The sequence below is a fragment of the Salvia splendens genome, chromosome 3, assembly GCF_004379255.2.
Source record: "Salvia splendens isolate huo1 chromosome 3, SspV2, whole genome shotgun sequence".
Taxonomy (NCBI): Eukaryota; Viridiplantae; Streptophyta; class Magnoliopsida; order Lamiales; family Lamiaceae; genus Salvia; species Salvia splendens.
In genome coordinates this window covers 6,683,975-6,808,104 of record NC_056034.1, presented here as the reverse complement: position 1 = coordinate 6,808,104, position 124,130 = coordinate 6,683,975, and the positions used below count along the sequence as shown (strand labels likewise).

The window sequence follows — 124,130 nt, the reverse complement described above, 5'->3', positions numbered from 1 at the left end:
GGTGATCAAGCAATTGAAAGGAATAAACTCAAGAACAATCAAATAACTACAAGAGCAAGGCAAGAACAAAATCAATCGGATAAAAACTATGAAATTAGTGCATCATCACCAAGAATTCTACAAGAAAAGTTTAGCTACTCATGTTCATAAAGGAAGCCATGTTCAACACAAAGTAATCCATCAAAAACATAAAATAAAGATACTAAATACTCCTGTAAGATCGATCTATGGAGTGAAGCTTCAATCTTTCGATGTGGACTCTTCAATCTTCAAATATCTCTCTCCAAAGTGTTCTTGAGGGTATTTGTGTGTGTAGGGGCGGTAGGTGTGGAATCGAATGAACCCTAGGCTTCTTCTCCTCTTATTTCCCTTCAAAAATCGCGTTTTCAGCTTTCAGACGCGTCAGACAATCCGACCCAGCCGGGTTGTATTTTTGAACTGGAAATTAAACCCGGCCGGGTCACCATTTTAGGACAGTTGCTGGATTCTGGCTCAACCCGGCCGGGTTGTATTTTTGCACTGTAAATTAACCCGGCCGGGTTACCTGTGCGCGGCTTTCGTAGATCGGCCATATCTCTCTCATCCGAACTCCGATTAGGGCGTTTGAGATACCCACGCGAAGCTCTTTCGAAGACGAAGAGAATGATATGCAGTGGGTGTTGATTGGACTTCAAAATCTCTAGAAGAATTGTCTCAAACCAAGGCTGCTGCATATCCACCTATTTTACACCTTTTTCTACACATTCTTAACAAAAAGGTCAACATACCAACATAATAGAGAAGTAGATATAAACACGCCTAATAATAGACGAAATATGATCACATTCATACAAAACCACCCTCTAAAATCATGTAAAATCCAAGTATGTCAACTCCCCCAAACTTACATAATTGCTAGTCCTCGAGCAATGAAGAAAAAGAATTAAAAGAAGACTTGGATTTAAAGGGGTTTTAGACATCATCATCGTGTCAAAGAATATGGAATAAAGGAGCATATCACAATACAAATTCCATCAAGTTAAGCTGTCGAATGCACTTTTGCTACTAACTCGTATATCACCTTGGATTCGTACTTCACTCGGGATGTATATATGTGTGTATATTCACCTCACTAAAAAGTGTATAACGTATCAAGTAGTCACTCAAATCAAGCAAAAATGCATGGTTTACCATAAGCTTGCTCAATGTCTAACATCTCCTCTACCTCGTGTGACAATAAATCAAGAGTCCGAAAGGTCTTTTATTTAGGTTATAATGTTAGCTCTTTGGTAAGGTGAGGAAATATTTGGCTAAAGTGACTGAAATTCCCAAAACGTAAAATCCCAAGAAATCACAACAATCAACTTTTAACTTCAACCATTCTCAAAACACTTCTAGATAATAACTAGACTTTGTCTAATTTCTTCCCAACTTCCAAAGACCTCAAATTATTCTCTATATACAAATTTTTTTTCTTTCTTTTTTTTTCCTTTTTTTTTCTTCTTTTTTTTTCTTTTTCATTCACTTTTTTTTCTAAGTACAAACTCAACCAACCTTTTTCAATTATACTTTCCCAACTCTTCTTTTTCAAATCTCAACAAATTTAGAGTCTAGGATTCCCAATCCACTTGATTAGCTTGACAAAAGAAAAGGCTTAAGGCTCAAACTTGGCTAACAAGGGTGTTATATACTAAGGTTAGTGTTTAGGTAAAAATGAGGCTAACAACGATGGCCTAACATCTTCCCCTATATTTAAGGTCACTTTGTAGACTCAAGAAGACCAGGAGCAAGTTCTAGAAACACATGCACAATTGATGATAAAACACACATGAAAGAATTGAAGGCTCAAAAAACTCACTTGGGTAAATAGCATGAATCAAGGCAAACAAGCAATTCGTTACTTATGCACCCAATTACTCAAACTCTCAAGTCAATGGTCAAGTGATAGCTCAAAATGGATGGTTCTTTTATCATAGAAGACTAGTCTTCACCCCAATTATACCAAATTTTTTTTTTTTAATTCAAGCCCAAAATTTGCAATCAATCACAACCAAACAACACAAAACTTCATGAATTTCTTAAACAAAGCAATTCTATCCTAAAACAAAATAAAAACAACAAAACACAACTAATCAATCTAAAGCAAAAAGATAAGTACCTCGTTAGTGTCCGTATCCACCATATCATCCCCCCAAACTTATTCAAAGCTATGCAAAGAATAAGTTTGAAAAGTTGGTGGAGAAGGGAGACTAACATGGTATGCAAGCAACATAAAACACACCAAAAACAAACTGAAACAAAAGAATTAAAAGATACCTACTAGGGGTTACCTCCCCTACAGTGCCTTTGGTTATCGTCGTTGGCTCGACGTCGTCCATGAGCTGCATCATGTCACGCCATAAATGGTGGGTTTGGATTTTCTGTCAATCTTGGAAGCATATGATATAGCCAATCTCTTCTTCCACCAAGTATTTTTCAGAGCTCCATCAGAAATTTCAGTTTCCACTTTGGATAAATTTTCAGCTTTTGTTTTCTTCACCTTCACTTTAGGATTTGATGTAGTCTCTTCTTTAGAAGTTGATCCACCACATGAACCAAACATCCATTGCGGTAAAGAAAAATCCCCAAATGTGGACTCAATTTCTTGTGCCTTTTGGACCTCTACAACGTGCACAGCTTTGCACTCTTTCTTCATAACAAGTTCTTCTTCCTCACGACTCTTCATAGCATTGTAGATAGATAGGATGTGACGTTTGTTACCCATATGAAGAGTGAGCTCTCCCTTTGCCACATCTATCAATGCTTTTCCCGTTGCAAGGAATGGGCGCCCCAGGATAAGCGGTATATTCACGTCTTCTTCCATATCCAATACTACAAAATCGACGGGAAAAATGAAGTCATGTACCCTCACAAGAACGTCCTCAACAATTCCTTTAGGATAGGTGACGGTTCTATCTGCCATCTGTAGTGTTATTGTTGTCGGCTTGAGAGTGCCGATCTTCATCTTTCTGAAAAATTATAATGGCATCAAATTTATGCTCGCCCCCAGATCACAAAGTGCCTTTGTCTGTCTGTCATTTCCAATAACGCATGAGATGTTGAAACTCCCAGGATCTTTAAGCTTGGCCGGTAGCTTTTTCTGAATTATGGCACTACAATTTTCAGATATGTTCACCGTCTCATAGTCAGTCCACTTCTTCTTCTTGGAGAGCACATCTTTTAGAAACTTTGCATATGTAGGCATTTGCTGTAACGCCTCTACCAACGGGATGTTGATGTGCACTTTTCTAAATATGTCAAGAAACCTAGAGAAGTGATCATCTAGCTTCTTCTTCTGCACGCGCTGTGGAAATGGGATCTTAACCTCAGCAGGGGGTGCAGGTATCACGATGCTTGCCTTGGGAGGCGGCACCTCTTCCACTGGTTCTTCTTCTTCCACCACCTCTTCTTGAGAGATTTTCTCCTTCTCTGCAGGCAAGGTTGGGCCATCATAGCTCTTTCCACTCCTAAGATTAATGGCTTTGCAATCCTTACAGTCTTTAGGATTGACAATTGTTTGTGACGGAAATTGGCCCGGTTGATGCTGAATACCCACTGCCTGTGAAATCTGGCTCATCTGGTTATCGATGCTCTTCATGTGAATATTAAGGTCATTCACATTAGCTTCAACCTGCACTAGCCGTTTGTTGGAGTCCTTCATGCACTCTCCCGTTTGCTTCATAAAGGCCATTAACACATCTTTCAGCTCATCCTTCCTCGGTTCTATGATTTGGCCATTTGATACCTGGAATCCGGGTGGTGGTTGCAGGGCATTATTTGGGTTCCCGTATGACAAGTTGGGATGCACCTTGTTCCCATAGTGATTGTAATTGCCTCCTCCTTGGTTGGGGTGGTAATTGTTGAAATTTCTGTTGTTGCCACCTTGATGAACGTAGTTTACATCTTCGACTCCTTGTTGCATCTCAGTCCCAAACTGACTTGTTCCCATATACCCAAGCTTGTCAGTTAGAAATTCCAGCTGCTTGGATATTGCATCAATCCTATCATTATCGGAGGTGGATGCCACCCTATATGATTTTCCTCTGTCGTTTCTCCATCCATCATCATTTGAAGCTACCCTCTCGATCACTTCAAGTGCTTCAGCTTCCCCCAATTTCAAGAGAGATCCTCCGGCGCTCATGTTCAGTTCACGCATTGCTTCCAGCGTGCCTCCCCTGTAGAAGGTTAAGATCTGTTGTCCCGGAGTTAGCCCGTGATTGGGGCATCTTCTCATCAGCTGCTTGAACCTTTTCCAAGCCTCCATGATATTCTCCTGAGGGTGCATCTTGTATTGAATGACCTCAGCTTGGCGTTTGAGTGCCTCGCTAGGTGGATAATATTTCTCCAAGAACAGCTCCACCATTGCATCCCATGTAGGCACAGAGTTAGGACCCATGCTGTCATACCAGTCCCTTGCCTCATCTTTCAAAGAGAATGGGAATAATCGGAGGCGGACTTGCTCATCTGTGACCCCATTCGCCTTCACTGTGTTGCTGATCTGTATGAACTTGGTGAGGTGCTTGTTGGCATCTTCTGAACCTGTCCCACCAATGCGTTTGCTTCTGCTCTGTCTATCAACCCCGGTCTCAATTCGAAGCTGTTGGCCGCTATCCCCGCATTGTTGACTGGTGGATTAGCAACCTGTCTGTAGGCAAATTGATTTTGCACGGGCACTGGCCTCACATTCTGTTCATCCAATTGCCTCTGCATGGCAACCAGCTGTAGACGGAGTTGGCGGATGACAGGATCCTCATTGTTGTTCTCCTCCCCGTTATCCATTAGAATTGGAGAATGAGGCTCGTACTGGATAGGTGATGGAGGTGGAGATGGACTGGGTGATGGAGTTCTCTGGATAGGAGAAGGTAGTCGCCTATGAGCGGGTGAAGAAACCCGATTCCTTTGGTTTAACCTTCTCTGTGCGTTCCTCCTTCTGTTGGTTGCTTCGATCTCGGGATCGATAGGCTCTAAAGGTGGACCTTTAGAACGCGTGTGCATACAACCTGAACAAGGAAACACATCTATTAGAGCACTCAAAATAAAAAGTAAAAATAAAGCAAGTAAAATCTAGACTAGTAATCTCAATTATTATCACGATATTAAGCTATAATGACACACAATTGTCCCCGACAACGGCGCCAAAAACTTGACTCGACTTATTTTAACACAAGTGATACCCGCAAGTGTACGGGGCTAGTGTAGCAATTAGTAAGCAAGAGTATCGTATCCCACAGAGACAATTTCGTATCAACTTAACTACCACGAACAAAGATTAACTACTATCTAGACAATCAAGAAGTGTTTGGTTTGTTCTAACAACTAATAAAAGCATATAATAAGCAAATAATAACTAAGAACACGGAGACACGGTGAGAAAAGATAATATGGAGAAAATTGCAGAACTCAAGGATCCGATGCACAATTCTAAGCTCTTATCCAATCGATTTGCCTTACCTTTTGGTGTCTCTAGAGTTACTAAGCCGACCATAATTATAGATTAAACCCCCTCCCGAGGTGAAAAACCTGTAGATTAGGTGCTAGGATCGAAGTCCCCTTCTAATCCTAAACTCCTAACTCCCAAAAGCTCGATTAGGTCAATGACCTCACTCAAAACCTCAACTCTCCCGAGTTATATTGTATTAAGGTGTGAATTATTCTTATTTCCGGATTAATTATTTCATCTCCCGATTAATCTAATTAATCCTACACAATCAAGTGGTGATCAAGCAATTGAAAGGAATAAACTCAAGAACAATCAAATAACTACAAGAGCAAGGCAAGAACAAAATCAATCGGATAAAAACTATGAAATTAGTGCATCATCACCAAGAATTCTACAAGAAAAGTTTAGCTACTCATGTTCATAAAGGAAGCCATGTTCAACACAAAGTAATCCATCAAAAACATAAAATAAAGATACTAAATACTCCTGTAAGATCGATCTATGGAGTGAAGCTTCAATCTTTCGATGTGGACTCTTCAATCTTCAAATCTCTCTCTCCAAAGTGTTCTTGAGGGTATTTGTGTGTGTAGGGGCGGTAGGTGTGGAATCGAATGAACCCTAGGCTTCTTCTCCTCTTATTTCCCTTCAAAAATCGCGTTTTCAGCTTTCAGACGCGTCAGACAATCCGACCCGGCCGGGTTGTATTTTTGAACTGGAAATTAAACCCGGCCGGGTCACCATTTTAGGACAGTTGCTGGATTCTGGCTCAACCCGGCCGGGTTGTATTTTTGCACTGTAAATTAACCCGGCCGGGTTACCTGTGCGCGGCTTTCGTAGATCGGTCATATCTCTCTCATCCGAACTCCGATTAGGGCGTTTGAGATACCCACGCGAAGCTCTTTCGAAGACGAAGAGAATGATATGCAGTGGGTGTTGATTGGACTTCAAAATCTCTAGAAGAATTGTCTCAAACCAAGGCTGCTGCATATCCACCTATTTTACACCTTTTTCTACACATTCTTAACAAAAAGGTCAACATACCAACATAATAGAGAAGTAGATATAAACACGCCTAATAATAGACGAAATATGATCACATTCATACAAAACCACCCTCTAAAATCATGTAAAATCCAAGTATGTCATAACTGAACCTCTATTATATAAAATAAATCAAATGACCACTCTTGAGCCCTTTTTGGACCATAAATAAGTATATGAAGTTGAACTTGTGGAGGTGCAACATTCCTTCAAGCAAGAAGACTTTTTTGATGGGAAAAATCATAAATCTATTCATTTTCTAGTATAATAGAAAAAAGAACTCGATTTATTGATGGAACTCACTCCAACATCACTCGTGTTTTCAACTAAAGGAAGAAACATTGAACGTCTCCAAAGAGCAAGACTTGATCGAGACACTAAGTTACAAAGAGACTAGGATGAGTCAATCATCCAAATGTGTGCTAATTTTAACATTTTGAATCTGTAATGAAAAAATTCTAATACTGAAATTATGCATTTTAATGAGTATAGTACGCTATAAACTATATGATAAATAGATATTTGCCGTTGATAAATTTTAACATTACTACTCCATAATGTTTGTATCATTGTATGTGTAAACTTCGATGTGTTCTTAATTATAGCAAACTAGCCAGTGATAACGTTGATAAATCTTGCATTATTGGCGGCAGTAATATCACAAGGAATTTCCCCAGCTCTTGCAATAAAAATTGGTAGATGGGTCGTGCATATATATCGATTTAACAAATATGGGTGCAAATCTCGTGTCAGGAAATTAATTTCATAGGAATTGAAAATGCAAAGACGTGTAATATGACTATTATAAAAAATATTATTGGCAGGCAGAAGGTGGAAACTAATACGTTGGACCGTTTATTATAATAATGGAGGCATTATTTGCATGTTAGATGTATCATATCAAAATAGATTTTGACATTTCCAGAAATACACCATACTTTGGTAATTTCATAATTGTCATTAGAATCGTTATATTTTAAATTTTTAATGCATAATCTATAAATTAGTTTGAGAAATATAATAATGTTAAGTGGATTTTTTAAAATTAATTAATTAATCTTAAAGGGTATCGTCCATAGTTATGATAGTTATTTATCCCCAAAAAATATACTGTATCAAATTCCCATATATTTGTCTGTAATTATGGTAGTCATTAGATCTCTTAAAACTTTCACTTTTCATAATTTTGTAATCAATAATATTAATGAATATTTTGAGATATAAATCATATATGTATGCAATATTTCAGACTATTTTCAACTATATTGATTTTCCATTCATCTTTATCGTTTGCACTTTACATTGGCATAAATGATTGTACTGACATTCATGAATACTCAACGTCTCAACCCATATCAATATCAGCATCTATGAATATCCATTCAACTCTTCATAAATAGAGACATACAACATCAAATTCATCAATTCACCGATTGCGCTAACAACTGGAACAATAAATGCTAGTAATAGTATGATACTAGTCTATTATTATTATCATTTTGTTTAGATATATTAGGTATTTACATATCTTTTCATATATTTTATTCTTGTTCATTAAGTTAGGGTAGTAGTTATAGTATTATAAATAGGATAGATTGTTATCTTTTTATTCATTCAACCAATTAATGAAATCAGTATTTCGCCCAACTTGACTTGAATCACAAAATTCTATTTTTCTATCGCTGTCGACGAGAACCTCTCTCGCGCCCAGCACCCCCTCTGCCAGACGTCTTCGCCGACCCAAACCTCTTGGGCGCTCGACGACTACGGTCTCTGTTTCTTGATTTTGTGTGGAATTCGACGTTAAGGATTTAGGTTCTTAACAACTGGTGTTGATACGAGTCTTATACTATTATTATTTAGTTTAGATATATTAGGGATTTGCATATCTTTTTCTATATCTTTGTTTTCTTGTTCATTAAGTCAGTAGCATTATAAATATGAGTCATTTTTATCACTTTATTCAGTCAATCAATATATGAAATTATCATTCTTTTGGCTCAATTGAGTAACAAACAAGAAACATCTCCTAAGGTTGCCGACGAGGCTGATCTCGCGCTCAACCGCCCCTTTTTGCCGTCCAAGTCACGACCCAACGTTGGGCGCTCGACAACGACGACATCTCGTTTCTTGATTTTGTGTGGAAATCGACGTTAAGGATTTAGGTCCTTAACAACTGGTCCGCCGAGCTCTAGCCGCAGGACAACACTACTTCTGCAACGCCCGACGGGAAGGATTCCCGCGTGCCGCGTTGAAGTCAGATGATCATTATCCACCACAGTCACGCTTCAGTCCGTTAACATGTCATACGACTACGCCGGCTATCGCCGTCGTCAATACGATTTCCCTCAGGCTACACAGCCATTTCGTCCCTACCATCCGGCCCAACCTCGCCGTGTAACCAGTTGGAACCCTCCGAGCATCCGGGTGGAAGTACTCCGCCCGCCGTCGTGGCCTGATCCAGAATCACCCTACTTCTCACACCATTTGGATCAACCTGATCGTAGCCCACGACCGAGATACCAGCACATCGGGTACCGCGATCGCGCGCAAGACGCTTGGCCCCGACACCGCGGCGACTACGTCGAGAGGGGTGGCCACCTATCTGATCGCGGAGAGCATCAGACCCAATTAGGGTTTGATCACTACCCGACAACCGCAACGCAGCGGCACCGCCAAACGTGCTGGGACCCACCGGCGCAACAGCAGGACCGCGGCTACCCGACCGTTGACCGGCCCCGACGCTCGGAGACGTGCTGGGACTGACCTCGCCCTCGGGAGGAGGTGAGAGCGCGAGTCCAGCCCGCCTCCCACCAACCCCGCTACTCCACCGAAAAGCCAACGCGGGACCTGTACAGTCTGCCCGCACGTGTGACCAATCAAACTCCGGAGCAGCCACGCCTGCCGCTAATACGGGTCTCCCAGGCGGAGAAGTCAGAACGGTCCAAGTTGGGTCTCTGCTGGCACTGTCCCGAGAAATGGGTGATGGGACATGTGTGTAAACAACGCATTCTCTGTTATGCGGATGATGGGGAGGAGTTTGAGGAGAACATTCAAGATGAGAATTTAGCCGAAGAGAAAACTGATAATACTCCCACGATAGTATTCGGTGATGATGTTCCCAATGACATTACCGATGTTCACAATGATGGCGCTCCTCTTGATGTTCCAAACAACGAGTCCCCTGGAGAGTTCGTCAAGAACAAAGGGATTGTCAAGAACGACAATGAGTCACCGCAAGTGCTCGTTGGGGTATATGATGAGAAGATTGGTGAAAAGGAGGAGACATTGTTAGAAGATAAAGAGGAGGATGGTTCTATTGGTGAAGTTGAGAAGATAATCGCATCGTTCAATGTTGCTCAAATGTCATCGACGGAGGTTACGAATTGTTGGTTTAAGAAAGGAAGTGTTTGCACTGGTGTAAGGATAACTGCCTATTTCTACGTGGATTTCTTTGATGGCAATGTCCCAAGTATTTTTCATCGTTCGACATCACTCGACGTCGATACACGATTCATCCCTCCGTGCAATGACACGCCATATTTGAGCATTCTTGGAGGTGATAAAGGGAGACATTCAGCTGTTCGATATGTGTTTGATCCAGGAGGAGAAGTCTAGCTAAAGCTTTTGCTTTTAACTCTCGTCCTTGGTTCGTGGTTCCCACCTTGAGGACAATGTGGATTTTAACCATGGGGGAGTTGATACGAGTACTTCTAATATTATTATTTAGTTTAGATATATTAGGTATTTGCATATCTTTTCATATATTTGTTTCTTGTTCATTAAGTTAGGGTAGTAGTTATAGTATTATAAATAGGATAGATTGTTATCTTTTTATTCATTCAACCAATTAATGAAATCAGTATTTCGCCCAACTTGGCTTGAATCACAAAATTCTATTTCTCTATCGCTGTCGACGAGAACCTCTCTCGCGCCCAGCACCCCCTCTGCCGGACGTCTTCGCCGACCCAAACCTCTTGGGCGCTCGACGACTACGGTCTCTGTTTCTTGATTTTGTGTGGAATTCGACGTTAAGGATTTAGGTCCTTAACATAGTACTACATGCTTAATACGATAATCTCTTATACCGTATAGTAATTAAGTGATTAATCATTTGATTAATATGATGAACATGTCCCAATGCAGGCTCAGCCACTCAGTCAACGCCGTGACACCTAACAGAATTTCCCCTGGTGCAGATATATATAACGTTGCTGAGGAAGAAAAGGCGTTATTGACCCGGAATCATAGACCTCGTCTGAAAGTGCTTGAGTGGCCAATGGCGGCGGCGGAGAGGCTTCTGTCATTGGGCATCAAGAAACAGCTTCATACATCTCGCATGAGGCGTGATTCTAGGTGTTTAAGAGATGTCAAATAGTTGAACATTTGTTTCGTTTTAGGCTCACTAGATTAATTAAGATTCAAAGAAAAAATAAGAAACAAAATTATTAATAAAAAATACGAGGAATGTATCATAGATCACAAAAAGCTGATTCTTAAATCCATCAACAACTTGTTCATTTCATGAAGAGTTGATGGCATACATCTAAATCAAAGCAAAACATATAACAAATAAAAGAATGGAACCATGTGTGCTTCTTTCTCTGTGCAGTGTAGTTTATAGTATCTCGAAAAAAATGGCTAAGGAAACTGGAAAGAGCCACCGATCTGGTTAGTTCCTGCAGGGGGGTTTATGGCCACCCAAAGCAGAGATATGGTGATAGCAATGAGCCCGGACCACACGTATACGATCGTCGGCGTTCTCCCCTGTCTCCCCATCAGCCCTTTAGCAAATGGGTAGAGATGCGCCAGCACCCAAAAGCTAAAGAAAACTCCCCCCAACAACCGGCTCCACTGCGGTATCACGCTGTATATAGTTCTGCTTATACCCACTGCTATGGCAATCAGGTTCACCATTATGATCACAATCGGCGGGATCATCAGCGACGTCCACTTCACCACGTACAGGTCAGCGAACTCGTCTTCCTCGTCGTCCCCTCCTGACTTCGACGTTAGAGTGAACGATATCTCGACTCCAGCGAAGATCTTCAGCAGCCCTTGGAATACTGCAGCCAAGTGTGCACTAGTCCCTCCAATAAGCCAGAACTGCTCGTTTCTCCACCACTCTTCGAGCTCGATCCCCGACCACTTTACCTCCAGCACGGCCAGCGCACACAGCGTGACCGTGATGATGAGGAGGTAGACCAGGAAGGTTACGTTCAACGTCTGGACGATGAACTGGCCCGAGAAGAGGGAGAGCGCCGGGAGGAAGCAGTAGACGATCAGGAAGATGGATGTGAAAGGGTAGATTCCTACATTGAGGTATGCAATCCTCTGCAATGCCTTCATTTTCGATGTTGCTAGCAAGGCGTTGTTCCGGGAGAAGAAGATCTCGACTGATCCCGTTGCCCAGCGGAGGACCTGGTGGAGCCTGTCTGTTAGGTTGATGGGGGCGGTCCCACGGAAGGCGTCACGCTTCGTCACGCAGTAAACTGACTTCCACCCCCTGTTGTGCATCCGGTACCCTGTCACAACGTCTTCCGTGACAGAGCCGTAAATCCAGCCCACTCGCTGACCCCATTCCGTCTTGTCCTCGTACCAGCACGAGATAACGCTTATTGCCTCTGCTACAGTTGATGCATCAAGGAGGTCACGGGGGATGGTTAGGGCGCCAGGAGGGCGCCCGTTCTTCACGGATGGATGGTCGGCTAACGGGCGGCCTTGGTACTCAGCCACCGGGATGGAGTCGATAAGTACATTTGAGTTTCCAAACATCTTTGGATCAAGGGAGAGGTTCATCTCTTCATCGTCAGAGTAATCCCCCATTCTCAACGACTTGTTCTCCTCCGGTGTATGAGCCACTGAGGAGTGCTTCCTGCGTCGGCCACAGCAAGAGCTGAAGAAGCTCGGGCTATGCTCCTTAGTACGGGGCGGATCAAATCCATACAGGGCAATCCGTCTGAAGAGGCACCCCGTTCCAACATAGACCGGACCTTGTAACCCGTCTAGCGCTCGCATGTTTCCATCAAAAAACACGGTGTTTCTGTTGGCGTATCGATCAGATGGATCAATGCCCTCGAATCTCTGTGGGAACTGGACGTAGCAGATTCTGTCGCCGCCTCTATCCATCATGAAACACATCCCTTCCCTCATGGCTTGGGAGTTATAGATGTAGTGATCACAATCAAGGTTGAGAATGAATGCACCATTAGACATGATTGCTGAAGCTCGAACCAAAGCATTCATAGCACCCGCCTTCTTGTTGTGGTCGTAGCCAGGCCGCTTCTCACGTGAGACGTAGACAAGCATGGGAAGGCGAATGTCAACGTTAGTCAGGTCATTCAACCTGTACTCCTCACCATCCCCACAAAGTAGCTCATCACTTGGAGGTTTCAACATCACCTATCATCACCAAGAAAAACAGTTAACAATTTCACAATCACAACGCACTCGTTTCACTTATATAAGCATGGATATATACCTGTATTATCCCAGCATGATCGCCCTTGGTGTGCTCGGGGGTAGGATTCAACCAAGTGCCAGGCCAATGTGTTCCATCTGCCATCCATGTAGCTTTCTTGATCTTGACAACCTCGAGGGGCTCTTCTTCCTTCCTCATCCTCTGCTCCTTCATAACCTGAAGTTCTTCCCTAGCATGATAGGCATCAGAGCGACGACGAATGGAGTCTGGCAGGCCGTTGATTCGGACCTTAAACTCGTCGTACTCACGCTTCACTCGTCTCCGGTCTTTGACAAAGTCCTTGAGGATCTTGTTCTTGTAAGGGTCCTTCTTCAGATTGAAGTAAGACTCAGGATTCCTCGGCTCAATGTTGTGCTTGCGACAGAATGGAACCCATATATTTGCAAAACTCGCTGCTTCCGCCATGGCCTCAAACGTCAGAAGCGCCCCTCCGTCATCAGAGACATAACAAGCAAGCTTTTCCACAGGATAATCAGCTGCTAATATGGACAAAATGGTGTTGGCGGTGACGAGAGGCGGCTCCTTCTCCGGATCTGCTGTCGAGACAAAAATATCGATGCCCGGGAGGTCAGACTTCCCCGTGGGATTGCTTGGATCACGTGTCTCGAATTTCTCCTTCAATACATTGAGATCAGTAGCACGGTTTATAGGGCATAGCTTTGGTAGTTGGTCAAGAATCCAAGAAAAGGCAAACCATATCTCACAAACTATAGACATCCCCCACAGCCACACTGCATCGGTGTTGGGATGCCCGATTCTCCATGTCAAGAAAAGCGCGAGAACAACCATTCGGACAGCCACCAGAAGCCTGCAAGGACAGAACAAGCACAGAGTCTTTCATATCCTCATAAGCAATTGTTATAAGAATTTATACACTAAGAAAAAGAGAGAGAGATGTACCGATAAGGGCTTATGACAGCTGCGGGAATCTTCAGCTTTCGTGTAAGCGGCCTCCACGGTTTGTTCATCAGCTCAGGAGGCTCGTACGTGTCGCCTTCTTTCCCATTATCAAAGCCACTCCCATCAGGCCATATGGCATTGCCATAACCATACGTGCCCTTGGTCTCAAACAGCCACCTGTTGTGATCAAACTCCCCAGTCTGGCTCTTCATCAGCAGCGACGACTTTGTTGACTTCACCAACGACAGCCTCCTCTCCATCTTCTTCGACCTCCCACCCGGCCCAGGCAGCTGAGGCAGAGACCTCCAGTTCTCCATCGCTTCATCCAGATCCGTAGTCTTGTACTGGTCCTTGCACCCGGGGCACGTCCCCTCCCCTGTCTTGAGCACGTCTATGTAGCAGTCCCGGCATATCTTGAAATCACACTCACACGGGAGAATGTCATCCCCCTTCTCATCACACATGGCCTTCCCATCACAACCGTTGATTGCACAAGATGATCCCTTGACACCGGCCATCTGTGGATGGTTAACGTCCGAGTCAATGACTTTATCCATCAAATGTGCCCTTGTTATACTGTTGAACCCGCCCGTGAAGAGCGAGTTGGACACGTACTGCTCCTCAACCTTCTGTGCAACAGGCTGGTTATCCGGGGTCGGAGGCATCTGCACCGTGTAGTTGAGGAAGTCACTGCTGCCAAGCTCGCTGTCGAGATCATCCCTCGAGTAGCTCACATACCTCCCAGAGGAAGTCCTTCGTGCAAACGTGACACGAGTTTGTGGAGGCAAGGGAGGCTTGTTGTTGTTCGGGTCCAGCACATCAGATACAGCTGATAGATCTGATCTGCTTGTTTCAAATGGTTTTGATGCCATTTCAGCACCAAAACCTCGCCACTTCAAAAAAAAAGAGGGTGGAGTTTGAGCCTGCAACAAACATATGTTGTGTTCATAGATGAATTAATTGGATAAGGTAAATGTTGTGACTTGTGAAACCGAATGTGGGAACCAACAATAACGGAAGGGTATAACAGAAGTGAATGCAGAATTAAATTCAACCAAAGTCCAAAACTATTAATCACACAAGTAATTAAAAAGTGCTGCTAAATTTTAGGTGGAATCACAGCATCTCAAAGCAACCAACACACTCGAAATCCATTAGCATCAATACTCTTTTTAAACAAAAATCAAATGCAAGAGAATTGACAGTCAGTCAAAACAGCATGAATTTTAGCAAGATAAAACCATTTCAAAACCCCCCATACTAAATCCTTAATGATCTTTATACACATATATTTGTATCGAAAAAGGAGAATTGTGATGAAGATCATACATACCTCAGACAGGGTGAGGACAAAGGAAAGGAATGAATTGTATGTGTGAAGAAGTTGGGTTGTTATAAACATTCGTGTAACAGAAAGAGGCAGAAACGAATCCGCGTTTTGCGCAGAGTTGACAACCCGGATTCTGCTGTATAAAGTAAAATTGAACTAAATGAATATATGCATTCTTTGTTTTGTTTTTTTAGTTGGACTTAAAAGTAAAAAAGACAGAGGAAGGAAATAAATGATTTTTTTTTAATATTTGTGTTTTTCTTAAACTTTAGTGTTTCCCTAACTTTTTTAATTAAATGATACTGTACTCCATTTAACTCACCAATTGTTGATAGTCAATTTTAGATGAAAGAGTTAAATATGGATCAAAATATATTTAAAGATCAGAAACTATCATAATAGTATATAGAAATATTTTGGATTTTAGTGTTTATAGAATTTCATAAGTTTTTTCCATTTTTTGTTCTTTTTTCCTACTTTCGGGCCGTATCTCTTAATTATCCGTTTTGCTGCTATACTGAAAGTAATCAATCTGATAATATTAACATACTAGTACTATATTAATTTTGTAAAGAAATACAGTTAAAAGTAATAATGGATGTATGATCCGATGCTGAATAATTCTCTAATAATTTCTTTTAAAAAACTTTACCATCGCATTGGGCTTTTAAGATAAGATCGAATATATAAATTGAGTTCATAAATTTTAATGTACGTTTATAGAGTGGCCGCATCCCATAATTTGAGTGAAACACAATAGCATCATTACCATCACTTGCGGCGGCAGTGGTTAAGTCTCAATTAAACCGAAATCAGCGGAAAGACAAACCATCAAATATATTCCACTTTTTATCCTCTCTCAAAAGGGATTTATTCATAAAAGTATGATTTTGAACAAGATTTAGTTTATACTAGGGAGGGGTGTATTCGTGAATCGTGAACCAAGGATTCGCCATTACCAAAAATAAATATGGATGGTAGCTTAGTATTTAATACTATACTACTATTGTTTTCTCTGTAGTCGAACACGTAAATACCACTATTAATGCGAATCGTAGTCCCGAATGGTAATAAATTAATCTTCGACGTGGAGACTCGTTCTTCATCATCACGTTTGTATTTTTGTGAGAGTGCATTATAGATGCACACAACTAAGCAATAGGAAGATTGAGATATAGTGCATGTCACGTCCATTTTTTCTCACCAAAACATGCCAACGCCCCCCTAACTTGTCTACACATTCAATACTATTTTATAATGTTAAAATCTAGAATCAAGGAAATCCGATATTCTCCCACTCCTACCAATCATTTGTTTCCACATATATAGATTCACATCTGTTAAACCATATTCCTCTCTCTCTCACACACACAATAGCAACAATGCGACCCCAAAAGGCACCAACAATGAAACCACCACCATAGGACATGAGGTGTTTAATGAAACCAATGTTTAAGTTAATGAAGATGTACCAAGCAAAAATTTCTCACTCAGTGAGATCTTGAGACATCAATAAATAGGCAATGAACGTTCTAAAACATCAACAGGATCCAGTTTCGGAATCGAAACAAGGTAAGATAGATGCAAAGAAATGAATTTGTTTCTTCCTCTAGTTATGATCTAAAATAAGTTAAGAAGAGGAAGGAAAAAAAATGAAAGAATGTTGACACTGACCAAGCGTAAGAAGCCTTGTGATATCGAGTGCTCATGCATTCAATGAGCAACTGGATCATCATTTGTAGGCTGCTTTTCCTTTGGGGCTTCTGGTGAATTACCAGATGTATTTGCAAAAATCTTGTTATCAAGATCATCCATCAAGTTGGTGCTCCTTCCACGGGCTCCACTCTGATCATTGTGTTGTTTTCTGATCAAAGCTTCCTCTTCCTCTGCACCAGGAAAATCATCAGGTTCGACAGCCACAGGTACCAGGTTTGGCTGTGGTGGTTTCTGAGGCGTCACCACAGGTTTTTTCATGTCTTCATATTTGGATAAAACTTTTTGAATCTCGTCATTCACATTCAGTGCTTCAAATAGCAGCGCCTCATTATCACCCGCAGATTCAATAATCATCTGAACACTGTACTGAGACTCACGACATTGCCTTGACAGGGTGATGGTTACGTCATCCTGCATAAGAAATAAAAAAGATAATACCAGGAGGCAGAAAATGGTCATAATGCCAATTTTCCATTAAAGTGGTCAACAGATGCATCAACCTAGATCAAGCTAATTGCTGCATGCTATCTGTCATATATCAATATACTGAAACTACCACTGCTGATAAATTTATTAACCAAGTTGATGATGCCCATTTTGGTCCCTTGATAACACCACATGCATAACAAGTCCATGATCAAAATGAATGCACTTAAAACAATAGTAATGTTATAGAGAGTTCGACAAGCTCTTACCTACAACCAAGAGAAGAACATTAACACTGTAAACATAGATACAGACTAAGAGATATATCAGGTTCAAAATCAGTAGCAGTACCTGAAGAATATCTTCCGGTGGGGATGATGACAAAACAGAGTTCAGAAGCTCTATACTATTTCTTGCCACATTCAATGCTTCCTTCGTTTGTTCAGCTGAAAATCTTTGCGCAGGGAATTCATTACGAAGTTCTAGGGAATCAGGAGCTGCCACTGACCTTGGAGGAGTAACTAAATTACCGAGATTCTCAATATCGCGAGGAGGGAACCGTATGCCCCTTGCTATCAAACCCTGTCATGGTAGGAAATGTAATAAAAAGCAAACAGGAGAATCAGAAGTTGAATACGTCTGAAAATCAACATTCATGAACATGTTTTCCCTCACTACTGGTAACATCTGAAAGTGATTTGAAGAGACCAGAATTCCTCAAGCCAGATGAATAAGTCTTGGCAATCTATCATCAATCACTGACATAAACGATATATTAAAAAAAGCTACTGTTGCTCCAATTACTGACATTCTTATATTAGAATTTATATCCTTATATATGTGAGGGAAATATTATTACAACCAGTACATGTCTAAGTTTCTATTTTAGCAACAAGTCAGTGTAAAAGATCACATCTATTACTACTTGAGATAGGAAATCCCATACCTAAGTGTGGAGAATGTAAGCAAAAGTAAAATGAAGTTTTTATTCAGTGCCATGTAAGCAGAAAACTAACTGAACATTATAATGATATCAAAAAAGACCTACCTGACATATACAAGAAACATTACTCGTAGTACAAACGCACATTGTGTTATATTTGAAATTTTATATCAGTGTAAGACTAAACTTAAAAACATATACTCCTATCAGGTACCATGAAAGCATAGAACTCAAACTAATCACTTGATATTCGAAAGCCATTCATTAACATGTTTGTGCTGGTAGTATTATAAAATAGGTTGAAAGTCCGGGATAGAATACAACACAAAAGGAAACAAGTGTGAAAGAAATATCATGAATAAATAAATCAGGCATATCCAAACTGCAGGATTACCTTGTAAGTCTCTTGATAGACAGGCAAATAACGCAACTCATGTGAAGACTGCCCCCACGATTCAATCAATAACAAAACCTTGTTCCGGTTATTGGCCACAGTCAGAGGGTCATCAATCAACTTCACCATCTCATCAAGCACCCTCTCAGCCGCAACCTCAGAGAATGCCCTATCGCAGTTCTTCACGAAGGTCTCAAGCAGCACCAGAGTCAAGTACTGAACCCTAGGGATCTTGCACATAAATCTTTTCTTTATGCCCCTAATGAACTCCACACTGTTCACCCTGCCACTGCTGATCATGTCGCAGAGTTCGAGATTCGTGGCCCAGTCAGGTTCATCCAGAGTCTCAGCCGTGGCTTCCTCGATCAAATTGTCTGTCTGACTAGGACCTTGGAAAAATTCTTTCATTTTGAAACTCATTGAGCTCATTCGAGCACTGAGCTTTTGCCCCACCTCAGACCCCCCAACCTTCAACCGCTCGCCTAATTGATTCACTTTGTCCTTCAAATTGTCACTCATTTTTGCATAAATTGCTCTCTACACCCTCAGATTCTTCAAATTTTTTGAAATCTTATAAGAGAAAACATAGGAAAATCACATTTTGAATCACAATAAAAAAACCTTACAATTTTCCCAACCTCATATTTCTTTCAATAGCAGGCAATGCTCGTATATTTGTATATAGAGTGAGAAACAAAGATAAATCAGACAACAACAAAAAACGACATTTCCAAAACTAAAACCAAAATTTACTAAATTACAACAAATTATGAGATCTAGAAGAAGATAACCGTTTATGCTCGATTTTCAATGATACGTCAATAATGCTCACAGTTTAGATTACACACGAATGAATGATCGATCATAACGACGATGAACAATTCAAAATGATTAAAAGAATTTAAACAATTTTAATTGAGTACCTTGATATTGAAGGTCTGGACTCTGGACTGTGATCACTCAGTCTGAAAACTGTGCGTTCTAAAACACTCCTATCTAACAGATAAAATAAAATTAAGTTTTATACTACAAAATAGGAGTAATTACTTTGTGAAAAGTAAAGGTTTCCATTTACACTTACACCCATATTATTTTACTGTATCTATTAAAGTCCATCTTTTTTTTAAAAAATTGTTATAGTAATTGTTTACGTTATTAGTCAAGAATATATGTTTTGATAGTTTTGCCTTATTATCCTCAACATGCGAATTGGTGTATTTTAGGCCAAAAATTAATCAAATCACTAAATTTTAAGTATCAGCTTAATTTTAGTTCAATTAGTCAATTGCGTTTTTGTTATGAGTGCACCCGCTCTTAACGAAGAATCACCGTCCTACGGTTGAACAACACACGTTCCGGCGTCCCAACTACGGGGATCGGCGGCTATCAAACGAAGGCTGGCGCGGATTTCCTTCCGTCGGCAGCAAGAGAGTTCAATTAAGTGTTGCGCAAGTTTTGAGGGCAAAATAGTTCTTCATTAATTGAGTAGGGAAAACAATGAATAAGCCCTATTTAAGACTAAAACCCTAGGGTTGGTTCGACCTAATCCTATACGTCGGGAAAGAACCAACAAAGAAAACCCGACGGAGCTTATAAAACGCTCGACCCAAAAACAATTCGAAAAAGGATAAAAATAACGATAAAAGGAAAAAACAAAAAAAAAACAAATAAAACTACTGTTCGGCCCATTGAGGCCTTTTCTCAAGCAGCTGGGTCGCTACTTGGCGACGTAGTCCCGGTAGCGTCCCGGTGCTTTGATTTCCCTTCTCGGCCTCAGTCTCCTCTCCGAGCCCTTGCTGATGATCTCCTCCGATGGGTCCTCCAATCCTCTAATGTTTGCCGTCTCCTCTAAGCTATCGGTTGTCATCTCGGTCGTATCTCCATTACGAGGCTCCCCTGATATGCATGCATCCGCGATGCTTGCGGCTTCCTCTACGCTTGCTGTTGCCGGCGAAGGTAATATCAGGGGTGGCTCGGGCCTATCTCCGTTCGTGGGTTCCTCTACTGTGCATGCCTCCGGCGCGTGCGTAACAACTCCTCCATCCTTAGAAACTTCCTTGTCCACAAGGGAGAGGTCAGGGTACTGCTTCAATATATCCGCCAGAGGTTCCCATGACGGAGAATCAGATCCGTCAGACCAACGAACCAATACATGCTCCACTGCTGCTCCGTTGTGCCATAATATTTTCGAGTCCAAAATGGCCACTGGCTGAGCCACTGGTCGATTTCCCACGAAGTTCTGGGGTAGGGGAACGATTGGGTCATCCTTCACGAAAGCACGCAACAGGCTCACGTGGAAGACGTCATGGACGCGGCTTCCTTCAGGCAGCCGTAGTTTATACGCCACGGGGCCAATTCTCTTCACAATCTCGAATGGCCCGTAGAAACGCCTAGCCAGCTTTGCAGAGATAGGTTTCGCCACCGAATGTTGCCGATACGGCTGTAGTTTCAGCCACACGAAGTCTCCTACCTCGAATTCGACGTGCCGGCGATGCTTATTAGCCGATGATGTCATACGCTGCTGCGCCCGCAACAGATTCTTGTGCAGCTCATTAGCAATTCCCCTCGTTCCTTGATCAGTTCGGCCACTGTAGGAGGTGTCTTTGCTGAAGGCACAGATGCTACCAACAATGGGGGTTCTCTTCCATACAATGCTTTAAACGGAGAGGTGCCTAGACCCGCGTGGTGAAAGCAATTGAGGGCCAATTCGGCCCACGGAAGAAAATTGGACCACGTGCAGGGTCTATCCGACGTGAAAGCCCTTAGATACTGCTCCAGACCCTTGTTCCGAATCTCGGTTTGACCATCCGATTGGGGGTGATATGCCGTAGTGAAATTCAACTTAGTCCCGCTAAGACGTAGTATTTCCTCCCAAATCGCATTCAGAAACACCGAATCCCTGTCCGAAACCAACGTTTTTGGGAACCCGTGATGACGAATGACGGTGTTGACGAACAAGTGAGCCACCCGCAAGGCGTCGAAGCGAGTGGATAGAGCCGCAAAGTGGGCATACTTGGATAGTCTATCAATGACCACCATAATAGTAGTGTACCCGCGGGATTGAGGTAAACCCGTGATGATGTCCATTGAGACGTCGTCCCAAACTTGCGATGGTACTGGAAGGGGTTGCAATAGTCCAGTCGGTTTCTGCGTCGAGTACTTGGTGGATTGATATACCGCACACGCGTCCACAAAATCCCGGACGTCCTTTCTCATTTTCGGCCAATAAAACCCTGCTGCCAGTAAACGAAAGGTGCGCTCATGACCTGGATGGCCCGCTATTGGCGTGTTATGATGTTCCTCCATCAACAATCTTCTCATCTTTGACGTGGAACTGACCATGATCCTCCTATTAAAATAAATCAACCCGTCGGCGATCGCGAATTACGGGGGTGCCTTTCCGGAATTAATCTGCCTCGCGAGTTCGATCAACTCCCTCTGAGAATCCGTCTCTGTCCGCAAGGCGTCGAGCAACCTGGGAATAGGGTGTGCGACGGTCGCCAAGCATGCGGCGTCCCCCAGCTGAGCCGCCTGTTCATCATGTTCCCGTGTCTCCTGAGGCGGCTCATTGTCCTCACGCCTAGACAGCGCGTCGGCTGCCCGATTCAAGGCCCCTTTCTTGTACTCGATGCGGAAACTGTAACCCATCAACTTCCGTACATATAGTTGTTGGTCCGGGGTCTGAACAACCTGTTGCAACAGCTCCTTCAAGCTCTTCTGATCGCTGCGAATGACAAATTCCCGCCCCAACAAATACTAACGCCATTTCTGTACTGCCTCAACGATTGCGTAAAGCTCCTTGTGGTAAGTCGAGGTGACTCTGCGACGAGGACCCAACTTGCGACTAAAATAAGCGATTGGGTGTCCCTCTTGAATTAAAACTGCGCCAATCCCCACGTCCGAAGCATCTGTCTCGACGTAAAAGGTCTTATCAAAATCCGGGAGGCGTAACACCGGGGTCGATGTCATGGCCAATTTCAACGCCTCAAACGCGTCGGTTGCGGCCTGGGTCCAAATAAAGGACTCTTTCTTAAGCAGATCAGTTAGCGGAGCAGCAATCACGGCGTAGTGTGCCACAAATCTTCTGTAGTATCCCGTTAGGCCTAGGAAACCCCGCAAGTGCTTCACATTTCGCGGGACTGGCCAAGCCGTCATTGCCTCTATTTTACGGGGATCTGCCTTCAACGTTCTCTTTGCAATTAGATGGCCCAAATACTCAACAGTCGTGCAGCAAAACAAACATTTTGATAATTTGACGTAGAATTGATTAGTGCTAAGGAGCGATAGTACCTCTGTCAAATGTTCGCAGTGGGATTCCAACGTGGGGCTGTACACCAAGATGTCATCAAAGAAAACAATGACGCACCGTCGCAAAAGAGGCTGGAAAATACTGTTCATCGCCGCTTGAAAGGTGGACGGGGCATTTGTCAGGCCGAACGGCATCACCAGGAATTCGAAGTGCCCATCATGGGTTCGGAAGGCAGTGTTAAAAATATCGGCCCCGTGCATCCGTATCTGATGGTAGCCTGAACGCAAGTCTAGCTTAGTGAAAAACTTCGCTCTACCCAATTCATCAAACAATTCATCCGCGGTGGGTATAGGGAACTGATCGGCCACCGTTGCTAAATTCAAGGCCCGATAATCGATACAAAAACGAAAGGTCCCATCCTTCTTCCGAATTAGAAGCACTGGTGAAGAGAAAGGGCTTTGACTGCGCTGAATTATGCCCTGCGATAACATCTCCTTAACTTGCCGCTCGATTTCATTCTTCTGGAAGTAAGGATAGCGGTATGGCCTCACATTGACCGGCTTAGAGCCCGGAAGTAAGTGTATTCTGTGATCAAATTGGCGAGGTGGGGGCATACCGCATGGTATATATCAAACACCCCCTTGTGGGCCTCAAGTACCCGGCGACACTCCTCCGGTAGGTCCGACGGGAGTTCTGAGTCGGCTGCTGTGGTCTGCGACGTGTTTTCATCATGTCCCAAGGCGGTGATCTCGTAAAATTCATGAGCTGACGAGGATGACGCCAACAATGCTAGGGAGTGTAACGAGATCTGTCGCGGGCTCGGTCTGCTTCCCTGTATTGTAACATGTACACCACCCCTCTGGAACTCCAAGGTCTTACCCACAAAGTCCGCTGAAATCCTGCCCAACGACTCCAACCAGTCCATGCCTAATATCACGTCCCATCCGTGCACGTCGAGGATGTGTAGGTCCGTCAGAAAATCCGTCCCCTGGATAGCCAATTTCATCCTCCTCGAAATGTGTGAACATACTATCGACGCTCCGTTTCCGATGTAGACCCGGAAGGGTCGAATGCGTGATAGCTGCAACTGCAAGGTCTCTGCGAAACGGGAGTGTAGGAAATTGTGTGTACTTCCTGTGTCGATCAAAATCCTTACTCGAGTGACCCCAATCTCCCCTATGACCTGGAAGGGAATGGATCGATTGCCCCCTGTGAGGGAGTGGAGGTGAGAGATATCCTCCGTAATCAAGTCCTCCTCATGTTGCTGATCGTCCTGGCTCTGGGCCGACTCTTCCCACTCGGGATCTCCCACGTAACACAATAATCGGGTCGTGCACACATGGCCCGGTGTGTACTTCTCCGGGCAGTGCCAGCATAGTCCTTTTCGCGATCGTTCCGACTTCTCCGCATTAGACACGCGAATAGGTGTCGCGCGAGGACGCTCCTGCTCTTGACCTGGTGGGTTCGGTTTTGACACGTGGGCAGACCCACCTGGCGGTTGGGAGGGCAGCGTTGTCGGGCGGGTATCCTTTGAGGGCCATTGTCGTCTCTGTGACGATGACGACTGTTGAAATCTGTGGTCCTGGTTGGCTGCTAAACGCAATGCCAATGCCATCGCTTCTGCCAATGTCTGCGGCTGTTGGAGCTCTACCTTCTCCTGAATGGGCATCTTAAGGCCATCGATGAACACCGGGATTAATATATAATCTGGGACTCCTTCCACCCGATTCAGATATTTTTCAAATGTGTCATGATACTCTGCGACGGTCCCCGTCTGAACCAATTTGGCCAACGACCCAATATAATTTCTGAAACTCTGCGGATCAAATCTGTGGCGAACATCCTCCAAAAACTCCGGCCAAGTGACATACTGGTTGTTATTCCGGTAGTTAAATATCCATTCTGCGGCCGGGGGGTCAAAGAGCATCACCGCATAATGGAGACGGTCCTCATCCGGCATCAAGATGTGGTCGAAATAGTACTCCACTCTCGAGATCCAGTTCATGGCGTCCGATCCGTCGAAGTGGGGGCTCGCATTTTTACCCCATGATGAGTCTCCGGACCATATGATTAATGAGGTCTCTCCCTGGCCGCTGGAGGGTCCCAACACGACGGCTGGCGACGTTGGTCCCGCCATCCCCTCGCGCGCGTCGTTGGTGAGTCCCAACTTGATACCCGACGAGGCTGATAGGGAGCCATTCTGTTATCATAATTACACTCCGGCATCCCAGCAATCCTTCTCCCTGGATCGTCCCTGCGGCCAAAGCTGCCCCGTCGGCCTCCCCTGGCACCCCTCCTGTCACGAAACCCTAATATACGTTGGCGAGGGTTTCCGCCGCGTGGCGCCATATCGAGCTCCCTATAAGCCGCATACTCCCGATCCTCCGAATCTAAATCCTCGTCTCCCGCGTCAATATCTTGTGCTTGTGGCGACTCCAAATTCTCCACCCGTACCTCCAATTGATCAAAGCGTGCCATGATTCGATCAAAGCCCTGGGTGATCGGGTCGACCCCACCCGTATCAGACCACTGGCGCCCCGCCGCAGGCAATTCCCCTCTCAGCGGCGGCCTAGATGGTTCTCCCACTTCGCGACGATTCGCCAGCGGTGGGCGGCGGTTCGATCCTAGTACCAATTCTTGCGCATTCCCCCCAGTTAGAACCAGTGGTGATCGCTGAATTTCTTCCGTTGTGTCCATGAGTTCAATGGTGAAAGCACCAGTTGTTATGAGTGCACCCGCTCTTAACGAAGAATCACCGTCCTACGGTTGAACAACACACGTTCCGGCGTCCCAACTACGGGGATCGGCGGCTATCAAACGAAGGCTGGCGCGGATTTCCTTCCGTCGGCAGCAAGAGAGTTCAATTAAGTGTTGCGCAAGTTTTGAGGGCAAAATAGTTCTTCATTAATTGAGTAGGGAAAATAATGAATAATCCCTATTTAAGACTAAAACCCTAGGGTTGGTTCGACCTAATCCTATACGTCGGGAAAGAACCAACAAAGAAAACCCGACGGAGCTTATAAAACGCTCGACCCAAAAACAATTCGAAAAAGGATAAAAATAACGATAAAAGGAAAAAACAAAAAAAAACAAATAAAACTACTGTTCGGCCCATTGAGGCCTTTTCTCAAGCAGCTGGGTCGCTACTTGGCGACGTAGTCCCGGTAGCGTCCCGGTGCTTTGATTTCCCTTCTCGGCCTCAGTCTCCTCTCCGAGCCGTTGCTGATGATCTCCTCCAATGGGTCCTCCAATCCTCCAATGTTTGCCGTCTCCTCTAAGCTATCGGTTGTCATCTCGGTCGTATCTCCATTACGAGTCTCCCCTGATATGCATGCATCCGCGATGCTTGCGGCTTCCTCTACGCTTGCTGTTGCCGGCGAAGGTAGTATCAGGGGTGGCTCTGGCCTATCTCCGTTCGTGGGTTCCTCTACTGTGCATGCCTCCGGCGCGTGCGTAACAGTTTTGCACTCCAGTTTATTGTGTGTGCTACATTAACTTAACAAACAAATTAAGTTAAAAAATTGAAATAAATAAATGAATTTGTAAATAAATTATCTACGAATTTTTATGCAAATATTATTTTATTTTATTTAAGCTGCGCCTGTTTATGTATTGGAAATTCAGAACAAATCAAAATTGACATTCACTTTTTTTTTAAAATTAAAGATGTTAATTAATTTCCGTGAAATGAACATAATTCATGCACATATGCTATGTGCTGGGAGTAGCTAACATTTTTAATGAAAAAACACAAATCAAATAAATATAGTATAATATTATATATGAATAGTTTATTAAAATACACCTTTCGAATAATGTCTCAATTGTCATTTTGAGATGTCCACAATTTAAAGTATTACTTACTTTTTTCTATTTTAGTTAAATGGTCATCACAATTTTTTCACTTATGTTTTTTCATCTAGTTTCATTCACATATCATTATTAAATTTATGCAAGTCAAAATAGAACTATAGATTAGAAGTGAGGAGAATATAAAATAAATAAAAATCAAATATAAAAGAATGACTAAAACTATAAACCTCAAAATGTATGAAATACTTTAATTATTCATAAGAAATGTAAAAGAAAAATGACAAAATATTATGCTAATATGAATCCTATTATATGCTTCATTCGTTTATACTCTCTTTGGTCTAATTAAAATAAAGTATTTTCTCAGATATGAGATTTTATGAATTACTAATAGTAGTAGAATTATTTTGAATTATTTTGTGTGGCCGATGTAAAGAGAGTGATGTTTACATTTTTTCGAATATGTCACTTAGAATAGAATATCATGCAGAAAAACGGACTCCTATCAATTATATTAAGAGACAGTATATTAAGAGCATTTTGGTAAGGAAGAAAAATAAATTAAATATGATAAAGAACACACATATTTGAAGTTATTTTTTATTATATAATTTCAAGATAGATGAATCAATTCATCCGATTTGCCTATAAGTTTATAAGAGCATCCGTAATGGAGATGTGGAGGCGGGTCGAGCCCCGCCCACTGAGCATTGTAAGCAAGGCGCTCAGTTCACGGGTAAAAAGGGAAGGGAGTGGACTTTTTTAATTTGAATAATAATACTAATTATTATATAAATTTAGAATGAAAATAATTTAAAAGGGTGTGGACTTTTTTTAATTTGAATAGTAAAACTAATCATTATATAAATTTCGAATGAAAAAAAGTTAATTTTAATTTTAGGAGCTGTAAATCTTACTAATGGGTTCTTATTTATAAATTTTTACAATTTATAGAATTTGTATTTTTTATAATCTGTAATGAAGTAATTTTGTCATATACATATTTTTATAAATTTTAAATTAAAAAAAAAGAATAAAGAGAATATAATGATGTTTATAGTTAGGAATATGTGTTAATTAAATGAGTATTCATAACATTAAAAATATAGTTAAAAACGTTATAAACAATAACAAAAAGAGAAATGTACTAGTACTTCTCTTAAGTCTCAACCCACTCTCTCTTGCCGTCTCATGTTCATGCCGCAACCGCTGCCACTACTGTGCGTGTGGCGGCTTACCGTCGCACTCCATCCCTCTATCTCTTGATGTTCTGTTGCCACCGCCCAAGATTCAATTTTTTTCATTGTTTTGTTGTAATATTCTACCACCATGCCATGCCCACCGCTGCTTTGCCTCCTTTGTCGGCATCCGAGTTCCGACCAGTAAGGATCACCTACAACAAATCCTACTACACACACAACATGAGTGATGGACCCCACCATCACTTATCAATATTTGTGTGTGTAGTAGGAGATGTAGTAGGATTTGTTGTAGGTGAGCCTTAGGAGCGTCCGACAATTCTTAATTCAAGTATTTTGATCTAATGTTCAATTTTGTATAGATTTTGTTAAGTTCATGTTCTTTTTTCTACTCTACTTATAGAGATTTAAATTTGGTATTGAAGGATTTGGGAAGCCATTATTTTTCCATTGTCCATATGCAGCTCTTTTGGTTATTTTTTTTACTTCCTTTTCTTTTGCATATATATATTATTACTCGCTTCGTACCCAAAAAATATACACTTTAAGTTCGGCACGAGGTTTAATGCAAAATTGGTAAAGTAAGAGAGAGGTAGAGAGAAAAAGTAATTAAAGTATTTGTTAGTTTCTGGAGTACAAGAGATAAATTGGGCGTAATACAACCCAAAAGAAAGAATACAAATGAAGAAACTGAAACGAAAATGGAAAAATCGAAACAAATAAATCGTATGTAGACGCTAGCCGAGTCGAGGAGTCTTCTTTTAGCAAGACGAGATACGGCCTGGTAGTGCTCTCGGATTAGCGTTTCGTCCCCAGAGATAAAACGACTACGTCTCTGGTGAAGCAGCACCGCTATCAGCAGAGCTCCGGCGAACTGGATGGAGGAGATGGCAGAGCTTCGACAGAAAGACAATGCAGGGAAAGAGCTTATGCTGTGAATGCTTTTTGAATTGGTGTGGAATGCATGGGATGACTAGCCTATTTATAGGCTCGGTCCACTGCAGAGGTCAACAGTCATGATGGTTGTCATCAGTAACCACCGAGCGTTACAATGCGTTACAAACCGTTACGGAGCTTGGAGAGGATGATCCTGGACGGGCGTATCGGGACACGCTGCGCGTCTAGGTGCGTTTACGACGTGGACTTCATCATGTGTCAGCCACATTGGCTTTTACCGCGTCATTCTGACGAGGTGTCATCCCGCTTGGCTCGCTGACGTGGAAACAATGGTGGTCTAAAAAGAACTAGACCAGTCTTGGGTCGAACCCAAGCACCGAGCCCCACGACCAGGCCCAAAGAACAGTCCAAAGACCAATTGCCAAGATCCAAGTCTAAGGACACGAGCACGAGCACGGGCCGTGCTCGTGCTCGAGGCTCGCGTCTTGGCGGACGGGCGGCAGTGGCGCGCGTATGCGCACGTGTGGGTTCTATAGCCCATCTTAGTCCACTATAATTATTACATGGAATAATTCTTCTTATTAAATACTTGGTTAATAAGGTTGTAACTTCCAATGTGGGATAATTAACTCTCTTAATTAATCTCATGGCTTCTCGCATAGCTCATTTAATTAGTTTGCAATTTTGCACAACTTTAATCCATTATTTTCTCACTCACCGGGAATCGGATTTGAGAAAATGAATATACAACGGTCATCTACTCTGAACATAGATCGACGCTACACCATTTAATTTCATAAAATTAAATGTCTCGTTGAAATTATAATTGGTCAAAATCCTTTGACCGGGCATAGATTCCAACAATCCCCCACATAAGTTAAAATAGTCAAATGCATATGCATGCATACACAAGCTCAACCATCGAGAGGTATATAAGCATAATGATAGGTAGTTTTTAGCTTTGAACCATCCATAGTCAACGCCATCGGATACACAGACGGCCTAGACAATGGTATTTTTTAGCTTTGAATTATTCCTCCGCGGCGTGCACCGAGACAATGGTGTTAACACTTAAACACCTTAACCTCATCCGTTCTCACGTTTTGTGTTCTTTGCGGCCTTGGACACCACTTTGGATTCATAAGTGTGTTTATTTGAAGCGGTCACACTTCACACTTACATAGGTGATTCCTAGTCGAGTATCTTGCCCTACTCGGTCTTCTCGAGAACTTAATTTCCTTCAGATCCTTATGAATCATTAAAAGTCATAGACTTATCCTCACCACTAGGCAAGTTTTTCAAACACTCTATTGATCTCTAGGGAATAGATATAGATGAGTGTTTCACATGAACTCTCATAGCTTAGTTTTCCCATTGAATCAAGTTCTTGGGATTTCCAGTCATCATGGTTGGGTTACCACTATGACAATTCTTTAGTTTGTGGATTTCAAACCCGTTCCCTCTAGCAACTTGTTCATTTGATCACGGTTTAACCCTTTGATTAGCGGATCCTCTAGATTATCTATTGACTTCACATAGTCAATTGTAATCACCCATGTTGTGATCAAATGTCTCACGGTATTATGTCGTCGACGAATATGTCGAGACTTAACGTTGTATAAGCCATTGTTTGCCCTTCCAATAGCAGCTTGGCTATCACAGTGGATCAACACTGGTGGCACTGGCTTTGACCAACCTGGAATATCTTCAAGTACGTTCTTAAGCCATTCGGCTTTTTCCCCAGCTTTATCTAAAGTTATGAATTCCGATTCCATGGTTGAACGGGCTATACATGTCTGTTTCGTGGATTTCCACGAGACAACACTACCCACAATAGTAAAGACGTATCCACTTGTTGAAAGTGAATCTTTGTTGTCGGATATCCAATTCGCATCACAGTACCCTTCAAGTATCGAGGGTATCTCGAAAAGTGTAGCCCATGATTTTGAGTATGTTTGAAGTATCTCAAAACCCTTACTAGAGCTCTCCAATGCTCTTTGCTTGGATTACTCGTGTAACGACTCAACTTGTTCACAGCACAAGCAATATCCGGTCGACTGCAATTAGTCAAATACATAATGCACCCAATTACCCGTGCATATTCTTCTTGTGCAACGGGTTCGCCTATGTTTTTGCTCAAGTGAACGTCGAGTTCAATTCGAGTCTTAACCGGCGCGCCATCATATGCATTAAATTTCTTCAAAATTTTCTAAACATAATGAGATTGTGTTAAGATGATTCCATCAGATGTTCTTAGAATTTTCATTCCAAGAATTACATCGGCTAGACCCATGTCTTTCATGTCAAAGTTTCTCTTTAACATGACTTTTATCTCGTTAATTACTTGAGTATTACTACCCATGATTAACATATCATCAACGTAAAGACACTATAACATATTCGTTATCAGTGTTCTTAATATAGACACATTTGTCGCATTCGTTGATTTTAAACTCATTTGATAACATCACATTATCAAATTTCAAGTGTCGTTGCAACGACGCTTGTTTCAATCCATATATGGACTTTACCAGTTTGCATACCTTTTTTCTCTTATCCAGGTACTACAAACCCGTCGGGTAGTTCTATATAGATTTCATTTTCAAATTCACCATTTAGAAACGCAGTCTTTACTTCCATTTGATGAATCTCAAGATTGTGCAGTGCAGCAATCGCGAGAAGCACTCGAATAGATGTAATCCTCGTTAAAGGTTAATAGGTATCAAAGAAGTCATGCCATTCCTTTTGTTTAAAAAGCCCTTTACTACCAGTCGGGCTTTATATTTATCCACTGTTCCATCGGCCTTAAATTTCTTTTAAGTACCCATTTGCACCCTAAAGGTTTAGCACCTTCGGGTAGATCAACCAACACCCAAGTGTGGTTTAGCAAAATTGAGTCAATTTCGCTTTGAACATCTTCTCTCCAATGTAACCCGCCTGGGCCATCAAATGCTACTTTTATTAATGTTGGTTCTTCATCCAACATAAAAGCAATGTAGTCATGACCAAATGTTTTTACCGTTCTGACCCTACTACCACGTCTTAGTACTGCATCACTTGGATCAGGCCTTGCTCGCTTTCGCGATTGAGGTTCTTTATCCACTAATTTAGAACTAGTGGCTTCATCTTCAATTCTAGTCTCATAATTGATTGTGACATCTTCTTTGTCTTTGCAAGGAAATGTATTTTCTAGAAACACGGCATTACTTGACTCGATTGTTGTTCCTACTGGTATAGTCGATATTTCATACTTGTGAACAACAAATCGATATGCACCACTATTAAGTGCATACCCAATAAAGATGCAATCAACCGTTTCAGGACCGATCGTAACTTCTTTCAGGGGAGGAACCATCACATTTGCCAAATATCCCCCACACTTTGAGGTATTTGTAGGATGGCTTCCTTCCATTCCATAACTCATAAGGACTGACATCCTTATTTATTTATTTTTTTTGTGGAATTTTGTTTAGGATGTAGCTGGCTGTCTAGCCGGCTTCCCCCACATGTTTTGGGTCATCCTAGAACTTATCATCAACACATTCATCATCTTTTTAAGAGTTCGATTTTTTCGCATTTTGCAACACCATTAGACTGTGGTGAATATTGAGCAGTCGTTTGATGAATTATATCACTTTCGTTGCATAATTTCTCAAACAAGGCTATGTATTCGCCTTCTCTAACACTTAAAATCATTTTGATTTTACATCTTGATTCTCGACTTCGTTCTTTTTTAATGCTTCAATTACTTCATCTTTACTTCTTAAAAGATAGTAATATCTTGTGCAATCATCTATGAACGTGATAAAGTACTTTTTATCACCTCTGGTTTGCACAAACTTTAAATTACATACATTGGTGTGAATTAATTCAAGGAATTTCGTGTTCCGTTCAACAAATTGAAACAATAATTTAGTCATTTTTGCCTCAAGACAAATCTCACATTTGTTTGGATATTGACTTCATTTATCTTTAGTAAATCCAACTTTACTAACTGTTTTATATCATTAGGATTCACATGTCCTAATCTATAATATCACAAATTTGAACACTCAGTCAAATATGAGGAAGTGGTAGCATTTACATTACTAGCCAATGGCTTTTCAACACGGGGAATAGTCGTTACACTTTGTTTAAAAGACCCCCGGTTACATAACATTTTCCGATGGGTTTTCCAAACTTATACACAAAGAACTTATTAGAATCAAATACAAGTATTGATCCAAAACTAGGTTCTTGTGTATGTCCCGGACATGTAGCACTTCCTTCAGAGTGATTGTCACATCGGACGTCTTCTTGAGGACCATATCTCCAAAGTCGACACATTTGGACGAGGTTTGGTTCCCTATGTTGAGCTTTCTCCCCTCAACAGTCTTGTAAGTATAGAACTTACTTCTATCGGCACACACGTGGGCAATAACGCCCGTGTCGATATACCAACCACATTTGTTCTCGACATGGTTGACTTCCTCAGTTACCACGGCGGCTATCTTGCCTTTGGCATGTTTGATGAAGTTGGCTACACCAAGCTTCTTGGTTGGTGGCTTTATCTTGGAGTCATCTTTCTCCCGACATCTGGACGGGTGCCAAAATGTCTCCCGATATTTTTTCAAGATACGGACGGGTGTCAAACGTCTCCCGGTATTTTCTAGGGGACTGACGTGTGCTAAATGTCTCACGACATTTGTTAAGGCACGAACGGGAGCCAAATGTCTCCCCATGTCTCCTGACGAACGGGACACATACGGGTGCAAAACTTCTACTAACATTTCCCAAGGCACGGATGGGAGCTCATGTCTCCCGACGAACGGAAGACCGGCGGGTGCAAAATTTGCTCCCGACATTTCCCATGGCACGAATGTGTGTGATACGTCTCCCGACATTTCCTAGGAACATACGGGTGTCTAACGTCTCCCGACATTTTCTAAGAACATACGGGTGTCTAACGTGTCCCGACATTTTCTAAGGCACCGACGGGAGTGAAATGTCTCCCCATGTCTCCCGACGAAAGGGAGAAGTCCCTTGTGACCAATGGGACACGCACAAGGACCCTGTCCATGGGATGACGGGAGATGTCCCGTAGGACTTCCCGATCATTGACCTTCACGAGGTCTCTCCCCAACATTGGAGTCAATCGTGTTGATCCCAAATGTATTAACTCTCGTGTTGGACCCGAGGGTCCCAACACTAAATCCATTAGAGGATCCATAGAGCCACCAGACGTGGAACCACTAGTTCTCGTGTTTTACCCTAAGCCCCAACACACGTGTTGACCCCGAAGGCCTCAACACTTGATCCATTGGAGGATCTCTCGGAACCACTAATAGTGGAGCCGTCAGTTTGCGTGTTGGCCACGAAGGCCCCAACACTCGTGTTGATCCCAAAGGACTCAACACACGATCCATTGAAGGATCTCGCAGAACCATTAAAAGTGGAACTGTCATTTTTCGTGTTGGCCCCGAAGGCCCCAACACCCGTGTTGACCCCAAAAGATCGAACACCTGATCCAATCAAGGATCCTGCGGAACCACTTAATGTGGAACCATCGGTGCCACTCAAGGTGGATGCACCGGTTGACCCAAACGGGTTAGTTAGATCAAGGATAATGATGTTGACTCGACGAGGGTCGTGGTCACTGCGATTACCTGAAGGGGACCCAGTGGGGGAACAATGGGCACGACGATGTTGGAGTCGGGGAAAGCGGCGACGGGGAACGCGGCGACGAGATCCATCTCCACGCTAAGGTATTAGTTTCGAAAGTTTTTAGATTCAGTTTAAAGTCCAAACTCCTTCTTCAACGACAAGTATATCTCGTCTTGCGATTGTTAGTTTTTTTTCTGGATTAAAAGAGATAAATCGGGCGTAATACAACCCAAAAGAAGGAATACAAATGGAGAAACTGAAACAAAATTACAATGGAAAAATCGAAACAAATAAACCGTAAGTAGAAGCTAGCCGAGTCGAGGAGTCATCTTTCCGCAAAACGAGATACGCCCCAGTAGTGCTCTCGGATTGGCATTTCGTCCCCAAAGATAAAACGCTACGTCTCTGGTGAAGCAGCACGCTATAAGCAGAGCTCCGGCGAACTGGATGGAGGAGAGGGCAGAGCTTCGACAGAAAGACAATGCAGGAGAATGAGATAGCTTATGTTGTGAATGCTTTTTGAATTGGTGTGGAATGCATGAGATGGCTAGCCTATTTATAGGCCCAGTCCACTGTAGGGGTCAACAACCATGATGGTTGTCATCAGTAACCGCCGAACGTTACAAACCGTTATAGAGCTTGGAGAGGATGATCCTGGACGAGCGTATCGGGACACACTACGCGTCTAGGTTCGTTCACAACGTAGACTTCATCACGTTGGCTTTTACCGCGTCATTCTGACGAGGTATCATCCCGCTTGGCTCGCTGACGTGGAAACGGTGGTGGTCTAAAAAGAACTAGACCAGCCTTGGGTCGAACCCAAGCACTGAGCCCCACGGCCAGGCCCAAAGAACAGTCCAAAGACCACCCAAAGACCAATTGCCAAGATCCAAGGACAAGAACACGAGCACGAGGCTCTCGGCGTGGCGGGCGGGCGGCAGCTCTCGCGTGTGGGTTCTATAGCCCATCTTAGTCCACTATAATTATTACATGGAATAATTGTTCTTATTAAATACTTGATTAATAAGGTTGTAACTTCCAATGTGGGATAATTAACTCTCTTAATTAATCTCATGGCTTCTCTCATAGCTCATTTAATTAGTTTGCAATTTTTGCACAACTTTAATCCATTATTCCGCACTCACCGGGAATCGGATTTGAGAAAATGAATATACCACGGTCATCTACTCCGAACGTAGATCGACGCTACATCATTTAATTTCACAAAATTAAATGTCTCGTTGAAATTATAATTGTTCAAAATCCTTTGATCGGGCATAGATTCCAACAATATTGTTAGTGGAGAATGGGTCCCACCTCATTAGAGAGAAAAAAGTTTCTAAAATTGGAAAGTGCATATTCTTGTGGAAAGGACTAAAAATGAAAGAGTGCATATTCTTGGGAGACGGAGGGAGTAGTTAATTAATTTAAACTAATAAATAATTTCATGCTAAAAAGGACATCAGTAGAATTCAAATAACTTTGTCCAGAGCCTTTGTCCTAGCGGGAAGGAGCTTAGACATAATAGCATGAGGTGCCGAGTTCGAGCCCTCTAATTTAAAAAAAAAAAGAATTCAAATAACTTTCACTATATATTAGGAGTACTCCATTCGTCCCACTTTAGGAGTCTCGATTTACCATTTTTAGGTGTTCACTTTACGAGTTCTGATTTACCATTTTTGGGGGTCTCATTTTAGAAATCCCGGTTGGAATATTCAATAAATGGTAATAGGTCTCATATTTTACTAACTTTTTTCCACTCACATTTTATCGTAAAACTAAAAAGTTGAACTCACATCCCAATATCATTTTTTACCAACTTTTCATTACATTTATTAAAATTCGTGTCGAATATAAATGAGACTCTTAAAAAGGGACCGAGGAAATAATAGTATAGATTTGGAAACCCAATCATTGATACAAAAATTAATTTATAAAACTATAATTAATTATTTTTTACCAATAAATTATGAAAAATCTGGGACTGAATTAAGGGCATAAATAACCCCGTCCCCATTTCCGGCCCCAAGTCCCCTCCACGTCATCATTCCTCTACAATTGCGGCTCAGACCCCAACTGCTCTAATCATGCAGGCCTCAACCCGGTCCGCAACTAATAAATGACAATATTCACAACTTCAACCTATTTTACAAGTAAAATAAAAAAACACCAGAAATTTATAACACAGAAAATTTCATTTATAACACGAGAATTTCATTTTTAATACAAAAACAATAAATTATAACCTAAAAATATAAAAAAAATTCAAAAAAAAAATTGCAAATCTGCATCACACCCCTCTCCTTCTTCTTCCTCCTCCTTCTTCTTCCTCTCCCCCTCCCCCTTCTTCCTCTTCCAAAATGTAAAAATTCAGAAAAATAATTGCAAATCTGCAGCACGTCATCGCCCCTCTTCCTCATCTTCCTCCCTCTTCTTCCTCTTCCAATTTTTGGCAAAAATTCCTTCTTCCGTCACGGCCCCTCTCCGATTAACGCACGCTGGGCCTGGCCGCGGGACGGTCATCAGGCCGGGAACGCGGCCCTGGGACCGGCCCAGGCCGTGCCGCTCTTCCGTGTAACGTGTGGGACGGGCCGGGACTCGCGATTTGCGGCCTGGCCCGGCCTGTAGCGTTAAAGATGCTCTAACCAGATCCTAAAACTCAGGATTGACTCAACTCATAAAATTTTGGTATATATTTGATCCCCGCTTTCACAAACAATTGGTGGCGGCGCCAACAATCCAACGCAACAACGCCCTTTGGTAACTCCGTACACGTCACACCGCCACACTCGTTCATCCTTTCCCTCTTTGATCATTTTCTCCGCCAAATTTCATTCAATTCTTTTCTTTATTCTATCATCAATTCCACCTTTTGACAAAACAACTTCTGCTTCCTCTTCATAATTAGCTACCAAATTGTGCTAGTTGAGTTGGGAATTTTGACTACAATCTACCGAATATGAGTTTTGAGTACCTCGAATCGGGCCGGGCCTTGATTCCTCTTGCTGGGGCAAGGCACATTGAGCACGGCCCGTCTCGAGCCCTTGCTGCCGGCGTCTTCAGGATCAACACCGCTGTCGCTGGATATAAACGCCTCGTCAATTGCATCGGAGCTCCGCGAGACACCGTCGACCTCCGTCATAATCTGTGAGTTCTGCTGCTAACTACTACCTTATCTCGAATTTTGTGTTTCTTTTTGGTAATTATCTGTTGGATTGATGATGCTGTTCAACAATTGAGAAGATCAATTCCTAATTTTATGTGTTCGATTTGGTATTTCAATGGATAAAAAGAGGAGAAACATGAAATTGTATGTTCTATGCATCTTTTTCTAAATTCCTTTTTGGTTTGATTTTGAATTTGCATTTAAGTCTTTCGCTTGCAATTGAATTGGCTATAGCCTCTAATGCTTGGCGATTATTTGTTGTTCGCAGCCTTAAAACTAGGTTACAGGTTAGGGAGCTGGTGAAGGAGACTTCAGCAGAGCTTGATCGTGTTCGACAAACCTACAAGTATAACGAAGTCAATGTAAGTTGATCTTATTTGACTTTGATATCTGGATTTTGCTAGCAACCATTTATTTGGAGTTTGGTGTTGTGTACATCCAAGTTGTTCTTGTGAATTATGTACTTGGTAGTGCTACTAAGTAACCTAGTTTTCGGGTGCTTCAACTGCCTGCATCAAATCCACTAACATTTCTTAGAAGAAACATTGCTTCAAAGAACTTAGGGAGAGTTAGTATTGCTCGATTTTAGTTTTTTCTTATCTTCCTCTCTGGCTTCATTCGGAAGGCATACGATCCTATTGTTTTAGCGGGGACATTAAGCATCTATGATGTGCACATACAAGAAAATAAACGAATGACATGTATTGGAGAAAGGTCGTTCTGTGTATGATAGAAGTAAAAAGTTTCATGTGTTGTTAGGTCACAATCTGAACTATTGAAAAGGATCAACCTACCATACAAAGTCTATCTAAATAAGTAAAGATATGTAAACTTAAAAACAAATAAACTCATCTCTTCAACAGGGCAAAAGCCACAAGCACAATTAAATTGCTATAACTAAAAATGGCTGTGAAAATAGTGGATGGTTTCTGGTTCTGTGGTGTTTATGTCGAACTGAAATTTGAGGAATAAGAGAGATGAATAATCTAGTAGTTTTTGACATGTTAAGTTATTCCATGACTCATATGAAAAGTGTTTACTGAAGCACGAGTGCATCACCTGACTTGAGTCATCTTTGAAAAGCATAGGCATAGATATTATTTACAGTCACACCAAGTGATATGTTATTTAACAAGACAATATCTGTTTGTGTTCCAGGACAGCAAGAAAATTGCTGATGCTAAGCTTACAAAAGATTATGAATCTGTTCTGAAAGACTTTGAAAGGGCTCAGCTGCTTGCAGCAGAGAAGGAAAAGGCTTTTCCTCACCCCATTGCTAATAATACTCGTCAGCCGAGGTAATTTTATTGCAAAATGTCATTTTGCATTCTGTGTCCTCTTTTGAATTGAAGGCTCGTAGGACTACTACTTATAGACAGTTTTATGATGATTATCTCTGATAATTTATTGTATAGGCTGGAGATCTCCTAAATTAACTATAATGTTTAAGACAGTTTTAACTAAGTTGTCTTTCTGCAATTGCTACATTGTTGCAGCAATAGAGCCAGTGAGCTGGAGATAAGTTCTTTGAATCCCATGCAGGCATCTCTGGTTAGAGAATCCAATAGGTAAGAATCCATCTCTGGTTAAATCCTATATTCTCAGCTGCCATTTCTTTTTCAACTAAAAGAAAGCAAAAAAAGGTAAAATACCCTTGAGGTGTATGCTGTGAATAATATGATTATCTTACAGACGGGTCATGCATATGGAAAATGAGATAGTTCTTAATGAAGCCATTATTGACGAAAGGGAGCAAGGCATCAGAGAAATTCAGAAGGAAATTGGTGAGGTTAATGAAATCTTCAGGGATCTGGCTCAATTGGTTAGTGCACAAGGAGCTTTGATAGGTTTGTCAATGTTGTCTTCCAGCACTTCTTCCTATTTTGTACAGTCTATCAACAAAGTTATCATCTTATTTAGCCTACGTGGTAACAGTCTGATATCCTTCTTCCAGGCGATATAAGCTCAAATATTGAGAGTTCCCATGCTGCAACAGGTGAAGGTGCTAACCAACTTGCTAAAGCATCCAAAACTCAAAGATCTACATCATCTATGGTAATATTCTTTGTAAACTCCCTCTACTTATTTGCAACTCGTTTCATCGGAAGATAAATATGCATCCATCTCCACCAAGGCAAAGACTTGATAGATCATCAATGTGATCTTTCTTGCAGACTTGTTTGATGCTGGTTATTGTGGGGATCATTCTGCTCATCGTAGTGGTTGTCGTTGTTTCATAATCTGAGTTTCAACAACATATATTCAATTCAAAGGCCAAGAATGGTTTTTACACATAAAGACTAATCTACTCTCCCTTGCTACTTCATACGGGATCGCTGCTTTGTTTACCGGCTGGTACAGATGAATTTTATTTCCTTTATGTAACTTTTTACCATGTACATAATTCTACCGGGGCATTTTTTTGTCTAAAGGGAGAAGATAATATAAGTCTTCCCATATATGGAGCATTACTATTTCATATTCCAATTATTTGTTGCAGATTATAATCCTTGTTATTTTTCACTTTAACAATGTAAGCCATGGACAAGATATTCCAATATCATAGTAGTTGTTTTTAATAGCCATAGCATCCTATTTACTTACTACATCCTCTTAATTAAAAACTAATACTAAGAAATAATTATTGTTGTGACAAAATAAAACAATTGTGTAATTGAGACAAACAGAAAACGTAAAGAGACACAGATTTACATGGTTCACAAACATTGTGTTGGCTACGTCCACGCGCAGGAAACTGAGAACAAATTGTATATTGTTTTCGGATTACAAGGTCGTGTTCTCTACTTCTATATAAATAAGCCCACAAACGACGGGCTAGGCCCAATAAGACAATTAGGGCATTGTTTCTACAAACATAGCATAGCGTCGGGCCGGCGCCCCCGTTTGGCTAGCGGCAAACTATACAGATTCAATGCATACTAAGTTCGAGTTGAGCCCGCAAGTCTCGATGTGTCGACTGCGTTGTCTGTTCCTGATGTGATGTGGTTTGAGGGGGAGGTTTGTTGAGTACAAACCCATCCAACATCGGGAGTCTGAGGGAAGTTGGAAGGTTTATATAATTTCTATCCAACCACAATCAGTTTGAGGCCTTTTGGAAGAGACCCAAAAATAAATTCATGCGGACTTGACCCAAAGCGGACAATATCAAACGTGTGTTGCAGTCCAACACAGTCGACAATCCGAACAATTATAAATCTATTTATAGCCTCCAAATTAAAGTATCTAATCAAAAAATTTATCACGCTAAGCAACTGACTGTTTCTTCTCAATTTCTTCGGCCAAGTCCAGTAGTGTTATAAGGAAGAATAGATTGATGCGGGTACTACCTAACTATTCTACAACCCTCTCTCCCTTATAAATTGTTTCATAACGGTGTTGTGGTTAGTTAATGATTTTAATTTGTAATTGATAAAATATGGAAGTGAAAAATGATTGAAAGTTTGAAACATAGTTATATAAATTGTAGTAATTAGGATAATTATAAGGTTAATTTTATTGGACAATCAAAATGGAAAAATCAGTTATTTTCATGGGATTGAAGAGTAATACTCCCCTAAATATTGAAAGAGAGTGAGAAATTTTGGTTTCTCTGGAAACCACATGAATCGAATTTTAAATACGGCACAGCATCTTATGTTGCGACAAAATTAGGTGCCAATTATTTGCACTACTAGCTAGGTTCACCTAATGTGCATTAAAAAAATTAGCCTGCAGTTTCAGCCTTATATAATTAATTAAATTTGACATAATTTATATGCATCAAAAAGGACAGATGAAACCGATCGAATACCAAATAACAATACATAACGATAACACGTCAAGCTTAACATTGAATTTTAGGGTGGGACGGCTACTATAATTTGATGATATTGATGTTATTATAATATGTTATCTATGAACTTAATAACATTTTATAGTGATAGAGTCGTTTAAAAGACAACACTAAGGATTATCATTATAAAATTATAATAATACTATTATTACTTTAATATAAATATGTTTCGGTCAGCGCATATTTATAAATGAATTTTCGATTCTGCCAAATTAATTACTCAAACCAGCTCCGGACCTAATATTTTCAATACTTAGTATCTAAATTCGTCTTATTAGAATTTGGATAACGGCAAGAGATAATTGAAATCCATGGGTATTGTTGGAAAATTAATTCTCCACTAGAATTTAAAAAAAAACACGATATGGGGGAAAAAATAACAATCACCAGAATTTAACTCCCTCTTGATCCGACCCACTATTATAAGCCTTTGAATAAACTTCCACCCTTCTATCAAGATTTACTCATAAGAGAAACTATGAACAATGAATTCTAACTAAAGTAAATTACAAAATTGAAAGTGTTCTTATAGGCACGCCATTTCAATAAATTTTTTTATTTTTCTAACCATTTTATTCGCTTTCTCTATCATATTTTTTGTCAATCACACATTAAAACACATGTTGTCAGCTGCTAGACTATTTTTTTCCAATAATAAATACCTATCACCTTACCCAAACAATAGTCTTCTCTTTGGCATATTAGTTAGTCACACAAAATTAGTCAATTTATATTTTTAACAAGTTTTTATCTCTTATAAAATGGGTTCCATTTACAATATTTCAATCACTTCTTCTTCTTTCTATTTGTCTCATAAATTAGCATTAAAACTTGTAATATTCTCAAAATTCCTATTTTTATGGGACGAAATAAAATATAGAGTGAAGTGACATTATAAATAGAATGAGTGACATTATAAAAGTTGTGTGAAAAAACAGAGGAATAATGTATGGAACAGCATCGGACGAGAGAGCGGTGAAGGTACCAGCAAGCGAAGCATGGAAGTTGATTGGCACTCTTCAACTCGCCTATTTCATTGAAGAATCACTTCCTCATCTCATCAGCAAAATCGACGTCATACAAGGCGACGGCTCCGCCGGAACCATACTCCACGCCACTTTCCCTCCAGGCTCGTACTCCTATATATATAATATATATTTCCTCCTGTCCCGCCCCGTCCCACTAAATGTGAAACATTTCCTTTTTTGAATTGTCAAATAGAAACAACATTATCTACTTTTCTACTCAACTCACGAAACAAAATAGTAAAGAGCAATCATTTATACATATTCATTAATTAAATGGATTAATTAAATAGGGAGAGAGGACGGATTGAAGTGGTTCAAGGAGAAGTTCACGGTGGTGGATGATGAGAAGCGTGTGAAGGTGGCGGAGGTGGTGGAAGGCGGCTACCTCGATGCAGGGTTCACGATGTACCGGATCACGTTGGAGGTGACGGAGGCGGAGGAGGAGGAGGAGCAGTGTGTAATTCGAACTACATTAGAGTACGAGCTAAAAGAAGAGGGCGCAGCCAATGCATTCCTGGCATCCATTCAACCCCTCGCCGCCATCATGCAACTTGCCGCTGATTCTTTGCAACGGAACTACACCCACAATTCATAATTAGCCTCTCTTTATAATCACTTTCATGTTGCTTAATAATGAGGTCAATCAAGTTCGTAATCATCCTGTATTTCACGCCTGTTTTTTTTATCAACAATGTCAATTTTATTTGGTTATTTTGTTTTTGGATGAATGTCCAATTAGGATGTATGCTAATTAGAGTTGATTATTGAATTTAGAAGGCTAGAGTTGGAAAATTTTAATTTAATAAAATTCCATCTCCAACCTAATTAACATCTTGAATAAGGTTCACCCGGAACTCGACAAGTTGACCCAATTGACATCTCCTGTATCCAACACTTTAATGATAATTTTCATAAAATTAATAACCATATAAAAATAAATTCAAGTTACTCATTCACTAATAATGCATGTGTACGTAAAATCTTTAATATAAGTAGTACTTATACATAAATGAACTAGTATCATTCAAACTACATTTTCTTAATTTACCATATTTGTTTTCACGTATTCTATTTTACTTTTTTCTTAATTTTAGTTTTATGTGCTTTAGTTGAATTTATACTTATTTTTAAAAGTATAATGCACAAAAAATGTTACTACTACAAATTTAAATTTAACCCGGCACGATTTATCATAGTGGCTCCATTGGCCCCAATTATGGAGCAGCAATAGGTTACTAGGAGTATTTCATAGTACAAAATTTTTTTCATCTCATATTCTGTTTCATTAATGATAAACTAATGTAATATTTTTATGGCATTCAACTCTTTTGGACAATAGGAGAATGAAAAATTATTTTCAGTTAGAATTTTTTATAAATCATACTAATGATTAATATAAAGAAGAAATATTAGAAGTAAAATCGTCCACTCAAGTAGTAAATAATTGCAATTGGGGTTCTTTATGTTGTTTTTTCTATAATGTTTTCCTTCAAACGTTTTATTCCTCAAAGTCTCAAACTAACACCAAACATTCGAATCATTTCACCTATACATTTTTACTGAGAAATTTCATCTAAGTTTCACTAATTTCAACTGAGAAAAAAAAAATCATGCTCTAAATATATATATATGTGTGTCTCTTTTATCAATAACAATTTTGAATACAGTACTTAATTACTCAAAATAAGGATAAGACAGTACATAGGAAATGTATGGTTCACCGCTCACGTCGACGTATAACTCAATCGATGTAAATGCACAAGTCATAACATCAAAAACATTAAATAACTTTTTGAATTTTTAAACTTTGACTAAGTGACATGGAGTACTATTCAAAATTTATTTTAAAAGACAATATGACAATATGAGTACTATTCAAAACTTTGACTAAATTACAATTTAGTCATAACATCAAAGGCACAATAGCGAATCCAGTATTTTTAGTTTGGGGTACAATATTACAATGACGCGTAACTTTAAAATCTTAGTACTAATTATTTTTCCTTCTTTTTATTCAGTTCTTTAGTTAAAATGTTTAGTTTTAAAAAAATTATCATGCATAAAGAATTGATTAACTTCTGGTATTACTACTAATTAGATGACTTCTCTTAAATTTATATAGTATATTAAGAAAAATTTATTTTAGCTTTTGTAAAATGTGCTATCTTAATCATCTTTTGACTTATTTGTGCAACACTTCAATTATTGAAAAAAGGACATAATGCATGCTTATATTTTCCAATGAAAAATTTATTTTAATTTATAAAAGTCTAAAAAACAAAGCCATAAAAAAACTAGGGAAGAGTGTAAAAAATAAGACTAAAAGACAAATTTAGTTTAAATTATAAAAATGAAAAAACAAAGCCTTAAAAGAGAGTGTAAAAAATAAAAATGCAAGTAGATGAAAGTTGAAGAAACAAGCACGATATTGGGGCTAAGGAGGAATCAAACCCACATCCCTGCTTTGCCACTACACCACTGACAGTTCATGTTAGAAAGAGGAGTTCAGTATGTATTATTCCAAGTTTTGGTGTTATCGTTGTATTCTCTTGTTCCTTACTGGATACGCCAGTGCAAAGACATATAATTCACAATATACTTTCAAAAGATATTAAGTACAGTAACTTTTTTTTTTGAAATTTTAAACTTTGACTAAATGGCATACTCCATAATTCACAATTTACTTCCCATGAAACTTTGAGATGTTATAATAAATGCTCGAAAAGATTACTAGCATTTTATTAAAAATACTTTATATCTGTGTTATTGGTACTTCCACAAAATTACCACACAACATATTACTCTGGATAAATAAGTAAGTACGTATTTTTATCATTTTTACCACATGATCTATATCACTTACTTTACTCATAATATTTCACAATATTTTTAAAGGTAAGTCACTTTCTCTACTAATAAAAATATTATAAAGTGATAAATCAATAAGTTTTTTAATTAAAAATATATTGCAGTCCATTAAATCTATTTTTTGGAGTGGAGAGAGAACACGGTACACTGAATAGCATCTACAAATGGGTATAACGTGATATACTCCCATGTCTCAAACAAAACATCACAACTATAACAATAGTAGTGCCATCCAAACAAGTTATTTTTCACGTACAACAACGCTTCTTACAGTATTTATTCCAAAGATTAGCGGTGGAATTTTACATCCCACAACTAGTATTTAGATTACTTTAGCATTTTAGTTTGTTTATACGGATTTAAAGGATAGTGACTAGGATATGAATCTAAAAAATGTGAGTCATATTAGTTGTATTTATAAATTATAATATAGTGAATGCGATATTAATCTGAATTATGAATCAGTATTAATTAAATTAATAATTGGAGTTCGTGAAAGACCACGTCGATTAGTGTTGGATTTTGAATTCATCAAACAGTGATAATAATATAAAAATATATTGGGAGGGAAGGGAAAGGATCTTCAGCGGTGCATCCGCTGCCTGCTTCATTTGTCCTTTTATTCGACAGCCACTATTATTTTAATCCTATAAAAGCCGTTGCTCTAATTTAAAATAATAACCCTCTCATTCTCAACTCCTCCTCTTGTAGTAGTGCTTAGACATCTCTTCCTCCTCCGCCACAACCGGAAATCGAAGATGTACGGAACAATCTCCGATGAGAAGACGGTTGACGTACCAGCAACCGAAGCATGGAAGCTCTACAGCACTCTCCAGCTCGCCAAAGTGGTGGAAGAAGCCCTCCCCGGCCTCATCAGCCGGATCGACGTCGTCCAAGGCGACGGCGGCGCCGGTACCATTCTCGAGCTCGTTTTCCCTCCAGGTACCATCCACATTCAATTCAATTCAATTCAATTCAATTCTGCTAGATTATCCTAATTAATTAAATTGATTTATTGAGTAGGGATGGAAGGGGGATTGAAGTCGTACAAGGAGAAATTCACGGTGGTGGATCACGAGAAGCGAGTGAAGGAGACAGAGGTGGTGGAAGGTGGATATCTGGATCTAGGGTTCACGATGTATCGGGTGAGATTCGAAGTGATAGAGGTGGAGGGAAACGAGAAGCAGTGTATAACTCGATCTACGATCGAATACGAGCTTAAGGAAGAGGCCGCAGCGAATGTAGCGCTCGTTTCCATTCAACCACTCACTGCCATCATGCAACTCTCTGCTCAGTATTTGCTCCGCAACAACACCAACAATGGCAATTGATCTACTATTAACTTGGGGTTGTTTGTTTTGTTTTCATGTTTACTAAAATAAATTTCTATCCTCCGACTACGACTATATATCTGTATTTCATTTTCTCTTTTCCTTGCTTTTAATAACAACAATCAATATGAATCTTCATATTTTATCAATTCATAACTATGAAATCTTTAAAAAGCCACCACAAGAAAATCCTACTCCCTCTGTTAGATAAACGTCACACTTTATCCCGTCATAAATTTAAAAAATATTAATCGAAAGTGAATTGAAAAAAGTAATGGAATGTGAGTCATACTCGTACGTACTTTTACACTCCATATGGTATTAGTTTATAATAAAAAGTAAGTGTGATAATTATTAGTGAATGAAATAAAAAGATAGAAAACCAGTGATAAATATTGATGGACGACGGGCAGAAAATTTCTCTCCGATTGAAAATAAATTTAACGGCACATGATATTTAATGTCATTTACTGGTTTCTATAACAGTAAATTACTCTCCTAATTATGTGTCTTTTGAGAATACTAATTAATAGCTTTATTTGTAAATTAAACTAGTAATTTTGATGTTTGAAAAAAATAGGATAAAATATTCTTTAATATAAAACTAACACAATAGATGTCATTAATTCGATAACTATATTTTAAATAAATACTACTATCATACAATTATAAAAGTTTTAATATGTTAAAAGTGGATTGACATCACTGTATGAGAAAATATAAACATGTATTGTTATTTGCTTCAAATTTAATTGAAATAATGACGTAAAACAAAATATATTAACTTTTATAATGGTATAACTGTATTTATGAAAATTGTAATATAGTGTTAAAATTTGACAAATACTAGCACTATATAATTACATACTCCCTATTTGAATTATTTAAATGAAAATATAGTCCTCAATAGCATCACGAAAAAAGAAAAAAGATAAACAGTGAATATATAATATTAAATTAAATTTTGTCCATAATAATATGACGTCTTATTCTTATTGCATTGAACTACTATTGCAAGGTAAAACACTATACGACTAAATAATAGTCTTCGATTTATTTTAATATGAGTAAAGTGAGTAAACAAATTAAATATTTAAATAAAATTGAAAATAAGGAATATAAATATACCACTATTTTTGAACTTATAGAAAAATATTGGGAAATAAATATATTAGTTAATCTATTTTTGATACTTTTAAAATTATTTTTGTCAATATCCTTTTATCATTACGATAAATTAAAAAAGGATAGAAACCATCCATCAAAAAAATAGGGACGTTTTGTATTAAAGAATTTAATGTGTAAATATGTGGAGAATAGTTATAGTGAAGATTTTAAGGATCAAATTAATGATTAATTCCCTAAAATATAGACTGAACAGATTAGTAATGTAGTAAAAAATTAATTATAGAAGGTCAGGGCATCTGCAGCGGCAACTCGATGCTGTCTCGATCTCGCCTCGGTGAGACGAGACAACATCGAGCCAGCGATGCGGCCACTCCGTCTAGTCCTGTATCCCTCCGCCGAGAGCATGTTGGCGAGCTGGCTCGCCAAGCGCATCGGTCACGTGGTGAGCAGCGGTTGGGTCGTGACGCTCACTCGCCGGCTCTGCGAGTGGGCGTTGATTTTCGGCGATTTTGAATTATTTTTTTAAAAAAAATCTGGAAAAATTTTTTTACCAATTTTTTGCCCTTTTTTTGCAGATTTTTTAAATTTTCTTTTTTCCCTACATTCATCTAATCCAATCCCCCATCATTTTTTTAAATTTTGTCTTTTTTATTTTTTTAAGATTTTAATTATGTGTTTTTTAAAAAAAAAATTTTGGATTTTAAATTGTAATTTTCTTAATGAAGTGTGTTTTTATTAATTGAATTTGTTGAAAATAAAAAGAAAATATGAAATTGAATGAATAATCAAGGGATGAGATGGTTAACAGATGGAGGGTTGCAGGTGTTGTCTTTTAGTTAAGAGATGAGGTAAAAAGTGCAGTGGGGCCCATGAATAGTTAATGAATGAGACGGTATTGAGACGGTTTTGAGACAGAGACGTGGATGACCTTATAAATTGAGGTGTATTAAATATATTCTATATTTGTCTTTTTCCTTAATTTTTTTGTCATACTTAAATAAGTGAATACTCCAAATTAATTTTCATACACTCTAAACACTTTCATAGCGCCGCCGCCACCTCTCCCGATTCCATCCATGAATTCTCCTCCTCCGCGACCGCCGCCATCAATTTCTCCGGCAATAGATGGATCACCTCTTGACAATTCTCATCGTGAGGCCATGGATGGGACGCCTGCTTCAGTTGGTAGTGTGTTTGTTTTATAGTATTTCTCTTAATATTTATTCAATCATGAATCATTACATATTTACATTATTTGTTGTAATTCTGTTATTGATTGTTTCTCTTCTTTCCAACAGAGCATGCAGATTTATACAGCTTTGGAATGAAAGAATTGATGAAGGAAGGAAATAAGCAGGTAGGATTGGCTATACCTCTGAAAATACTAAACATGCTTCTCCACTTTGTACAAGTAATTTCTTTGATGTTTGTTGGTCACCTCCGGTGAGTTGCAACTCTCCTCCGCTTCCATGGCCACTTCTTTCGCTGCAGTCACCGGCTTCAGCGTCTTGCTAGGAATGGTGAGCGCTTTAGAAACTCTTTGTGGCCAAGCCTATGGCGCCAAGCAGTACCAAATGCTCTGTGTTTGGTTGTTCTTCTATCCGGTCTTCTCCCAAACCCGACGTTAAGAGACATCAGTATTGTCGATAAGCCTGAATACCTGCTGGATGGTGTATATGATATCTGTTGGTCTTGGAGGTGCAGTGAGCACAAGAGTGGCGAAGGAACTGGGAGCTGGCAATGCAGCATACGCTGCGTCTTGCTGTGATTGCAGCAGCATCGACTGCAGCCTCAGAAGGAGCGGTCATAGCAGCAGTAACAGTATTAGTCCGAAATGTGTGGGGAAAGCTGTACAGCAAAGAAAAGGAAGTGATCGTATACATGGCGAGAATCTTGCCTCTACTGGCAGTATCAAACTTTTTGGATGGTTTCCAGTGTGCTATCAGGAGCTGCTAGAGGGTGTGGACGGCAAACTCTGTGTGCAGTCGTCAATCTCGGGGCTTACTATGTCGTAGCCATTCCTTGTGCTGCGCTGCTCTGCTTGCCTTCGTCATTCACCTCGGGGGCATGGTAAGTATCTGCAGACTACATTTGAAAAACAAGCTTGTTTCTCACCAATGGTGGTTGCAGGGGCTTTGAATTGGGATCATATGCGGACTTTCTGTTCAAGCTCTCGCGGACTAATTGGAATGATGAGGTCAGTGTCAAATAACATCATTTATTAGACTGTTTCAATCAATCTCAATCAGCTATGTTTTGTGAGTGATGTTTGAGTTGCAGGTGTTGAAGGCTGCCAAATTGAGTTGAAGAAACTTGGGAATGGCTTCACAGGGCACGTTTGGTAGATAAGATTATCCTAGATTATTTTGCTGATTAACATCGTTGCCATTATTTAAAATAATACTACTCCATATTTATCTCGTTCAAGCTTTATTAAGCATGTGTTCGCATTTTAACGCATTCTCAAATTAGTAAGATAGCATTCTTTCAATAAAAATAATCTAATTAGAAGAAGAATAAATTTAACAATGTTAGATGAGGCTCAATCAATATGATGTTTGCCTACCAATAAATTAGAAGTTTAAGTCACTGACGAACTCATCAAGTAAATTTAAAAGAATGCTTAAGCCCCTGCCAATCTAAAGAATATCAAAATGAATTATAGGATTCTTATCGTCTCGAAATTTCAAACTGCATGTTTAAAATATAATGGCCCCTAGCAAAATGGAGTAAATTCAAATGGCTTTGATGAGTGTAGTTTGAAATATTCATCTACTCTTTAGAAATAAGTCGCGTATAACAAGTCCAACTTCAAAGTAAAACTCAGCAAACATGGGTCAGCTTTCCTTTAGCTGCAAATTATAAAACTTGGATGTATCGAGCACTTGCTGCCCTCATGAAAGCATCGTCTCACATGAATTGCTGCCTTGTCCATCATGTATTTTCAGGCACTCAGTGACATGGAAATCACTGAAGACAGCTTGTACTTGTGCGGTTTTGTAGAATTTAGCGGTTGAAAAACTACCTCCGTGCTAGATCTGACAGTCACCTCTTCCCAATGTGATGATGCCTTTGAAGACCCATCAGCACGATAATCACGGGGTGCAAACAAAACTTGGACAGTTGAATGAGCTGCAAGTTGTGGAAATAATTGAGGATTCACCAAAATATTGCAACTGTAGTGAAATTATAATCTAAAATTCTAAAGCACATGGTAATGTGGAACAGGGAATTTTTAGAGGACTTACCCAAACCAAACATGCTTATCTTCTGAACGCTCAGCTGACTAATCTTAGACCTTTTGATCCTTCTCAAACTATGTACGTCTTCTTCTTTCCCTTTGAATTCAATAAATTCTCCTAGAACATATTTGTTTCCTTTGAGCTCTAGCCTGCGTAGATAAGCTGATTTTTTCACATATCACGCACAAAGAGGATAGATATAACCTTATCAAACAGGGAAAAATTCCAGAGTACCCCAATGCTTGTGATGTAATCTTAAACATAGAATCATACAAAATCACACTATAAAATATCAATGTGTTGGATAAGATATAGCATGATACCTACAAAATCTCAATTGCATATTCATTAGTATAATTTAATATCAGAAGCTTCATGTAATCTTTGTTTTTAACTCTTTATGCACCTAGCTTATTAATACATGAGGTGTTGGGATCCAACATATATTCTCTTTAGGACGAACACATGGATGAGTTCGACATAATCCTCAAAGACATGCTCGACTATGCATTTGCCATTTAACTTCAATGGAATCAACAACAATGTCATGCAATAACAAGTAGAGCGGCATGGTGGCACACCTATCTGATATAGGGGCAGTGCTGAGGGCCGAATTAAGCTGATCATAGAATGACTGCTGTGTTTTATCCTTGCCACCAAACACACCTTTGATCCATCCAGAATACAGACTTCTCTGCCCAGGTTTTAAAATTTTCCATTGATCATAAGTGATGACCTCAGGTGGAAATGAATCTGAATCAATGGAACTGCAAGAAGAGCAGCAGAATTAGAGTTGAACAACGAAGAAATTTCTCCATCCACCTCCCCCCCCCCAAAAAAAAACCCTTCTCTTCCAAACCTCCACAAAAGGCCCCCTCTTCCCCTTATTACATGGCTATGAGAAACTAAAATAGTTCCAAATTGAATTTTCCTTGCCAAAGAATTAGTGTTTTAGCGTAATATTGTCTGCCGTGGAGTTATTCGGTGAGAGCAAATATAATCTAACTTCTCTAAAGCACTAAGTACCATACTTAATGACTGGTGGTCAAGATATAATTTTGTTACTAGCCAAAGCCGAGAACATTCTATGATTCATTTCTAAATTAGAGCGAGGCTTGTTGTCTATAAGTAAAGTTGTAAGTCCTCCCCTAACTATTGAAATTATGATTTTGCTTGAATACAAAGTCTCCTCAACTTTGTAAGATTCATGTAAGACTAAAGGTAAGATTTCTTGTCAGCGAAAAGATGTCTTCACAGTAGGGACCAAGAGAAATCCACCCCACCAAACATTAAACATGCAGAAACTTCAGAAGACAGAGAAGTAAGATACCAATAATATGAAAGAAACAACTCCAAAAATTCAATTTCCAAAGACACTAAACTCATACCTGAATTTCGGGTTAGGACATATCACTTTAACAGAAAAATATCCCTCTGGAAGAGAAACTCCCCTTTGTTCAAGATATTCTTCAAGGATGGGAATCAATCGCTTGGTTTCAGGTACCTGCAGAACCACACAAAACTACGATCTAAACTAAACTATCATGAAAAAAAATGCACACAGCAGATATTGAGCAAGGTAGGCATCAATACCATTTGTCACAAAGATAGATAAAACAAACTCAAAACTGGTAAAAATCTTAGGCATTTCCGGTACACCAAGGGCTACAAATTCAAGAACAAAATGGATTATCAGAGGACTTCTTCAAGCAGAGCTAAGAAGCAACTTACAGGATTAGAAATCACTTCAGTTTTATGGTGCTTCCCATCAGTGCAAACCCAATTTCCATCTTTATCAGTGGACACAAATCCTGATATATTCTTCACCGCAATCACCATAGCCCCCCTGCAACATCACCATACAATTCCTTTCTTGTTTAATAAATCAAGCAACACCAATATCCTATCAAACTATAACTCTGAATGGATGGTAACGATCTACAGCCAAAATCAAATTAAACGAGAAAAATTAAATAAAAGAGGGATTACTCACTCTTGAGTAACGAGAACAAGGTCAATATTCTGGCGAGAAGCGGAATCGGCGTCCGGAATTTGGAGGCCAATGTAGACTTTGCTTCCATGATAAAGCTTTTCCAGCCTGCGCCAAACCAAAATCACATACGAAGCCCTCAATAATCAACGTTATTGACGATTCTATTTCATGAAATTTAATTAATTAAGAAATTACAAAACCTTTTGGCGACGGTGAAGATGGCGCTGAAGTGGGAAGAGGAGAGATCGAGGAGTGTGTCGTCCTCGTAGAGGAAGAGCTTCACTATAAGGTAGATAATCAAACCGCTTATCACTGCAATCCACATCTTTGCTATGCTACTCCAACGATCATCAACCTCAGTAAATACTTCAGTTTTGCGGAAAGCTGTTCATCCGAATATCAATATGACCTGCAACTTTTCGCTTAAATTGGTTTTTATCTACTACTGCGGTAGTATTTAATTCTACTGTGAATATTAAACGCCTAATTCGTGTTTAACTCATAAAAGTAAATATTTTATACAGTGGAGTACGTATTAAAATGGAGTATAACATTATTTTTTTTTCAATTTTTAATTATTATGTGATGATCAAAATCGGAATTAAGATGATATGACGAAAAAATCATACTAGTACTAGTCCTTATTTTGGATATATTGAATGATCTCATTTTATTAAAAACAATATATTGTTGTAATGTCAATATTATTTTCAATTTTCATCAGTTTAGACAAAGAAAATTGAAAATTATAATTGTATACTGTATAGTATTTCAATTTAAAAAAATTGTGGGATTAGTCGAAAGTCAGCGAACAATTATACCAACCTGATTTAATTACATTTATTTTGGGCCCGCTACACAAACGATTCCAAACTTCATACACTCGCTTACTTTGATTCCTACACTTTTTTATTCTTTACAGAAGGATGTTGTATTCATATATTTTATAGGTAATGAGATCCATAATTTTTTTTTTTTTTGCATTTATTAAATACTACTCCTACTAGACTTTTTTCTTTGTCGAGTACTTTTTGTATGAGAAATAGTACTAAGTCTTGGTGATGTTATATCTCTATTAGACATGTGCAAGAAGAAAATATGATTTTAATGGTTTTATCTGTCCTTTTTATTGAGGAAATAGATATATAAGGAGGATAATACATTAACACCACCACACCATATGATATGAGTACCATTTACGTTTACTGGTCAATAAACACGCCTTGGCCCCTATTTTAGATTTTAGTCATTTTACAATGATAAAAACACATAAATAAATCAATCTGCCTGCGTCATCAAACTACATTAAACTGACAAGAAACTTCCTCTTAATGAGATCTAATGCACACAAGCTAATCACATTGTGAGATAGGTACAAAAAAATTTCTAAAAAGGATACAAGCCTTTCATATTCAAGACTCCACGAGAGCCAAAATAAGATAAAAATGAAAAAAAAAAACCATTCACAAATTATACTGCAATGTATGGTCTCCTGTATACCTCCTAAAGCCAAGTGGATAGGAAACAGAATAGGTAGTTGATGCATTACTTCTGATTGGTAGTACCCTTCTTCTTCTTCAGTAGGCTCCCAAATTTATGAAGCAACGGTTTCTTCTTCTTCTTCAACCCGTTTTGCTTTGTTGGTGAGCTTCCGCCGTTGTCAGGATTCTCTGTTGAATGACCGTTAGCCTGCTCTTGGCTGTCTGTGCCCTCGGCTTTGTGTTCCACTTCGTCCTCCAAGGATTCCTGCTCTGTCTCTCCCTCTCCCTCTCCCTCTCCCTCTCCCTCTGGAGAGTAGTCTTTTTCCTCAATGTTGCAACTATCCCACATTTTAAGATCAACTTCTGTAGCATCATCACTGCCCTTCTCTAACTCATTTTCTTTTACTTTCCCATTCCAATTCTCCTTTTTTGAAGCTGTCTGAACAAATTCATTATTAATAACATCATGAACTTCATGCAGTGTCTCCTTTGCAGGTACTGGTAGCTCTGTCTCCTGAGATTGGTTTTCCACCTTAGGCTTCTCTTCTCCGGTGCCATTTTGTTCATAAAACTCGACCACTTTTGGGAGCATGTCGTAATCTTTTTCACTGTCTGTGAGCTCACCATTTTCCTCCTCATGCTTCTTAGCCGGAACTTCTTCAAGCAGTTTAGATAAATCCTCAATCTTCTTTAACGATGACGCTTCTCTTTTCCTCAGCTCGTCATTTTCCTGAAGAAAATTCTGCAGTTCATTTTCCTTGTCCATCAAAACCTCTTTCAATCCCATGCTCTCCGCCTTTGCTTCACCAAGGACTTCCTTTAGGTAAATGGCTTCCGATTCAGCTTCTTTGAACGAATTTTTCCAATGTTCCTCCTCCTGTCTTGTGGCACAAGCTTCTTCCTCCGCCATTTTCAGCAGATTAACCAGGCTATTGATTTCACTTTCCACAGAAGATTTCTCCTCTTCAGATTTCTGGATAGAATTCATCGAGTGAAGCTCCCTCTGCTCCCACTCGGCTCTTGAGTTCTGATGATCGTGCTTGGACTGTTCGATTGAATTAGTCAGAGCTTCAATTTCTTTCCTGGCATCACCAAGCATGCTTTCATACTTCCCATTTGTTCCTTTGAGAACCAACTTCAGATCCTCTATCTGAGATTCATAGTTTTCGTGCTCAACTTGAAAAGACAAGAGCTTTTCTTTGGCATCTCTTGCTTCTGAAGAAACTTCATGTAATGCTGATGCTAGACTTTCTAATGCTCTCTTACTTTTTTCTTCCTCATCTCTTGAATTTCCCAACTCATTAATGAGTTTATTTTTCTCTCCCAACAGAGTTTGGACATTTTCAGCTGCAAGTTTCTCATTGTTTAAAGAGTGAGATTTTTCTTCTTTTAAGGTCTCAAGCTCAGACCTCAGAGATTCAACCTTCTTTGCCATTTTGGAAGCTTCTTCTTTCGCGAGTTCGAGGAGGATATCTAACTCCTCCGGATCCCTTTTCTGCCTGTCGATAGAGATTTCCAGCAGGACTACCTTCTCCTTGAGCGATCCAATCTGTGATTCGGCATCATGCAATGAATCATTGCTTCCTTCAAGTTGTTTTATCACAGATTCCAGTGATTCTGATGCAGATCTCTCCAATCTCTTTGCTTGCTCAGCTTGAGATGATAATTCCTTAACTTTTTCTTGCAACTCATCCACCAGGTTACGAGCATAAGACTCGGCCATTTTTGCAGCCTCGAGGTCAACATTTAGTTGCTCTATGATAGCCTCTTTTTCTGCCAAATTCTCCTCCAACATTTGAGCCTTTTTAAGTTGCTGGTTCAGGGAAACTATCTCTGATTTCAGTTCTGATACAAACTTATCTTTTTCACTTGCCTCCATTTCGACTCTAGAATCAAGCACAGATTTCATATGGGCCAACTCAGCTGAGAGAGCTTCAACCTTTCGTGCGTGAGCCTCTGCCAATTTTGTTGCATCTTCTACATGCTGCAGTGCCTGCTCTTTTGCATGACTTATCTGGGCTAGTTCTTCCTTCACCTTCTGAATATCCTGAGTGGCAGATTGAAGAGCAGCAACATCCGCCGCATGCTGGTCCCTAACCGTTTCAAGCTCTTTCTGCCGTTCCTCCTCATTTCTTTGAGCAGCTTCAATGCCTGCCTGCTCCATTTCAACTGCTCGAAACTTTTCAATCTCAGAATTCTCTTCTGCTCGTTTCTGTGTAATCAATGCCTCCCGGAGCTTCTCATTTGCTTCCTCAGCCAATCTCCGGGTTTCTTTCAATTCATCAAGAGCCTTCTCTTTTTCATTCTGAACCAAAACCAGCTTCTCCTCAGCCTTCTTAAGTTCTTCCTTAGCTAGACTCAGTTCAGGCTGAACTTCAGACGGTTTTGAAACACGAGCCGCCTTTTTCTGCCAGGGAAACAGCAACAGGTATCAACATTAACAACGAATTCTGATAGAACATTCACTACTAGTTTTTCTCATTGACAATCTAGCTAGACAGATCAAATCCGTTGTTTTGAGTATGAAGCCTCATTTTCGCAGTGTTGCATCATCCTTTAAAATCATCCAACAAATGCAAAAAGTATATCAAAATCCATCATCAAATACAACCAAATACTAAGACTTACTTCAGGCGGAGTGGTGAGTTTGGGAGAGCGGCGGTCGACTGCAGGCTTCGATGGAACAGATCTAGGGGAGCGATCAACCGAGAGGCGAGAACTTTGCAGGGGAGAAGCAGCATCCGCATTGGATTTAACTGCTCCCCTGCTGCTAGTCTTGCTCACACGAGTGGTTGCCATTGATACTTTAGCCGGAGCTCCAGATACAGCAGATCTATTAGGCCAACAAAATTCATCAATTCAACATAACCATCGAGTATGATTAGTTGACACGAACTTCACCTCTCTCAAAACAGTTATATATCGAGAAGAATTACGAAAATTGGAAAGTAATAAACCGCAGCATTTTGAAATTACCAGCGGCAGGATTTTCCCGGGAAAATGTCCCCGACGACGACGATCACGAGACATACAAAATCGAAACTGATTTTCGAAATGACAATCATAATGAAGACCAGATCACGAAACGTACAGTGATTTCGAGATGATCTACTTAATAAAACATGGAAAAGCAAGGAAATCTCATATGAGATCCGCAGAGAAAAAAGGTGCTTACTTGGGCTGGGTAGACATGATGTACGGCCGACTACGCTCGATTATGCAGAAGAATGAGTGATTCGTTGGGCAGGGAACGGGAATCAATGAAATGCAGGCATTTTGTGAATATAAATCTGTGGTGAACGTGTTTATGGAATCTATATGCGAATTACAGAGTGTAGAGAGAGAAGGGATGGAGAAATGGATGAGGTTGTGGGGAGGAAGATACGGAGAAGAAGAACAGTGCAGTCTGTCAACTGCTCTCTCTCTTGGATTGACGCAAGTAGGGCTACAAGCCTTCCTGTAAAAGGCGGTTGTTAAACTTTGTCAGAGACTCAGAATGTATCATTGTTCATCTCTCTCTCTCTCTCTCTCTCTCTCTCTCTCTCTCTCTCTCTCTCTCTAGCTCTCTCTCTCTCTCTCTCTCTCTCTCTCTCTCTCTCTCTCTCTCTCTCTCTCTCTCTCTCTCTCTCTCTCTCTCTCTCTCTCTCTCTCTCTCTCTCTCTCTCTCTCTCCCCTGTGTATTTATTCCTTTTTTTTAGATAAAGTGGTTACTAAATTTTTCTTCAATAATCAACTGATTTTCCCGACGACAACAGTTGTCTAACATTTACCACATCTAAATTGTTTTCCTAACTTTTTAGTATCTAGAATACCACTTCAGTCCACACTAATTGAGTAATTGGCGATGACAAGATTTTGAATTTTGAAAATACGAATAAAAAATGGGAATCATTACCGAATTAATTTAAAAGTGCAAAATTACTCTACAAGAATATATTTGTAACTGTTCTCTGAGAATCAATTTTTAAAATGGATCAATAGATATAACATATACTTCGATGAGGGCAAATTGCTACAAAAAATAATGAAATTTTGTTAGTACATTTTAGTCTCTGAAATTTTGTTTTTTGTCCTAATTTGATTAGCTTAATTTAGAGAGAGATCAAGCTCTCATTTTTTATGTTAAATAAAAGGGAAAAGGTGCATGAGCCTTTGGACTAATTCTCAAACTTGAGTAGGTACTAAAACTGTCTTTTGCCCCACCCAACAAACATAATTTGGAAACTGGTCCATCTAGCCACTTACTTGGTACTAAAACTAAGGATGTCCACTATAAGGCGGACACACCCAATAGCCCCGCCCCAATTTTTATCCATGGCCCTAATTTTGTTGTCCATAGTCCCAAAATTTTGTGTCCGCCACTATGGTGGACACCTCCAATAGCCCTCAAATTTTATAATCAACTTTCATTTTATGTTTCAAGTAATTATAAACAAATTTATCGGGCTATACGTAATTAGAAGAAGCCGACTATACGAATTTAAAATAAAAATATAAATATAAATAAAATACAAATTAAAATTAAAATTAAAATTAAAATTAAAATTAGAATTACACACAAAATTAAAATTAAAATTAAAATCACACACTACATTGAATCTAGTACAAATCACTACCAAATTTAAACAACGCCCCCACCTCCCCTACGTGCCCACACTTCTTCTATCAAATCGGCCTGCAGTGTGTTATGTGATGTGGTCCTGCGCATATCAGCGAAGCGTTGGATCAAATATTCATTGCTCCATGGTACGCCCATCTGGATCGGCGCGGAGGCGACACCGTGACTTGTACTTGCGCCCTCTTCCGGCGCCCATCGCTCTGCCACAAATCCTTCATCTTCTATTATCATATTATGCAATATGATACAGGCTAACATAATATTCGCGACATCATCTTCGTGCCAAACTCGTGCCGGACACCGTATAATAGCCCACCGCGATTGGAGGACACCAAAAGCCCGCTCAACGTCCTTCCTAGCACTCTCTTGTTTGCGCACAAAATATTGTTTCTTCGGTCCTACCGGTTGGCGGACAGTCTTCACGAATACGGGCCACCGCGGATATATTCCATCTGCCAAATAGTAGCCCCTACTGTACTGCGTATCGTTGGCTACAAAGCTGATTTCTGGCCCCTCCTCCCGGCACTCCTCGTTGAAGAGCGGTGACGACTGAAGAACACTGATGTCGTTGTTCGAACCTGTCACGCCGAAATACGCATGTCAGATCTTCAGACGATAGTCCGCAACGGCTTCCAGTATCATCGTTGGATGCTTGCTTTTGAATCCAGTAGTGAACTGGCCTTTCCATGCCACGCGGCAGTTCCTCCACTCCCAATGCATGCAATCGATACTTCCTAACATTCTTGGGAAGCCGTGCACCGACCCGTGCATATCCAGTAGGCGCTGACACTCATCCGGGTTGGGCTTCCGTAGAAACTCCCCACCGAAAATTTCCCGGATCCCCTTACAGAACTGCCTAAGCACCGTGAGGCCAGTCGTCTCACCCATCTGTAGGTATTCATCGAACATGTCCGCTGGTCCGGCGTAGGCAAGCTGTCGGATTGCAGCGGTGCACTTCTGTTGTGTGGACAGCCCGATCCGGCCAGCCGCATCACGCCGGAGGGTGAAGCACCGGTAACGCTCCGCCAAATTCGCCGCTATATAGTTGAACAGCCGCTGCGACATCCTGAATCTCCGGCGGAATATCTCGGGTGGATAACGGGGGTTATCCACGAAGTAATCATCCATTAGACGTTGGTGAGCACCGACGTGGTCTCGTGGGATTGTCCGCCGATGAGTAATGGTGCGAGGGATCGGATCCTCCGCATCCTCCGCCTCCTCCGCCAAACGGGCCGCTACCTCCTGGGCGGCCTGGTGTTGCACATGTTGAATCAGAGCATTCCAACTGTCTCTCCACTAATTGTTCATTTCCGACCCCAAATTATAGTGAGAGAAATTTGTATAGATGTTGTGTTGGAATGGTGTGAAAATAATGAATGGAGTGTGGTGTATTTATAGGGGAATTGAAATGTAAAAAAAAAAATTGAAAATCGGCATAGCCGCGGCGGTTGGCGCCGCCACTATAGGCGGCGCGCCTATAGCCGCGTCCACCCCCCCCCCCCCCCCATAGCCGCGTCCTCGCCCTGGAGTCGGCGAACGCGCGTCCGCCGCATACCGCCCCCGAAATGGTTTCCGCCCGCGGGGCGGACAACTCCGCCACTATAATGCGCCCGCCTACCGCCCCAACCCGCGGCTATAGCCGCGGGCGTCCCATAGTGGACACCCTAAAGGCTGTCGCCCACTAACACACACAACGATTTTTTTTTTTGAGTCTGCATCAGTGTATATGTAAAGAATTCAAGTGTGTGGCAAAGGGCTAATAGTGTGTTATTGGAGGAAATGTTAATTTTTGTGTACCTATGAACTGGATTGGGGTATTTGGTAGTTTCAGTGCATACTCCTATTCTAGTTGAAGGATCTAAATACTCCTATTTCTAACATAAGAAATTGATGAGGAAGGGATCATGGCAATCTGTTTGGTCTACCATGATTATCTAGTTCTAAGAAAACAATGGATGGTGGTGCTACACTGCCGTGAATTCCAAATATCAATCTATAGGATTATTTCTCAACACTCTTGTAGACAGATTATGGGTGTACATCATACAATGATAATAAAATTCTTACAGAATTATGCTACGATAATATAGGGTCCTGTTAGGTTGAGATTTTTTAGCTTAATTGAGAATTGATATGCATTTTCAGCCACGCATTCACAACATTTTCGAAATGTCAACTGCAAGTAGATTATGTCAACTAGGGAGCATTATCGTCAATAGCCTGCACATCAAAGGTCAACAACTTATAGTTGACATTATATGTGTATAGTTGACATGAATTGTATATGTAGTTGACATTATATGTGTGTAGTTGACATGAATTTTATATGTAGTTGACATGAATTGTACACATAGTTGACATTATATGTGTGTAGTAGACATGAATTGTATATGTAGTTGACATTATATGTGTGTAGTTGACAAAAAAAATTTAAAAATAAAATAAAATTTTAAAAAAATAAAATAAAATAAAAAAAGTATTTATTGAATAAAATGTTATCATGAAATTATCAGTCCGCCCTTTCATAATTAATTAATCTAAAAATATTTTTCATGTGGCAAAGTCTTGACCACTCATTTAATAAAAATGAGTGGCTAATAATGCATCTCAATTCTCAATTAGGCTAAAAAATCTCAATTGATCAAACCCTTACAATATATATATTAAATCTATAATGGACGTATGAAGTAGCATGAACATATATCCATCTGGAAAGGTGACTGTTTCAATTATCTATCATCTGAATATTGTCCAACTATTTTTTTATCAGAATTCAAAATGGGCGACCGTCAACAAAATCTAGAAAGCGAAGGGTAATTCTGTCTAAATTTAATTTTTTGTATGGTTCTCATCTCATTGTTGTAAAATAGAATTGAAAGACAGAAATGTAAATATAGAAATGGAAGAGCAATGGAGAGCTTTAAGACTACATTGGATTAGATTGGGTTAGTTCAAGCCATTACAAGAGGGTCTTCCATATAGAAATAATCTTAGACCTTTTATAGTCTTCAAATATTTCCTTATACTGTTATACATGCACATCATCATCAAACCATCAATGTGGTTTGAATCGGAATCGAAACCGGAAGTTACTTTCAAGTATGATTCGACCATCGATGACGGTTTAATATATAAGGCATTAGATTTAGACTCTAGTTTCATAGTGATTAATCATCCTTTTTTAGGTCAAATTTCAATGAAGAACAAATGCCACAATTTTGGTGTGATTGTGTTTATGATCAAATAATTTCTCAAAGTTGAGGGTTGTTTAAAAAAGTTTGTTGAAACTTTAGGTTATCGGCTATAATTAATTTTTTTTAAATAACTACATGTGCCCTTACTCGGAAACTTGACTTAATTTTAGTTGATATTGAGGGAAAGTATTTGATTCAAAAAGTTAAAGACTGAGCTCAGGAAGAATTTAAGGCAATTCGGCGTTGCCACTGGCAGCAAAATTCATTGAAGTTTAGTCAGTATATGATATAAAATAACATGCATACAATGGTTTCATATCGTATTTTGATATTAGTTATTATTCCCTTCGTCCGCCATTAGGAGTCTCATTTCTTGGCGGCACGAGTTTTAAGAAATGTTAGGAAAAGTGAGTGGAAAAAAGTTAGTGGAATAGAGGTCTCACCTATATATATTAGTTTTAAATGAAATGCGAGAGGAATGAGTTAGTAGAAGGTAGAATCATATTACCATTTATGGTAAAAATTAACCAGGACTCCTATTCACGGACGAACTAAAATGGAAAAACGAGACTCCTATTCTCGGAGGGAGGAAGTACTACTTATTAGAGTTGTCAATTGGGCGGGCGAACCAAGACCCAGCCATCAGTGAAACGACACGGGCTTGGACTAGACTGATAGCAATGTATATTGTGATTGGGTATTAAATAAACTTACACAAGACTAATTCCCCCGTTATAACTTTTGTTTTCTATTGCTTCAGCTTGGGCCCATTTACTCGCATCAATTATATTCATTGGGTTTAATCTAGGGGTGGCAAATCGTGCGTGTCGGGTCATTATCGTGTCGACACGATAACGACACGAACATGATAACAACAAACACGAACACGACCCGTTAAGAAAACCTCAAACACGAACACGAACACGACACGAAACCCTCAGACACGAACACGACACGAATCCATTAACGACACGAACCAATTCGGGTCAACACGACACGATAACAACACGTACACGAGATGACACGATAACGACTCGATAACAACACGACCTGATAACGGTTAAACCTATTAAAAATGAAAATAATAAGAATTAATAATATTAAAATATTATTTGTTAACGGATAACACGAACACGACACGAACACGTATTGTTAACGGATAACACGAACCCGACACGAACACGACACGAACACGACACGAAATTTTCGTGTCCTTAACGGGTCGACCCAATAAGGACACGAACCCAATAAGCTCTGACACAAACCCATTATTTTCGTGCCGGTTCGTGTCGTGTTATCGTGTTGATGAATCCGCGAATTTCTGATGTTTGTAAATGCTGGTAGAGAATGAAGATTATGACACAAAGAATTTACGTGGTTCGATTTACTGAAGTAAATCTACGTCCACGGGAAAAAGGGAGGGCAAGATTGTATTGCTTGATCTGTTTTCTACAGCTTACAAATACAAACTTGCTATTTGCTATATGGTGTTTTATCTCTAGAGAGCTTAACCCTCTTCTATCTGATCTAAGTTCTATTTATATCTTGAACTAAGATCGTGGCTTGCATCACCACCCTAAGTCGTGGATGTCGTGTAGGTCATGGCCTAAGATCGTGGATGTAGCGTAGGTCATGGCCTACGATCGTGGCCTGAGTTGACACCACGTGGTAGTGGGTGTGTTGGACATCCTGTATGGGTCCACTAACTCCTTGTTCGGTCGAATACTGAGACCGAACTGCTTCGGTTGCCGATCTGAGAGTAGAGCTTGATTGGTTGGCTTTTACCGAGCTGTAGGCTGAGGCCGAACTCTTTGGTAATGCCGAACTCATACTCCTGCTTTGGTTGCCGATCTGAGAGTAGAGCTTGATGCCGACCTGAGAGCAGAGCTTGATAGGTTGGCTTTTACCGAGCTGTAGGCTGAGGCCGAACTCTTTGGTAATGCCGAACTCATACTCCTGCTTGGGCTTTGGGCTGATGGGCCGTCGTTGCTGTTGGGCTTGTTTAGTACGCACCCCATCACTACCCCCCCCGAAAAGCGAAGTGAATCACTTCGGCGAAGCGAGTCACTTCGGCATTCTGGAAAAGGGTACGGGGGAGGCTGAAGTCAGGGGACGTGCCCTGCGCGTGACTGCATTAAATGCGGCATTAAATGCGACAGTAAAATCCGGCCGTCGAATCCTGAAAAGGTGGGATATGAAACGGTGCGATGATTTGAAATCTTTTCCAAATCTGATAAATACCGCCTTTCTTCATCATTTGAACACCTTTGCTATTGGCTTCTTCTGCACTCTCTATCTTTTGCGTGAAAAATTTCCTTCCGCTTTCAAAAATTTCCTCAGGATTTCTTCAAACTTTCAAAGAGTAAGAACCATGTCTGCTTCCTCTTCGTCTGAGTCTGGTAGCGGTAGAAAAGGGGGTAAGGGGTCTTCTAGCCGGAAAGAATCCGGGGAGAAGACCGCAGAGTATTTTCACAGTATCTTGAGCAAGGATACTGTGATATCCCTTTACGAAAAATACTCTTTTCCTGGGGGGAAGGCGGTGGTTCCCGACGATGATCATAGGGCTAACGACCCGCCGGAGGGTTATGCCACCGTTTACGAAGCCTGCTTAGAATGCGGGCTTCGTTTCCCTCTTCCCCCACCTTTTGTAGAGCTTCTTGATTTTTTTCAACTCCCCTTAGGTCAGGTGACTCCGAATTCTTGGAGGCACTTGTCGGCTTTTGCTGCCGAACTCCGTAGGTTAGATAAGGATCTGTCTCTGCGGGCAATCCTTAATTTTTTCCAATTTAAAAGGAAGGGATCTTGGTTTTACTTGATCCCCTTACAGCCTTTTAGGGCATTCTGCAAAACCAAGTGGCCGAAATGGCAAAACCGCTTCTTTTTTTATGATAGGACAGCGGCTCCGGGCTTCCCCTGGAGAGGGCCGAAGTCCGTGATTCCTCACCCTCGGTTAGAACCATTGGCCGAGCTCGATGACGAGCTCAACAAGATTCCCATAGTTAGGAAACAATACACGGAGTCTGAGCTCGTCAAGGGCGACGTCGTGTTCGACATCTCGTCTTCGGACGAAGAGGCCGAGGGTGAGGATTTCTCTTTACCTTTATGTTCTACTGCTTTAACGAAGAAAACTAACCTTGCTTTCTTGCTTTTTGGCAGTGTTCATGCTGAACAAGGCTACCCGAAAATCTTCGGAGTCCAAGGAGCCGGAGAGGCCGAAAACCACCAGCTCGGCGTCTGATGCCGAGAGGACTCCGAAAAGGCAAAAAACCTCTTCGGATCCGAAGAAGCCGGAGTCAACTTCGGCAAAGGGGAGGGGGAAGGCCCAGAAGCCCCCGAGAGCGCCAGAGAAAGACGTGGTCTTGGCGCCTCCTTCGGAACATATCTGTGAGCCGTTTTTATGGCCCACGGACTTCGCCGAGGTGAATTCTCTTCTTGATTTTCTGGCCTTGCTTTTTTTCTGTATTTTTGTGGTCCCTTTGTTGACTTTTTTCTTTATTCATTTTCAGAGGAACGATATGCTCTCCAAGCTCGTCGCCGTCGAACTCTCCAAAGCGTCCAATGACTATGCCGAGATGCAGAGGAAGTTGGCGGCTGCTTGTCATCGGGCCGAACAGGCTGAGGCTAACTTTGAGAAGGCCAGAGCTGCTAGGATTTCGGCCCAGGATGAAGCTCAGTTTGCCAAAAACCAGCTCGTCATCCAGCGAGAGCAGACGAAGCGGAGCGATGCTGCTGCCGTGGTTGCCCAAGGGGAGGCTCTCCGTGTTTACACGGAGAAACTCTTTTTGAGCAGCCAGTTCTCGGCCTTTGTCGGTAGTCTGGTAAGGCTAATTACCGATAAGGGCGAGCAGGGGGCCGACGTCGTGCTGCCTCTGTACAGCCGAGAGATAGCAGCTCGGCTTCAGAATCTGCCGCTCCTTGAGGAGCTCGCTTCATCCTCGGTCCTGCTTTCTGCAGACCGAGTCCGGAGTTGTCGAGCTGATCGGGACGAGAACCTGGAGGCTATCTTTGCCTCCGTGGGACCCGTTTCACCCGCTTCGACTTACAACGGAGAGGGTGAGGCCGAGCCGCTGGAGCTGGAGGCCGAAGTCGAGCGGGCCGGGCATCCGGAGAAGGAGGCCGATCAGGAGGCGGAGGCGAGGCCGGCAGGAGTCGAGGCCGAGGCTGAGGTAGCCCAGGAGAAGGAAGCTGTACCAGACCGAGGAGCCGGAGACGAAGCTGGCGGAGTATGATTTCGTCTCCCTTCTCTTAGTCTAGTTTCTTCCTTGTAAAATGGCCTTGATGCCCTCCTAGTGTAAAATTTTCCTTGTGAATGAAAAATTCTCTATACTTGTCTTCGTATAGCTTTTCGTACTCGCCTTTATTCCTGTTGTATTTTACTATCTGCTCGGTACAGCTGCCGAACTAATATAGCTGCTTTGTACCCAAGGAGATGGAGATACTTCACTGGAAACGGCTGTACTCTTCGGCTTTGGACGAAGCTGAGAGAAGAGCTATAGCCGATCAGACGAAAAATGACGAGCTTCTGGCTCGTTTAGTGAAGCTGGATGCCGATATCAAGGACTTAGAGTCCGATAAGAAAGATCTGGAGGCCGAGCTGAATACGGCCATTGCTGAGAGGACTGCGTATGAGGATTACATCCGTGTGCGCGGGGGAATGACCGTATCAGAAGTTCAGGAACGAGTTGACGAACTGTGGGAGGAGTATAATGTACTCCGGAGGAACAATGCGCTGGAGAGCTCGGCTTGCCAACAAGTCGTGAAATCATTGCGGCGCTGGGCTTCTCGGTACGACATTGTTCTTGCCCGGCGTCCCTCAATTGAGAGATTCCTCCGGCATATCGCGCCAACAGATGCTCGCACTCCAGATCAAACCTCTGGTTCCCTTGTTCAAAATCCTACTCCCAGCCAACAACGAACTCCGGAACAGCCGGAAACGTCAAGTCGAGAACGGGCTCAGGAGCAACCGGAATCGTCAAGACGGGGACGGACTGAAATTCGCCGAGGAGTTGTGACTATGAGCGAGCAAGATCAGCAGATGCTTATTGCAGAGACTCTTCATCGCCGAGGTGTTAGGACTTCTCGGGCTCGGGGAAGAGGCGTTGGGTCGAGGATAGCATCTCGTCGACCTGCTTATTCTTCATCTGCTCGGAACAACCGAACTCGGCTTCCAGAGGATTTTGCAGATAGGTGGCTTAACTTCAGCAACCCTGGACAGTAGAATAGTCCTTTGTAATAGCGTAACGCCATTTTGTAGGGTAGCGGAGTTGTATGCCGAACAAGATTTGATAAATGAAATTTTGTTTTCGCTTCTAACACTGTATTTACAGCTTAGCGAAAAAATTTCATCGTACTTGTCCTCGGTCTTATGAAGTAAACTTCTTTGACCGGACTTGGTCCTTGGTCTGATGAAATAAACATCTTTGACCGGACTCGTCTTTGGTCTGATGAAATAAACATCTTCGACCGGACTCGTCTTTGGTCTGATGAAATAAACATCTTAGACCGGACTCGTCTTTGGTCTGATGAAATAAACATCTTCGACCGGACTCGTCTTTGGTCTGATGAAATAAACATCTTTGACCGGACTTGGTTTGTGTTCTAATTTGGCGATTTTTGTCGCCGGGATCGAACTTTCCCTTGTCCTAATTCGGCGAGTTTTATCGCGTGGATCGGACTTTCCCAGTTAACCGAAGTGGTCTTATGCAGTAAACCTCTTTGACTAGACATGGTCGTCCCCGGTCTTATGAGGTAAACTTCTTTGACCGAACTTGGTCGTCCTAATTCGGCGAGGTTTATCGCGTGGATCGGACTTTCCCTTATTGCAGTTCGTTTCAGACGAAGTGCTTGTTAAGCTGAATTGCGGTCTTGTATCCTCCTTGGAAGCTTGGACTCACAATCGTTGGCTTATTGCAGTTCGTTTCAGACGGACTGCTTGTTAAGCTGAATTGTGGTCTTATATCCTCCTTAGAAGCTTGGACTCACAATAGTCTTTAATAATCGATCTAAAAAGGGGATCAGTCTTTAAAGAACGATATACCTTGGTACCATTTGTAAGAGACGACAAGCACATAGGGACAAAACACAGAGAGAAAAAATGAAAAAGACGAAAGAAAAAACTTTAAACTTTTTATAAAACGACAAGAGGTGCAAGTAAGAAACAAACAAATAAAAACACATACCCCTATGACCGAACTAGACACGAGACGGACTGACCGGACTTTTGTCTCTTACAAGTGGAACTTCTTGAGGTTGGAGATGTGCCATGTTCGGGGTACTTGTTCTCCTGACATGTGAGTCAATTTATAAGACCCTTTGCCGAGGACTTCGGACACCCGATATGGACCCTCCCAGGTGGGTTCGAGTTTGCCCAGCTTTTCTGCTCGGCTTACTTCGTTGTTTCTCAAGACGAGATCTCCCACTTGAAATTGAAGCTTTTTCACCCTTTGGTTATAATACCGGGCTACTTGCTCCTTATACTTGGCTGCTTTTATGCACGCCAATTCTCTTCTTTCTTCGGCGAGATCTAGTTCTGCTCTCAGTCCGTCGTCATTCATTTCTGAGGAGAAATTTAGAGTTCGGGGACTGGGTACGCCGATCTCCACCGGAATTACGGCTTCAGTGCCGTACACCAGGCTATACGGAGTTTCACCGTTGGAGGTTTTGGGTGTAGTTCGGTAGGACCATAGGACTTGAGGGAGATTTTCTACCCATTGTCCTTTGGCTTGTTCTAACCGAGCTTTTAACCCTTTCACCAGAATCCGGTTCGTTACTTCCGTTTGTCCGTTTGCTTGGGGATGGGAGACCGAAGTGAACCGCTGTTGAATGTTCAGCTCTTGGCACCAATTCTTGAACGTCTTGTCGGTGAACTGAGTCCCATTATCCGAGATGAGGATGTGGGGTATGCCAAATCGGCACACTATGTTCTTCCAGACGAAGTCCAATGCCTTTGAGCTCGTTATCGTAGCTAATGGTTCAGCCTCCACCCACTTCGTGAAGTAGTCCACGGCAACGATAAGGAATTTCATTTGCCGAGGAGCTTGAGGAAGTGGTCCCACTATGTCTATGCCCCATTGCATGAAAGGCCAAGGGCTTTGCATAGTGTATAGATCGGTCTGCGGCATCCTTGGGACATTTGCATGAATTTGGCACTTCGTACACTTCTTGACGAGCTGCACTGCCTCTTGTACCATGGTTGGCCAATAATATCCCCATCTCAGAACTTTTTTAGCTAAAGCTCTGGCTCCGATGTGGCTACCGCACGATCCTTCATGAACTTCTCTGAGGATGTAGTCCGTCTCTTCTGGTCCTACGCACCGCAATAACGGCTGGAGGTAAGACTTTCTAAAGAGGAATCCTTCATGAAGTTCGTACCGAAGTGCTCGGCACGTGATCTTCCGAGCTTCTCTCTTATCCTCGGGCAATTGTCCTTGATCCAGATACTGCAAGATCGGCGTCATCCAGTTCGGCGAGCTGGATACAGAATGTACCTCGGCTTCATCAATGCTTCGATGCATTAATTCTTCCGCCTTTGAGCTCGGATCTGAGGCCAACTTACTTAAGGTATCTGCTCGGCTATTTTCCGCTCTGGGAATGCGGATTATCCGAAAATAGGAGAAACTTCGGCTGATGCTTTGCGCTTTGTCCAAATACTTCTTCATTCTCTCGTCACGGGCTTCACTTGTACCCAACATGTGATTTATTATGACTTGTGAATCACAATGGACTTTGAGAGATTTGACGAGTAGACTTTGCGCTAACTGGAGTCCGGCCAGGAGGGCTTCGTACTCGGCTTCATTATTAGTAGTGGGGAATAGGAAACGAAGTGAGTAGGTTACCTCGTGTCCGTCGGGAGCGACAAGTAAAATACCAGCTCCACTTCCCATCTTGTTTGAAGCTCCATCTACGAATCCGCTCCAGCAGTCCGGCGGCTCTACTTCGGATTCCAAGGGCTGTGCTAGTTCGGCATTGGCAGAATTCTTCTGTTCGGCAATAACAGGAATTGCTTGATCGAACTTCGCTTCTGCAAGAAAATCTGCCAAGGCTTGTCCCTTGATGGCTTTCCGAGGTAGATATTCAATTGTGTGCTCTCCCAACTCTATAGCCCACTTGGCGATTCTGCCTGATGCTTCTGGCTTGGTCAAAACTTGCCGAAGAGGTAGATCGGTTAAGACGCATACCTTGTGAGCATAGAAGTATGGCCGCAGTCTCCTTGCTGCATTTACTAACGCCAGAGCAATTTTTTCCAGAGGTTGATACCTTGTTTCTGGACCTCTTAATGCTCGGCTTGTAAAGTAGATGGGAAACTGCTTTAGGCCTTCTTCTCGTACAAGCACCGCGCTGATGGTTTGATCCGATGCCGCTAAGTATAAGAATAGTACTTCGGCTTCGGCTGGAGCTGAGAGAATAGGAAGCTCGGCTAGATAACTTTTAAGCTCGTCAAAGGCCTTTTTCTGCTCGGCTCCCCACTCGAACTTTGGTGCCTTTTTCAACACCTTGAAGAACGGCAGTTGCTTTTCGGCAGCTTGGGAAAGGAATCGACTCAGTGCGGCTAGACATCCGGTTAGCCTTTGCACGTCATGTATGGACTTCGGCATTGCCATGTTCTGAACGACTTGAACTTTTGAGGGGTTTGCCTTGAGTCCGTCTTTTGAAACCCAACAACCCAGAAACTTTCCCGAATCTACCAAAAAGGTACACTTTTGGGGATTAAGTTTGAGGTTGGCTTTCTTGAGCACGTTGAGAGTGGACTTGAGGTTGTGCTCGTACTCCGAGGTGCTTTTGCTCTTGACGACTATATCGTCAACATACACTTCGACCTCCTTTCCAATCAGGTGCCGAAAAAGCTTGTCTACCATCCTTTGATAAGTGGCTCCGGCATTCTTTAAACCGAATGGCATCTTTTTATAAGCGAAAATGCCGAAATCAGTAATGAAGGCTGTCTTTGAAGCGTCAATCTCATCCATTAAAACCTGATGGTATCCTTTGTATAGATCAAGAAAACAAAAAATTTCAAAGCCTATCAGAGCTTCTACTTTTTTATCTATGTTCGGAAGGGGATAGCAATCTTTGGGACAGTGCTTATTTAGATCGGTGAAATCTATGCACATCCGCCATCCTCCTTCCTTTTTCTTGATCATGACAGGATTGGCCACCCACGAAGGGTACTTCACTTCGAATAACACATCCGCCTTCAATAATTGACGGACTTCGTCATGGATGACTTGACTTCGTTCTGCCGCAAAGAGTCTTTGCTTCTGTTTTATCGGCCGGACCGAAGGATCAATATTTAAACGATGAGTGATTACCTCGGGGGGCACTCCGGTCATGTCCAACGGAGACCATGCAAAGACGTCTTTGTACTCCTTGAGGAGCTGGATGGTTTTTTCCCGAAGTAGAGGCGTTCCAGCGAAGCCGATCTTAACCGTTCTGGATGGATCGTCTTCGTACAGCTGAACTGTCATCGAGTTCGGCTCATGTATGACTTCGGTCATCGCCTCTGACTCCGGCTGCTGTGATTGCTATGCTTGGTGGTGCCGATCTGACTGCTCGGCACTTCTAAGCGCAATTTGCAGACATTCCTTTGCTCTCTTTTGGTCACCTCGGATGACCGCTATCCCTCCTTTAGTAGGGATCTTGATGGTGAGGTGATAAGTGGAGCAAATGGCCCGAACTGTGTTGAGCCAGTCTCTTCCCAGGATGACGTTGTACGGGGACCGAGCTTTCACCACGAAAAACTCAATCATCGTACTGGAGCTAGTAGGCGCTTTCCCCACCGTGATCGGAAGGCTGATAATACCTTCAGGGCGGGTGTCCTCCTGGGCGAAGCTCTTCAGGGGAAGCGGAGCCGGGCTGAGCCGAGCTGGGTCCACTTCTAGTTTGTCGAAGCACTCCTTAAAAAGAATGCTGACTGACGCTCCTGTATCCACAAACACCCTGTGGATCAGTTTGTTTGCCACTCCGGCTTGGATGACAATGGCGTCTTGGTGAGGAGAGATGGCCGGGACGGGATCAGCATCCGAGAACGTAATCACTTCGTCCTGCTTCAGCCTTTTATGCGTTGGCTCCTCTCGATTGGAGCCTCTGCGCTCTGACTTCAGGGACGACTTGGTCTTCCCAGCAGGGAGAGCGTCAATAGTCAGGATTACTCCATCATATTGCGGCTCGTCATCGTCTTCGGGATCCGGCTGCTTTTTCGGATCCTGAGGGGCGCAGTTCGCTCCTCTCTGCTTCTTATTCTTCTTTGACTGCTTGCTTTGGTATTTTTTCAATGTCCCTGCCCTCACAAGAACATCGATACCTGCAGCCAAGTTTCTGCACTCCTCGGTATCGTGACCGTGGTCTTGATGGTAGGAGCAGTAGTTATCCTGGGGTCGGCGCGCGGCAGATTTCGTCATCCGCTTTGGCTTTTCGAACAGGTCAGAGTGTAGTTCGAAAATTTCCGCTCTCGGCTTGTTCAGCGGTACGAACTGAGCGGGCGGCTTCTCGGGATTGAGACGGGGTCCCAATCTGTCTTGCACCGGAGTCCTTTGAATCCTTTCAAAAGGAGTTCGGCGAGGATGTCCCTGATCGCCAAAAGGAGTTCGGCGAGGATGTCCCTGATCGCTATGATCGGGCTTCCTCCTGTCTCCTCGGGACGATGAGCTGTCTAACGACCGTTTGCGACGGTCTGCCTCATCGGCCCGGGAGTACTGGTCCGCAATGTCCCACATTTCCTGAGCTGTCTGCGGACCGCACTCAACGAGCTTCCTGTAGAGAGCTCCGGGCAAGATTCCATTTTGGAATGCCGAGATGACAAGCAGATCGTTGAGATCGTCCACTTGCAGGCATTCCTTGTGGAATCTTGTCATAAAGTCGCTGATTTTTTCGTCGCGACCTTGACGAATGGAAAGCAGCTGAGCCGAAGTGACTCGGGCTTCCGCTTTCTGAAAGAACCTCCTGTGGAAGGCATCCATTAGATCTCGGTAAGATCTGATGCTGCCCTGGGGGAGGCTATCGAACCACCTTCTCGCGTTCCCGATGAGCAGCTCGGGAAACAGCTTGCACATGTGGACCTCGTTGAGACCCTGGTTCGCCATGTTATACTGATAGCGCCCCAAGAAATCGTGAGGGTCCACGAGCCCGTCGTAAGTCATCGACGGAGTTCGGTAGTTCTGTGGTAGGGGAGTTCGGGTGATGTCGTCCGAGAACGGAGTCTTCAGTGCTCCGTACACGGCGAATCCGATATCTCGTCGGTATGGAGGAGATTGAGTTCTCCTGTGATTCCGGTACCGAGGAAGAACAGGAATATGTCGGGGTTGAGGATTCTTCTTCCTGGAAGACACGGCACTACTGCGGTAGTGACTTTCATGTCTGGATGAGGAAGGAGAATCCTCCGTTTTCGTCTTCGGCTCTTGGCTCTTTTGCAGGAAGGCTAAGAACTCATCCTGCTTCTCAGCCAAGAACAGCTTGACAGCCTCATTCAAATCAGGCTGCTGGGAAGACTCAGTGGGACGATTTTTGGAGCGGCCTGTTCCTTCGCCATGAGAACTGGTGGTGGATTTATCCCTAGGCTGTTTTCCAGACCTATGGGATGGATTGGCTTCCTCCTGGTTCTCACGGGCAGGAATGCGGGTACTCTGCGATCTGGTATGCATTTTTGGGTGGAAAAAATGGATCAAAAATTCGCTTTATCACAAATTTTGTTCTCTGCTTCCCACAGACGGCGCCAGTGATGAATCCGCGAATTTCTGATGTTTGTAAATGCTGGTAGAGAATGAAGATTATGACACAAAGAATTTACGTGGTTCGATTTACTGAAGTAAATCTACGTCCACGGGAAAAAGGGAGGGCAAGATTGTATTGCTTGATCTGTTTTCTACAGCTTACAAATACAAACTTGCTATTTGCTATATGGTGTTTTATCTCTAGAGAGCTTAACCCTCTTCTATCTGATCTAAGTTCTATTTATATCTTGAACTAAGATCGTGGCTTGCATCACCACCCTAAGTCGTGGATGTCGTGTAGGTCATGGCCTAAGATCGTGGATGTAGCGTAGGTCATGGCCTACGATCGTGGCCTGAGTTGACACCACGTGGTAGTGGGTGTGTTGGACATCCTGTATGGGTCCACTAACTCCTTGTTCGGTCGAATACTGAGACCGAACTGCTTCGGTTGCCGATCTGAGAGTAGAGCTTGATTGGTTGGCTTTTACCGAGCTGTAGGCTGAGGCCGAACTCTTTGGTAATGCCGAACTCATACTCCTGCTTTGGTTGCCGATCTGAGAGTAGAGCTTGATGCCGACCTGAGAGCAGAGCTTGATAGGTTGGCTTTTACCGAGCTGTAGGCTGAGGCCGAACTCTTTGGTAATGCCGAACTCATACTCCTGCTTGGGCTTTGGGCTGATGGGCCGTCGTTGCTGTTGGGCTTGTTTAGTACGCACCCCATCACGTGTCGTGTCAAAAATTGTCAGCCCTAGTTTTTAATCCACTATAACTTTCGTTTTCTATCAACCTAATACCAACCCATGTCCAACTTAATTATTTCAGCCTTAATCATGTTTAAAATAATTGAAAACCATCGAATCGACTTCTGAGTTTGCATGTCTTTTTTTATAAAGAATTGTTTTCGACTTGGCCCGATCGATAAAATATTACTGAAATAAATTCTTATTGCTATACATTGTCATAACTTAGGTTATGATTGATACTGCGACACGTAACTCAACCAAAATAACATTAGATGTATATCGCTACTGCTTGATTTGATTGATTGATATCCTTATTCGCCTAATTATTAATGTGTTTCATATTGAAGTTTGGCATACCGCCCATCCCTTTACACGATTCTTTATCATAGAAACTTAATTTTTCATACATTTTTTTTTCAGCTTCACTTTTCTTCGGTCTCAAAAGCCGATATATGTGAATAATATCGAAAATATAATACTACTACGTACTATTCTTTTATAAAAGAAGAGAATAAAATGGAGGTATGAACATGAATATTGGGTAATGTGGTTGGCCCGTGAAGAATAAATTATTGAAATAAATGGGCATCTTTCATTATAAAATATATCATTAATGTAATCATGTTAGTTCCCCATCGACAAAAAAATACTTCTCTATTAAAGTGGAAACAACAATGGGCAACGCCACTGATAAATATTAAATCTTGCTTTGGTGGCTGGCTGCCCCTTTATTCTCGTCAAAAGTTGCTCATTATTTTCCTCATCAAAATAAATAAAAATTCAACCATATGAAACAAGAATCATCAACTCAAATTTCCAATTTCTTGACCCCATTATCATCACTTGTAAAATCAAAAGCAAGGTGTGAATATGTTTATAGTGGAAGCAAAATCGTACTCCATATAATTACTATTTGTCAAAACTATGGAATTACAAGTACATACTAATTACATAAAGTGATATATACACATATTTCGGTAATTCGATCACAAATTGAGGATTAGAATGATGTGCTGCTTCTCCCTCAAATCTATCTAGCCCTTTATTCTTTTTATACTTTACTATGTTACACAACATATGATGCTAATTTTTCCAATTTTATTTTTTACTTTTTTATTTTTTGCACAATGTAACAGTGCACTGCAAATAAACATACCGCACTATGCAGTTTTGGTGTTCCGGCATCGGCTTCCATTGCCACAGCTCAGTTTGCTGGAATCACAACGCCATCATCATTACCTTTTCAATATCCTAGTAGAAGCCCGCCGGTGGGAGCTCGGCGAGGAACGCCCTTCCGCCGCTTCGCTGCAGCGGTCTGAGGCGGCGTCGACGGAGTAAATCCCTGCACCTTGCTTCTAACAACTTGTTTACGGATGCTGGCGGCGTTCATCGACTCGAACGACTCGTCCGAGTCGGAAGCGCCACCGTCATCCGTCCTCATCTTCTCCTTATCGAAATTCTTCGATGTTCCGACGATCTGCAGCCATTGCGGAGATAAAATGAGTGCCAAATTGAGGGGATTTGAGATTTTGATTCGATCAACAGAATTTTATATTTGAAACTGAATTTCGAATTCGTAAATTCAGACCTTGCAGCCAATGGAACAGAAATCGAAGGAATCGAGGAGGCTGCGATCGCAGACGCAGCAGGTGTTGGTGGCGGCGCCTTTGCCGGGGCGCGGCTGAGGGCGGCGGCGCTGATTCAGGAACACAATTTTGGCGCTGTTGATAATGTAGGTTTGAACCCCTGCTATGTCCAAGTACTTTTGAATCTCCCCCACTCTAATCACATCGTGGTATGACGATCTCCGTATCTGCAAATAAAATCCTATCTCGTTAAATTGATCGATTCTAGCTAAAAATTGAATGATTGGAGGCAAAAATTCTGAGCTATTCTGACCTGAATATGGCGGTGATCCTTGTGAAAGTTGAGGCAAAGTGAGCAAATCGGTCCGTCGATGCAATCCAAGCAGAACATGTTGCACTCGCTCTTGTGCGCTGCCGCCGCGTGCACCTTGCATTGGCCAAAGAAGCTGCTCTGTAGCAGCGGCCGCAGCCACGGCGGCCATTTGCTGCCGTCGTCGTCTTCTACATCGCCCTGAAATCACGATCGGAGAGTATAAAAGCGATTCAATTCGTCGATTAAAAAGTCTCGATCGATCAGGAAAAACACACACACACAGAGTCAATCAAATACAATCAGTGTAAATGCATGAATACTGTTGCATTCGAGAATCGATGGCGTCGATCGACACATATTGGTAGTAATTGATGAAGAGAGTTGTATTACTAACCATTGATTGCAGGTGCAGAAATAGTGGAGTTTTGATGAAATTGAGAATGAGAGGAAATGTATGTGGGCAGAGTTTTTTATTGAATAGAAGAAAGGGAAAGGCGAAGAACTTTCAGCTATAGACTCAAGGCAATGGGAAAAGCCAAAAGGTTTCCTTTTTTCTATCCCCGATTTATGACGCTCTCCAATTCCAACCAATTTTATTTTTCTATTTTCTTGCATGACTAATGCCTAATCTTCTAATTTTATTTCATTTTATTAATTTATTATAGTACTACTTGTTACTTTTAATTGGAATCGCTTTGCCCCCTAAATTTGACTAACACCTCCATAAATCTGCACAATTTTTAATTTGCCATTAATACTACCGCCTCAATGTAATCGTTTTTTTTGAAAGCATGTAACATGTTTTATAGAATGGATTTATGCCATCTTTGTATGATGAAAAATAATGAAGTAACGATTTATTCGAATATTGTGAAGAATAATTACAACATGAGGTATCTGGTTCTGGTAGAAGATCGAAAGGTTGTAATAATAGCAAAGTTCAAGTGACAAAGTAGTTCAAATTAATGTTCATTAAATTAAGCTAAATGGCCAAATTTAAAAAGTGATACTTATATTTTATTTTACCTATTTTCTACATTACCTAATGCGACATCGACTTTAGCGGATATTCACATGCCCGAGTAGGCAAGTTAGCCTTGCATACATAATGCAATCAAGTCTCATAAATTTTGTTGATATTTCAGATATATTGATTGCCAAAGTTTACGAATATATTCATTGAATCTTTTTCATAAACTTAGTTAATAAGGAGTACTACTAACTTTTATGAAATGGAAATGAAGTTTTAAGCATAGAAAAAATTAGGAGAATTTCAAGTAATTACAAAAAATATATCACTGGTAAAGGATGAGTGTTAAGAGCATCCGCAATGGGCGGACGATGGCACGCCCGATAGCGAGAATCGTCCGCGCCATCCATCGTCCGCACCCATTGCGGGTGCGTGCCATAGGGCGCGGACGATAGTCGCGCCCTATACTTCGGTCGCGGAGGATAGCGCGGACGATGGCCATCGGCCGCGCCATCGTCCGCCCCATTGCGGCTGTCGCGGACGATGGTTATCGTCCGCGCCATCATCCGCCCCATTGTGGAGGTCGCGGACGATCGACTCGGACGATGGCACGCGGTTTTGATTTTCTATTTAAATCTCGTTTCTCATTCAGTTGTGCATACGAACATATCGACTATCTCTTTACATATTCTCTCTCTACATCTAACCAACATGAATCTCGGCGACGACATCAATAGTTCTAGTTCATCTGAATCTGGTGGTTCGCTTGACGAAGCATTAGATGCAGCCGTTGAAGAGGCCATGGCGGCATGCTATGCGCAAATGCAGCGCGAGAAGGAGGCGGCGGCCGCGGCGGCGGCAGCGGCGGCTGAGCAAGTCCATTGGCCTATTCGACAAAGGTCGTATGTCCGACGCGACCACCAGGAAGCTCACAGACGTCTGGTTGAAGACTATTTTGCCGATCAACCGCGATGAGGCCCGACTATTTTCCGCCGCCGGTTTAGAATGTCGAGGTACCTTTTTCTCAGCATTGTTCGTACATTGTCTTCACGTGATGAATACTTCACGTTTCGGGAGGACGGCATCAGGAAACCCGGCCTTACACCATTGCAAAAGTGCACGACTGCTATTCGTCAGTTGGCATACGGCACCACGGCGGACCTTTTTGACGAGTACCTCCACTGTGGGGAGACTACAGGCCGCGAGTGTCTGAAGAGCTTTTGTCGGGGGATAGTAGAGGCCTATGGCGACACATATTTGCGCAAGCCGACAGCCACTGATTGCCATGGTCTGATGCAGATGCACGAGAGGGCGCACGGGTTTCCCGGGATGCTCTGGAGCATCGACTGTATGCACTAGGAGTGGAAGAATTGTCCGACGGCGTGGAGAGGCCAATTCACAAGTGGATACAAGGGCAGCCACCCGACGATGATCCTCGAAGCCGTCGCTGACCATCGGCTCTGGATCTGGCATGCTTACTTCGGCGTAGCCGGGTCGAACAACGACATCAACGTCCTCAACTCGTCCACCCTCTTCACCGACCAATGTAACGGCAATGGCCCGACCATCGAGTTTACTGCCAACAGACGCCAATACCATATGGGGTACTACTTGGCCGATGGCATCTACCCACGGTGGCCAGTTTTCCTAAAGACAGTCAGCTGCCAATTGGTGAGAAGAGGGTTTTATTTGCGCAAAAGCAGGAGGCGGCGCGGAAGGATATCGAGCGGGCATTTGGGGTGCTCCAATCACGGTGGGCAATTGTGAAAGGGCCGGCTCGTTTCTGGTACAAGGAAGTCATCGCCAATGTCATATATGCGTGCATAATCATCCACAACATGATAGTCGAGAGTGAAGGCGGAAGCATCACCGACTGGAATGAAGACGACCGTGCATCTAGCTCTTCCGGCACATCGACCGACACACCCGATAGAGGGTTACCGTTAGGCTTCGAAGAGGTTCTATCTAGACAGGCCTCAATGCGCAACCAACAGGAGCATGCGCAGGTCATGAGCGACATGATTGAAGAAGTGTGGGCTCGTAACCGCCGTCGCTGAGTTTGCATTTTTTTTAATTCGCATTGTAATGTATTAATTTTTATTAAATGAAATTCAGTTTTTGAAATTCGTATTTTAATGTATTTTTTTTTTATTCGTATGAATTTTGTAAATATTAAAAAAATGATGACGTGGCGCGCCTTAGGGCGCCCCACTGCAGGTGGGGAGGTAGAAGGATAAAACTACTGACGTAGCGCGCCTTAGGGCGCCCCATTGCTAATGCCCTAATGCTACGAGTCGACCTAACCTACTTGATTTGACAAAAATATGGTAAACCTGTTTTTATTAGAAATTTCATAATTCAAGGATAACTATGTTTCAATCCTAAAACAGTAATTTGTCGTCTCAGTACATTTTAATCTGACTCTGCTTAAATTAAGGATAACTGTGTTTCACCCCAAAAACAGTAATTTGTCGTCACAGATGACATTTCACTTTGAAATTGATGGGATTGTCTGTGGTTTGGTAACTGTGTTGTACCACTAGGTGTCCACCGTAAGGGGGACACTCCATTAGTCTTGCCTCAGTTTTTGTCCATAGCCTCAATTTTTTTGTTTATAGTCCAAAAATTTTGTTTCCGCCACTATGGTCAACACTTCCAATAGCCCCAAAATTGTATTGCAAAAGGGTAAAATTATATAACGAATAATTAAAATAAAATACAACTAAATATTCGTCGTATTAAAGTACAGGAAAAATTATACAACGAAAATTTAATGGAATGGGGTGTATTTATAGGTGAATTAAATCGAATTCAAAAAAACACCGCCTATAGCCGCGTCGGGCACCGTTCCACTATAGGCGCCCCGCCAATCCGCCGCGTCCGCCCCGGAGTCGCCGCGTCCTCGCCCCCTGTCGCCGCATGCCCGTCCGCCGCCTACCGCCCCCACACTCCTCGTCCGCCCCGGGGGCGGACAACACCTCCACTATAGACCGCCCTGGGATCGCCCCCGTCGGGACTATAGGCGCGGCGGTCCCATAGTGGACACTCTGAAAAGCACATCCATAAATTTGAAATTGCATCTATTCTATTCATTTTTATTATGAAAATGCTATATGCACATAATATGTGTATTTGTGTAATATCCGTGAATTAATTAATTCCATGACTAATTTATCCTTCAACTAAATCGGTAGATAAAACATGATAGGAGGCATTTTTATCATTTAAGCAAATATTTTAGAGCATCTGCAACGGTGGACGGACGTCCGCTGCTGCTCTCGCGCCACTGGCACGGCACTGCTCGATGCATCGAGCACGTCCGTGCCAGCGAGCTGGTGACATGGCGGCACGCGATTGGGCAACGGCTCTTTGAATATTTTTATTTATTTTTTTAATTCTGTATTAAATTTTAAAAATCGATAAAAAAATTAAAAAAATATTTTCCAAATCCCAAAAATATGGCCGTTTTTTTGCCCGTTTTTCTGAAATTTTTTTATTTGTTTTCCCCGAAATCATCTATATATACACACATTCATCATCCATTTATCACATCAAATCATCTCTCATTCATCTCTCATTCATAATTCTCATACATACTATCTACACCTTCATCTCTCACTCAAAACCTTAAATGGATTTCACCCATCTTATGGCGAAAGCGGAGCGCGAAGAACAAGAATACTACGAACAACATCGTGCCGCTTACGAAGCATATGTCGCGGTGAATACCCCCGCTCCTCCTCCTCAACGAACTAGATCAACTCGCCGCTACATCCATCGTGACCGGGAGGGAGCCCACGAAAGGTTCGTTGCCGACTACTTTGCCGACCAGCCGCGGTTTCCGGCAGATTACTTCAGGCGCCGTTTTCGCATGTCAACGCGCTTGTTTATGCGAATTGTCAACACATTGTCCGCACGTGTTGAATTCTTCCAAACAAGTCCAGATGCAGCCGGCCGGCAAAGTATCACGCCGTTGCAGAAGTGTACGTGTGCCATCCGACAACTCGCTACTAGGCAAACGGCCGACCTCTTCGACGAGTATTTGCATATCGGTGAGTCCACTAGAATCCTTTGTCTAAAAAAATTTTGCGAGCGCGTTCGTTCAGCTTTCGGTGATGAATTCCTTCGGGTACCCACCACCGATGATTGCCAACGGTTACTTCGTCTTCACGAATCAGTCCATGGCTTTCTCGGAATGCTTGGCAGCATTGACTGCATGCATTGGAGGTGGAAGAATTGCCCGACTGCTTGGAGGAGGCAACACCTAAGCGGTCACAAAGGCGGCTGCCCAACACTTATCCTTGAGGCGGTCGCCGACTACCGCCTATGGATTTGACATGCATATTTCGGCGTTGTCGGATCCAACAACGACTTGAACGTGCTCTATTCTTCACCACTCTTCAATGATGTGATGAATGGTGTAGCACCGGCGATCGACTTCACCATCAACGGAAATACATACCACATGGGTTACTATCTCGCCGATGGTATCTACCCAAGGTGGTCGACTTTCGTGAAGACGCTCAGCAACCCGCACAACCCGAGACGAGTTCTTTTTGCGCAGCGTCAAGAGTCCGCGTGGAAAGACGTCGAAAGAGCCTTTGGGGTCCTTCAAGCCCGATTCAACATTGTGAAGGCCCCGGCTCGGCTCTGGTACGTGAATAATATCGCCGACATCATGTACACGTGTATTATCTTACACAACATGATCATAGCCGACGAAGGACCGAGGGCGGCTAGCTTCTACGACGAGGATGAAGCCGGGAGTTCAACCGCGAGGTATCCCCCACGCCGAGGTGTGCATACGACGGAGGGCCAGAGGATCGAGACAAGGCACGCAATGCGCGATACCCGAACCCACATTGAGCTACAAGAAGACCTAATCAAACACATGTGGGCGAAATTCGCAACGAGTAGTGGTTTTTTTTTATTTTTAGTATTTTAATTATGTAATTTTTAATTTTTAGGATTTTAATTATGTCGTTTTTATTTTATTTGTCATTTGTAATATTATTTAGGTTTTTTTAATGAATTTTAATATTATGAAAATGTTTTTGTTTAATTTAATTTTAAATTGAATTGTGCTCGTCCTTGCGGAAGAGCACAGCTGTGGGTGTTGTGCTCTTGCTAGAGAGCAGGCAGAAAAAGTGGGGCCGGGCCCATAACCGTGCTCGCAGGGTTGTGGGCAGTGGCGGATCCAGGATCCGGAAATGGAGGGGGCGGAATATATAGTATTAGCTTGGTTTAGTGCGGACATGGCTATTTTTTTTGTTATTCGGGGCGACGCCGGAGGCAAACAGAGGGGGCGGACATGGTAAAATTACATCCCGATAAGGGAAAAATAGTCGCACGGAGGGGGCGACCGCCCCCTCATGCCCCCTAGATCCGCCACTGGTTGTGGGTGCTCTTAGTAAACAAACATTACTTTGATAGAACATGATGTGAGTAGGTGAGAAAAGTAATTTTGATGTTCGAGGCTAAAGGTCTCGGGTTCGAGTCCACCGTGACGTGACCTTTAAATTTCAATCATTTGCTTATAAATAAAATTTAGAAAAGTAATTTAATTATCAAAACAATAACAAATAGTAATATTTTATGAATGCTAAATTTGAATTCGGTTCAATAGAAAAGTAATTTAATTATCAAAACAATAACAAATAGTAATATTTTATGAATGCTAAATTTGAATTCGGTTCAATAAATATGGTTGAAACAATATCTTTTAATATAATAATAATATTAATAATATGATTAAATTTGAATTTGATGCTTCCAATAAAAATGGGAGATGAAATTGGGATTTGAAGTAGATGGGTTAGCGAATGGAGTTCGAGATGAGTGGACAAAAGTGAATGCCAATTGCCGACGTTGCTATCTTTGTAAGTAGTAGGAGTACTATTAAACAATGGGTTGGACCTCAATAAACCCACTATTATCACCAAACAATTCTCATATTTATGTGGGCTGGACCTCAATAAACTTTTGTGGTATGCCTAATGTTTATTCTACGCGTTTACAATGCCATGATAAACATTTTATATCATTTAGTCTATGTTATTTAAGCCTTATTTTTGTCGTGTTATATCTTATTGTATGCATCATTTTATTTTAGGATAAATTATAAAAAAATTATAAATTTTGGTCAAATTTTAATCAATTTTGGAACTTTCAAAATTTCTCAAGTGTCTCAAAGTTCATGATTTTGGATAAATTATGTATGATTTGGCAAACCGACGTACCATGCGAACAAAACTTTCGGCTACTTATACGACGTCGTTTAGTATATTATTCAATTGTGTCTTTGATTTTTACACATGTGATAAATTCATAATTGTAGAATGATGATTTTTTTTTCATGAGACAACTGAGAAAGATATCAAAGTTATGATATATGAGTAATTGGTCATTTTTCAAAGTTATGGGATCAACCAGAATTTAATCAAATTTCGTATTTTTTTTAAAAAAATCTACACCTTATTTTATGCTAAAGATATATCTATGTCCCAAAAGGTTTGTCAAATATTTCCATTTCCCTTAGACCTACAAAGCTTGTCACATTTCACTTTTACCATTTTTTGCACCGGACCTCACATTCTACTAACTAATTCTCACTTATGTTTTCTTACAAAAATTGTGTACTACATAAAAATAGGACATCCATTTCATTAACTTTTCGACTCACTTTGATTACATTTCTTAAAACTCGTACTAGATCAATATATGACAAACTTTACATGGTGGAGGGAATGGAATATTTAATTTATCTTACTTTATTACTCTGTTTATTTTCTATTTTATTTGTTTCTGTATTATTTATTTTATTTTATTATATTAAGTATAATTTTTTAAATTTTGTGTTCAATAGAAACTATTGAAATAATATAGGTATGATGTGTTTGGATTACAAGATTGTATCTCGGGATTCAATTTCATAATTCAATCCTAGATGGATAATCATTGGATAATTGATTATAGGTAGTCCAATTCAACTAAAATAATTTAACCACTCGATCCTAAATTATATATTAATATTAAATATATCTCGAAACCGACACCACCTACTAATATTGTTTAAGAAATATGAAGAGTGAGAGAGAAAGAGCTGGACCACGTGGAGAGAACAAATGGGTCAAGTGACAAAGTCTCCAAGCCTTCATATCATTCGATCTTCATCATATTTATCATATACTATCAAATTAAATATTCTAGCTAGAGTTTGTAGGTGAACAATTATAACTATATTTTAGTCAATTATACCCATTTGTTTTAACGACATGAGACCCCTTGTATTATAAATTAAATTTATTTACCCGCAAAGCCAGCGCAGTTGGCAACGGATGAGTAGATCTTGCTGCAATGAGTCTGGGTTCAAATTCCACTGTTGTCGTGTAGTTGCTTCCATCTCTCAGGCACAAGTGTGATGCTTGAGAGATGGGCTTCTGACAGCCAGTGGGTTAAGGCTTTCCCCTTAACGGACTACTGCTTATTCTGATTGAACCTCCTCACATGATATAGGGCCAGAGTATCGCCTTTTTTGCTGCAATAAATTAAACTAATTTATCCTCGCACATGAAAAGATTTACTTCCGAATTTGGGAATATCTAAACAATTTTGTATTTCGGAAACCTTAATAGTATGCAAGGAAAAAACAAGATAGAGATATGTTTCTAGGCTTCTACCAATGTTTAATTGCTTCATTTGATCATTAAGCTCAAGAAAATGAGACAAGGGCCGTCGAAGGTCGAGAATAAATCCCTACTCGTAGGGGTGGGAATACGGGTACCCATGGGTACCCGACTCGAAAAAACCGGGTACCCAAAAAATCATATAAAATACTTACTCGATATCCGACTTGATATATTTTCAGGTACCCCAATACCCACTATGGGTATCCAAACCCGACGAATCGGGTACCCAAACTCTTTATATATGTAAATAACTATAAAATTTAAATTGATATTATAATAATTTAAATATAGAAAATATTTGAATAGATAATATCTTTAATATTGCATATATTTTATCGTACAAAACTACAAAATGGGTCACATTTATTTTAAGGGGTAACTGCCTTAAAAGTCTCAAACTTTCACCAAATTTCAGTTTTTTCCATGAACTATAAAATTGGCGTATAATGTCACGAACTTTATCGGGTTACTGGTATTTCCCATTTGACTCGACCCTGCAATTTTCCGGTTGAAAATTTGCATACGTGGCAAGCCTGAAAGTTGACCGGGAGATTGCTGGAAATTCACAAAACGACGTCATTTTACATAGATAAAACGACGTCGTTTCATGATATTACACCTTAAATTCAATTTTATTCCCAAATTGCAAGCCACAAGGTTCAGATTTTAATCCCAATTTCGATTGAATCTTTTACATTTCCAAGATTGTTTCGAATTTAGTCAATTTCTGGCAATTGCAATTCCCATTTTTTTTTGTTTCGATTTCAATTTTGATTTGGGGGCAGAGGTGATTCAACTGTGCATAGTAGAATGATCCGAAGAGGAAGGAGGAGATGAAGCTTCCTCTCATTTGCTCTGCTGAGCTGAAGATCAGATCCTTCGTGTTTGTTGTTTCCGACCTAACCGACGATTCATCTTCTCCAGTGAAATCTTCCGTAAGAGGCCTCGTTTTATGCTTGGAAACTGAATCCGTTCAATCTGTTGTGGCCAAGGTAGAGGCTGTCGGTGCTGTTTCGGAAGATGAAGTGATCGAGTTTGAAGACGCTTGCTGCGGCGAGGTCATGTGCAAGGTGAAGGTCCCATATTGCAACCTCTGGCTAATCTGCTTGCCTGCAAATAAATGGGGCGACGTGGCAGCTTAAACATCTATTCCAGAACGTGTCAAGTTGGGGCAGCTCTTTAACTTGTTTACATTTCTCTATCTGAATTCCTAGTTGACTTAGTTTCACTCGCTTTTGTTATGAGAGTTGAGAGTTTTGTAGAGTAGTGATAACCGACACGATTTGAGAGAAGGAAAGTTGCGATTGAAGAAAAGGAAACCGACGCCGGCGACGACGTGGATGGCAAATTGCTGCTGATGCAAAGAAACAACGGAGCTGCTATTGTGAGATTGAGAAGGAGAAAATATATCTGATTTTAGGGTAGGGTTATTTGGGGATTTTGGGCTAGTCAATAAATTTTTTAACAGGTCAGCAGCCACGTCATCTTAAAAACACACACCAGCTTGCTTCATAGTCGGAAAACACATCATGGGAAAACGGCAACTAAATATAAAGTTCGTGACATTATACGCCAATTTTATAGTTCGTGAGAAAAACTGGAATTTGGTGAAAGTTTGTGACTTTTAAGGTAGTTACCCCTTATTTTAAAGTGCATTATTATTTTTGTTTTAAGGAAATTGATTATGCAATATGTAAATTTTACAGTATTACACATTGAATCAAATATAGAAACAATCAACAATATAATTCAAAAGTCAAAAACCAATTGGATATTAAAAATTAGTCTAAATAATAAATTGGGTATTAAAAAATAGTCTAAATAATAAATCGGGTGTTCGGGTAATACCCGATACCCGATCGGGTTACCCAATACCCGAATTATCTTAAATTTCATTACCCAATCTCATACACAATCCCATAAAATTGGGAATTGGGTTCGGGTAAACCCAATACCCGATATCCGTATTCCCACCCCTACCCACTCGCATAAGTAACTAACTATCAAACCGATTGGTTATTGAATAACTTAAATCATACATATAAAACATTATGATATGAATAATTTTATCTCTTTACATTCTATCTATAAAATAATTTGAGTACTACTCACTCTGTTCTCTCATAGTTAAGTCATTTTTCCATTTCGAAAAGTTCCCTCATAGTTGAGTCATTTCCACACATAATACAGTACTTTTTTAGACTTTACTCTCTTTTACTTTATTCTTTCTACTTTATTTATTTTCTACTTTATTCTTTCTATTTTTTTTCTCTCTCTTACTTTTTTTTATCTATTTATCTAACACTCAACATCCTTTTCTTAAACTCTGTACCAAAAAGTTTCGCCTTAACCATGAGGTGACGAAGGGAGTACTATCTTATTAATCAATAATGCCGTAAAATAGTGTGTGATTTGGTCAAGCGGTAAAGAGGTTAATGCCTGAGCTTCGAGTCCTCCGTGGCACGAACTTTAAATTTAAAGTTATTTAATTATAAAAATAATAATAATAAAAATAATGCCATAAAATATTTTATTGGCGTTATTTTATTTTTGGTCCAAAAAGACTCTCAGTAAATTGTTATGAATGAAACGAGCACGTGTAAGGATTATGGGCTCAAGATAAAACATAATCTTGGATCCAAACAAAAAACGAACGACAAAAGAGACATATCTTCTTGTGCATATTCGTAAGATGTGTTCATATTTGCATTGGACTTCTTGCATCGGAATTATAACCGGATAGACTCCATTGATTTCAGCTTGCAACCAATGCCAGAATCGTCTTCAATAAATTAATTCTGCTACTACTACACAGTTATATGACACGTTTAAATAAAAGTACAAATAAAAAACAAAAACAAATTTAAAATCTATTTTGTCCATAATATCTTTGCCATTCAATTTATTTTAATTTCGAGCTATTTCTAAAATAGGGTCCGCTAGCATCCTAGAAGTAGCATCAAGAAAACAAACAAATCGACACGTCACATTATTTTGTAATACTACGTAGATAACAAGAATTGTACCAAGAGAGCGTCCATAATCATCATTTTGATATGTCCAATGAGACATGCAAAGTCACCTCTTACACATTCTTTCATTACAATTTTTTAGTCTTGTATTTTCTTTATGTTTTGTTCAAGACATATTAAATTTTTTTCAATACGGTCGTAGTAATTTTTTTAACTTTAAGACAATTTTTATTTTTATATAGCATTCAAATAGACAATAGGCGATCCAAATTTCACGATATAATACTTTCTCGGTTTTAAGATAGTTGAATCAATTCTATTAAGCACGAATTTAATAAATTAATATCTAAATATTAAAATAAAGAGGTAAAAAGTATGAAGTATAAAGCATTTTGCAAAAAAAAAATAACTCAATTATAATGAGACAATAAATACAATTCAACTATTTTAGAAGAAATTATATTTTCCATACAAATTAGTACTATTACATGGCGTGTGAGCCCCACACGGATACGTACATACACACATTCCGTATTACAGAAATATACTATACCCCACGGATACGTACACAAAAACACAGGATTATGTGCATATGTGGAGTATATATATAGAGCAGCGGAGCAAGATTTTAATGGTGAATTGCCGTACGAGAATAGTATCATATTAATTCTCAAGAGAATCTCACATCACATCCAAAAAAATCGAAAGAGAAATCCTGAATGGGAGTGGTGGCCGAGGCGACGCTGATATTCACCTACGGCACTCTGAAGCAGGGCTTCTCCAACCACGCTCTCCTCCAGGACCTCATCTCCACCGGCGACGCCGCATTTGTCCGCGCCGCCCGCACCCTGCACCCCCTCCCCCTCGTCTGCGGGCCCTACCGCGTCCCCTTCCTCCTCAACCTTCCCGGCCTCGGCCACCGCGTCTCCGGCGAGATCTACGCCGTCTCCCCCGCCGCCGTCGCCAGGATGGACGACCTCGAGGGGATCGGCCGGGGCCACTACGAGCGCCTGCCGATCCAGATCGAGACAGAGGCGGAGACGGTGGAGGCGTACTACGCCCACGGGAGCTACGCGGAGGCGATGTGGCGGAGGAGCGGAGGAGAGGCGTATAATTGCTACACGGAAAAAGCGGCCAAGGGATACGTGAGGCGCATGGATCGGCCTCAGCATCTTACTTTTCTGGACCAAATTGCCCTCTTTCTTTCCTCTTCCGCTAGCTGACTCCGACTTGCTTCCAACTCTCTGTTTCTTTTCATTCTTTAATAGTACTCTATGTATGGAGAGTACTCCTAATAATTATGTAAAGAAACAGAAATCAATGATCTGCTATTCTACCCAAATGCAAAATGTCAAATACACCTCAAATATGCCATCAATATGATTTCGGAGTTCCGATGGTGAAATTTGTGGAATCTATTAGACTGAGATATACTCATATTCTGAGTTGGAAAAGTGGGACTCGTGTTTTAAGTTAAAAACGTAATTCCTACATAAACTTTCTAATTATATCGATAACTTCAATATTGCTACAGGAACTTTTCTTTGAACTTTTTTTTAGTTCTAACATACTTTAGTCCTTAAGGAACATTCTAATTTAATTATAATTGCAGAGAAATGATAATTTGTTGAGACAGTCCAACTTTTTGTGTAGATTTTTCTATTCTATTATAGTACACAAATTTGGTACTTAGTAGTGGATAATGGCCTGGTCGAACGAAGGCTCATTGCCGATGACAACCCCTGCATGCGGGCTGCAAATTTAGAAAAAGAAATGGTGGCATCAAGTTTAGGGACGTGAAGATATTGTTTAAGTTTTGAGAACCACATTTGATGCAATTTCAAAATTTAGGTACCAACTCTAAAGTTAAATCTGATTGCGAAACAACTCTTAACATACCATCACTTGACAATTTTCATTAAATGAACCAAGTGCGGAGTTGAAGCATAAATTGTAAAGAACACTGAATAACTTTAGTTTAAGCCTTCATCACAATGCAAGAGTGGATAAAAAGCAATCTGCTGAGAGAAAAAAATTTCTTATCACAAAGAGTCATGAGGCTACTATACTCTACTTATATACAACCAGCCGTTTAGGACTGTTGGAAGTTGCAAACTGAAGAGAAGGAAAAATACCTAGCAAAATTATAGATTAATCAGCATTATGATTTTCCCCAACACTATCTAATTGTCTCTCAATTTTCCAAATAGAAACCTTGAAGAGGTATTCACATGTTTCCTCTGAGACATGAGCTGCTGCTCACTTTTGGCCTCCACCTCCTTCTCTGGGAAGGGAAAAGACAGAGAAAGGGAAAGGGATGCTGATACATCCTCCTCTGCCTTCTTCTTCCTTGCCTCTTCCAGAATACGTTCATCGTGTACTTTATGATCTATTTTACTAAGAAATAGCGGCTCAATGCCCAAACTCTGTGGTTTTCTTTCGGCCCCTAAAGCAAGCTCTAGATTCGGTGCTTTGTCACTCAGCCCATCATCATCCAGTAGATGTGTTTTCCAGGGATTGGGTGGCTGCGATTGCACAGGGAAGAAGAACTTTTCACCATGCCCATGTTCATAGTATTTAGGGATAGACCCAAGATCAGATTCACCATGTTGACTCTGCAGTGCATATGAGACCGTAGGAACATGATTTACCTATGACACAAAACCATCACCAATACAAGTCTAAGATAAAATTATATTGCCATGTATACATATAGCAAGTGTTCGTCAGTGTGTACTTACTTTTTCAAGTGTTCTGACAGTTTCATTGTGCATATTATCATTTCCGGGCGACACATAACCAGTTCCAGAAGAAAGATTATGATTCCCTGAAGATGACGGTCCAGGAAGCACCGGTTCTTTATGGCTAAACAGCCATTTGTCGGGCTCCACATTTAGGTCTGTAATGCACCTGTCATCCTCCATGGGCGGTTCTGCATCCCTTGATAGATCTATAGCATCCATTCTTAACTTCAACTCATCTAGATGACCTGTTTTCTCCAATATAACTCCTTCACATGTGCGGTCCTTAGGCGTGCTAGCCACTGATGCGCAGGAATCATGTAGTGAATATGGATTGTCAAGTGGAGTTTTAGTTTCCATTAGCGTTTGGTCCCTTCCAGCTTCAGGGCCCGTCACAGCAACAGGGGGGCAGCACCCTGAATTGATGGCATTTTCCTGTTTGAAATAATATAAATGCCAGCAGATAAAGCTTAATAAACATCAGCCAAGCAAAACAAACAAAGTCAAAACCTTTAACTACCATGAACAAACAAAGAGCAGAAAAAATAGGCTAATTTAGACTACAGCACTAACCAAGGAAAGACTCTGAAGCCGGAAAAACAAAACTTCGGAACTTAAAAAAGGGGAACAAGAGGAAGGAAATGTGTATGAAGGTGGGTGTGTGCATAATGCTATGGCAGACAACTATGAAGTCTGCCACAGTATGATCATTTAATAGTTTTCAATCTAGCCCATCTGCATGATATCAATTGTTCTAAAAAATGAACAGTACCTGATAAGAACCCCACCCTCCACATTGCTTTGGACCATCACCTTTTGCTGTAGATGACGAACTAGAATTTAGCCCATTTCCAAGCTGATCCAGAAGAGATATATCCATACCAACATCTCTTTTAACAACACTAGGTACACCCTGTAACTCTTCTGAAGCAGGCACATTAAGCCCTGGATGTCTATTTTGGCTTGCATTATCAGAAATAGGCGTGAGTGAGCATCTATTTTCAGGCAAAGACATTATTGGAGGAGGAATATCTCGAGGTGCAATTGTGGATTCAGGCATTTGCTGCGGGCTAGGTTCTTTCTTTCCTCTGAAAACACCCCACAGGAAGAATAACATATTCCACCCTGCATGTAAATGAAGAAAAATAAATTGTACCGTGGCTTGCAACATCACACTCACATAACAGTAGAAGCATGAGTCAGTGACTATTACATTCAATGTTCTATGGCATAAACATCTAACCAGGTTTCTAATATCACAACTTTATGTTAAATAACACTAAAGGACAACCCATAGCATTGGTGTAAGCCAGCATCATTGGAGTTCACATTGTCTGGTTGACACCTAACACAGGCACATCTGACCAATCCAGTCTTAAGAACTTCCAAGTCACACCATATTAGAAGTGCTCAATCATTACAGAGGTAACTCCCTGAATGAGAAATGTGATATCATAAAGATGTATCAATTATGACAAAACTTATGAGATCATTTCACCTTACATCAAAATCAATGTTTAATACAAGGGAAATCAAACACAGGCACAGGAAAAAGAAAGGTCATATTACAATGTATGAGCAGGTGTTTCACTTATACTGCAAAAGTGCAAATTGAGAAGAAAAAAGAGACAGTTTCTCCACTTACGTTGCAATTTAACAGGAAGCTGATTAGAAGGAAATATGAGGAGCTCAACACCGTTGATATTTCCTCTGAGAGCAAGGTCATTCTTCATCATATTATCCAGTAAAACTTTGTAAATTTTCTCATAACTGTACCATTAAAGAGCCAAACTTTTAAATATAAAAGGCAATACCAATCAAACTAATACGAGATTATTTGTGTGTGTAAGGAAAACAACAAGATATTACCTCTGAAGATCTTTAGCGAAAAAGAAAAGGGCTATGTTATCGTCTCCAACACCATTTTTCTGAAACTGGGCAGGCCAGGTGCTTGTGCGAGGAACTTCATAGAGTATAATTCTGTTATTAAATTTGTTTACAGCTTCAGCAACTTTAGGTGAAGCGCATGTAGATAGATGAGCTTGGATTCCATCCCACAAATCAAATGTTTGACCACTTCGGCAAATCTCAAAACTTCCCCTGCACATACAGAGCACACAGCTCTCAGGATGATGGAGAATATGAAACTACCAAAGCTTTTCTGGAGGTAAACAATCAAAATAAAATGAGTGAGAGATAAGTGCATACTGCCAAATATATTCATGCTCAGGGATTGCTAAGGATTTCAACAATAGAGGCATTACTGCTGGAACATTACTGAGTGCATCCCTCGAGGAAATGCCAACATGGACACCATCTCGAACTCCAGAAGAAGCACCCTCCCCACTAAGCAGCAAGGGCTGCTTTATGCAATTGGGAGTTTCCTCTTTAAGAGGGTCAGAAGTAAATTTCCGAGATATTGGAGGCCACTCAGCTAGCTCCGCGTCAGAAGATAGCTTTCTACTTTTGGCACTTGACATGTGGTCTATATGAGAAGCTACAGGAGCCAATATTTGAGCAGATGACTGATCAGATTGACCAGAAGCTCTATGCTTCCGGTAAACTCCTGGTTTCCTCAGAACAGCAGCTTCAATTGCAGCTTTCAGGTTGTCACTTTCATCTCTTGAGGACCTCATAGATGGTGGGCCCAAGCGGCTTCCAGAATATTCCCTAGGTCGGTCAGTAGAATTTGCTAAATCCTTAGACTGAACCAATCCATCAGATACACCTTCACTAGCACTAATAGACAACTTTTCAGAAACATCACGTAAGGCAGGATCCTGCTTCAAGCTAGCATGATTATATTTTTGTTCAGTATTATTAGCTCCATTGGCTGATGAAACCACAGGAATACTATGGCCATGTTTTGATGGTCTCTTAAATTCACCTGGTTATACAAATATAAAAAAATCATGAAGTAACTGTATAAGTGGTAGTTCAAAGGAGAAAAAGGCTATATCAGAAACCACCTGAGAAAGCTGAAATCCAACTCTACCTGTAGTACTGGGTAAATCTGCATTCCTTCGAGATGCAAGACTAAATGACCTCGATAATGCTGTTGATTTACCATCAGTTTGTACTGGCTTCACCTCCTGGTGATTGGTTGGGGAGGCAAGTGAAGATGATTCTGCCCTGAAGGATGGTCTTTTATCAATTCGTGATGTCGAACTCATGGAAGCACCCATCACTGAATTATTTGATGGATGTTCTGTTCTGAATGAGCGCTGCCTTTCAAATGCACTCCTTTCTTTTGTATTTTTAACGTCATGGATGTTAGATGATCTAGGAGATAACATCTTTATATTTGATTCAGAACGATTGGGATTTGTAGATCTAAATGACATAGATTTGCCTATAGATCTGACAACATCCTCTTTAAGACGAAAAGAACCATGTTCCTTAGCTGATTTCTGCCTCTGCATAACAACTTGATCTACGAGCTTGGTCTTTGGTTTTGAATTCAGAGAATGGAAAGAATTAGATTTTGAGAAATTACCTGCAAGAACGGAAAGAAATTGTCAATAATCTAGGACTAGGAACTGAGATGATTGCCAGTGGAAACCTCAAAGTCATGAAAGACTAACTTAACATGGTCATATTACACTTCCACTCAATGGCCAACATAGTAAGACAAAGAAGAAGGCTTGGCCAAATACGCATTATTACCTCGTAAATTGAGCCCTCGTGCATCTAAAGAAGGCTTGGCCAATTCTGTAACATCATTAGCTGGGATTGTGTCTAAAGTAGAACGATTTGGAGACCGTAGTCTACCCTTATCTAAGTTTTTTAAAGAACTCATGCGAGAAAGAACAGCTTGTTTGGAATTGGACGTCTTTGGCGACCTAACTGTCGACTCAAGGGCAGGCTTTTTTGCAATAGAAGAAACTTCAGAATCTTCGTCGTCTCGAAGCCTTTTAGAAGGATTTTTTGTTGAACTCTTTGTTCTGCGTCCCTCAACATCAGAGTTGTTTAAATTTTCACTTACTCGACCTGATGAATTATTTTTCTCATTTTCATACACACTTCCAATCTTTTCTTGCTTTCCTTTTCCTGCCAGCTCCAGTGTATTGCATTCTTCACAAAGCCATTCACCTTCAGGGAGTTTCTCCAGCATTTCCCGCATACAGTACCTGGAAAATAAGAATGATTTCAATGCACAAGTTTGCAAAATCACATGGTTAAAATCTCTCAAGAATTCAAATACTTACGTGTGTTCTGCTCCATCAGTGCACCGAGAGCATATAGCAAGCAAATCCTCCCTCCCGGCATCCCCACAGATATCACAGACTTTCACCTATTCATCAGAAAAAAATTAACAGACACATGTATGAAAAGAATTAATTACATGAGGAAATTGTATATGGTGCAATATCTTGCTTATAAACAACTAAAATCTTCAACATCCTTCATATATGCATATGCCAGTAGAAAAATCAGCAGCAGCATCTTGTCGACATTAAGTGATACTTAACTTTTTCAAAATAAAAGGAACAATAGCAATATTGGGACCAGATTTTAATCATCAAGTGCTTAGAATTATCTGAAGTCTATTTGGAAAATTAAGGTCTAGAAATGGTCATCAGAAAAATAACCATGTAACTGAACACAAGTGCTAGTCCACCCCACATATATTTAGTTTCATGATCTCCAGGCTTCATGAACTCAAAAAAACTCCGAAGAATTTATTAGTTTGCTAAATAATCAAAGGGGGTGACAGTCCATAATCAAAGGGGCTTGTACAAACTATAGGTTTATCAGAGAGATCCCAGAAATATGAACATTTTTGTTGTTCCATATATATGGGTAGAATTAAGACCATCAAAACATAATGATTGTCCACATTATCAAACTATATGAAACTGGACTGTATACCACTTTCTTACATCTTGTTCCACCATATCTGAGTCATCACTCTCATCAGCAGGATGAGGGTCAATCTCCATGTCATCATTCTTCTCTGTGGGGTTCAAATTCATTTTTGGAGGATCACCACAAACATCATCAGAAGCCACGCCATTAGGTGATGATGAATTTAAATGCTCAGTTGAACCCTTCAACAGCTCTACTTTAGTATCTGAAGGCCTATCATCCTTTACCTTTACTGGGTTTTCTTCATGTGGTAAGTTCTTACCATTGGAAGCTTCAGAGGTATTCCGAACCTTCTGTATGTCAGTAGCATCATCAGTGCTTTTTGTATGATAAACTCCTACTGTGCCTGAATTTTGTGAATATGTCCCAGTTTGTGAGCTACTAGGTGACATCTTCCTAAAAATTTCTCCACCGTTCTGCTTATTACACTTATTCCCACTATCTTCTGTATCAGATTTTCTATTCAACTGTTCGTCAGTTCCACTGACACATGACAAGCAATCATCATGACCTTCTGGAGATCTCCAGCCATCGGATGCATTGGAAGTCCTTGAAGAAGCCTTGCCTGCTGCATTTTCAGAAAAGGAATCAGCAGTTGAATCCATGCCTCCAACAGTGCTCAGTATGCTTAATTGCCCAGTTTCAGTATTCCCAGCACAGGTTTCTCCACCAGGATCATTGTTTGATTTCAGTACAGCCTTATTAATATGAAAGCAGGAAGAGCAAGGAGCAGAGCACAAGTTGCACGACCAAGGCTTCCCTAAATGGTCCTTTGAGCTTTTACTGGAGCAACGGCTGCTATTTTCAGATGTCACCTAAACAATTAACAAATCAATAAAATGAGTTAACTTAGAGCATGAATTAAGCCAGAACAATTGCGTGCTGGAAGCATCAGAGGAGAAAGTAGGATCAAAATGCAGTGCACAGCTGACATCTTGCACATTTATTGATTCAACTGCTAATGTGAAGTATATAGATGCACCATTGTCATCAACATAAAATGAAAAAAGAATTATGAAACATCTAAAGTATTTTATCAGCTCTGAGAGAGAGACACAGAAGATGTGTAACCGCACATGCCAAATTAGAAAAAACAAGTACTCTTCGAATAACATTCAAAGAGCTCTAATTTTCATCACAAATCTTCAAAAGTTTAATAAGATGAGCCATCTTAGACCATCACAGTAATAAAAAAATAAAAAAGATGAGCACTCTATGATAATTTAGGGCAACTATGAAGAGGAAGAGCAAGACAGAAGTGCAAAAGATGCAAATGCAACAGGACATGATGCAAAAAAGTGTTTACCGGATATTATCTCACCATATTGGTCAGTGAGTCACAATTTGCTTCATCACTTGGTCCTTGCATCCTAACGTTTCCTCTCAATACTGGGGTAATCTGACGAACACATAAAATACAATAATGAAAAACTTAAGGTCTAACCGCTAGCACAGAGAAAATAACACAACCAGAGCATATATATTTACATAATACACCAAAGACTCCGTCAGCACAACTACACTTAAGTGGCGTAACAGGTTCTATACACTTGTCAAATTATAACTATTCCAGGTAAGGCATGCATTCGTGTGTAGAGATAAATCCAGTGCCCAAAAATCTGCAAGTTCATCACATATCTCATTTAAATCAAACAATCGAATGAATCAAAACTGAAACTTGAGACAACCACAGCAACGAGCGTGCCAGAGATTTGCAAAATAAGTAATTAAAAAAAGGAAATCAAAATGTGAGGAATCAAGTGAACCCTAAAAGGTTAGGTTTCAAAAAGGACATCAAAAAAACATGCCTGCGGCTGAGATAGAGTGGGAGTGACATCGCATATGTCTTGGAGAGTCCGCTGCCTCTGATTTCTCATCGACGGGTTGCCGCCGGTCGATCAAGCATTAATTATCCAAGCAATTATCGAAATCGGGCAAAGCTCAAACGATAATAAACTAGGCCAAATTCAGGAAATGGAAAATGTTTGCCTCTCTCTCTGTGTTACTGTGTGATGATTAATTGATTAATAGCGGAAATTGGATTGGAATTAGAGAGCTTGGAGTGGATATATCGAAAATCATTCACTGGAATTCACATATATAATTAAAAGATCTGGAAAAAAATCCCCAATACAGAAACTTGTGGGATTTGCTGCAGCGAGAATGTTTGCCGGAAATCAGAAGGAAATATACGAGGAGAGTTTACTACTGAAGGCATGTATCGGCTTTTGATGGTTTTGGCAGTGTTGCCGAGTTTCAACAAGTTCTTCCCCAAAATATTTCTCTCTACAAGAAAATACAGATTACACAATCATATTTCCGTATATCTATAATAAATTAAAACTCTCGTATAATTTGTTATACATGTCGACCTATACATACATCCGTATATCGTACGTATATGTTGAGATGATAATTGTGGGCAGCTAATATTCTGGAAAATGATACGGATTGAATTAGAAGCAAAATTAATCATATTTCGTTTGGTAAATGGAATATATTCTTTCATGTATATTCCCAAGATTCTTTAATTTATCGCGTCTTAAAATGAACAATAAAATTAATAGGAGTTTATATTTTCTTGAAGGCTATGGGCAATAGCATTTAATTAAATTGTCCTTTTTTCTTTACTAGAATTCCATAGCCGTAAGAATGGGTAAAGGTTATCGTGACAACAGCAAGTTTGCGTGACTAACGCAGCCCATGGCCCTCTCACACGTGCAATTTGTGCGGCACGTGATCCATCAGCCCACCCTATCCTGCACTATTACGAATATACCCATTAAGCGCATTCACACTATTCATCAGCTAATTGGCTTTTAGAGCATCCAAACGCAGCCTTAGCTAATGTGCCGCACTGTCAGCACGACAGCGTGCCTTCACACCGTTGCGCTCCTGCTGTCGGCACAGACGTACTCTTAGCTAAAAGTTGTGCTCTTTCAGTAGGCGGTACGCATGGGACAGGCGGCGACGCCCAGTCGCGATCCGTTAAAATATATAATTTTTTTTAATCTGAAAAAAAAAACACTTCCCAAAAATAGAGCCGTTTATGACCTTTTTTTTAAAAAAAAAATTTATCTCCAAATCTATAAATACTCTCATTCATCACCCATTTTTTACATCAAACAATCTCTCACTCATACTTCTCTCATATTTCTTCATACAATTCACCAAATGGATCTGAACGATCTAGACCGATTGATTGATGAAGCGGGGCAAGAAGGACAAGCATACTATCAACAATATTATGCCGCTTCTTCGCAACTGAAAAAAACTCGCAGCTATTCGCTCGTGATCAGCAGGGAGCCAACGAAAGGCTCGTGAACGGCTATTTTTGCGACAAACCACGATTCCCGAAGGATTTTTTCATTTTCACATGTCAAAATACTTGTTTATGCGTATTTCTAACACATTGCCTGCCCATGATCTATACATCCAAACACAGCGAGACGCAACCGGTCGGGTAAGTCTCTCTCCTTTGTAAAAGTGTACTTGCGCCATCCGACAGTTTGCTACCGGGCAATCGTTAGATATTTTCGACGAGTATTTGCATGTGGGGAAATCGAGTGGAATCGACTGCGTAAAAAATGTTTAAGCCGACATTCGCGCTACTTTCGGTGATGAATCCTTCGGGCACTCAACACTGAAGATTGTCGGCAGCTGCTTCATCTTCACGAAGCATACCGCTGATTTCCCCGCATGCTTGGCAGCATTGACTGCATGCATTGAAAGTACAAAAATTGTCCGGTAGGTTGTAGGGGGGCACACGTAAGCGGCCACAAAGGAGACAGCCCGACACTCATCCTAAAGGCAGTCGCCGACTTCCATCTACGGATTTGACATGCATATTTTGGTGCGGCCGGATCCAACAACGACTTGAACGTGCTATACTCTTCCCCCATCTTCAAATATGTTTTAGATGGTGTAGCACTGGAGATCGATTTCACGGCCAACGACCGTCAATGCCACATGATGTACTATCTCGCTGATGGTATCTACCGAAGGTGGCCGACGTTCATGAAGTCATTCAACATGCCACAAGAGCCGAATGAATTCTTTTTGCGTAACGTCAAGAGACTGCTCGGAAAGACGTCGAAAGAGCGCTCGGGATTCTTCAAGCTCGATTCAACATTATGAAGGCCCCGACTTGGATGTGGTACAAAAACAATATTGCCGACATAATTTACACGTATATTATCTTGCACAACATGATAATAAACGACGAAGGACCGGATGCAGCAAACATTTCCTATAAGGATGCTACCGGAAGCTCAACCGCAACCTCCCCCCACAGAGGTGGGCATATAATGATGCGAGATAGGATAGACAAAAGAATAACAATGCGCGACACCAAAGCCCACATCTAACTACAATAAGATCTAGTCGAACACCTTTGGGTGAAATTCAACCACGGGTAGTGGTTTTTTTATTTTAGGATTTTAATTATGCAATTTAAAATTTTTAGAATTTTAATTATGCACTTTTTTTAGGGATTTGTAATTGTGTTTCGGGTTTATTAATGTATTTTATTATTATGGAAGTATTTTTAGTAATTGAAGTATTTAAATTGAATAATGGAATAGTGTGACCCATGAAGCATGCTTTAGCTAAAAGCATGATTAGGGGTATTGTACCTTAGCTAAGAGCATGAAATAAAAAATAAATAAAATTGGACCGGTCCCACAACAGTGCTCTTAGCTAAGAGCACGATTGGGGATGCTCTTATCAAATTATCACTCTCTAGCTTATTATTTTTAAATCAAAACTCCAATTTAAATTCATAATTCTTGCATGCTTACCCATTACAGTTGCACAAAATCAACTTGATTGAAGATAAAGTCATTATAGATGTTGTACGAAATCAACTTATGTGAATATAAAGCGAAAAACAAATTGTTAACTAGATTTCTAGTGACGGGGTGATGAAATCGATGCCTCAATTGCAGTTCTCCACAAGAAAATAGCCGACTTACTGATGAGGCGCGTTTCATGCACGTGTTCTATGGTAAACCTACATCAAATTCTGTAACTAATGTCCAATTTTGAGCCAGGTGTACGTGAAAATCCGCCATATTTAGTGAACGAATAGATCAGTTGGGCGGATGAACGAATCAAGGAAAGAAGCCAAGAAACTGCAGCATTGAGTTGATCAAATCAAGAATTGAGTGGAGCTAGCAGAAGTCCTCTGCATGGGAGATAGAGCTTAAGACTCCACCACAAAATGAGAAGGGCAGGAATGACATTTCGGAGAGAATGGTACCCTAGGGATTAGATTTAGAGACCTACACCTCACTATATAAAGAAAGCCCAACACAAGAAGAAGGAGCTCTCGGTCAGGGGGGTGTCACATGCATTCTTAAAATATCTTTAGGAATTCAGTTCTCTTCTAGGGCTAAAGTCGGAGTTCATTTCACTTCATCTTCCTGATTTCCGTCACACACACACTTGGTCCTGTTTTAGTTTAGTTTAGTTGGCGTTTGGTGTTGGTTTTATTGTGTTTATAGCTTTCGGTTCTGTCATTCCGCTTCGAGAGGAGCGATGAAACAATTTCCAGCTTTCGTAGTTTGTTTTCAGTTTACTTTTGATGTTATCGACTTTGGATGTTTTTGATTTAGTAGATTTGGCATTATGTTTTCGTTTCCAGCTGATGTGTTTTGTTTCATGCATACTATTTCTGGCATGTTCTGATTTCCTTTTTATGTTGCAAGCCTTTGCTCAAAATGTCTTATTATGCTTTGATTTGTTTGGATCTGAGTTTTCTGTATAAGTTTCTGTCTTGTTGTGAAGGAAATCATGAGTAATCTGTGTATGATGTTTAGATCTAGTAGTTTATGTTTCATTTATGCATGATATTGGGTTAGTTTCTTGTTTACGTAATCGTAGCTTAGATCTTAGGAGTAGATTAAATTTATGAGTTGTTATGATGTTTCGTCTTCCATAGCTTTTCAGATCTGTTCTTTGCTATGTTTTCCATGTTGATTTGGTAAAGAAGATGAAGTTATTAAAAGTTTTTACTTTATCGTACACTTTGCAGGGGACTGACAGTCCCCCGTTTATGCTGTTTGTCCATTATTGGAGAGTTTAGCTGAGTTGATCAAGTAGTTTTAGTTTCTTCTAATGAGTTGGTAAGTTTAATTAGTTTAGTCTCTCAAGTCCAGTAGTTAACTTAACCCACCACCTAGAAAGCGTGGCCGCAACCATTCCCATTATATGTCCAACAACAAATGTCAAACGCATCATCTCTGTGGGATCGATCTTTACTTCCCTATACTAGTTAATAGTATTGTGGGTTAAGGTTTTGAGAACACATTTTTTTAGATCTTCGGTTCATCTCACTCAAGTCGAATCTAAGTCAAGTTGATCAGCCTGAGTTTCCAGTGGATCCATTCACCGGCATTTTGCAGGTAAAAGGCAAGCATAGACCAGCTGGATCAGTTTGATGATTTAACTTGAGCAAGCCGCAACGATAAATGAAAATGATGAAAGTGAAGACTAGAAAGATGTCCGTGAGTTCTCAAATGGCGCCGTTGTCAGGGATGACGGCGTGTATCCTACATTTGTTGATCTTTAAATTTTATGCCAGAATTTACTTCATAATGTGTTATGCCAGAATTTTATGTTTCAGTTGAAGTAAATTTGGTAAGTAATGAATGCGAAAAATTACTTCATAACATACGTTCATTTAGTTCATTATTTAGTGAATATAGTTCATTATTTACTCCGGCAAGTTTTTATTGAATAAAAAATATTTAAAATTTTTTTAAAAAAATTATAAAATTTTTTAGAAAATAAAAATAATAAAAAAATAATAAAAAATATTGAATAAAATATTAAATTAATTGTAAATTAATCCTAACCACAAGATTAAGAAAATGGATGGCACTAATTTGGTCTCTAGTTCGGTCTTTAAGACCGGATTTGTGAATAATGGGACTCGATATATATAATTTACTTATACTTGTACTAGTATTTATTTTATATATATATATATAATAAATACTAGTACAAGTATATGTAAATTACCTGAAAGCCTTTGAATTTGATGAGTTCCTTGACCCTTTATACAATGAAAACATCGTCATCGTTGTCCACATACCCGATGTCTCCGGTGTGGAGCCACCCGTCCACGTCTATTTTCAAGTACCCTATTTCACATATTTATGAATCAACTAATTGTTGCATGAAATAAATATATATTAGTATAGTTGCAAATTACTAATTAAGAAGTAAGTGCCTTTCATGGTCTGGGGTCCACGGATGCAAATTTCGCCCGGTTGGTTGAGGGGGAAGGAGCAGCCGGTGTCCAGGTCGATGACCTTGTTGAGCTCGGCGTTGCGGACCACATTGCCGCATGAGCCGGACTTAGTTGGTAGTGGCAACTTGACGAAGGACGGCAACATAGATAAGACCGGCCCGACCTCAGTCATGTTGTAACCCTAATTTATCATGAACCCACCTACTTATTTTCTTTAATTAAAGAAATAGATAAAGTAACATAAAAGATATACCCCTTCCGTCCGTGAAATGTTGTCCAGTTTTGCCATTTCGGTTCGTCAACGAAATGTTGTCCACTTTGTTTTTTTCCACTTTTGGTAAATGGACCCCACTTTCCACCAACTCATTACACTCACATTTTATTATAAAACCAATATATAAATATGGAACCTACATTCCACTAACTTTTTCCACCCACTTTTCTTCACATTTCTTAAAGCTCGTGTCGAGTCAAGCATGGACAACATTTCGCCAAAAAGAGGTCATGATTAAAATTGATTTTTTTGGCAATTTTCGAGTTGACACTGTCCGAAATATATTTATTTTAAAAAATGACGTATACTAAATGTTATAAGTACCCCATATTTAGGTACAATAGTTGAACTGCAATCTTATACTCTCTCCGTCCCACTACAAGTGATCAACTCTTCATTTGGAATTGTCTCACCATAAGTGATCAATTTCCTTTTTTTAGCTAAAAACAAAACTTCAATCATCTCCTACTTTATTCTCTCCCTCTTACTTTACTTTCTCTTTCTTACTTTATTCTCCCTTACTTTTTCCTCTCTCCACTTAAACTCAATATATATCATTTTCTTAATTTCCTTATCCAAAAGAAATCCATCATTTATAGTGGGACAGAGGGAGTATGAGTCCTACTTTGGCAGGCCCACAAATTACTCAGATGCAATTAGCCATGTATAATAATAATATTATCATAATTTCTATCCTTTTTTATTCTAGGTGGGTTAGATAGACCACGAAGAATTTAAAGATATTAGACAAAAATAGTATATTTATGTGCTGACTAATAAACATAACTTTCCTAGCCTGTTTGTCCACATTATTTTAGATGTGTTAGATAGACCACAAGGAATTCATGATATTAGACAAAAATAGTAAATTCATGGGCTGACTAATAAACAATAAATTTCCTAGCCTGTTTGTCCATACTATATTTTTTCGTAAGCAATATTTAGTTATATTATGATTCAAAATTGACAAAGTATGAGATGCAAGTGGTACCATAATAAAGATTCGAATCGATTAGTTATATATGCAACACATCAATAAGGAGTAATGACAAATTAAGCCGACCTACCCAACTAATTTTCCTAACACTGAATTTAGAGTAAAATAAAGTAAATCAATTAGTAGTATAATTCTTATAATCTCTACACAAATATAGGGAATGATTAAATTGAATTTAGTGTTCGGTATTAAATGATCATTTAAAGGACATGAAAAATGAAGTTAGGTATATCAGTTATTTTTCACTTTTCACCTGTCCAAAAACCGCCTACGACACGCGGCTGAGCAGAGCCGCCCCAGACATAACCATCCTAATCGAGCTCAGGTCGAAGTTATCCACCAGCGGAATTATTAGTGACATAGATGTTTCATATTTTTATTAGTGTGATGGTAGAATGTGTCGCGGAATTATTTCACCTACTGACATAAAACAATTATGTCTTGAACTAGTCTTTTCAAGTGATGTTTCAAAGCTAATAAAGATGATTTTTATATTTCTACTGCCGAGGGCTATATTAGTAAATTCTATGTAATTTAAGATCGAAATAGTGTTGCACATATTATTATCACTGAATTTTTCATGATAATAAAACAATCATTTTCAGCCATAATTTAAAGGGCTCTTGCCCATTAAACGAGTCAGATAGAAAATTTAACCAACAAATTGAACACTACATTGGGCCATTAAATGCACCAATTCAAACACACCCTTATTTTATAAATAATAACCCTCTCGATCTCAACTCCTCTTTGTAGTGCATAGACATCTCCTCTGCCACAACCGAAAATCAAAGATGTACGGAACAATATCCGGTGAGAAGACGGTTCGCGTACCGACAACCGAAGCGTGGAAGCTCTACAGCACTCTACAGCTCCCCAAAGTGGCGAAGGAAGCCCTCCCCGACCTCATCAGCCGGATCGACGTCGTCCAAGGCGACTGCGGCGCCTGAACCATTCTCGAGGTCGTTTTCCATCCAGGTACCATCCACATTCAATTCAATTAAATTCCGCTAGATCTATGTAATTATCCTAATTAATTTAATTGATTAATTGAGCAGGGATTGGAGGGGGGTTGAAGTCGTTCAAGGAGAAATTCATGGTGGTGGATCACGAGAAGCGTGTGAAGGAGGTAGAGGTTGTGGAAGGTGGATTTAGAGCATCTCCAATGCCGGCGTCAAAATTGCGACGCCGATTTTTCACCGACGCCGGTTCTGACGCCGAACCATTGGAACCGGCGTCGGCGAAATCGGCGTGGCCATGCCGATTCGCGCGATGACGCCGGTTCCGACGCCGATCCTCACGGCGCCATTGTGGGTCCCGGATCGGCGTCAAACCGGCGTCAGATTTTATTTTTTATTTTTTTTTCTTTTGAAAACACTATATATACGCGCTTTGAACGTCATTTTCATTCGCACCACTTGTTTTAACGAGTACTCTCTCTCTACCTTACTTTCTGTACAAGATCAATTTAAGAAATGAGTAATGCCGGTGGTAGTGGTGGGGATGCGGATGAGTACGAGCGTATGATGAACGAAGAGCTAGATGCCTATACGAGCCGTGAGGTTGATCGATGGATGCAGAGTTATATGCAGCCGGCGGCACCTCGCCCACGATCAGTTGTCCACCGTCGACAAGTGGTTGATCGTGATCATGAAGCTGCACATCAGCGTCTGTTCACAGATTACTTCGCAGAGGAGCCGCGTTTTAACGCCAACCATTTCAGGCGTCGTTTTAGGATGAGGCAGGACTTGTTTATGCGTATTGTTAACGCTTTGGAGCAGCGATATCTGTATTTCCGCTTCAGGCACGATGCGGCTGGAAGACCCGGCCACACCCCTATTCAAAAGTGTACTGCGGCAATCAGGCAGTTGGCCTACGGCACCGCGGCAGACATGTGGGACGAATACCTCCACATCGGTGAGACGACTGCCATCGAATGTATGAAGTATTTCTGTCAGGGCGTGATCGAAGTATTCGGTGATCAGTATCTCCGAAAGCCTACCCCCGAAGATTGCCGGAATCTGCTGCGGATGCACGGGGATCAGCATGGGTTCCCGGGAATGTTAGGCAGCATAGATTGTATGCATTGGGAGTGGAAGAACTGTCCCGCTGCCTGGAAGGGGTTTTACACGACCGGCTACAAGGGAAAAAATCCCACGATGATCCTCGAGGCCGTAGCTGATTACCGGTTGTGGATTTGGCATGCGCATTTTGGGATAGCCGTTTCGAACAACGACCTAAACGTCCTCAACTCGTCGCCCTTTTTCAACGAGCAGTGCCAGGGCGTCGGTCCGGCCATCAGTTTTGTCACCAACGGCAACCAGCATGATATGGGCTACTACTTGGCGGATGAGATATACCCTAGGTGGCCCGTCTTTGTGAAGACGATCCGGTGCGCATCAGATGCGAAGAAGGCCTACTTTGCGACGCGGCAGGAGTCGGCGCGAAAGGACGTGGAGCGCGCATTTGGTGTGCTTCAGGCTCGATGGGCTGCAGTTAAGGGACCAACGCGTTTGTGGAATGTCGACTGCATTGCTGATATAATGTACGCCTGTATTATCATGCACAACATGATTGTCGAAGATGAAGGTGTACAACTGACTGATTGGGCCAACGACGATAATGAGGCCGGTCCAAGCCACGGCGTCGCCACCGCCAACGTACGAGGTGGGGTACCTCACGATGAAGAAGCCCTCCTCCAAGCACATGCCGACATGCGTCAGACGGAGGCTCATATTCGACTCCAAAGGATTTAGTTGAAGAGTTGTGGGCGCAGAGGATTGCAAGGCGTTAGTTTTTATGTAAATTTATGTAATTTTTTTAAATGTATTTTTTTTAAAATTATTGTACTTTTTGAAATTTTAATAGTATTATTCAATTTAAATGTATTTGTCTCGTAAATTACATTCCGTATGTTGATACGAGTGTAAATTAAATTATATAATTGTTATTAGTGATGTGGATAGGTAGTGTGAAGGCTATGTGAGGGCTATTTGATGTCCAGTTGATGTGGCAAGCTGATGTGGCAGGTAGTGTTGATGATGTGGCAGTGTGAAGGCTATGTGAGGGCTATTTGACGTCCAGTCTTACTGGAGATACTCTTATGGATCTAGGGTTCACGTCGTATCGTGTGAGATTCGAAGTGATAAAGGTAGAGGGAAACGAGAAGCAATGTATAACTTGATCTACGATCGAGTACTCTTAACGATGGTAATCGAGAGACTTGAACAGGTGATACATATTAGAAGCTTTTGGGAGAAGAGTATTGCATTTCTTTTTTGATATATGTATGTCTCAGTTCTACCTCCTTATGTAGGAGTGAATTACAATGTATTTTAGGTAAGAGATCAACCTATTCTAGGACAATGTAATACACATTAATTCTATATCAATTACATATCTTTCTCCTCTAATTGTGTCCTTCAATTTTGGTATGTTTGACAATCCCCCTCAAGTTGAGCAATGGTATCTCCAATGCTTAACTTGGCCAACGTTTCCTTGAAGACTTTTGGCAGAACTGCTTTGGTGAGTATGTCCGCGAGTTGTTCTTCATAACGGACAAACGGAAACTCGATAACACCGCCGTCTAGTTTTTCTTTGATGAAGTGCCGATCCACTTCCACGTGCTTTGTTCTGTCGTGTTGCACTAGGTTTTCTGAGATGCTTATGGCGGCCTTGTTGTCACAAAACAACTGACTCTTTTGAGTAGGTGGGAACCCAATTTCTGTGAGCAACCTCCTTAGCCAAAGGATTTCCATGAGTCCACTCTTCATTCCACGGAACTCATCTTCAGCACTAGACAGTGCTACAACCTTTTGTTTCTTACTTCTCCATGTCACCAAGTTTCCCCCTATGAAAGTAAAGTAGCCTCCCGTAGATTTTCTATCCACCGGGTTGCTTGCCCAGTCGGCATCGGTGTATCCATCAATCTCCAAGTCTTCTCTCTTTGCTAGGAAAACCCCATATCCTATAGTTCCTTTTAAATAACGCACGATCCTCAATGCAGCTTCCATGTGATTAGCTTGAGGTAGGTGCATGAACTGACTTACAATACCCACGGCGTATGCAATGTCGGGTCTGGTGTGTGAGAGATAGATGAGTTTTCCGACAAGCCGTTGGTACCTTTCTCTGTCTGCGAGCTCTGCTCCTTCCTCTATCTTCAAACCATGGTTAGGAACCATTGGAGTGTCTGCGGGCTTACATTCAAGGAGACCTGTTTCAGCCAATAGATCTAGAACATACTTTTTTCTGCCTTAGGAATATTCCGTGTTTGGATCACAACACTTCTATCCCCAAGAAGTATTTCAGTGCTCCTAGATCTTTCATCGCGAATTCTTTGAACAGATTCTCCTTCAACCTCTGGATCTCCTCTACATCATCTCCCGTGATAATCATATCATCAACGTAGATAAGCAGGCAAGTTACCTTGTTGTCTCTTCTTTTTGTGAAGAGTGTGTGATCGGACTGGCTTTGTTGAAATCCGTGCTTGAACATAGCTTGGCAAAACCTGCCAAACCAGACCCGTGGAGACTGTTTCAAACCGTACAAGGTTTTTCGTAACCGGCAAACTTCTCCTTCTCTGAATTCCCCGGAAAAACCTTGTGGGTCTTCCATGTATACTTCCTTGTTCTCTTCTAGTTCTCCATGGAGGAATGCATTAGTCACGTCGAACTGGTGTAGATTCCAGTCTTTGCAAGCTGCTATAGATAATAGTGCCCGCACAGTCTCCATCTTTGCCACTGGGGAGAATGTCTCTTCATAATCCACTCCATATACTTGGGTGTATCCTTTAGCCACAAGTCTCGCCTTGTATCTCTTGATTGAACCATCTGTCCTCTTTTTTATGGTGAATATCCACCGACATCCAACTGGCTTCTTTCCTCTTGGCAATGTACATTTATCCCATGTACCATTTTTTACTAAGGCGTCTATCTTCTTCTTCATGGCTTCCCTCCAATGCTTATGTTTACTTGCCTCCTCAAATGTTTGCGGAATGTCTTCTTCTTCATATAGAGCAGTTTCGAAGGCTCAGGCCATTTCTGATAGGTGACTTTGCGCAATGTTGGAGACTACGTATTTGGCCTTTCTCCCTTTCCAGTCTGGTGAGTACCTTCGAGGAGGCACTCATCTTGTTCTTCTTGGAGGTAACTCGTATGGGTCTATTGAATCGACATTTTGTCCACTTGTTCCACACTCCTCTCCATTGCCCCTATGAAAGTTAGTGCTGTCCGGAGGTATATTATCAAAATCTGAACTGTTTACCTCAGGAATCAAAGGCGGGGTTGACGGCTGGTCAGTGTCACTTTGTTCGGCGTTCTGTATTACCGGAGGTGACGGCCCGACGGTGTTGCTAACTTCCTCAGGTGGACCAACGTCTCTGACAGGACTTGGCTGTGACTCTCCTCCTGTTTGTAGTTCCCTTGGTAGCTCTTCCCCTGTTTGTAGTTCCCCTGGTGGCTCTCCGCCTAATTGGTTGTTTAGAGTATCTGGTAGCCAATCTAGGAGGTCATTATTCGGGCTATTGGCTGAAGTTTGTGTCTCCCCTTGACTACTAGATTGGGCATAGAAGTATTCCCCTTCCACAAAATTACAATTCATTGTGGTGTGTATCCTACGAGTCTTAGGGTCATAGCATCTGTAACCTTTTTGATTTTTTCCATAGCCTAGGAAAACACATTTGAGAGCTCAGGGATCAAATTTGGACCGCTCGTGTTTAGGAATGTGGACAAAGACCGAGCATCCGAAAACTTTAGGTTCTAGGGATAGAGATGATGGGATGTCGAAGTGTTGGGAAAAAATATCTAAGGGAGTTTTGAAGTTGAGAATGCCAGTAGGTAGACGATTTAGGAGGTACACAGCGGTTGCTACAGCTTCTGGCCAAAAAGACTTCGGTACTTTAGATTCAATTAAGAGAGCTCGGGTAATTTCGAGTATGTACCCGTTTTTCCTTTCGGCTACCCCGTTTTGTTCTGGATTGTACGCACACGAGGTTTGATGGACTAATCCCTTATTCCTAAAAAACTCTTGCATTTTATTGTTGAAAAATTCCCCCCCCCCCATTGTCTGATCTAAGGATCTGGATGGTGTGTTGAAACTGAGTTTGAATAAGATTATAGAAATCTACGAACCTATCAAACACGTCATGTTTATTTTTCAAGAAATAGATCCAAGTCATGCGGGAGTAGTCATCAATAAAAAGCACAAAATAACGAAAACCTTGTCCCCCTGGGATAGGAGCGGGACCCCAAACATCCGAATGTACTAAAGCAAACGGGGATTTTACTCTCGTGTTGTTCAATTTGAAGGAATGTTTGTGGTTCTTAGCCAACACACAAGTATCACAATGAAAGGAGTTCAAGGATCTAGCTAATTTAGGAAAAAGAAGTCAAAAGTACCCCAAAGATGGGTGCCCTAACCGACGATGCCAAAGCCAAACCTGTCTGTCTGTCTGTCGGTCCGGGAGTCAGCATCATTGCAGCACTCTGTTGGGCTATCTCGTCCACATAGTACAGTCCGTCTCGCTCCGTGCCACGCCCAACTATCGTCCCCGTCTTGATATCCTGTAACATGCAGAAGCGAGGTTGCATCAGTAATTTGCAGTTCAGTTCTCTAGTCACGTGACTTATTGATAACAGTTTATGTGATACAGACGGAACAAAAAGACAATTCGAGAGGCATAGAGTCGGCGAGATATTGATTGTGCCTGCCCCCATAACTTGTGCTAGGTCCCCACTGGCAGTTTGGACATAGGATTTTGTTGATTTGGCTATGGAAACAAAATCGGAGGCTTCAAACGATATCGTGTCTGTTGCCCCACAGTCAAAAATCCATTGAGGGTCTTTTGAGCCAGAAACAGATGTAGAGGAACAGGCTAAGGCATCAAAAGAGTTCCGGCAGGATATGGTTGGGCCGAAAAACCATTGAGGGTCTTTTGGGCCCGAAACAGATGTAGAGGGTGCAATTTGCAAAGTTTTTGCAAGTGGGGGTCGGTTTGGATTTTTTCAGAAGTTTGGGGGGTGTTTTTTGTGTTTTTCATTCGGTGGGGGTGAAACTGTGATTTTCGGGAATTTTGGGGTGGCAATTGATAGGTAAGTTTTGGTCGGGGGTTATTTTGGAGTACTTGGTTAATTTCGGGTGAAAATTGAGAGGAAGTTTTCCGCTGGGGTCGGGTTTGGTATATTGGAGTCTTGAGGGGTGGGTTTGGAGTTCTGGAGAGTTGGGGGGATATATGGCTGGTAATTCAAACCATAGCCGCCTCCCTCGTCGCTCTTGTGGGAACCCTCTCGTCCCTGGGTGCAACGTTGCCTCCATTATCGCCGGTAACGTCCCCGATTAGAGACAATTTACCTTCAGTCCAGGTCCGTGATATGGAGGCTGAGCCGATTTTGGACCTTTCCTCGGTCCTGGTTTCTCCGCCGCCATCATTAGTGATGTCGCCGCTGTTGCCACCCACCGGAATTTCGGTGTTGGTGGCACGGTCTTGAGCGACGGTTACCGCTGCTCTCCCGCCTCCTCGGCCTCTGTTGTTTCGACCTCCATTCCGGGTCTGCCTTGCCCTCTTCATCTTTTGGTGAGCGAGGTTGTCGGTTGGGGAATGGCAGAGAGCTCCATTGATGTGAGATGCTAAGCCCTTTCCTCTGATAGCCCGCTCCATCAGATTTGACCGGACAGAGCAATTGTCTCCCTTTACCCTGAATTGTAGGTGGAATTCCCCAAACAACTCTGGTTTAGGGGAGATTCAGCTTGGTTGGTTTTGGTTTGATGGCTTCGATTGTTGGCTGTTTTGCCATTTCACAAATTCTGCAAATTGTGCAGCAAGATCTGTGTTTGAAGTCATATTAGATAGTTGGAAGTTTTCTATGGGTTCGGTTTTGGTTTTGTCAAATTCTGACATTTTTGGTGGTTTTGCAGGGATTCTCGGAAAGGTCGGGAAAGGTATGCCCGGGACGGTGATGAATCTGTTCTGAGTCCCGAACCTGCTCTGATACCATCTTAACGATGGTAATCGAGAGACTTGAACAGGTGATACATATTAGAAGCTTTTGGGAGAAGAGTATTGCATTTCTTTTTTGATATATGTATGTCTCGGTTCTACCTCCTTATGTAGGAGTGAATTACAATGTATTTTAGGTAAGAGATCAACCTATTCTATGACAACGTAATACACATTAATTCTATATCAATTACATATCTTTCTCCTCTAATTGTGTCCTTCAATTTTGGTATGTTTGACAAGTACGATATCAAAGAGGAAGCTGCAGCGAATGTTGCGCTCGTTTCCATTCAACCATTCACTGTCGTCATGCAACTCTCTGCTCAGTATTTGCTCCGCAACAATGATAATTGATCTACTATTAGCCGCAGCAATGACAATTGATCTACTATTAACTTTGGGCTATATGTTTTACTTTCATGTTTACTAAAATATATTTCTATCCTCCTACTATATATCTTTGTATTTCATTTTCTCTTTTCCATGCTTTTAATAACAACAATCAATATGAATCTTCATATTTTATCAATTCATAACTACGAAATCTTGAAAAAGTCGCCACAAGAAAGTCGGCAGGGGGTACACGGGGATGCAGGGGACGCCGGGGGGATAACGTCTATCGTCCCACACTTGATTTTGTTACTGCTTCTTCGCACACATCGACCCCTACGGCGACGCAGTTCACTAGCTTTGAGACTTTCTCCTTAGAGAAGTTGGGACTAGATCACGGGGATGCGGGCACTCCCGTTCAAACGTGGGGAGTAGGGCGGGGTCGGGGCGCGCCCAAGAAGAAGAAGGGGAAGAGGGTGGTCGGCGAGTCGTCGCAGCCAGCTGGTGACGACAGCCAGCCACGGAGGAAGTGGACGGACGCGGAGAACGTCGAGCTCTCTAAGGCGTGGGTGAGTGTTTGCGATGACCCCCTCGCCTCGAACAATCAGAGGATCCTCAACTTGTGGACTAAAATAGCAGCAGCCTACAAGGCATTTTGCCCGGAGGGGAGGATATGCAGCGTGGAGGAGTGCCGGAATGCGTGGGACCGAATCCGGTCTGGGGTCTCCTGATTTTCTGGGTTGTACACCAACGCCCTCCGAATGAAGTCCAGCGGCCAAACTGACGAGGACTGCAGGAGGGAGGCGGAGAAAGAGTTCCCCGTGCTCAGGCTTTACAAGGACTTCACCTACTGGAACTGCTAGGAGGTGCTAATGGATTCCGAGAAGTTTCGGGCAGGTGTCGATGCGGGCTGGCCGAAGAAGCAGCGCCTGAACTATTCAGGTGATTACGCCGGCGGTAGCAGCGGCGGTTCCCACGACCTCCCTGAGAGGAAGGAATTTTACACGCGTGTCGTAGGCGCGCGCCCCTTCCTATTCAACAAGATTTATAAGTTCCCACTTTCCAAAATACTATTAATTAGCATATGGTAAGTTAGGGTGTCGAACACACGAGGAACGGTTGCATCCGTTATGTATTTCCACACTTAAGAGTTTGGCGATGCCGCCACGCTTTAAATTGGGGGTGGGAACTAAACTACTAAATGCTAATAACACTTAAGCTAAGATTGGGAACTAAAAGTGAAAATAACATGAAAGTAAAAGAAAGCATTTAAACTGGAATGCAGACTGGGCAAGTTGATAAACTGGGCAAGTTATCAGAAAAACAGAGCTACAGCGAGAAATTTTTGCCCTTGGCGAAAACAAGAACTAAGCAACAACATGCATGAATATTCCTGAGTTCCGAAAGCAAGAGGAACTAAGCTAAAAATCTAAGGAAGATAAACTAAGTGTTAACTCCTAAAGAAAGCTAGAAACTAGGAAAGTGACCTTAAAAGTGGCTAAACCAATTGACTCCTAAAATGCTTAGATAACTTAAATAAACAGAGAAACACACCTCAAGAAAGTAGCTTTACACAAACCTAAAATAGCAAACTTGAAAATAAGGTTTTTGAACGAAACAAGCAAGAACATCAACAACCAAACATAAATGCTAAACACTTAGAGAATTAAATACACCAAAATCTCTTTAATATCAGCCCAACAACCTTAACTAGAGAGTTAAGATTTTGGAAAATGAGTACAACAAGGAACTAGATCATTCAAAGCATTAAAACACTACACAACTACAAGCTTCACCCCATGGTGAGCAAAAGTGGCAATGGCTGCCTATGGTTCGAAATTTGCTTCAAGGATGAGAGAAAACTAAGCTTAGAGAGAGAAAATAAAACTAACTAAAGCTAGCTAAAGAGTGGGGTGGTTCAAAAGTGGTTGAAAAGTTGTCCAAAAGATAAGTTTTGTTGTTTTAGTTGCCCTTCTTCCAACCAATCTGATGTAGAAATCTTATCCACTCCTCATGATGGTAGTTGGCTTCTTTTGCCTTCAAAAGTGTCGCAAGTGGGAGTTGGTAGCACAAAAAATCGTCAATTTAGCTTTGAAATGCGACTTTGAAGAGCTGTCAACATTGCTCGGATACTGGCCAATCCATCAAACTGGGCAGTTTGTGTCTTGTAGATTCCTCCCTTCTCAAACTACTGACTTTGCATCCAATTTGCCTCTACTTTTGCATGTAATCTAGAATCCATTCCATTAGCATGCTAGTCGGACCATTCCATTCATTTTCTGCCAAAAAGCATCTTTTTCATGCAAATGTTCAACTAATAAGTGCAAAAAAATGATCATTTCCGAGTGACGAAAACTAGCCTATCAAACCTCCTCACACTTGGATCATACTTGTCCCAAGTATGTGGTTGGACCTTTCACTCAAATGCTAGTTTAAGTCACTTTCCTCAACTTTCTACACACGCACACACACTCACTAAATTAAGCAAACGCAAAATACAAAGATATTTACAAGACAACACACAACGACTCAAGAAACACACGAAAGACATACCAAGCAAGTTGTATGAAAAGCGTAATGATACCCCCATGAACCAAGCTCAAAACAGATTTTTAAAACATAGTTTTTTTAAACACAATTTTCTTCATCGAACAATGTGGTTCCAACCGTCGGTCTCATCAAGATAGTTAAGCACATATCACAAGCAAAAGATTCACTCCCTGACCCTCTCTAATTGTAAGGACAATTCTCTCAAAAATAATGATGAAAATGCAATCAAGGAGATATCACTTTATCACTTGTAGCTCAAGAGGGTCTTTTACGGGATGTAATGGGGCTTGGGACCATTTAAATATTGTCGGTTAGATCCTAGGGGTCCTAAGCTAGTGAGTGTAGTACAACAAAAAACTTGTGCTTATTCTCCAAAGGGATACTTAGAAACTCCAAAACACAATCACCTACAATCAAACCAAAACTAGAGATGCACTTCATTTTCTTCTTCTTCTTTTTCATCTTTTTTTTTCTTTTTCTCCTTCGATCTACCATCCCACTCTTTCCTTGCCATTTTCTCTTTGTTTAGCTTCCTTCCTTTTTTTCTTCTTTTTTTCTGTTTTTTCTTTTTCTTTCTTTCTTTTCATGATAACGACTTTTTTTTTCTTTTTTTTTTGGTGAGGGGAGGTAGATTTGTTTTTTTTTTGATGTTCAAAATTGCTATCTCTTTCCCAAAAGGTGGTGATCATGTTGGAGCAACTAAGCACATTTATTTTGCACAAAAGGGAAACCATTTTCTAACTTGGAAAAAAAATGTAGGCTCAAGGTTTCAAAGTGGCAACTAGGGGTAGCTCTTTTTGGTTGATGTAATCACAAAGAATAAGGCTCAATTTGGCTTTTCCTAGTGCCCTCTATCTATGGCATAGTGACCAAGCGGTATCAACTATCATGCAATGCAATGTCATTCCACGCTCGAAAACATGTAGAAAGTGTTCTACTTTGAGGCTTTGAACCTTACCATTTGTGGGTTTTTATGCAAGTGGTAGTGCTTCACATTTCCATCACACTCAACTTCATTCAATCAAAACCACAAGTTCTTGAATAGATTTTTCAAAACAAAGCAACTCATGTTTTTTTTTGCTACGATTCAATAGGGGAATCATTACCAAATCATTCATCATGGCTTGGAAAAAAGATAAAACACAACTCATTATAAAAACGACACAACACCAACGCGACCGAACAACAAAACAAACCCCCTCCTCACACTTAGACCTTGCTTGCCCTCAAGCAAGATTGGTTAAAATGTTGGAAAAGGAAACACATCACATAAAACTTAGAAAGCCAAGAACAACACACAAGAATCCCGCCTCCTCACACTTGGGCATTGCTTGCTCGAGAGCAAGTAGACCAAGTGTTTAGAGAGAGATTACTAACAACACGAAATACAATTACAAAGGCCGGCAAGACCACAAAATATGCAAAACAAGGCCGACAAGGCCAACACAAAAAAACTTTAAGTAAACACATACATCACACACACAACAAATAAAAGAGAGGGTTGGATAGAAATCACCTCCCCCCGCCATTTGCGGGGGGTACGGGCTGTTGCGGCAGATGGTGGCGGAGCTGGTGCAGCTGCCTCCTTGGGTTTCGATCCCAGCCTCATGTGCTGGGTTGGCGGCTCCTTCAGATTCAGCTACTTTATCCACTTTGGCATCCAGACTGCCCTGTTCAACAAACTGGGCAGGATACATGTGTTCTTCCAAAAAAACATCATCAAATCTTGCTTTCCAATCCTTCCAAGTAGACGCATTCAACTTCCTTTTAGGGTCCCTATAGAGTTTAGAACCCTTCTCTGAACTCATGTAAACCACACAAACATCGGGGCTTATACACACGATGTCGTCGGTCGAAGTCCAACCGGTCACCTCCTTATGCCTCTTCAAAACCTTGATCGGCTCTTTTTCTTGACTCTTGTGTAAGATACTATTGATGATCATGGAAATGGTGTCATTTTTTCCCAAAGATTTGAGTTTGGAAGGAAATGCAATCGGCTCCTATTTAGGTGGATGAATCTCCAATGATCGCAACTCTTCTTCCACTCTTGGACTGGGTAGTTTATTCTGACTGGGCAGTTCCTTAGGATCAGACAATTTACATCTCTCAGGTGGGTTTGTGTTATTCCTCTTCTTGCACCAAGTCATTATTTCAGCCTCTATCTCCTCATCACTAAGCCCTTGAGTGTTGAATAACTTGCATTCACTAAATTCTTTGAGCTCAACGTTTTCTTCAATGGAGGGCAATGGATACATATCTTGCAAAAACTCGGCATCAAGAAAGTCGGGACCTTTCAACTCTTTGATCAACTTTTCACCTTGGCCATTTTCCATATCACTATTAATGCTAATGGGGATAGTGTCATTTTCCCCAAAGCAGACATGCTTGAGGTTAGTAGGCAGCGACTTCAATTCCAATTTTGGAGGCCGAACTTCCGACGACACCAATTCCTCTTCTGCCCTAAGACTGGGCAGGTTGCACTGACTGGGCAGTTCGTCTGGATTGGGCAGGTTACTGGCAGATTTTGTATGCTCCATTTTGTTGCACCACTTCGTGATAGCCTCTTCTGGTCTCAAAGGTATGGGTATAGGCCCATCGGATTGAATGATGATTTTCTCTTCAGTCTCCTCATCGCTATCCTCTTCATCTTCAAACCAAGCAATCACCTGACTTGGGCAGTGTGTTGCACTAGGCAGTCTGGGACCCTGTTCCAATGATTCCCTCGGTCTGTTATTTGAGTTATTGTTGAATGATGCTTTCAACTCTTGCCCGGACCTAAGGGTAATCTGATTAAGGTTCTCCTCTCTTGGTGGTTGCACTTGAGCCGGAATTCCTCCACCATTCCCACGCATATCATTGATGCAAGTCATCAATTGTGCCATTTGGCATGCAAGATGATCAAAACTAATCATTTGCTCATATTGTTCGTCTTGAATCTCATGCACCACATTGTAATTGGCTTGCAAATTATTTTACATGAGTTGATGGGATGTGATTAGATCCTCCATCATTTCTTCTAAGTCTTGGGCGGCATTGGCGGAAGATTTGATTGATGTTGGAAGAATTCTTGTGGCTGGAAACACGGATGGAATTCCTCTTGATCGGGAGGCCAATAAACATGATTTTCGTCTGACCCTTGGAAAGCTTGGTGGTGTCCTTGTGGTGGTGGGCCTTGATATTGTTGGTTCGGATGGGTCCATTCAAAATAGGAGTAATCACCCCATCCATAGTCGTAAGGATCTGTGAAATGATCCATGCTGCCCTTTAATGGTGCACCACTCTCGTCATTGCTTCTTGAATGGGTTTCCTCGTCAGTTCACTCCTACCTTATGACTCTTCAAACTGGACAGTCTAGTGAACTGGGCAAGTACATGGACTGCCCAGGCCAGAAAGACTAGCTTCAGCTTGTTTTCTCAAACGTGCTTCCTTGCGCAGCCTCTTCGTCGTCTTCTCGATCTCAATAACGAACAGCAGCCTTGGAGAAGAGGACTTGCTCATAAACTAAAAATAAAATAAAGAGAAAAAAGAAAAACAACAACAAAAAACAAGTCAAAAACCATATACAATAAGTGTAGGAATACATAACAAGACAACAACACCGTTCCCCGGCAACGGCGCCATTTGAGAGGAAGGAATTTTACACGCGTGTCGTAGGCGCGCGCCCCTTCCTATTCAACAAGATTTATAAGTTCCCACTTTCCAAAATACTATTAATTAGCATATGGTAAGTTAGGGTGTCGAACCCACGAGGAACGGTTGCATCCGTTATGTATTTCCACACTTAAGAGTTTGGCGAGCCGCCACGCTTTAAATTGGGGGTGGGAACTAAACTACTAAATGCTAATAACACTTAAGCTAAGATTGGGAACTAAAAGTGAAAATAACATGAAAGTAAAAGAAAGCATTTAAACTGGAATGCAGACTGGGCAAGTTGATAAACTGGGCAAGTTATCAGAAAAACAGAGCAACAGCGAGAAATTTTTGCCCTTGGCGAAAACAAGAACTAAGCAACAACATGCATGAATATTCCTGAGTTCCGAAAGCAAGAGGAACTAAGCTAAAAATCTAAGGAAGATAAACTAAGTGTTAACTCCTAAAGAAAGCTAGAAACTAGGAAAGTGACCTTAAAAGTGGCTAAACCAATTGACTCCTAAAATGCTTAGATAACTTAAATAAACAGAGAAATACACCTCAAGAAAGTAGCTTTACACAAACCTAAAATAGCAAACTTGAAAATAAGGTTTTTGAACGAAACAAGCAAGAACATCAACAACCAAACATAAATGCTAAACACTTAGATAATTAAATACACCAAAAGCTCTTTAATATCAGCCCAACAACCTTAACTAGAGAGTTAAGATTTTGGAAAATGAGTACAACAAGGAACTAGATCATTCAAAGCATTAAAACACTACACAACTACAAGCTTCACCCCATGGTGAGCAAAAGTGGCAATGGCTGCCTATGGTTCGAAATTTGCTTCAAGGATGAGAGAAAACTAAGCTTAGAGAGAGAAAATAAAACTAACTAAAGCTAGCTAAAGAGTGGGGTGGTTCAAAAGTGGTTGAAAAGTTGTCCAAAAGATAAGTTTTGTTGTTTTAGTTGCCCTTCTTCCAACCAATCTGATGTAGAAATCTTATCCACTCCTCATGATGGTAGTTGGCTTCTTTTGCCTTCAAAAGTGTCGCAAGTGGGAGTTGGTAGCACAAAAAATCGTCAATTTAGCTTTGAAATGCGACTTTGAAGAGCTGTCAACATTGCTCGGACACTGGCCAATCCATCAAACTGGGCAGTTTGTGTCTTGTGGATTCCTCCCTTCTCAAACTACTGACTTTGCATCCAATTTGCCTCTACTTTTGCATGTAATCTAGAATCCATTCCATTAGCATGCTAGTCGGACCATTCCATTCATTTCCTGCCAAAAAGCATCTTTTTCATGCAAATATTCAACTAATAAGTGCAAAAAAGTGATCGTTTCCGAGTGACGAAAACTAGCCTATCACTCCCCGAAGATGCTCAGGAAACCCCGTCCTCTCCCGTGTTTACTCGCCGCACTCGTCCGGTTGGTCAAAGGCGGGCGCAACGCGATCGCCAGAGGTCCCAAGAGGTCCAGTCGACATACCCCCTGTTGGCAGCTCTACAGCCGATCTCGTCTTCTTGGCGCGTCAACAAGCGCGGGCTCAGATGATCAAGATCATAGATCAATGGAAGAATGCAACTGACCCCGAGGGGAAGAGTTTTTTCACGCCGTTCTCGTGAGTATGCGAGAGGATTTGAATTCCGGCGCGGCACGGGTGGGGGGCTCTGACGCGGGCTCAGATGCCGCAGATTTGGGGGTCCCGGATAGCGGCGAGGAGTGAGGCGGCGGCGAAGGCGGGGGGCTCGTGCGTGGATTAGGATTTTTTTTAAGTAATGTATTTTTTTTATTTGACTTTTTTTAATTAATGTACTTTTTAAAATTTTAATGTTATTATTGAATTTTCCCGTATATGTGTCGTAAATTTAATTCCGTATTTTGTGTGATTGTTTAATTATTTGTTTTTAGTGCTGATGATGTGGCTGGGCTATGGCTGAGTTATTGCTTGTCCAGTTGTTTGTCCTGCTAATGTGGCAGGAGGAATTTAGTGCTGCTGATGTGGCAGAGGAGTTTGTGACTTGGCTATTGCTTGTCCAGGAACTATTGTGGATGCTCTAACAAAGTCATAGTAAAAGAGTGCCTTCTTCAACAAGATACCAAATCAGCTCCAATAAAGCCACGAGTACACTCTACAAAAAGGCTGTCACAACAGCTAGTAGGAAGTCAAGAAAGGGCAGTACCATACCAGAAACAGCCAACAAAGACCAAGGGGACATTATCCCTCTTTGGCAGAGATTAAAGCAGACCAAATCCCACGAACTCCAGGATTCAGTATATATATATGTGCACAGCTCCAATCAATTTCCCTTGTCATACACAAATCCTTTTCACCACACTCCTACACCCTTTAAGTTTCGAAAGTCAGCAAGGAGTGGAAAGGGGAGCAGGGAAAAAGAAGCAGTGGCAGCAAGAGAGCAGCCCCCAAGGATTCACCCAAGCTAAGGTAATCTCCCAACACCACCCTTTGCATCACGTTAGAAATCCCACATATAGCTTGAATACTTAAAACAATAGATGCTCAAGAACACAGGAATTGTAGAGTTCAATACCATAGCATTCGAATGAAACAGAGACCAAATAATGCACCACTGTGAACTAGCTAATGCCCAAGTCTCAACAAATTAACTAAGTGAGAAAGGAGTAAAAGAACTTAGCTTTAGAGCCGAAGGGCTGCCCCAACGACCACCGCGAAGGCAAGGCCACAGGGGCAGCAACGACACTTGCGAGAACGGACGGAGAGACGACAGAGGGCGAGCTGGAGCTATCTTCGCAAGCGGCGAGCAGCGACGGAGGGATTACGCTGCGCAACCGGGCAGCAGCAGCAGTTCGATCAGGAGCATCAGCCGTGTCTGACAGCGGAGGCGGTGCTACGGATTCGCCGGCAGCGGCGATTACCGAAAGAGAGAAACGGTGGTGGGGTTTTTTCTTTTTTTGTTCTAAACTAGAACTTAAATTCCGTGTTTGTTCTAGACTTTTTTTTTTGTTCTGGGTTTGGGAGAGACACATGACCCTCATGCGTCTCCTTTTAATGAGACGCATGAGGATTATGCGTCTTTCATAGAGACGCATGAGGGACATGCGTCTCTCATTTTTTCAATTTTTTTTGAACGACGCATGACCGTCATGCGTCTTAGGGAGAGACGCATGAGGGTCATGCGTCTCTAATACATACACTGCAGTAGCATTATTATTCATGCTAGTTTGAAAAGTGGAGCTAGTGTGAAAAGTGGAAAAGTGGAAATAGCAGCGTGAAAAGTGGGAAAAGTGGCGTGAAAAGTGGGAAAGTGAGAAAGTGGAAAAGTAGGCTAGTAGCATTATTAATACATAGATGAAGCTGTTTTCCTTGGTTGGACTCCCATCGTTCAGCACTGCCATCACAAAATCGTGCGTAATGAGTATATGTAATATCTCCACCAACAACACAAACATCACATCATCATTTTACTAGGCTTGTAGACCTTGCGTATTACAATATTCATACAATATATCTCTCCAAAAAATAGCAATCATTACTCAGTGTATGTATTAGAGACGCATGACGGTCATGCGTCGTTCAAAAAAATTTGAAAAAAATGAGAGACGCATGTCCCTCATGCGTCTCTATGAAAGACGCATAATCCTCATGCGTCTCATTAAAAGGAGACGCATGAGGGTCATGCGTCTCTCCCAAACCCGGAACAAAAAAAAAGTCTAGAACAAACACGGAATCTAAGTTCTAGTTTAGAACAAAAAAAGAAAAACCCCAACGGTGGTGTCTGTGTTTTGATTTTGGAGAATTTTGCAGTTGAGTGAAATGGTGAATTTTGAGTTCGGGATTTAAGTTTTGAAGATGAGTACAGAGAATTAGGGAATTGAAGGAGAGATATTGGATTTCTCATTTTGAGGAGGTTTCTATGAATATGAACTGGGGAGAAAAAGTTGGGATAGAAGAGAGACAGCAAGGAGGCGATGGTGAAACCGGCGACGGAGCGCCGACGATTGGGAGGAGGCAGCGTCGCTGCTGATTGAGAGAGAAGTAAATTAGGGAGTTTGGGAATTTTGATTGGAAGACAAAGAGAGATCTGATAGAATTGAGGGAGTTTATGTATTTGGGCCAAATGATTTAACTAATGTTGGGCTGAATTGTGAATGTGTACTGGGCCAAGGTAAATAAAGGAAGCAGGGGAAGAGGATGGGCCAAGGAAATTTAAAATGAGGTGCTATTTTATTTTTGGAGCGCCCGCGAAATATCGAACGAAAGGGACGATGTCCAAAGTTCACGAAAATTTAAAATAGTCCTTCCCGAAATAATTAAGTTTAATAAAGAAGTGTTATTAATTAAATTTCCTGATTTAATTAATATGCAAGTTTTTAAAAATTTCCTAGAAGTGAATGAAGGATAAGAGAATAAATTAGGGGCATGCATTCCTATAAGTATAAGAATTTCTCATTTCTTATTAGTGTGTTGTTTGCTTTCAAAAGGCTACCTCTGCGAGTAAAGTCGGAGTAAGGAATATTCAAGTAAAGGAGTTTAAGCGAATGAGGTGAGCTTTCTTATCCAAAGTATTATGTGCAAGCTTTCTACTTAAGATTTTATGTGGGCTTTCTAACCTACACTGTTATTGTGGGCTTTATGTTTGAAGTACAAGTTTTATGAAAGGTGCTATTGTGAAATGATATTACATGGGCTTTCTTATCCAATGTATTATGTGCAAGCTTTCTACTTAAGATTTTATTGTGGGCTTTCCTATCATACATATAATTGTGGGCTTTCTATTTACAGTACAGTTTTTAAGGAGAGTATTTAAGATATAATATGCTTTCAGTTATTTATGTTCCAAGTATTTATGCTCTCAGTTATTTACGTTCCCAGTATGTATGCTTTCAATTATTTAAGTTATCAGTATGTTTTGTCTTGCCAAGTTTCGTTTTGAACTTTGCCTGTCTGTTTGTCTAGCAAGGGCGACATCACTCTAGACTAGTTCAGTTTAAGCGAATTCAGGTCTGTAAGTGAGATGAGCTCATACATTCTTAATTCACACAGTTTCAGATATGGCATTAGTTCTAGGAAAATAGATCGCAATCACAGATTTTTACATAGTAAATGCTTTTAGTGTCCTCAGGTCTTTTAAGTTAAAA

At 41.1% G+C, this 124,130-nt stretch overlaps 13 protein-coding genes across 15 annotated transcripts; 6 read left to right on the top strand and 7 right to left on the bottom strand.

The window, feature by feature from the left end:
- Window positions 1–2,995: 2,995 nt before the first annotated feature.
- LOC121796485 lies at window positions 2,996–4,414 on the bottom strand. The gene has a single exon (XM_042195326.1). It carries the CDS (start codon window positions 4,412–4,414, stop codon window positions 2,996–2,998), a length of 1,419 nt encoding a protein of 472 aa, XP_042051260.1.
- Window positions 4,415–10,947: 6,533 nt separating this feature from the next.
- LOC121794623 (cellulose synthase-like protein D3) lies at window positions 10,948–15,341 on the bottom strand. Its single transcript, XM_042192874.1, has 4 exons — window positions 15,214–15,341; window positions 13,881–14,803; window positions 12,981–13,788; window positions 10,948–12,901 (listed from the first exon to the last, which is right to left on the bottom strand). The coding sequence occupies exons 1-4, from the start codon at window positions 15,280–15,282 to the stop codon at window positions 11,141–11,143; spliced, it is 3,561 nt and encodes a 1,186-aa protein (XP_042048808.1). The 5' UTR covers window positions 15,283–15,341; the 3' UTR covers window positions 10,948–11,140.
- Window positions 15,342–16,645: 1,304 nt separating this feature from the next.
- LOC121797281 (TOM1-like protein 1) lies at window positions 16,646–19,675 on the bottom strand. Its single transcript, XM_042196040.1, has 4 exons — window positions 19,613–19,675; window positions 18,690–19,259; window positions 17,704–17,934; window positions 16,646–17,337 (listed from the first exon to the last, which is right to left on the bottom strand). Exons 2-4 carry the CDS (start codon window positions 19,206–19,208, stop codon window positions 16,924–16,926), a joined length of 1,164 nt encoding a protein of 387 aa, XP_042051974.1. The 5' UTR covers window positions 19,209–19,259; window positions 19,613–19,675; the 3' UTR covers window positions 16,646–16,923.
- A 17,116-nt stretch (window positions 19,676–36,791) lies between these two features.
- Window positions 36,792–40,235, top strand: LOC121793423 (syntaxin-21-like). Its single transcript, XM_042191430.1, has 7 exons — window positions 36,792–37,637; window positions 37,925–38,018; window positions 38,815–38,954; window positions 39,153–39,224; window positions 39,349–39,503; window positions 39,611–39,711; window positions 39,831–40,235. Exons 1-7 carry the CDS (start codon window positions 37,450–37,452, stop codon window positions 39,894–39,896), a joined length of 816 nt encoding a protein of 271 aa, XP_042047364.1. The 5' UTR covers window positions 36,792–37,449; the 3' UTR covers window positions 39,897–40,235.
- A 2,121-nt stretch (window positions 40,236–42,356) lies between these two features.
- Window positions 42,357–43,272, top strand: LOC121794502 (norbelladine synthase-like). Its single transcript, XM_042192683.1, has 2 exons — window positions 42,357–42,638; window positions 42,828–43,272. The coding sequence occupies exons 1-2, from the start codon at window positions 42,455–42,457 to the stop codon at window positions 43,130–43,132; spliced, it is 489 nt and encodes a 162-aa protein (XP_042048617.1). The 5' UTR covers window positions 42,357–42,454; the 3' UTR covers window positions 43,133–43,272.
- A 2,803-nt stretch (window positions 43,273–46,075) lies between these two features.
- Window positions 46,076–46,811, top strand: LOC121793941 (norbelladine synthase-like). The gene is made up of 2 exons (XM_042191962.1): window positions 46,076–46,347; window positions 46,429–46,811. The coding sequence occupies exons 1-2, from the start codon at window positions 46,164–46,166 to the stop codon at window positions 46,734–46,736; spliced, it is 492 nt and encodes a 163-aa protein (XP_042047896.1). The 5' UTR covers window positions 46,076–46,163; the 3' UTR covers window positions 46,737–46,811.
- Window positions 46,812–48,912: 2,101 nt separating this feature from the next.
- Window positions 48,913–50,291, top strand: LOC121797296 (protein DETOXIFICATION 39-like). The gene is made up of 4 exons (XM_042196052.1): window positions 48,913–49,049; window positions 49,163–49,934; window positions 49,995–50,061; window positions 50,145–50,291. Exons 2-4 carry the CDS (start codon window positions 49,789–49,791, stop codon window positions 50,169–50,171), a joined length of 240 nt encoding a protein of 79 aa, XP_042051986.1. The 5' UTR covers window positions 48,913–49,049; window positions 49,163–49,788; the 3' UTR covers window positions 50,172–50,291.
- Window positions 50,292–50,500: 209 nt separating this feature from the next.
- Window positions 50,501–53,521, bottom strand: LOC121797295. Its single transcript, XM_042196051.1, has 7 exons — window positions 53,300–53,521; window positions 53,100–53,204; window positions 52,838–52,952; window positions 52,495–52,610; window positions 51,688–51,873; window positions 51,113–51,255; window positions 50,501–50,996 (listed from the first exon to the last, which is right to left on the bottom strand). Exons 1-7 carry the CDS (start codon window positions 53,422–53,424, stop codon window positions 50,809–50,811), a joined length of 978 nt encoding a protein of 325 aa, XP_042051985.1. The 5' UTR covers window positions 53,425–53,521; the 3' UTR covers window positions 50,501–50,808.
- An 891-nt stretch (window positions 53,522–54,412) lies between these two features.
- On the bottom strand, window positions 54,413–58,098 carry LOC121794622 (WEB family protein At3g02930, chloroplastic-like). Its single transcript, XM_042192873.1, has 3 exons — window positions 57,756–58,098; window positions 57,209–57,413; window positions 54,413–56,987 (listed from the first exon to the last, which is right to left on the bottom strand). The coding sequence occupies exons 1-3, from the start codon at window positions 57,770–57,772 to the stop codon at window positions 54,645–54,647; spliced, it is 2,565 nt and encodes an 854-aa protein (XP_042048807.1). The 5' UTR covers window positions 57,773–58,098; the 3' UTR covers window positions 54,413–54,644.
- A 17,612-nt stretch (window positions 58,099–75,710) lies between these two features.
- Window positions 75,711–77,292, bottom strand: LOC121797442 (protein RGF1 INDUCIBLE TRANSCRIPTION FACTOR 1-like). The gene is made up of 4 exons (XM_042196198.1): window positions 77,131–77,292; window positions 76,737–76,934; window positions 76,426–76,650; window positions 75,711–76,314 (listed from the first exon to the last, which is right to left on the bottom strand). The coding sequence occupies exons 1-4, from the start codon at window positions 77,131–77,133 to the stop codon at window positions 76,081–76,083; spliced, it is 660 nt and encodes a 219-aa protein (XP_042052132.1). The 5' UTR covers window positions 77,134–77,292; the 3' UTR covers window positions 75,711–76,080.
- An 8,935-nt stretch (window positions 77,293–86,227) lies between these two features.
- LOC121796484 lies at window positions 86,228–86,536 on the top strand. The gene has a single exon (XM_042195325.1). It carries the CDS (start codon window positions 86,228–86,230, stop codon window positions 86,534–86,536), a length of 309 nt encoding a protein of 102 aa, XP_042051259.1.
- Window positions 86,537–88,839: 2,303 nt separating this feature from the next.
- Window positions 88,840–89,969, top strand: LOC121793898 (putative gamma-glutamylcyclotransferase At3g02910). Its single transcript, XM_042191919.1, has one exon. It carries the CDS (start codon window positions 89,086–89,088, stop codon window positions 89,587–89,589), a length of 504 nt encoding a protein of 167 aa, XP_042047853.1. The 5' UTR covers window positions 88,840–89,085; the 3' UTR covers window positions 89,590–89,969.
- A 419-nt stretch (window positions 89,970–90,388) lies between these two features.
- LOC121794620 (dentin sialophosphoprotein-like) lies at window positions 90,389–98,259 on the bottom strand. Of its 3 annotated transcripts, none has more exons than XM_042192869.1 (12): window positions 97,785–98,259; window positions 97,298–97,375; window positions 95,991–96,791; window positions 95,316–95,401; window positions 94,774–95,237; window positions 94,103–94,603; window positions 93,316–93,994; window positions 92,977–93,207; window positions 92,753–92,877; window positions 91,880–92,232; window positions 91,108–91,542; window positions 90,389–91,017 (listed from the first exon to the last, which is right to left on the bottom strand). In XM_042192869.1, exons 1-12 carry the CDS (start codon window positions 97,851–97,853, stop codon window positions 90,550–90,552), a joined length of 4,290 nt encoding a protein of 1,429 aa, XP_042048803.1. In that variant the 5' UTR covers window positions 97,854–98,259; the 3' UTR covers window positions 90,389–90,549. The 3 variants fall into 3 exon arrangements, with proteins under 3 accessions (XP_042048803.1, XP_042048804.1, XP_042048805.1); XM_042192870.1 differs by lacking the exon at window positions 97,785–98,259 and adding an exon at window positions 97,465–97,581; XM_042192871.1 differs by lacking the exon at window positions 97,785–98,259 and adding an exon at window positions 97,465–97,487 and having other exon boundaries at window positions 97,283–97,375.
- Window positions 98,260–124,130: the final 25,871 nt, after the last annotated feature.

Coding starts and splice junctions, on each gene's coding strand:
- LOC121796485 (XM_042195326.1), bottom strand. CDS start 4,414: ATGGGTCCTAACTCTGTGCCTACATGGGATGCAATGGTGGAGCTGTTC.
- LOC121796484 (XM_042195325.1), top strand. CDS start 86,228: ATGAAGCTTCCTCTCATTTGCTCTGCTGAGCTGAAGATCAGATCCTTC.
- LOC121793423 (XM_042191430.1), top strand. CDS start 37,450: ATGAGTTTTGAGTACCTCGAATCGGGCCGGGCCTTGATTCCTCTTGCT. Junction 39,504..39,610: donor TGCACAAGGAGCTTTGATAG/GTTTGTCAATGT, acceptor TCCTTCTTCCAG/GCGATATAAGCTCAAATATT. Junction 39,712..39,830: donor AAAGATCTACATCATCTATG/GTAATATTCTTT, acceptor TCTTTCTTGCAG/ACTTGTTTGATGCTGGTTAT.
- LOC121797296 (XM_042196052.1), top strand. CDS start 49,789: ATGGTTTCCAGTGTGCTATCAGGAGCTGCTAGAGGGTGTGGACGGCAA. Junction 49,935..49,994: donor TCATTCACCTCGGGGGCATG/GTAAGTATCTGC, acceptor TGGTGGTTGCAG/GGGCTTTGAATTGGGATCAT. Junction 50,062..50,144: donor GGACTAATTGGAATGATGAG/GTCAGTGTCAAA, acceptor TTTGAGTTGCAG/GTGTTGAAGGCTGCCAAATT.
- LOC121793898 (XM_042191919.1), top strand. CDS start 89,086: ATGGGAGTGGTGGCCGAGGCGACGCTGATATTCACCTACGGCACTCTG.
- LOC121793941 (XM_042191962.1), top strand. CDS start 46,164: ATGTACGGAACAATCTCCGATGAGAAGACGGTTGACGTACCAGCAACC. Junction 46,348..46,428: donor CGAGCTCGTTTTCCCTCCAG/GTACCATCCACA, acceptor TTTATTGAGTAG/GGATGGAAGGGGGATTGAAG.
- LOC121797442 (XM_042196198.1), bottom strand. Junction 76,651..76,736: donor AGGATCACCGCCATATTCAG/GTCAGAATAGCT, acceptor TTTTATTTGCAG/ATACGGAGATCGTCATACCA. Junction 76,315..76,425: donor TCTGTTCCATTGGCTGCAAG/GTCTGAATTTAC, acceptor CAATGGCTGCAG/ATCGTCGGAACATCGAAGAA.
- LOC121797295 (XM_042196051.1), bottom strand. CDS start 53,424: ATGTGGATTGCAGTGATAAGCGGTTTGATTATCTACCTTATAGTGAAG. Junction 53,205..53,299: donor ATCTTCACCGTCGCCAAAAG/GTTTTGTAATTT, acceptor GGTTTGGCGCAG/GCTGGAAAAGCTTTATCATG. Junction 52,611..52,837: donor CTGAAGTGATTTCTAATCCT/GTAAGTTGCTTC, acceptor GTGGTTCTGCAG/GTACCTGAAACCAAGCGATT.
- LOC121797281 (XM_042196040.1), bottom strand. CDS start 19,208: ATGAGTGACAATTTGAAGGACAAAGTGAATCAATTAGGCGAGCGGTTG. Junction 17,935..18,689: donor TCTATCAAGAGACTTACAAG/GTAATCCTGCAG, acceptor CTACCATGACAG/GGTTTGATAGCAAGGGGCAT. Junction 17,338..17,703: donor CACCGGAAGATATTCTTCAG/GTACTGCTACTG, acceptor TTTCTTATGCAG/GATGACGTAACCATCACCCT.
- LOC121794622 (XM_042192873.1), bottom strand. Junction 56,988..57,208: donor AACTCACCACTCCGCCTGAA/GTAAGTCTTAGT, acceptor TTTCCCTGGCAG/AAAAAGGCGGCTCGTGTTTC.
- LOC121794502 (XM_042192683.1), top strand. CDS start 42,455: ATGTATGGAACAGCATCGGACGAGAGAGCGGTGAAGGTACCAGCAAGC. Junction 42,639..42,827: donor CCACGCCACTTTCCCTCCAG/GCTCGTACTCCT, acceptor TTAATTAAATAG/GGAGAGAGGACGGATTGAAG.
- LOC121794623 (XM_042192874.1), bottom strand. CDS start 15,282: ATGTTTATAACAACCCAACTTCTTCACACATACAATTCATTCCTTTCC. Junction 14,804..15,213: donor TTGTCCTCACCCTGTCTGAG/GTATGTATGATC, acceptor TGTTTGTTGCAG/GCTCAAACTCCACCCTCTTT. Junction 12,902..12,980: donor ATCATGCTGGGATAATACAG/GTATATATCCAT, acceptor TGGTGATGATAG/GTGATGTTGAAACCTCCAAG.
- LOC121794620 (XM_042192869.1), bottom strand. CDS start 97,853: ATGAGAAATCAGAGGCAGCGGACTCTCCAAGACATATGCGATGTCACT. Junction 97,376..97,784: donor CCACTCTATCTCAGCCGCAG/GCATGTTTTTTT, acceptor TGTGTTCGTCAG/ATTACCCCAGTATTGAGAGG. Junction 92,878..92,976: donor TTCGCTAAAGATCTTCAGAG/GTAATATCTTGT, acceptor TTAATGGTACAG/TTATGAGAAAATTTACAAAG.